This window comes from Orbilia oligospora, assembly GCF_000225545.1.
Source record: "Orbilia oligospora ATCC 24927 unplaced genomic scaffold scaffold00004, whole genome shotgun sequence".
In the NCBI taxonomy this organism is placed as follows: domain Eukaryota; kingdom Fungi; phylum Ascomycota; class Orbiliomycetes; order Orbiliales; family Orbiliaceae; genus Orbilia; species Orbilia oligospora.
In genome coordinates this window covers 1,335,736-1,472,847 of record NW_011645561.1, presented here as the reverse complement: position 1 = coordinate 1,472,847, position 137,112 = coordinate 1,335,736, and the positions used below count along the sequence as shown (strand labels likewise).

General features: G+C 45.6%; 40 protein-coding genes across 40 annotated transcripts in view; 17 read left to right on the top strand and 23 right to left on the bottom strand.

Annotated features, from left to right (window-relative positions):
* AOL_s00004g434 (uncharacterized protein) overlaps positions 1–121 on the bottom strand; it is a gene marked incomplete at both ends in the record, with an annotated part of 1,661 nt that extends 1,540 nt beyond the window's left edge. The window contains one exon of the mRNA XM_011119083.1: positions 1–121. This exon is cut by the window's left edge and continues 135 nt beyond it. Within this exon, the coding sequence (XP_011117385.1) occupies positions 1–121 (121 nt within the window).
* A 588-nt stretch (positions 122–709) lies between these two features.
* On the top strand, positions 710–1,267 carry AOL_s00004g433 (uncharacterized protein; the record flags this gene model as incomplete). Its single annotated transcript, XM_011119082.1, has 3 exons — positions 710–831; positions 891–997; positions 1,074–1,267. The coding sequence occupies 3 exons, from the start codon at positions 710–712 to the stop codon at positions 1,265–1,267; spliced, it is 423 nt and encodes a 140-aa protein (XP_011117384.1).
* A 952-nt stretch (positions 1,268–2,219) lies between these two features.
* On the bottom strand, positions 2,220–5,144 carry AOL_s00004g432 (uncharacterized protein; the record flags this gene model as incomplete). The annotated part of the gene is made up of 4 exons (XM_011119081.1): positions 2,220–4,340; positions 4,424–4,915; positions 4,979–5,071; positions 5,130–5,144. The coding sequence occupies 4 exons, from the start codon at positions 5,142–5,144 to the stop codon at positions 2,220–2,222; spliced, it is 2,721 nt and encodes a 906-aa protein (XP_011117383.1).
* Positions 5,145–5,949: 805 nt separating this feature from the next.
* Positions 5,950–7,421, bottom strand: AOL_s00004g431 (uncharacterized protein; the record flags this gene model as incomplete). Its single annotated transcript, XM_011119080.1, has 2 exons — positions 5,950–6,710; positions 6,824–7,421. 2 exons carry the CDS (start codon positions 7,419–7,421, stop codon positions 5,950–5,952), a joined length of 1,359 nt encoding a protein of 452 aa, XP_011117382.1.
* A 2,527-nt stretch (positions 7,422–9,948) lies between these two features.
* AOL_s00004g430 (uncharacterized protein) lies at positions 9,949–11,005 on the top strand (the record flags this gene model as incomplete). The annotated part of the gene is made up of 2 exons (XM_011119079.1): positions 9,949–9,984; positions 10,130–11,005. The coding sequence occupies 2 exons, from the start codon at positions 9,949–9,951 to the stop codon at positions 11,003–11,005; spliced, it is 912 nt and encodes a 303-aa protein (XP_011117381.1).
* A 513-nt stretch (positions 11,006–11,518) lies between these two features.
* AOL_s00004g429 (uncharacterized protein) lies at positions 11,519–15,235 on the bottom strand (the record flags this gene model as incomplete). The annotated part of the gene is made up of 5 exons (XM_011119078.1): positions 11,519–11,597; positions 11,663–12,645; positions 12,708–13,558; positions 13,615–14,820; positions 14,881–15,235. 5 exons carry the CDS (start codon positions 15,233–15,235, stop codon positions 11,519–11,521), a joined length of 3,474 nt encoding a protein of 1,157 aa, XP_011117380.1.
* Positions 15,236–16,085: 850 nt separating this feature from the next.
* AOL_s00004g428 (uncharacterized protein) lies at positions 16,086–16,880 on the top strand (the record flags this gene model as incomplete). Its single annotated transcript, XM_011119077.1, has 5 exons — positions 16,086–16,160; positions 16,226–16,411; positions 16,468–16,515; positions 16,581–16,742; positions 16,809–16,880. The coding sequence occupies 5 exons, from the start codon at positions 16,086–16,088 to the stop codon at positions 16,878–16,880; spliced, it is 543 nt and encodes a 180-aa protein (XP_011117379.1).
* A 566-nt stretch (positions 16,881–17,446) lies between these two features.
* Positions 17,447–18,860, top strand: AOL_s00004g427 (uncharacterized protein; the record flags this gene model as incomplete). The annotated part of the gene is made up of 5 exons (XM_011119076.1): positions 17,447–17,670; positions 17,776–18,055; positions 18,147–18,592; positions 18,655–18,762; positions 18,830–18,860. The coding sequence occupies 5 exons, from the start codon at positions 17,447–17,449 to the stop codon at positions 18,858–18,860; spliced, it is 1,089 nt and encodes a 362-aa protein (XP_011117378.1).
* A 449-nt stretch (positions 18,861–19,309) lies between these two features.
* Positions 19,310–21,504, top strand: AOL_s00004g426 (uncharacterized protein; the record flags this gene model as incomplete). The annotated part of the gene is made up of 5 exons (XM_011119075.1): positions 19,310–19,319; positions 19,435–19,533; positions 19,767–19,905; positions 19,988–20,334; positions 20,423–21,504. 5 exons carry the CDS (start codon positions 19,310–19,312, stop codon positions 21,502–21,504), a joined length of 1,677 nt encoding a protein of 558 aa, XP_011117377.1.
* Positions 21,505–22,280: 776 nt separating this feature from the next.
* On the bottom strand, positions 22,281–24,031 carry AOL_s00004g425 (uncharacterized protein; the record flags this gene model as incomplete). The annotated part of the gene is made up of 2 exons (XM_011119074.1): positions 22,281–23,434; positions 23,548–24,031. 2 exons carry the CDS (start codon positions 24,029–24,031, stop codon positions 22,281–22,283), a joined length of 1,638 nt encoding a protein of 545 aa, XP_011117376.1.
* Positions 24,032–25,093: 1,062 nt separating this feature from the next.
* On the bottom strand, positions 25,094–27,110 carry AOL_s00004g424 (uncharacterized protein; the record flags this gene model as incomplete). The annotated part of the gene is made up of 3 exons (XM_011119073.1): positions 25,094–25,396; positions 25,479–25,808; positions 25,872–27,110. 3 exons carry the CDS (start codon positions 27,108–27,110, stop codon positions 25,094–25,096), a joined length of 1,872 nt encoding a protein of 623 aa, XP_011117375.1.
* A 937-nt stretch (positions 27,111–28,047) lies between these two features.
* Positions 28,048–28,992, bottom strand: AOL_s00004g423 (uncharacterized protein; the record flags this gene model as incomplete). The annotated part of the gene is made up of 3 exons (XM_011119072.1): positions 28,048–28,551; positions 28,624–28,743; positions 28,975–28,992. The coding sequence occupies 3 exons, from the start codon at positions 28,990–28,992 to the stop codon at positions 28,048–28,050; spliced, it is 642 nt and encodes a 213-aa protein (XP_011117374.1).
* Positions 28,993–29,938: 946 nt separating this feature from the next.
* AOL_s00004g422 (uncharacterized protein) lies at positions 29,939–30,694 on the bottom strand (the record flags this gene model as incomplete). Its single annotated transcript, XM_011119071.1, has 1 exon — positions 29,939–30,694. One exon carries the CDS (start codon positions 30,692–30,694, stop codon positions 29,939–29,941), a length of 756 nt encoding a protein of 251 aa, XP_011117373.1.
* Positions 30,695–31,530: 836 nt separating this feature from the next.
* Positions 31,531–32,400, bottom strand: AOL_s00004g421 (uncharacterized protein; the record flags this gene model as incomplete). Its single annotated transcript, XM_011119070.1, has 2 exons — positions 31,531–31,815; positions 31,888–32,400. The coding sequence occupies 2 exons, from the start codon at positions 32,398–32,400 to the stop codon at positions 31,531–31,533; spliced, it is 798 nt and encodes a 265-aa protein (XP_011117372.1).
* A 437-nt stretch (positions 32,401–32,837) lies between these two features.
* On the bottom strand, positions 32,838–34,144 carry AOL_s00004g420 (uncharacterized protein; the record flags this gene model as incomplete). Its single annotated transcript, XM_011119069.1, has 4 exons — positions 32,838–33,144; positions 33,212–33,347; positions 33,457–33,725; positions 34,026–34,144. The coding sequence occupies 4 exons, from the start codon at positions 34,142–34,144 to the stop codon at positions 32,838–32,840; spliced, it is 831 nt and encodes a 276-aa protein (XP_011117371.1).
* Positions 34,145–35,414: 1,270 nt separating this feature from the next.
* AOL_s00004g419 (uncharacterized protein) lies at positions 35,415–36,925 on the bottom strand (the record flags this gene model as incomplete). The annotated part of the gene is made up of 4 exons (XM_011119068.1): positions 35,415–35,447; positions 35,508–35,833; positions 35,886–36,169; positions 36,243–36,925. 4 exons carry the CDS (start codon positions 36,923–36,925, stop codon positions 35,415–35,417), a joined length of 1,326 nt encoding a protein of 441 aa, XP_011117370.1.
* A 750-nt stretch (positions 36,926–37,675) lies between these two features.
* Positions 37,676–40,087, bottom strand: AOL_s00004g418 (uncharacterized protein; the record flags this gene model as incomplete). The annotated part of the gene is made up of 1 exon (XM_011119067.1): positions 37,676–40,087. The coding sequence occupies one exon, from the start codon at positions 40,085–40,087 to the stop codon at positions 37,676–37,678; it is 2,412 nt and encodes an 803-aa protein (XP_011117369.1).
* A 730-nt stretch (positions 40,088–40,817) lies between these two features.
* On the bottom strand, positions 40,818–46,701 carry AOL_s00004g417 (uncharacterized protein; the record flags this gene model as incomplete). The annotated part of the gene is made up of 6 exons (XM_011119066.1): positions 40,818–41,014; positions 41,071–41,220; positions 41,278–44,631; positions 44,686–45,310; positions 45,412–46,246; positions 46,334–46,701. The coding sequence occupies 6 exons, from the start codon at positions 46,699–46,701 to the stop codon at positions 40,818–40,820; spliced, it is 5,529 nt and encodes a 1,842-aa protein (XP_011117368.1).
* Positions 46,702–53,171: 6,470 nt separating this feature from the next.
* AOL_s00004g416 (uncharacterized protein) lies at positions 53,172–54,146 on the top strand (the record flags this gene model as incomplete). The annotated part of the gene is made up of 1 exon (XM_011119065.1): positions 53,172–54,146. One exon carries the CDS (start codon positions 53,172–53,174, stop codon positions 54,144–54,146), a length of 975 nt encoding a protein of 324 aa, XP_011117367.1.
* A 1,395-nt stretch (positions 54,147–55,541) lies between these two features.
* AOL_s00004g415 (uncharacterized protein) lies at positions 55,542–57,184 on the bottom strand (the record flags this gene model as incomplete). Its single annotated transcript, XM_011119064.1, has 6 exons — positions 55,542–55,610; positions 55,670–55,740; positions 55,797–56,605; positions 56,701–56,825; positions 56,912–57,015; positions 57,148–57,184. 6 exons carry the CDS (start codon positions 57,182–57,184, stop codon positions 55,542–55,544), a joined length of 1,215 nt encoding a protein of 404 aa, XP_011117366.1.
* A 1,012-nt stretch (positions 57,185–58,196) lies between these two features.
* AOL_s00004g414 (uncharacterized protein) lies at positions 58,197–61,220 on the bottom strand (the record flags this gene model as incomplete). Its single annotated transcript, XM_011119063.1, has 1 exon — positions 58,197–61,220. The coding sequence occupies one exon, from the start codon at positions 61,218–61,220 to the stop codon at positions 58,197–58,199; it is 3,024 nt and encodes a 1,007-aa protein (XP_011117365.1).
* Positions 61,221–61,739: 519 nt separating this feature from the next.
* Positions 61,740–63,833, top strand: AOL_s00004g413 (uncharacterized protein; the record flags this gene model as incomplete). Its single annotated transcript, XM_011119062.1, has 5 exons — positions 61,740–61,920; positions 61,981–62,166; positions 62,233–62,527; positions 62,588–63,186; positions 63,247–63,833. The coding sequence occupies 5 exons, from the start codon at positions 61,740–61,742 to the stop codon at positions 63,831–63,833; spliced, it is 1,848 nt and encodes a 615-aa protein (XP_011117364.1).
* Positions 63,834–64,603: 770 nt separating this feature from the next.
* Positions 64,604–65,149, top strand: AOL_s00004g412 (uncharacterized protein; the record flags this gene model as incomplete). The annotated part of the gene is made up of 4 exons (XM_011119061.1): positions 64,604–64,629; positions 64,701–64,737; positions 64,795–64,866; positions 64,991–65,149. 4 exons carry the CDS (start codon positions 64,604–64,606, stop codon positions 65,147–65,149), a joined length of 294 nt encoding a protein of 97 aa, XP_011117363.1.
* Positions 65,150–65,759: 610 nt separating this feature from the next.
* Positions 65,760–67,212, bottom strand: AOL_s00004g411 (uncharacterized protein; the record flags this gene model as incomplete). Its single annotated transcript, XM_011119060.1, has 8 exons — positions 65,760–65,795; positions 65,870–66,179; positions 66,250–66,384; positions 66,467–66,519; positions 66,587–66,676; positions 66,784–66,902; positions 67,047–67,065; positions 67,159–67,212. 8 exons carry the CDS (start codon positions 67,210–67,212, stop codon positions 65,760–65,762), a joined length of 816 nt encoding a protein of 271 aa, XP_011117362.1.
* A 458-nt stretch (positions 67,213–67,670) lies between these two features.
* On the bottom strand, positions 67,671–69,869 carry AOL_s00004g410 (uncharacterized protein; the record flags this gene model as incomplete). Its single annotated transcript, XM_011119059.1, has 1 exon — positions 67,671–69,869. The coding sequence occupies one exon, from the start codon at positions 69,867–69,869 to the stop codon at positions 67,671–67,673; it is 2,199 nt and encodes a 732-aa protein (XP_011117361.1).
* Positions 69,870–70,881: 1,012 nt separating this feature from the next.
* Positions 70,882–72,699, bottom strand: AOL_s00004g409 (uncharacterized protein; the record flags this gene model as incomplete). Its single annotated transcript, XM_011119058.1, has 1 exon — positions 70,882–72,699. One exon carries the CDS (start codon positions 72,697–72,699, stop codon positions 70,882–70,884), a length of 1,818 nt encoding a protein of 605 aa, XP_011117360.1.
* A 1,350-nt stretch (positions 72,700–74,049) lies between these two features.
* Positions 74,050–79,897, top strand: AOL_s00004g408 (uncharacterized protein; the record flags this gene model as incomplete). The annotated part of the gene is made up of 6 exons (XM_011119057.1): positions 74,050–74,237; positions 74,369–74,846; positions 74,975–75,732; positions 75,831–76,450; positions 76,547–77,176; positions 77,640–79,897. The coding sequence occupies 6 exons, from the start codon at positions 74,050–74,052 to the stop codon at positions 79,895–79,897; spliced, it is 4,932 nt and encodes a 1,643-aa protein (XP_011117359.1).
* A 1,028-nt stretch (positions 79,898–80,925) lies between these two features.
* On the bottom strand, positions 80,926–83,105 carry AOL_s00004g407 (uncharacterized protein; the record flags this gene model as incomplete). The annotated part of the gene is made up of 3 exons (XM_011119056.1): positions 80,926–82,382; positions 82,459–82,644; positions 82,715–83,105. 3 exons carry the CDS (start codon positions 83,103–83,105, stop codon positions 80,926–80,928), a joined length of 2,034 nt encoding a protein of 677 aa, XP_011117358.1.
* A 1,852-nt stretch (positions 83,106–84,957) lies between these two features.
* Positions 84,958–88,709, top strand: AOL_s00004g406 (uncharacterized protein; the record flags this gene model as incomplete). Its single annotated transcript, XM_011119055.1, has 6 exons — positions 84,958–85,267; positions 85,335–86,018; positions 86,078–86,639; positions 86,715–86,932; positions 86,991–88,079; positions 88,144–88,709. 6 exons carry the CDS (start codon positions 84,958–84,960, stop codon positions 88,707–88,709), a joined length of 3,429 nt encoding a protein of 1,142 aa, XP_011117357.1.
* Positions 88,710–89,049: 340 nt separating this feature from the next.
* Positions 89,050–90,727, bottom strand: AOL_s00004g405 (uncharacterized protein; the record flags this gene model as incomplete). The annotated part of the gene is made up of 6 exons (XM_011119054.1): positions 89,050–90,015; positions 90,065–90,170; positions 90,225–90,269; positions 90,323–90,401; positions 90,456–90,499; positions 90,564–90,727. The coding sequence occupies 6 exons, from the start codon at positions 90,725–90,727 to the stop codon at positions 89,050–89,052; spliced, it is 1,404 nt and encodes a 467-aa protein (XP_011117356.1).
* An 858-nt stretch (positions 90,728–91,585) lies between these two features.
* On the bottom strand, positions 91,586–92,266 carry AOL_s00004g404 (uncharacterized protein; the record flags this gene model as incomplete). The annotated part of the gene is made up of 2 exons (XM_011119053.1): positions 91,586–91,960; positions 92,186–92,266. The coding sequence occupies 2 exons, from the start codon at positions 92,264–92,266 to the stop codon at positions 91,586–91,588; spliced, it is 456 nt and encodes a 151-aa protein (XP_011117355.1).
* A 699-nt stretch (positions 92,267–92,965) lies between these two features.
* On the top strand, positions 92,966–93,392 carry AOL_s00004g403 (uncharacterized protein; the record flags this gene model as incomplete). Its single annotated transcript, XM_011119052.1, has 2 exons — positions 92,966–93,037; positions 93,129–93,392. The coding sequence occupies 2 exons, from the start codon at positions 92,966–92,968 to the stop codon at positions 93,390–93,392; spliced, it is 336 nt and encodes a 111-aa protein (XP_011117354.1).
* Positions 93,393–94,052: 660 nt separating this feature from the next.
* AOL_s00004g402 (uncharacterized protein) lies at positions 94,053–94,572 on the top strand (the record flags this gene model as incomplete). Its single annotated transcript, XM_011119051.1, has 2 exons — positions 94,053–94,133; positions 94,231–94,572. 2 exons carry the CDS (start codon positions 94,053–94,055, stop codon positions 94,570–94,572), a joined length of 423 nt encoding a protein of 140 aa, XP_011117353.1.
* A 3,301-nt stretch (positions 94,573–97,873) lies between these two features.
* On the top strand, positions 97,874–98,808 carry AOL_s00004g401 (uncharacterized protein; the record flags this gene model as incomplete). The annotated part of the gene is made up of 2 exons (XM_011119050.1): positions 97,874–97,941; positions 98,187–98,808. 2 exons carry the CDS (start codon positions 97,874–97,876, stop codon positions 98,806–98,808), a joined length of 690 nt encoding a protein of 229 aa, XP_011117352.1.
* A 1,117-nt stretch (positions 98,809–99,925) lies between these two features.
* On the top strand, positions 99,926–100,756 carry AOL_s00004g400 (uncharacterized protein; the record flags this gene model as incomplete). The annotated part of the gene is made up of 5 exons (XM_011119049.1): positions 99,926–100,047; positions 100,138–100,195; positions 100,307–100,375; positions 100,446–100,516; positions 100,666–100,756. 5 exons carry the CDS (start codon positions 99,926–99,928, stop codon positions 100,754–100,756), a joined length of 411 nt encoding a protein of 136 aa, XP_011117351.1.
* A 705-nt stretch (positions 100,757–101,461) lies between these two features.
* AOL_s00004g399 (uncharacterized protein) lies at positions 101,462–102,349 on the bottom strand (the record flags this gene model as incomplete). The annotated part of the gene is made up of 5 exons (XM_011119048.1): positions 101,462–101,480; positions 101,548–101,574; positions 101,639–101,968; positions 102,025–102,101; positions 102,167–102,349. The coding sequence occupies 5 exons, from the start codon at positions 102,347–102,349 to the stop codon at positions 101,462–101,464; spliced, it is 636 nt and encodes a 211-aa protein (XP_011117350.1).
* A 617-nt stretch (positions 102,350–102,966) lies between these two features.
* Positions 102,967–105,929, top strand: AOL_s00004g398 (uncharacterized protein; the record flags this gene model as incomplete). Its single annotated transcript, XM_011119047.1, has 9 exons — positions 102,967–103,040; positions 103,135–103,228; positions 103,319–103,402; positions 103,499–103,788; positions 103,939–104,587; positions 104,827–104,964; positions 105,098–105,278; positions 105,612–105,700; positions 105,885–105,929. 9 exons carry the CDS (start codon positions 102,967–102,969, stop codon positions 105,927–105,929), a joined length of 1,644 nt encoding a protein of 547 aa, XP_011117349.1.
* Positions 105,930–120,055: 14,126 nt separating this feature from the next.
* On the top strand, positions 120,056–121,656 carry AOL_s00004g397 (uncharacterized protein; the record flags this gene model as incomplete). Its single annotated transcript, XM_011119046.1, has 2 exons — positions 120,056–120,155; positions 120,224–121,656. The coding sequence occupies 2 exons, from the start codon at positions 120,056–120,058 to the stop codon at positions 121,654–121,656; spliced, it is 1,533 nt and encodes a 510-aa protein (XP_011117348.1).
* Positions 121,657–129,980: 8,324 nt separating this feature from the next.
* AOL_s00004g396 (uncharacterized protein) lies at positions 129,981–132,383 on the top strand (the record flags this gene model as incomplete). Its single annotated transcript, XM_011119045.1, has 3 exons — positions 129,981–130,188; positions 130,590–132,250; positions 132,309–132,383. 3 exons carry the CDS (start codon positions 129,981–129,983, stop codon positions 132,381–132,383), a joined length of 1,944 nt encoding a protein of 647 aa, XP_011117347.1.
* Positions 132,384–136,616: 4,233 nt separating this feature from the next.
* The window catches only part of AOL_s00004g395 (uncharacterized protein), a gene marked incomplete at both ends in the record, with an annotated part of 1,099 nt that continues 603 nt past the window's right edge, over positions 136,617–137,112 (bottom strand). The window contains 2 exons of the mRNA XM_011119044.1: positions 136,617–136,874; positions 136,967–137,052. Coding sequence (XP_011117346.1) covers positions 136,617–136,874; positions 136,967–137,052 — 344 coding nt within the window. The remainder of the gene's footprint in view (positions 136,875–136,966; positions 137,053–137,112) is intronic.

Genomic DNA, 137,112 nt, shown 5'->3' with positions numbered 1-137,112 from the left:
CGACACCGGATATCGGCGCGGTTTTGCGATGTTCCGGAGCATGGTCGGCAGGTTGAAGGTAACGTAGTGGAGGTCGGGGTTGGAAGAGGGCTAACAAGTTTCCTGGGAGTTTGTCGGTCATGATGACTGAAGTTGGTTATATAGTATGAGTGAATGAAGTAGGAAGGGTGTCGTATTTTAAGTGAATAGTTTATTGTCGGAAAGGTCTAGGTTTTATGACTTGATGTGGTCGCTAACTTGGCATTGGCCTGGGTGTTTATCTCGCGCGTCTGCGGTCAGGAGGCGACGGCAACGTCTTGAGAGCGACGTGTTGCGATCTGGCAGCCCAGTAGCTTTGTCGGTGTAGTCTCAGCGGCCCTAGAAAGGAGGTACTGAAAAGTTGATGGAGAGGGTGGTGGTGATAATGGGAGAGGGTCGATGATGGAGATGTCGAGGTTAGTGGAGATGGAGGATGGAGGATGGAGATGGAATGGTGATGAAAGATGCCCAAGTATTTTTTTGCTTGTGGCCCAACTACTAAGAACGCACTGCGTTGTGTCCGACACCACTCCCAATTGGGAACCCCTGCAAATTTCGGACTCTGCGTCTTCACGACTTCACTTCAACTTCAATTGACCCTCGAAGCCCACCAGAACCCCCACTCTCAAACACACCGACCCCACCCGGCAGGCCCGCTAACACAAATAAACCGGGCCTGAACGTTTTCATCATGGTCGTCAGAGGCCTCCAGGCCGTCTCGAAGGCCCAGAATGGTGTCGGAGCTTTCATACTACAATGCAAACGACTAGAATTCAACTATTGTGAGATGAGCGGTAGCTCCCGCGGCATGAAGTAATTGGAATCCTTACGGCATATCCACAAAATCCTATATGCTGATACATAATCCGTAGGGCATTTCTAAAAACTCGTCTCGCAACATTTGCAAAAGAAAACCCTGGAGTCGAGATCGTGGTCTCTCCGCGGCCGAAGAAGCATCCAATCATCAGAGGGAGTTATAGTACGCTTTCCACACACACTCCGGGCAGAATATTGTCTAAGTAGACCACTAACCGCGATAATAAAAACTTCAATAGTCAACAAACGAGAAAAGGTCGTCTGTGTACGGAACCTGGAAGTTCTACAAGTCCTTCAAAAAGCCGAATTACTACGGGACGCATCAGGCGACAAGATCAAGAAGATCAACAAGCCAGTGCAAAGTTTGAACGACAGTGTCAGAGGCATTTGGAGTCCTTACCACGCCAAGGGCGAGGATGTGTATAAAGTGTAATATACTGTATATAAGAAGTCCGTGAATACTTATTTAATAGATACCACAATATCATTGTTATCACTTTGGGGGCCGTCGTGTGATATCGACATCGATCTAGATACACCGAAAAGCGGCCGCTCAAAATGGTCATGCTGGACCACATCGCTAGATACAAGGAGGAAAGCCCCTTATCGATACCATAATGGTGTTTTTCGGGAGGGCTTCAAGTCGATCAAGCATATAGGGTAATCAGGCAAGGATAGCCAAAAACGAAATGTCATCCATCGTGCGTAGAAAGGCCTTCGCAAATGTTGGCCTGATTAGAGAGTTTTAGTCCCCTGACTATGGGAATTCATCCTACCTTGGCGAATCCAATCTTTGTTCCGCCAGTCATTTCTGCATTGAAACAATATCCCATTCTTCCAGTAACGAAAAAGAAAGCAAAGAGGAAAACCGCAGGCAAGGAATCACAAAAGGAATTGGAACAGAGCGGAAACCGCTAATGAAAAAACACGAACAGATGCTTGCCCAACTCCCAAAAGCTAAGACTGCAAAGCTGCATGTGAAAACCTGAGACGATAACCTTTATTCATACTGCCAGTATTGACCGTTCCTAAATTGTCAAATTATTCCGTGAAAAGGAGCTCAAAAGAAAGTCAAAGAAGTAAAGAAAGAATGGATAGCAGCGAATGAAGTAAAAGAAGAAAGAAAAGAAACCAGAAACCGATTAACGTGAATAAACACGCCCCATGGAGGAGAAATTCGACGCCGGAGAAACAAAGAGTAGAAGATATGGAAATGAAAAAGTGGAGAAAAGCAACAAAGAAATAGGATGAGCTTCCAGAAAGAACGCCAGCCATGACGAATGCGCTACTTGATGATCACATCTCCATGCCACATATAACGATAGCGATAACAAAAAAAAAGATACTAAAGCATTAGGTGATGGTGAGAGAATCGAATCGAACCCCTAAACGCCATGCTGGGTTGCAAGATTGTCTAGGAAGCTCATGAGGAAGGCAGTTTGCTCCATACTTAATGAGCCAGTCCTGTGCATCTCGGCAGCAACTGGTTTATCAGCTCTTTGGGTTTGAACTGTATTTTTTGGGGCGAAGTTGTTGGGTGGAATTGTGATTGGTGGACCGCCCGAAACAATAGGGTTTTCAATGGTTGGTGATTTGAAAAGTCCGAGTAGAGTTTGCTGCTGTTCCGGCTTGATAGTGGAACGACGGTCAAAGGAGGCCATCCTTCCAACGGAGTCCGACCCGCTAGCAAGCTTGGGTCCATTCGTATTTGTAGATAGAGTTGGAGAGCTAATGGCTCCATTTTGGACAGGAGATGAGGATGAGAAAAAATCTGGCATCGACCTCGGAGGCAGAACAGACGTGGTCTCGACCCTCTCGATCGGAGATTGGGCGTTCGTGCCAGGTGGTGTGGGCTTCTTGGGGTGGTATGTCCCAAGGGATTTCATCAAGATCGCCATTTGGTTTGGATCAGCTGGTTTTCGGGAAGCGGGCGAGGAGGTACCCGCCTCCTTGAGGGTCCCTGGGGGTGTTGGTTTCTTTGGTGTGAAGTTGTTGAGGGAGTTCATGAGACTAGCCAGATGGTTGGGATCAACGGATTTTTGCTGAGGAGGGGGAATCTTAATGCTGATGCTCCCGCCTGGCGTCTGCTTGTTTTGAGGGTAGTTCTTAAGAGCTCTCGCGAGATCATCAAGGTGATTCGGTTCAACCGGGCTTTGGGAAGCTCTCTTGACTGGCAATTTGTTTTCTATCGTACTAGGTCCTGGAGTCGGTACTGGGGCCACTGTTTGTGGCAGTTTAACGCCTTGCTCGGCCAGAATATCGTTGATGGATTTGGAGGCATTTCTAGGTGCAGCGTCCTCGTCTGGTTGGAGCTGCATTGCTGGTTGAGGTGGCGGCGGCGGCTTGGCACCTCTTAGAATATCTAACAAATTCCCTTTGTGTTCTTGTGAAGGTGGTTGTGCAGGTTGAGGTGGACTGAAAGTGTCCATGGTCAACATCGTGCGTCTCGACATTTTTGCTGCAGTAGAATTATCGTTTTGGGAGCCTTGAGGAGACTGTGATGAGCGGGTTTGCAGTGGAGGGGGTTGCGAAGGAGGAACGGTCTGGTTAAAAGCATCTTGTGAGGGAGGCTCGCTTCTGAGACTTTGGGTAGCCTGTTGAGGGATGGTTGCTGGTGCCAGCGGTTGTGCAGTGGTGGATTGTGGTGATTGGTGTGACTGGTTGGGTTGACGGGGATGGTTTGGAAGAGGCTGCCCTCTTTGCAAGATTGTAACAGTTTGCTTTGCGGCTTGGTGCTGGCCATTATTGTTTGTGTATTTCCCGTGCCCGTTTCGACCATGATTGTTCTTTCGTACCGATGGGTTAAAATTATTACCTGGCGAAGAAGTTGATAGTTGAGAGCTACTGTTGGCGTCCACTGGGGTTTGCGGTACCTGCTGCGATTCTTGTTTTGAGGCATTGAATAAAGCGGAGACGGAAATAGAGACTCCTGTAGCAGCATGACCTTGGACTGGTTCCTTGGTGGCAGCCAAGCTTGAGCCTTGAAGCTGAGCTAGAAGTGATTGTCCGGCATTGATCTTATCGAATTGTGGTGATTGTTCTGTAGCAGGGGCGCCTCCGATACCAATCATGTGGCGCAGTTTTGCAGATGCGAGCGAGAGAGCATCCTCATCGACTTCCATACCAGCACTCGTCGTAGGTGCAGGTGTTAGTCGGGTCTGATGGGGTGTTGAACGTAAGGGAGCTTGTGGTGTTTGAGCCTTGCGATCCTCACGCGTCTTCTGGTGTCTTGGAGGGCTAGTCTCAACGGCCGAAGACTCGGGCTCGGTTTCGTAAACTCCGCCATGCTTCTTGTTTCGTGTTTGACGAGCTTGACGTTTTTGATCCTTGATCCAGCGTGACAACCCTGGAAGGAAACTATAGACTTTGTAAACGCGCAGCTTGTTTGCGGTGCCCCTTTCAGAGTCTTCTGCCCCGCTCTTAGGATTATTCTTTGCTAACTCTCTTCTGCGACGTTGAGCACTGGATTGGGCCTGAAGTTCAGTGATCGGGAACCAAGCAACTTCCTAAAAACAGAAAAGCAATGTCATGTCAGCAACATAATTCAACACAGGCAGATTTTCTCGAGTGCTTGGCCGCTTTCACATACGCTAATCTCCTTCCTGGCCAATGGATGAAAGTTGAAGTCCTCGGGTACGTCCTTGATAAGGTAAAGTTGAAGGTGTCGGTCCGCATTATCCTCCGAAGAGTCAACAAGAAAGGCTGAAGGGTCCACAAGCTCAGAAGAATCGAATCCTGTTTCTTCCAAAACTTCACGAACAGCGCATACGTGATCCGCTTCGTCCTTGTTGATCTTTCCGCGGGGGAAGGCCCAACTAGCTCCTGCTTTCCAGCCCTTCACAAGAATTACTTTATCCATTTTCTTATTGATTAAGATTCCGCCACGAACCGGGACTCGATGCTTGTATTCCATAAATTCCCTGTACGCATCCTGGTGCATTCCCCATTTACTTAACATGGGGTTGTGTGCGAAAATCTTGCCAAGAAATACGGGGAGGCTAAGAGCAGGGAACTCCGGTCGTTGTTCGCGGACGAAATCTTCGTAGTACCAATGCGCTTCTTCTATTTGGAAACATACTCTCTAAGATAGTCCGGTTAGCATCATTGGAATTGGGCAACTTGTAAAGAACAGGAGCTACCATACCTCTCTCGAGACGAGTTCTTCTTGGGGAAGGTTGATAACGAATCTAACGCTGAGGTCGCTAAGGACCTCATCGAGTGTTGATGTTCCATACGTCTATGACAAGTTGGTTAATCCAAGTTTTCAAAAGTTTATGCGATTGGCAGTGACGTACAGATGGAAGTTCCATATTGAGGTTACTAGGGGCGCCGGAACGCCCAGCTAGATTTTTTTTTGGTTGGTTCAGTACGCGTCAATTGAATGACAGGAAACAATGTTTGAAAACCCGGTGTATTTGTGGTTCAATTGGACGGTTCAAGTGGGTTTTGGTGAATCGGTTGATAGCGAGAGCGTATTTCGAGGGAACAGAGGGGTTTAAAGGAAAGGTTTTACTAATAATCACAAAGGAACGGAATTATCTTGTGTCCGAGTTTGCAGGTGTAAAAGGATGATGGAAGGATGATAAAAGGATGGAGGTGGGATGGAGGTGGAATTCGTGATAGGTGGTGATGAAGGTGGTGGTGGTGGTGGTGGTTGGAATTCGGCTGAAGTTGTCTTTTCCGTGGCACCTCAGCCACACAGACGCAGCCACACAACACAAGAGTCTTTAAAATAACACACAACACAAAGGTTTCCAAAATATCACACTTGAGACTGGTTCGAGACCAAGGGCGAGGCTTGCGGGTAATTACACCAACTACCATAGGGCACCCATGTTCGAATGTTCATGTTCATGGATCAAACTTCATAAGTCCGATGCTTCAAATTTGCAACAAGACAAGAGCTCATTTGCTTCAATTGAATCAAAGCCATTTAGCTTATATTAGTTTTCAATATAAATTTAATTAAATACATATCCATAACTATTCAAAGACAAAATTTAAATTTTTATCAGGGGGTCATCAGCGTATGTATAAGTGACTGGCCATAGGGTCCGTTTTATAACTCATGATCGATCTGTGGATTTTTCTGAAGCCTATATACATCGTCGGACCCTAGGAGGTGGGCGTTCTCTCATGCGCTCCCTGTTGGTGGCCAATAGCGGTGCTGTCCGTAGCATGACCTGCAGCTGATTCTGGATTCGGTACTGTGTCTCTCTTAAACCAGTACGAACCGGGATTATAATCTCCACCTGGATAAAGGCCGGCGTTATCACCTCCACCTTCATCTCGATCACTTGGGCGCGGGTGCCCAAAGAGAAATTCCCAATAGTCAGGGGAGAAAGGGGTTTCAGCTGGATTTCTCGAAGACAACAACGCGGGATCTTCATCTTCTTCAACTTCGCCAACGAATGGGTTAATTCTCAGATTTTCGGGGGCTCTACTACCAGCTCTGCTAGCCCCGAAGCCTTGGTTTAGGTTTGGGGGCGCCAGTAAATTTAATGGGGGCGGGTACGGATTTGAAGGCCCCGACAAAGGAAGTGGTGGCTCTAGCTCTCGCGAGCCCGACGATGACCCCGACGATGACCCCGACGGTGATCCTGGTACCCCCCCTGGTGCGCTCTCTTCCGTACCATAGTATACTGATGGAATACCCGTGTTCGTTGGCGATCCCGTTAAAGAATCGGGTTCTCCCGGTGCATCCATGAGGTCATCAAATCCTGGGAACTCGGATTCCGGGGCGTTCGTCCACACATAACCCGGATTGTCCATTTGGACCCCACTGGGTACTGACGAAAGCACCCTCATGTAGTCTTCGAGGGTTGCACCTGGGATGTTTGGGTGAGGCTGTCTAAGTACGGCAGTACAATAGCATCCTGTTTATCAGATAGGAGATCAGATAACTCCAACGTCAGTCTTCGGTCGAGGTTCACCGTCAATTGATCAATTAATACTAAAAACAAACAAATTTCCCACGGGTATCACTTACCCCACAAGGAGATGCATTTCAGCGGGATGTGCAAGTCAGAGTCACAACCCCTGACCCCGCGTCGCGCTAAATCGGGGGGACCCTCTTCGATATAACCTTCCTCACTACAAATGCAATGACGTTTGCACCTCAACTGATTCCGCCTAATACTATTGATTTCCATTATCAATCGATCTCCGCTCAACCCGCCGTCTACGAAGTCGATAACCTCACTGGGATCTATACCGGGAACTTGAAGCATTTTCATAGCTCCGGACTCAAACATACTGGCATCTCTGCATCTCATCTGCAAGCGGTCGGTGGTATAAAAAAAATTATGCGGGACGTCGACAGCCCGCACTTGTGGGCTGGTGTCTACCTCAGAAGGGATATTTGCCGTTGCATAAGAGTCTGCCACTCGCACGGTTGATGGCAAACCAGATGATTGCAGTTTAACGCCAGTCTCGCTGGGGCTAGGATAGGCGATGCTTGTAGTATTTGGCGGAAATTGGGTCTTTTTAATGTTTGTTTCTGGGATTGGGCTCGGATACGAGTATTTGGGTAGTAAGAGGAGGTATAGAAAAAACCATGCCCGTGGCAGCTTGGAGTAGAGAATCATGTTGTAGGCGCCTATAAATATATGTATATATAAGTCTCGGATTCTTGAATGGAGTTCACCGAGAATTAAATAGATATAATTGGCTATAAAGGTGAGGATAGCTATGGCTTAGGGGATGTAAATACTAAAATTAAAAGGATTGCTATATAAAAGGCTTGAACAGTTCCCGGTCAATCGGTTGATCAGCTAACTTTTCCCTTTGATATTTATATATAGCGAGATATCTAGATAGTATAGGTACGAGATGATCTGTATAAGCTGAGCAGCGCTACAGATGCATGGGCCATCAATCGATCGATCGACCTATAACAAGCAGTTGTTTCTGGCACGGTGTCCCTGTGGATCAAAACTACTCATGACATAAAGGCGCTTAGCTAGATAGATATATATAACGATATAATTTTTGGTCCAACGAATGCCCAAAGTTGTTATATTGTTGGCCGTATCGATATCGCGATGCGCATGCATATGCATTTACAAAACGAGTTTGTTTTTTAAATCAAGTGCACCTATGGTTTTTTTTTTGGCGGGGCTGGGTACGAGACAAAATCAAGTGGTTAGTATCTGAAATTTATTATATCCCGGTCCGTCAGATCGATCTGGAACTTGATCGGAATTTCAGAACAGTTATGTTGTATGTTGCAAGTGAGCTACCTGCCTGGTCTTTATCAACGTATAGATGTATATAGATGTATATATATATATTAAGTTGTGGCGAGGAGGACCTAGGCTGTAGGGGGTATATATAATGCGGGAAGTACCAGTTTTAGCCGGGTAAAAGACTTATAAGCTTGGTTCCTCCGCGAGCACTTAGGCTAGATGCTATAAATTAGTCTAGTTGTCTATAAATTATAAATGGGTATCTGTGAGGTGAACAATCATACTTGGTAGTTATGTTTTACTGGCTCTTGATCGCACATTTGCATAAATTATATATATCAATGCTTAAATTTAAATTTTCAAGCTAGCTTATATATTGCAGCCTTATCTAATCTAATTATGTATATAGCTGCTTATGGGAAACTGCGCAAATCTAACCTGGGGGTGGTATATAGCCCCCGAGACTAGGCGCGGTGTCAAAGGGTAGGGCTGGGAGTGCACGTGTTCGGATCATGCATGACCAATGCATGCGCATTAACGGGATAGCTTTAAACCCAGAATAAGAGTTACGAAGCGCTTTATCCCAAAGCTTAGGTCCGGTGGTCTCGCTCCTAGACATCATAAAGTGCAACGTTTCGGGCTAAAATTTAACATTCTTCCCTTTCTTCTCCCCTTTCTTCTTCTTTGAGAAGGGTATAACTGTGCATGAACTTCATGTTGGATTGGTTCACCAACGAAGCTGTGATGTATTTAGGTATATTTGCGTATCTGGGAATGCAGGTTGCTGATCTTCCATGCCGTATAATTATAATGTTAGCCGCTAAAAAAAAGGCCGAACCCCTCCTCATGTGACTTGATATGTAAAATAGTTTGAATTCTGATTTATTATAATTTGCAGAGTTGTACAACATTAACTTGTAACTTGTCTGAAACTCGGCTGGAATGCATCTTTGCCCCAAGGGCGCCTGGATTCGAGGCTAGCTAGACACCATGGACGCGACTCGAGCAGACACGTTAACATTTGTTGAGTGTTGGATTTTCGGCTACAACGATCCCTGCCCAGACCAGCGCTGCACAGCCACAAAAATGACGTTGCCAACTTCCCAAGTGGCGCAGTAATTAGATCCCGATAGTTCAGAATGAGGCGTTCCGTCAGGTTGCAATGAACCTGGCAGCTAGCTGGCCTGGATATCTAGAATCGATGTCGTCGCAAAAAACAGGCCGGTCGTTTTTGCCTCCAGGCAAACAAAGCGGTTCGATATAATTATAATTATACACCTAAGCTACGTCAATAACAGCGAACATGATCTGATATCTCTTGGCCGGCGCCCATATGCATGATATGATGCGTGTGTGCCATGGTTAACTTGCATGGTTCCAACCACCCACCATCCTCTGCATCCTTGAGTCCCTACTTAAAGACCTAATTACCACCCACTCTAGGAATTGATTGCGCGTGTCGACGGAACCTCTCAGCTGTCAAATTTCTCTTGCTTACGTTTTAGTCAAAGAGAGAGAGGACAAATCTGCGCGAAACTATAAAACATCTCGGACGGCGGCTCGCTGTTACATCGGATCTTTTTCGTTTTATCCTCCTGTTCCCTGGTTTTCGGGTTCCCTGCACTGAGGGTTGGAATTATATAACGATAACATAACCAACTCCTTGCTTCAGGATCGCATTCTCCAGAAAGCCCTTTCGTTCTTTCCGTAAAATACCATCTCAGGAAGCGCCCTTTTCAATTTGGCAAAATTGTTAATACCGTTGGTTCCTCTTCTTCCAACTGTTTTTTATTTTATTTTAAACTTTCCAAACGATCTGGCTTTTGCATTTATCATCTTTCGACCGCAAATTCAAGCAATTCTACACAGTATTCCGTAGCGGCGCAAGAGCTGAAGCCCGCGCGCTCGCCAACCACCCCTCTCCAACATGACGTCCTACCTCACCAAGTTTGTTCTCGGCAGGGTAAGTTTCGCTAATCAAGTCCCTGGTGCCCTGGACCCTTGAATTGAACCCGGACCTTTTCTGTGCCATAAAACATTCATCTCAAACATTTAAGACCTCGGGGGAAAAATAAGGAAACTAACAATGTTTTATCTCCATCTCACAGATATTCCAGGAATCATCCTCCAACAAAGAGGGTCGCGAAGACCCATACTACGAATATCCTGCCTCAGAACTCAACAAAGCCGGCAAACGAAAGTCAAAACGTACGAAGAAGGCACTCCCCCCAGGTCTCACAGATGAGGAGGGAGAGATTCTTACAAAAGTCAAACGACGAGCCTACCGTCTCGACATGTCCTTTGGTTCTTTCCTTGGCGTTAGATTCGGATGGGGCAGTGTTATTGGTATTGTCCCAGGAATCGGTGACGCTCTAGATGCATTGTTGTCATTGATGGTGGTTAAGACATGCATGAGAGTTGGTTTACCCTTCGGAATTCTCCTTCACATGCTGTTCAACGTTGCTTTGGACTTTGTTATTGGTTTGGTCCCATTTGTTGGTGATCTTATCGACGCTGGTTACAAATGCAGTACTAGGAATGCCGTGCTGCTCGAAAAACACCTCCGGAAAGTCGGGCAGGAGCGGTTGAAGGCGCAGGGAATCACCGATGCTCCTGATGATTCACTACCAACCGGCGAGGACTCGGGAGAGGATATTGATCTTGAAGCCCAGGCATCTTCTTCTCGACATGGTGGAAATAATGATCGTCGGGATAGGGATCGTGAGCGTGAAAGGGATAGGAGTCGCGACCACCGAGACCGAAGCCGTCACGAAGAATCTAGATCTGATGGACGTGGTCCTCGTCGTTCTGATCGCCGAGATGACCACAGGGATGACCATAGAGACAACCGTCGAGATGACCGTAGAGATGGCCGAAGAGACGACCATCATGCAAGAGATGATCGCGATAGACGGGAGCCGACACACTCTAGAAGCAAGAGAAAGGATAATGGTAGAAGAGATGACCGCGACTCTAGACGGTGAAGAGAGCAGCAGTAGTTAACACTTCCGTTTTAAACAAATACATCATTCCAGAGGTACAGGCCCTCCCTGGTGGAGCTAAGCCCAAGGCCATAAATTCATTTCGAAGGACATTTATTTGCGGGGTTACGGTTATTTGGATATATATCATTCGGGTTGGAGTATTAGCGGCTAGAGAGTCGACCTTCGTTTCCTATGATAGCTTAATTTTTGCAAGTTGCAATTTGCATGAAAATCGCCTTTGTACTTTGAGCGTTGATATTATTTCATAGCCTTTTGATGATAAACTCCCTGATACGGGATTGTTTATAAATTCTAATTCTCACCCTGCCAGCCTGCAATGTAATGGGATGGTCTTTTTCAATGTACGAAATCTTCACACAAGACCTTGGGACCTGTGGCCAAAATAAGATATTTACAGGAAAGTGAGAATGTGTGAAGCACAATAGCCGCCAAAAATCTAGTAACGCCGTCGTCCCGGTTGTAGTGCTCTATGGGTCATGAAATCGACTAACTCTAGCTCAGAAGATCCTTAATATCTTCAATTCGCTGCGCTCGTTTCTCTTCAGCGCTCATCATTCCAAGTGAAGATGCACTAAAATCCCACTAGTTAGCTCCATAAAACCTATCAAAGACAATGATACACAAATATATACTCACATAAACTTCTTCCTCTCTTGGATCTTATGTACCATTCGCTCCTCCACTGACCCCTTCACAATAAACCGATGCACAATAACCTCATCCGTCTGCCCCATCCGATGAATCCGATCAATCGCCTGAGCCTCAACCGCAAACGACCACCAAGGATCCATCATAAACACCCTCTTAGCCTCCGTCAAATTCAACCCCACCCCTCCAGCCTTCAAAGAGATCAACAGGACCAACCCTCCGGTATGAGCCTTGAATTTACTCAAAACCACAGACCTCTGCTGCTGTGACATCCCCCCATCAAATCTAACAAACTGTATTCTCTCCCTCGTAAGTGCCGGTTCAATCAAGTTTATAAAACTGGTAAACTGCGAGAATACCACACTCTTCATCCCAGGAGATTCCCTCCTCAATCTCTTCAGGTTCGTAATCAATGCATCAATCTTCGCTGACGACTTATTCGCAGCTATCCGTCGTAACGAAAACTCCGGCACGTTTTCTCTAAACCCACTTAACCCACCAATAGCCACATCGGGGTCATGCTTTATAACCTCATAAAGTTCCTTCTCATTGATCGGTTCCCGACAATTAAAGCACCTCGGTTGATTACCATTTCTTTTTGCGTGATCAATGACCTCCAACAAACATTTTTTACATGCCATATGGTAACATGCTGTGACGGTCATCTCTTGGATCTCCTCATCAGAGCAGATAGGGCACTCGTTCTGTGCTTCTTCCTTAATTTGCTGAAGCACGTGAGCGCCATAGTTATTAACCTCAGCACCGTCGTTCTCTTGAGAAGTAAACTTATCAATCAGGGCCTGAAGGTCCATGTTGTCTGTCAGACCCTTGGCTTCCGCTTCGGCTGCTTCAGCTTCGACCTCGTCGGCTACAACCTCTTTCTTCCGGACCAAAGTTGGGTGGCAGCAAGACTGCCTCAAGCGAAGAATTTGCGCAAAGATTGTAGTGTAGGATTTCATTACAGATCCGGCCTATAGGGTATCAGAATGGGTTCTTTGGCAAAAAAAAAAGAGGATTGGTGCATACTACTTACTTCCATATTGTCAGCGAATGAGCGCTTAACAAAGTTATACACGAAATCATACACAGCTCGCTCGGCCTTAGATAACTCGATCTCTTCGATCAAAATCGTTTTTGGAGGTAAGTAAACCAACGGGGTCCCATCCGGCTGCCTCATATCCTTCGTGCGCCGCATTACCAACGGCTCTAGAACAGTTTGCACCACATCAAGGGCACGCAGGAAATCTTTAGACTCAAAGGGGACCGTGATGAACGTCCTCCAATAAGCGAAATTGCTCCAGGGCTCAACTCTTAAGAACCTAACCAGCGAGAACAAATCCTCAAGCCGATTCACGATCGGGGTGCCAGTTAACACCCATCGATGAAGGGCATCCAGTTCATAGCAGGCCTTTGCAGTTTTGCTTTGTCGATTCTTGATGTTATGTGCTTCATCCAAGATGATTCTGAAGAATTGGACGGAGAAAAGACCACCTGATGTTGCCCTAGAGCCGCTTGCAGTATTCGCGATTTGTGTAAATTCGGAGAGGACTACGCCGTAACTTGTGATAATAAGATTGGGAGCATTGTGGGCGTTGGCAGCTGAGCACTGCGCCCTCAGGTCCAAGCTCTTGTCAGACCCGTAGTAAATGGTAGTTTTTAGGGTGCCAGTTTTGGAGGCCGCTTCTGCTTCTGAAGCCCACTGGGATAGTAAACTCATTGGTGCTACAACTAGAGTTGTATATGGTGCAGGCTCTACAACATCGGAACTCTTGGGTAGCCGTGGTAAATTAAACGGTTTCGAATCCGTACCCGATGCTGCTTCAGGCTCGTTGCGATTGCTATGTATCAAAGACAGCATCTCGATAGTCTTCCCAAGACCCATTTCTGCGAAGTTGTTAGTAAAATGAGTAACACCGAGAATTGGGTATAGTTTATCGTACCATCAGCCAGAATACCCCCAAGACAATTCTGTTCTTGCACAGGGAACTTTAGGGACAGGTCTCCGGAATAAGGGTTGACATAGAATTTCTCTTGATTTTCCACCGTTGGAAGCTCTTTATCATTTTCGTCCTTGATTGGCCAGGTATATTCCTCCCATAGCGGATGCATTGATTCTTCTTGGCCCTCATTCTTCTTATCACGTTCCTTATTCAACATCCAGTGTAATGCCTGCTTCTGATATTTGCGCAAATCCATTGTGAATGTTTCGGCGGGTTCAGCTTCTGGTGAATTGAAATCGAAGGTCTGCGCTTTTTTGTAGAGCTGATCCAATTGGTCTTGCTCAAGCTCCTTTCCTTCTTGCGGTTCCTCTTCGTCCTTAGCTGGGGTATTGTTTCCTTTGGCAGCCTCTTCTTTCTCTTTTTCTTCGGCCATCTCAGCGACTTGAAGTAAACCGTCGCGTTTCGCTTTCGAGTCCTGGCCAGCGCTTGTAGGGAAGAGCCTGATCTCGTTAAACAGCTTAACCAAAGACGTCTGACGCAATCTCAAGGCCTTCTCTTCCTCCGTTTCCTTCGTCTCAAACAAGCCCGTGGATCGATTGGTTTCTGTGAGGCGAAGAGCACGAGGCGCGAAAGTCTGTCGCAACATGTAACATTTCAACTGGAGAAATATAGTTTCGTTTGACCGTAGTGGCTCTGGAGCATACACACAGATAGCTTTGAAGCTACATATCTTCTGATCCAGAAGAGTAGAAACAAACTGCGCCGTTTCATGTGGTAAACGGCCTATCTCTTCGCCTTTAGAGTTCGAAAAGCGGACGACGATATCCTTTCGTTTGGATGCTGCCTGGGAAACAACCGTCACTGGCCTTCCCTTACCCCTTCTAACTGTCTTTTGTACTTGCTGGGGCTGTTGCCGTCCGATTATGACTTCTTCTCCATGAGATAGAAGATTCGATCCGCTCCGTACCGCATAACCCTCGGCACCGAATGAACCTATGTACCGTTCGTAAGGCATTCGATCAAGCCGCTGAGCTGTTTCTTCGTCCGAAACAGGTGTTTGGGCCGTAGAACTCTGACCAGTAACAGCAGAAGATTTCCGTTTCCCGTTCTGACCAAGCATGGAATCAAATGGTGATTGCTTTCCCGGTTTCTTGGGTTCGGATGGTTTGGCCTCCTTCCAGGATCCATCGAGATACATATTAATGGCTTGATACAAAACTTGTTAGCCTTGAAAATAAAATAGTATTTAAATAGATCGAGTATCACCTCTCTCAATGTTCCCGCCAGAGATATCATCCAATCGCTTCAAGACATCTGCGGAGAGTTCACCAACAACTGTTTCAAGCATAGTAGCATCAAACCTGAGGCTCAAATCCTTGATCTCAGCAGTTTCCATGCCCATTCCAAATTGGTCCTCGGGCGATTCCTCGAGCGTAGTATCCTCATCCTGTTCCGCGAAAGGGGTGGTATCGGAACTCGGATCGATGTTGGCAGCATAGCCATGGAGTTCTCGTAGTGGTGTCGATGGAAGGATAGGATCTGATGCTTCGGGGGGCGGTGAAGGAGATGATACAGCGAAGAAGCGCCGTCGTTTGGGAGGATGTGGATTGGTATCTTCCATTTTTAAGCTCTAGTTGATGCTGGAGTTTCTACTTGAGATATACTAGGAAACAAAAGCTTTTTGCGAAATTAAAGAATATGGTTCAGGTGAGAAGCCAAAAAAAAATAAAAATTGTGCAGTCATGAGAATATAGAAGGAGAGCTTAAGGTAAGAAGCTGCTTCTGAAGCTCTTGGTGGAGGCCGGCTCGCCTCTCATGTCATTAACTACACGTCGTATAATATTCTATCGTAGCTTAAACAGGTCGAGTTGCGCTGAAGGCAAATGAAATCGGGTTCATTAAAACGCGTCGCCTACCGGAGACCACGTGATACAACGAGGCCCGAGAGTCTGTTGTGCGGCCCGGTACGCTGACATCATAGCCGCACAACACCAGCCGGGACCAGTCTACAGCCTGCAGCCCGCATAGAGCGACCATAGCTATAGAGAATTCTTTGAGACCATCATCAATCTTCATATTAGAGCAGTCAAAAAAGCGAAAGGTAAGCCCACTTTCAAACGTTTTTCTCAATTTTTACGTCCTTGATTATCTATCACCATAAAAAAAGCATTCTTTAGCTTTAGTTTTGATACATCACATTAAACTGATCAATTGGTACGCTGCACTTCAGAGTCCTGATCAATGCTGTACATTATAATTGCATTGAGCCATGGCTAACAAATTGTTTTAATTGATATCAGAGTCATACGAACTAGTACCTTGCTTCTTCACTAATTATTCCCATTTCTATCGTAAGTACAATACACCAGTGCAATTTTAATTACAAAACGATAGAATCACTAGATGCCTTATATTGCAATATTGATCTATATACAGTTTTAAGAAAAATATTACACTCAAGCCTAACCAAAATGTCTGAACGACTTCCTACCAATGACGAAATCACCAAGCAAGCTGCCAAAGGAATCTTATTCACCCCGGAGCAGGTGGGTCATATCCTTCCCAGTTTTGTACCGAAGACATAATCACTAAGTTCTCACACTGTCGAAAGGTTCAAAATATTGCTAAGAAGGAGTTAGAGATCAGTGGTCCAGGTATTGCCGCCGGCGGGCCGGCTGCTACCGCCCAAAGTTTCTATGACAAGCAACAAAACTTCCTTGAGGAAGCTACCAAGTTGGTTGATAAACCAGCTGCTGCTATTTCCAAGGAACAAGCTTCACACATTATGTCCCTAGAGGTATGACAAACAAATTCATTCTTATTATGGTGAGAGACTGATTATTTTATATTTAGACGAAAGCCCTCGCTGGCCAACGTCCGGCTAAAGGCTCTCTTTCTTCAGTAGGTTCCCTTATATTCTATCATTCAAAAAAGTGGACGAACTAACTTGAAATCCGTTGTTAAAGACTCTCCAGTCTATTGCCGATCATAACTTAACGGAATCTACTACTGACAACAAGGAAGCCGAGGCTTTCGTCACGAAGGGAGATGCTGCAAAGGCTATGCATGACGAGGCTGTTGCTCATGGTGGAACAGTTGCCAAAGGTAGCAATGCTTCTCAATTGCAGGTAGGACTCCAGTTTCTGGATGTTTCAATTAGAGTGACTGGCCGACTAATGAATCCCGACAAATAGAGTATTGCAGACAAAACAGAACACTTAAAGCATACTCTTGCGGAAAGTCTTCTCAAGGAAGCCAGAGAATAATTTTATGGACTCTTGTAATTAGGCTGCGGACTTGCATAAGCACCAACTTTCGCTATTCTCAGCTGATACAGTATTCATACTGGTAGCACATTACGTTAAAAAGCATTTTCTGATTCTCTCTTTCACATTCCCCTCCTCCTCTTCATTATTATGACTCGTCTTATACACCATTCAATCAACTAAATTTGTTAAAAAAGGTTAGGCATTAATCCAGGTCCAGAACCTCGTACTTTGTTGCAGATTGTGTGTTGGCCCATTAGCTTCAAAAGCTGCCGATGTCGAAGCGAGCAGCTTTCTTATTAAGCACGACAAGCAGCAGAGACACTTGCTTGGTGAGCAGCGCGCGCTCCTTTCTACGCCATTCACTTGAACATCCAACCTTCATAGGTATCTCCTCCCGACGAAGCTCAGACTCCTTATACTCTACCGATCTCGATACATCATAACCCCCCGAATCCGCTTTACAAGTGGCTGACGATATTCAAAACCTCGACCGATAAGAGCTGCCCAGCTAGCTGCCCCGCCAAACAAAGAACTTTCAAAGAAAACCCCACGGCCGCACAAAGATGTCCGAAACCGACCCAGCATCTTCAAGCCTCAAATCTCTCTGGGAAAAAGCAGAGCGCCAGCGAAAAGATCTCTCAACTTTCACCGATTACAATTCTATCGCCTATAAGAATGCCGTAGCAGAGGCTTTAGCTACAGTATCCACCTGCAAGGATGTCATAAACAACCTCTCACTTTTCAGCAACAACGAGATTTTAGAGGATGCTGCTACAAATGAACTTAAGTACTATTACCTACCTACCCACCCATCTTTCTATATCAAACATCAAATCAATATATTTCTAGATTGGTAGTGATATTCTAATACTCTTCTTTCTGATCATTGCAGATATATCCTCGCAGACGCCTACAGAGGGGAGCTCCTCCTAAAGCAACATGACCGCTCAACCCGCTTGTCCACTTTACATGACGCCAGAACCGCGTATAGATCATTCCTATCCCTCTGCGATTCATACGCTCTTCTAGGATCCTATGAAAAGAAAGCATACCAAGTTTCCGATAAGATCTCGCCGACAGTATTCTCCGAGATCCACATAGATGCTGCCGCAAGAAGGAACGCAAAGATCGAACAGTACAAGCACGAAAAGGAGCTAAAGGCCAAACTAGACGTACGATATTACAAAATCTACTTTTTCCATATTATTAGTTTATAGAAATAAAAAGAGTCAATAACTAACTTATCTGCACCGGCTACTACAGCAGCTCTCAAACCTCGCACAATCCCCCAATGTCGACGATGAAGATATCCGTTCTCTATACCTCTCCCAAATCGAGCTAGCGGTAATGCAATCCCTCCAACAACTCGAAGGTATCTACCTCGAGATCGATATCCTCGGCAAAGCACCTTCGGAAGAACAGCTTCTTGAGCAACGTAGGAGACAACAGGAGGAAGACGAACGGTCCAGACGGCGGAAAGCGGATGATGGCTATTCTGATCGCGTTGATCCTTCTGAAATATTTAGAAAGGCGAATGGAAGACCGTTGTTAAGTTCTGACGGGAAACCTTTGAGGCCGTTCACATTACTTTCGAATCGGGAGATTGTGAAGGGTGGTGTTTTTGGACCGGGTCATAGGTTGCCGACGATGACTATCGACGATTACCTAGAGGCAGAGAAGCAACGAGGAGGGATCATTGAGGGTGGCGGGTAAGATATATAAAAAAGACCCTGACAAGTGAAATGATGCTAATCTTGGACTACGAATATAGTGAAGCATCAGGCAGGCAACCAGAGCCAGATGAAGATAACCTCGAACTTGCAGACCAAGAAACATACAAAGCAAGACAATGGGACGAATTTAAAGAAGCAAATCCAAAGTACGTTCCCCCCTTCTTAACCAAGACGCCCTTTTCATTTCATATAACTAACGAACCGCTTCATTAGGGGATCCGGAAATACAATCAATAGAGGATGAAAAAATAAATAAAACAAAATAATATTTACTATCATAAATTTAGTGACATGTATCAGGCGTTATAGAGGCTCAAGCAATAAAAACCTTACACTTCGGGGATCCTATTCTATATATTCTATTCTATGTACCTACCTAGGTACTTAGTATGTTAGTTTTAAGTAATATTGACATCGGCACTGGTCGGGGCACTTATCCGCCAGTTCGGGCCGATAAGTGGCTGATTCTCGTCGCACAGGCGGAATACCCCACAACCTAAAACGCAGATGATATCACTTCACTTTCGCGAATTATAATTCCCCGCCGGCCAGAATTGAAACCGCTTTCTGAACGTTACTCTAGCAATCGCAATCAATCTTCAGCTTCGTGTACCTCAGAATTATAAAGTCTTCTCATACATAGCTTGTAAAATTCTCTGAATTGAAAGGAGCAGGAATAATATAGTCGACACCATGGTTCTCGGTCAGTACCTTCCCCACAGCCTGCAGCCGCTCGTTAAGCGGCATGTCAGAGTTCGTATAATTACAACATCAGTCTAACCAAGGAGTTGTGTTGCATCTACATTAAATATCAACAGGGAAGCACTTCATCGGCGACATCAAATCACCCGTCGAAAGGGCCTTAAAATGCCTTCTCGAAGTAAACCCCGGACTGGGACTCATCGAATCACACAAAGGTATGTAAGTCGATGCATAAATGCATACAAATCTAGAATTCCAGAAATTGAGACTAATAACTGGCAAACCTATATCGATGTTACACGATAGTGATCTATAATCGTTCCGGAAAGACGGACAAGGTTCTTTTGATATCGGGAGGTACATTGATCATAAACAAATTCAAGATTAATATCCTCATCGATCGAACCAAAGACTGACTAAACATCTTGATAATCTTTTATCCGAAAAGGCGGAAGTGGCCATGAACCCGCTCACGCCGGATTCGTAGGCAACGGTATGCTAGATATCGCCGTCGCCGGTGATATCTTCGCCTCTCCATCTGCTGCTCAGATACTAGTAGGCTTGAAAGCAATCAAGGGCACCAAAGGGTACTTATATACATCCCTCCCCTCCGAAATTAAATATTAATATAATAACAAATATCGATATATATCTAACTTTCCCCGACAGAACCCTCATGATCGTAAAAAACTATACAGGTGACAAACTTAACTTCGGCCTAGCAGCCCAAAAGGCCCGTTCCGAAGGCCAAGAAGTTTCAGTCGTCTTCGTAAATGAAGATGCTTCGCTTGATGCCGAATCTCTAGTCGGTAGAAGAGGTCTTGCCGGTACGGTTTTTGTGCATAAAATCGCTGGAGCTGCTGCGTCTCGAGGACTTGGCCTCTCAGAGGTTACGAGGATTGCGCAAAAGGTGGCGGATAGTGTTACCACTGTTGGTGTTAGTTTGGATAGGTGTAGTGTCCCTGGGAGGGGTGGACAAGAGGGACTTGGGGGTGGTGAATTGGAGTACGGGATGGGTATGCTACTTACTTGATTACTTCATACCGTGATACGGGAAATGATAGAAAGATGGAATAGCTAACCAAGACAAATATCAATACACAGGCATACACAACGAACCCGGTGTCCTCCGCACCAACCTCACAGACCTCTCTTCAACTGTCTCAAAAGTCTTATCCTACCTTCTATCCCCATCCTCACCCGTATCCTTCCACAAAAAAGACACCATCGCCGTCTTAATCAACAATCTCGGCGGCCTAAGCATCCTAGAACTCAACGTAATCGCCCAGGAAGTTCTAACCCAACTCTCAAACGGTCCCCAGCAGTTCACCATCTCTAGAAAATACATCGGATCCTTCATGACCAGTCTCGACGGTCCCGGTTTTTCAATCACAATCCTCAAACACGACGATGAGATTTTGGGATTACTAGACGAACAAACCGAAGTTCAAGCCTGGCCGAAGCAATTTACTGATGAAGAATACACACCCGTCGAATCTCGAATTACTCAATACTCACCACCAAATAAACCCACATACTCACCCAACCCCCACCTCATCGTCCCCGCAAACCTGCTAACCAAAATCTCTTCATCCCTTCTAACAAAAATCCAATCCGAAGAACCAACAATCACAAAATACGACACACTAGTCGGCGACGGCGACTGCGGAACCACCCTACTAAAGGGCGTAACATCCATCAACGACGCCTTCAAAAACGGAAAAGTAGATACGACAGATCTATCAACCACCTTTGAATCCATCGCAGAAATAGTAGAATCTAGTATGGGCGGTACATCCGGTGCCATCTACGGTATCTTTCTTAACGCATTTGTAAACAATCTTAGAAACTCTAACGATGGAGAAAAAAGTCTTCAGACTATCCTTCAGAAATCACTTTCCAATGCTTTACAGGAGCTTTGTACATTTACACTGGCAAGGAAGGGACATAGAACCCTGATGGACACGCTCATTCCATTCGTTGAAACCTTCCAGCGGACAGGAGATCTCAATAAAGCAGTGGAAGAAGCCGGGAAAGGGTGCGAAGAGACTAAAAAGATGGAAGCTAAATTGGGGAGGGCGAGTTACGTTAGTCACGAACAGGTGGAGAAGGATGGAGGAGTGATGGACCCCGGAGCTTTGGGATTGAAATGCATTCTGGAAGTATTGGGTCAAGAATTGGCATAAACGGGTTGAATACTTGAGAAACCGTATTAGATAGGTATTAATAGTTAGTAGTATAACATCGTCAATCTGAATACTCTTCATTATATCTTTGGATAGTTATACATTCCAATTTCGGCCGTCGAAGTTTAATTTGACCCTTATTTCATATAGATACAGGAGATAGCTATCTTGATTGAAGACCTGAGCTCTATGCTAAAGTCTATAGCTATCTCAAATCAGTAGGAAAAAACGCCATGTGCACGTGCATGTGTATAACTCTCTTAATTTAAGACGTTTATGACAGAATCATCCTTTCACACAAGTTTTATGAGCACAATTTTCTTAAATTAAGACCTTTATATAATAAACCCACCCCGAAGGCAGCTTGTGGGTTTGTAGGGTTAACTAACTAACACCACTTCGAAATTTCGTACGTATAAGTACTTGGTACCTACCTATTGCATACCACTATGAGTTTTCGTAAGTCATAGTATAGAAGTATATATCGATATCTATAGACACAAGTCCCATCGATATCACGATAGAAAGTTTACAACATAACATTAACACCCAAAATCTTCAAATGAAGTACGTATCGATATCATATATAATAAATCCATTAATCATACAAGGGCACCATCCGTCCGTCCGTTATCCAAAGATTCCCAATTTACCGTTCGGAAAACAACCAAAAAGAAAAAGAAAGAAAGATGCAATTACCTATGCTTTACATGCATCATCCTATACTATACTATACTATATCGCTATCGTATAAACCCCCCTCTCAATCTCGCCATTTACAACTTATTCCTCAACCATCTGTTGAAGAATTCCAAACTACTCTCTGGCTGATCCATAGGAGTCATATGACCAGCTTGGTAAATTCTCAAGAATGTAAGATGTCCAGAGCTCTTGATCTGTCCAACACTCTTTCCGCTATCGGCCATCTTGAAATCCTGGAGCTCAACCTTGTTAAAAGCAGCCTTTCCGGGCCACTCCAAAGCCTCAGTCCAAGCGTGATTTCCAAGCCAGTTGCAGATGAAATCAGCATCACCAGCATAGATAAGAACAGGGATCTCCTTAAGAAGATCTGGAACAAGTCTATGGTATGGCTTCATCCAATCACCAGCGAACAAGAAGTTCCTGTTGATATCGAAATTACACGAGTCGTAGCTACCAACTTCAGCACCAACGGCATCGATAACATCCTTCTTATTCAAGAATTCCGAAATCCAGCCAAGATCTGGGTAGCAGAGGTTGGAGCTATCCTTGCAAGGTCCACGGATATCGTAGACATTGGTACCGGTGCGCTGGTATGGTCCCATCATCACATTGTTGCAGTAGATGGAAGCTGGGACACAAGACCAAACGCTCTCGGAGTCGTAACAGTTAGAGATCATGCTGGCGCAACGTGGGTAGGCATTCTTCATTCCCTGGCACTGAGACTCGTCAAGGACGGCTGGGTAACCACCCTTTCCGCAGGCCATGGGTTCGTAGTACTCGTACTGGGTAAGACCATCGGTAAGACCGTTTCCGATGAGGACGGACTTCAAGTTGATGTTACGGTTCTTGTGGGAAAGGATCTCGTGGGCGAAGACGGGGATGTAGTGACCGGCATAAGATTCACCAGAAATGTGGAAGTCTTGCTTGGCGTATTCTGGGAACTGTTTGAAGAACAAGGAGAGGAGAGCATAAACATCCTTGCCAGCGGCGACAGTGTTGGAGACTTGGCCGCCGGAGTAGGAGTAGCCGACGTTGACGGGTTGGTCGAGGAAGATGACGGAAGCATTGTTGTTCCAAGAGGCAGGGTTGAACTTAAGTTCGCCGTTCTTGGTGATGGAGGATGGTCCGAGCTCCATGAAGAGACCGGTCAGGGAAGAGCACCCAGGGCCACCGTTGAGCCAAAGGACGACGGGGTCCTCCTTAGGATTAGAGCGGGATTCGAAGAACCCTATGGAGCAAATATTTGTTAGTTACCAGTCTCATTCTAACGCGCGTCATCTTTTCATTCCTCGTGTACGAATCCGGAGGAATCCGAGGGGGGTTATCATTTCTTTTACTCACAGTAGAACAAGTGCTTGTCGTCCTCCTCGTTATCCAAATATCCACTGTATTGCTTGACTCCGGGGTCAACGCCGAGCTTGGATGGGTCAACCTTCTTGCCTCGGAGTTTGAAGCGTGCCAAGTCTTCATCAAGCTTGCCGTCATCCATGATGCTGACTTCGTCACCAGAGACGTGGAAGTCCCAGTGGCTCTTTGGTCGCTTGGTGTGCTTCTTCGGCGAAGACTTGACGGAGATCTGGTCTAGCTTACGGGGAAGCATGTTCTCGACCTCAGCCCAGAGATCACGGGTAGCCTCAGGTAGAGCCTTGAGGGCATCCGCGACACTGTCAACAACAGCAGCGATTGGGTTCTCGGGAGAAGAGTGATGGTGATGGCCATGACGTTCCTGGCCGACATCAGCACCGAGAGGGATTTGGTTGCCGACGCCCGGATGAGCGAGCGTCAAGGCTGGCAGCAGCGCAGCGGCTGCAAGAGCGTACTTCATGGTGATGACGACACTCTTTTTTGAGGGGGAGAGATTGTGTAGTTAATCTAGTGTTCTACGCGAACGGAGGATTTAAAATGGTGACAGTGACTGCTCTCCCGAAGAAATAGCAGAGGCGAGATGGGGAGAGAAAGGAAAGAAAAGAAGAGTTTTGGAAACGTGGGACGGGCGCGCCTTTTTAAATGGCTGGCGACGTAACACCGTTGGATTCCTCCGATGCGTGAGCAAGGCGATCCACAGCAATCCTTCGCTGTTTGTTATCTCTCACTTGTTCACTCACTCACATTCACTCTCACACGTAGCTTAGCGTAGGAGAGCAGCCGACACTAACGCTGATGCAGCTAGTCTGGTCCTCCTACACCGCAGGTTTCGGCACCCGATACGACCCAGCTACCTCTGCTCGCATGACTGTTTGCCCGACCGATGAGGTAACAGCTTGGTATCCCTGGTCTGACAGGGGCCAGCTGGAGCTACATCTGGATGTGCATATACTTTCCAGGGGTCAGAAAAACAACCAGCCTCTTTGAGGTTTAATCATGTGTAGGCTGGTCTGGCGGACAGTCGGGCGCCACCGAGTCTTCTTTTTTTGGGCCTTGCAATGTGCCTCCGTTTATGATCGTTCTGTTTATGGGCTGTAGGCGCCCTTATCGCCATTTGCGGATGGCGATCAAGAATCCAATTTCCGTTGTGAACCTTGGAACCCAAGGCGGATAAGCAAAACTGTAATACATAGGAATAGATATAAAAAGGTAGATGGAACGCGTGGTTTGCATATTCGCTTCAAATCAAATTCGTCGTAGTTTCGTCATTTTCGTCAGCCAAAAGAAAAAGAAACAGAAACCAAGGCAGGGAAAAAACGGGTATCAAAAGCGAGCCTCGAATTCGAATCAAAGGCAATAGACGCAAATGCTCAAGTGCAACCTCATTCTTCATCATAAATGAAAAAAAAACAACACCGCTGATGATCATGAACAAGAAACCGGTAAACCAAACAAATAGAGAGAGGAACAGAGAAAAGTGATGTCAAAACGCCATTCAAAAAAGCGCAATTTATTTCAACCGTCAACCGAACGGGCTGATGCTCATCTTGCCCAATCCTTCATGTGCATCTAGTATATAACTAGATCGTTTCGACCTTGTCCCACTTGTCGCTCCACCGTTTGTACCGTTTTGATTGGTATTGGCTGGGATCGCGACCGGTGATGACAATACTGTAGGGCTCTGCGAGAAGCCCGGGGAGACAGCTCTTCGTTTTATGATGGATGGTGGCTCAAATTGAATTTCATCATCATCTCGTCGCCGCTTGAGCTTTCTAACCTCAGGACTACGACTGATTGGAGAATTCACCATAGAATCCGTTCCCATCTAAAAAAACAAATAAGTTAGTCAGACTCTGGATTTTAATCGAGATAAACGTGGGATAAAAGGAGGGAGAGAAAAAGCATACAATTATATCACCATCCGGGTTCATTCTAAATCCCATAAACCCACTCGGACTCGACGACTCGAGGGTCCCCCAATAACCTGAGTTTCTCTGAGCCGCTGATTTAAACGAAGGACCACCCGCTTCATCTTCAGTATCCTCAAATACCAATGCATTATCATCCTCTGCCTGGGCATTCAGCACTGGTGTTTGAGGGACGGTCCTAGTATCTTCCTCATCATCATCTTCTCGCAGTTGCCTTTGAATGGCTGCTTCAATTCTCATCTCGGCATCAACAGGTGCAGATTCTTCTATGAGTGCAGCCTTGACACGCTGAAAATGTTTAGGCTTGGGCTGCAGTATGTTAGCAATTTTTGGTCAAGCTCTGACAGTAATTCCTTTTTTAAGAGTACTTACCAGTAGGTTTCCCCTTCTCACAACTGGTCTGCGTACCGCATCCGTTTGCTTCCCGGTCGCTCCCTCCATTTTCGTATCCTCACTCGCCCCACTTCCACTTAAAAATCCTATCTTCTTCATTGCCTGCGATATTGACTGTCGTCGCTGCGCTAGCATATCACTCAACTGGCTCCCAAAATACCCCCCCGAAGCAGATTTCTTAATCTCTCCGTTCGGTGGGGTGGTCGGGGATGGAGAAGCTAACGAAGTACTAGAAGCCGACGCCGAGCTCGAGCTCTGTCTGGATCGACCTTTCCCTCTCAACCTTGTCATATGTCGTCTATTTAATAGCGCCGAGCTGTTGAATATATCATTCATACCACCGGAGGAACTGGGTAGTGAAGGGCCGAATTGAGAATGAGCGCTACTTAATTCCATTTCATCATCCGATGATGACGAAGAGTCGGAACTGGAATCGGACTGGACACGTGAGTCGGCTAGCATTGATGAGAGCATACCGCCTGCTCCACCCCCTCCACCACCGCCACCACCACCTGTGTACATGGCGATTGGAGAGTCGAGACCACGGCGAGGGATCGGCATGCTTGGTGTTAATGGAGACGAATCAGGAGAGTCGGCAATAAAGGAGTGGTGGAGAGAGGTACAAGAACGGGTGAAATCGAGGCGAGGCCGTCGAACGGTAGAGAAGCCAAGTGCTGGATCAAGATACGGAGGCAGAGGTTGGGTTTGTGATGGTAATTGAAGCGATAAGCCACGAGGCAAGGAAGGACGAGTGGGTGTGAAGGGTGCAGCAATAGGTGGTGGCAGATGAGGAGGAGGAGGGCCGAACGTCGAAGATGAAGCAGTATTAGAAACGGTATTAGATGATGTTAGAGCAGTAGTAATAGCGGATTGGGTGGATAACGTGAGAGGTTTAAGCGGAGGGTGAGGATGGGGAAATGATGTGGAAGAAGGGTCTAGAAAAGCCGACGATGCTAATGCTGTCGAGGTCTTGTTGACAGGATGCGATAGGCTTCTAGAATGGTTCGATATCATATTCATAGGTGGAGAGGGTCTAATATTTGGATTTAGATTCTGATTTGGCAACTTCCCCCCTTCACTCAATTTCCGGGAATGCTCATTAATGCCATTCCTTGAAGAGGATGTAGGTCTGGCGGTGGAGGAGGAGATGATGGTGTTGAGGGAAGGAGAGCAAGTGCTCTGAATGGATTGGGCAGCCGACGATGTTTCATCGGCCATGGTTCGGTAGGTCGAGTCCCGTCTAGCCAATCGAGTCCTGACTAATCGAAGCCAGCCGTCCGTCCGTTTCGTCCGTTTCGTCCAACTATCGGTCGGCTAACGCCTGTTGCGTCCGTTCTAGTTTAACTATCCTGTTTTGTTCTGCCCTTCTCTTTGTGTTTTTTTTTTGTTGAAGCCGGGAATGTGCAGCTGCAGCGGTAGCCCTAAAAATCCTGATTTCGGCCGCTAGGTGTCGGAAATGGTAATCCGAATGTGATTGTTTTTTGATGTCAAAAAAAAATCTTGATTTTCGTTGAAGGTCGAAGGTGTGTGTCGTTTGATGATTCTAGAACGTGGTTCCAGCACTATATTGTCGTGGTTCAAGGAGAGAGAATAAAAACCCCTTTTGAATTTTTTAGGTCGGTGGAGTGATATTGATATGATGAAGTTCAAGAAAGTGATGATGATGGTGATGGTGATGATGAGATGGAGATGAGGTGGAGAGACGAGAGGGGGAGGAGGAGGTGAAGTATAAGTCTGGTCTGTCCGTGCGGTTCAACTGCAGTTGCAGTGCAGCGCAGTACATACCAGGTTACTTGGGTACCCAGTAACACTGCCTGATGGCCCAGGATAAGGCATGCAACACACAACTGAACCAGTCTGCATTCGAGGTCTTTAGCTCCTATGGTGTATACCCAAACCCCGCAGCTGGAATCAGGCAATATAACTGCACTGGTGGTATTATAATATTGCTTTATGTAGGTACTTAAGTAAGTAGGTACCTTATTAGGTACTAAGAGGAGGTACTTGGGTATATTATTGGTGCCTTCTCGATATTCTATAGACATGTATTGCACGCTTCGCCTCCATCCAACATCCAACATTACCCAACACAACAGGCTTTCAAGTTCTATCCTAGTTTACAAGATCAGAAAGAGCCACTGAGACTAGAGCTAGTTTATTCGGACTCTGTGTTCATGAAATCTACTATTTCTAAGAGACCCATTTCTTCTAAACCCTTGATCAGCACTTGGGCTCTCAAACCCCCATCCTGTAAAACAATTCTTCCACTTCTAACACCTTTTAGCAAAGCTTCTTTCTGATTGAAGAAACTCACCAACTCCTTTCGAATTGATAGACCTCTCGTGAGAAGGAAGTTAATGTCCATAAGGTCGGTTTTCTGCTTAGTTATGTCCCGCCGATTAGGCAATGCGTTCAACTTTTGTATTAGCTGAACATCATCGCAAACCACATCGTATCCTCCACACTTTGTCGAAAAGGGTTTAACATCAACACCTTGGAAACTTCTCGCTCGAACGTTGACCCTTACACCAGTTGCTTTGTCTACCGCGTCGAATCCGTTTTTGGTCTCTCTAATGATATTAAAACCAGAGCTTTCTATTTTCGATATCAATATCCTCAGATTTCCGCTTCCAAGTTCAGAGAATTCCAAGTCAATGTCCTGATGTCCCAGTATTATATTAGATTACGAGTTTAACTATGAGATGCTTGATATCATGGGCTGGACACTAACGTTGGTGACTCTATCGCTTCCCTTCGCTCGTATAGCGAAGCCTCCCACGAAATATAGCGTCCCGCGGTCAAAGTAGCACTTCAGTTTGTACTGAAGCGCTTGTGCGACAAGGTCTACTTCCTTTGAGGGTTACCACGCCATTAGCAACGAATCTAAGATTTTATACTCGAGGCAACCTTCTCACCTTGCCTATCCCATTTTTGAGACCCGATTGGGTCGCAGTGCCCTTCTCTATGACTGTCACTATTTGCAAAAAAAGAAAAACTCCAATAAGAACTTGAACTTTGTGTTATATTACTGATCTCGTATTTGCAGTTTATATAAGCCTAGTCACCGACGAGTTTTACATACCATGGCCTTCGGGCTCATATTCACCTTCGTCCTCCCTATTATGGAGTGGCTGGCCTTCAAAATGGCCAGCTTCACTAACACTCCTGTCCAATTGAGTATGCCCGCTTTCCCCCTCTCTAGCGAAGCTCCCAAAATCTAATGGGGGTAAAGAACTCCCTTCCTCCTCGTCGAGAAGAAACGAAGATCTTTTCTTTAAGTCCCGAAATGATTTCCGGGCTATGCATCTTTCCTTATTTTTTCTTTATAATAAACAATTAGAATCAGACTTCATTCTTATTTCTTGGGCGGGGTTCACCAAGATCACCTTAAACCACCCATTATCAAGTTTATGCGGCATCCAGCCGAGAGCACTGGTCTGTTTAAGATTGAGAAGAATTTCTGATTTTGTCTCCCTTTGTGGCGTCTAGGAATGTGACTCGGATTTCCTTATAATATAATACCGACGGGTTCGAGGCCTTTATGGAATGCCTGTAGCGATTTGGGGATTAGGTATGTATAAGTAAGTAAGTAAGTACTTAGGTAAGTAAGTTTCAGACCTTTCATTACGGTAGGTTTCAAATTCTATATGCCCTTATTATGGTATTTTGACTATATTGATAAATTTGTCTAAACGATCGACGCAGAATAGAATGGTGCAAATTTGGTCTCAATCCGACAATCCGACCCGCAAACTTCTAATTTTGGCCGATGAACTACCATAGACGCTATGTTTATGCTTTGCATGTACAACCACGCAGTCTGTTCTATTTGATATTCGCTAGGTAAGCTTATATATAGGTCATATTCCTACTCAATGTTGAATTAACATTCCTTCACTACTGTACATGAAAAAAGACCGCTGAGTAAGCTCTGCCATATATTTACAAAGGAAAACTAGCTCGTAGTTGTACGTTAGCTTCTCTAATATAATTAATTACTTAGCCTAGAACGATAATCTCGGGTTAACTGAGGGCATATTCTGAGATCATGATTGATCAGAAGGCTCTGCAGAAAGAGTTGCAGACTTCATATATATACTATCGAGTATTGGGATACTTTCCAACGATAGGCAGTTTCGTATCTCTTTAAGTGTGACTGGAAACTCCTCGGGACCATTGTAATACTCTTCCCATGGTTCTCTTCGTCTCCAAGCTATAAGCGTAACCACCCAACCAAGAATTCTGGCCCTCAGATCCCCCATCCGCCATCGACCTTTCTGGAAACCTGTAAAATTTTGAGTCCCGGACTCGCCTAGACATAGCAAGTATGCGCTCACCAAAGCGGGAAATGAAGGTACCCCGACTTTGTCAAATTTGGAGGGCAGTTCGAAATAGCTTGGAGGCGTTTGAATTGATGTTGGGTTTGTAGCATCAAAATGAAACAGAATATCCGGAATCAAGATTATATAATCAGCTGTTATGCAAAGTTTTTCCTTTGAAGCTAATAGAATGCATTCGTCCGAATAACAAGGAAGGAGCTCGTCTTCGTTGGGCGGGAATACAGTCCGTTTGAAGGGTAAATATTCCGTTAAGCATTTGGACGCTATTTCTAAGTACGCTTTTGGAACCAAAATGTGCATTGAGTCCGAGACAACTGATGGTACTTCGTGGCAGATTGATGCGTCGTCGCCCCAGATAACATGGGGTATCTTGTAGGACCCGAGAACCAGAGGAGGAATGAAGCGGAGTCTGGCTGTATCCGGCCGTAAGGGCGGTGTTCGATCGTTGTAGTCCCATACCATAATTTTCGATAATTAGTGGTGATTTTCACCTAGAAACTTTTTGGGGTGGGCTGGGTACGAGACAAGGTGGTTTTCTGGCTGAGGACTTTTCTTCCGTCAGAGGTCCCAAGTGCAAAGAAGCTTATATAGTAGGATTTCAATAACTTGTGACAACTTGGCCGATCTCTTCCCACGCGGCCACGACGGTTCGGATTTGAGCACGTGCGTGAGATCTGCGGATCCGGCGCTTGTTGTTCGCAGGCCAATCGATCCTCGGGGTGTATTTATAAATTTAGAACGAAAATTATCGTCGAGAAGAATTAAGAACAAAAATTTAAAAAGGGTACCGCGAGCTTGGTGACCAGGCTTACCTGGCTGCGGAACCTACCCGACGAACCTGCGGACCGTAGTTAAGAAATTAGCTGGTTGATCCTGCCAGTAGTCATATGCTTGTCTCGAAGATTAAGAGAAGAAGTAGAGGATACCTAGTATACATATATGATCCACCCACGTGACTAGCCTGTAACTATAAACTTACTACTACGGCTTCCACCCGGCGTACTCATCGTATGCATATCAACCGAAAGCGATGACTACAATCCTGAATTACGGGAAAATAGTACGCACCTAATATATTAATATGGGGTGTCAAACATACTTGATCAGTTGGATATTGACACTCTCGGTAATTATAATATACTCCTAGAACCCACTTCGGATTCCCGAAACCTGAATCTTTATGGATACACAGTGCAGTAATGATATTGCAGGCGGCTTGCGCAAAAAGAAAAAAAGAAAAGAAAAAGGTTTGAAACGTTGTGCTTCTGGTATACTTCCATCTTATAATATAGAGATCTTCAACCACTACTACGAGTATTAACACCTCTCCGAACCAATCGCCCCTCCTTCTTGATCTTCAATTGACATCTAGCCTGACTCCCACCTTCATCAAAGCATAGCTCCCATTCCAACGGTAATGATGCCCGTTTTGCATACTTTGTATCCTCGGCATCGCTACTAATCCAAGAGTAACCGTACTTCAAAACCACATTCGCTCGGACGATAAACGTCCCCCACCCGAGTCTGCGGACCGAATACGGTGGCTTATATCTCATAAGCCTCGGTTTCTTGAATGTTTCATGCTATGTAATCCCAGTTAAAGTCAGTGTATTCGTATGGCATCACACGTAAATAATATATATCAAAAGACGTACCAGCAATATCTCAACCTCATTAACCACACTCGTATCCGAAATATTCACAAAAAACTCCCAATTAAACAACGCCCTTTCATCCTCCAAATTCTCCGGCGGAACAACCGTATTCCCAATATAAACCGTCAAAGTCTCAATACTGATCTCCTTAGCCTCTTCCTCCGCTATAGCTTCCTCATCTCTTTTTCGATAGACATCAGGGTATCGACTTTTAACTCTCTCTTCAACTTCCAATGACCGTTTCGCCGACGACATAGTTCGACACATGGGACATTTTGCCTGTAAATTCGCTGCAACAAAGTCTTCAGGACGCTCGGCCAATGGGACGATAGTCATCTGTGAAGTTACCGAAACATCTGCCCATTCGGTCATGCAGAGTTCACAAAGGGTGTGGGAACATTCTGTAACGACGGGGCGGTGGAGGAGTTGGCGACATATTGGACAGAGGTCATCGTCGTTTTCGATTTCGGTTTCTGGATCTGCTGCAGCTGCGTCTTCTTCGGTGGAAGCCATTTTCGAATTCCTTTTTTTAAATTTTGCTATAATTTTATTAGTTAAAGCATTGCAGTTATGTAGAAACTTGAGTTTCGATATCGGTTATAACGTGGGAATGCATGCATTTATGCAAGTTAAGCTTAAACAAGAGGCTGGAGCTTAAGCTTAGCTTCGAATTTATAGGCCGGTTGGATCCTGCGATCTCGTGGCCTGCTTAACCCCTGTCGTGTCGAGCTAGCTGGTGGCACAGCAGCTCTAGCTTCGGTAAACCTTCCGGGACAGTTAGCTCGTATCCTCTGTACAGGGAGCTAACCATAAACTGAGCGATAGACAACGCAACTTTTACAACAATTGTTTTTGTAGTCGATAAACTATAAACATATACACTTGATGATATCTCATATCATATCATATCTATTCCATAGCATTATAACCAGAATTCCAAAACAGAACTATCACCCCCCAAAACCCTCTCCAATCCATTGGCAAATAGTCATATTCGTCAAACATCCCTTCCTATAATCCTCCATCGACAAATCCGCTGTCTCGATCGCTTCATCCGCACTCCCAAACCCCAACTCCTCGGCAGCTTCCTCCTTCGCCCCAGCTTCTAATTTCTTCATCAACATCTCCCTCGTCACCATATACATATTCTTTGCCTGTAATCTTTGCCAATCCTCGTTGAGGTTCGTAGTCGAGAACTTCGTTTGCGTGGATTGTTGGAAATTGGTTTCGAAGAGTGGTGTGAGTTTTGGAGAACAGCTGCGGGGTTGTTAGTCTGTATATATAGGAGCCCTTGATTATGGAGGGGGCCCAGGGTATTTCGTACTTCAGTAGCAGACCGTTACGAATAAACATCGCCACTCCCATATCAAAAATCCTTGCGGCGTGTGGGTACTCCAATCGATCACTCATTTCAAACTCATCGAACAAAATCTCTTCCCAAATCATAACCCCACCGGGCTCTATGCCCCCCAAAACCCCCGCCAATTAATTAAAATCAATCACCCATAAAATCCAGAAAAAGAGCAGAAGAAATAGAGGGAAAGAGAGAGAAAAAAGAGAAAACCATACCCAAAAACCCCAGACAATTCCCAAATGCCCCTTCCCACTGTTGCCCCAAAATCACAATCGACATATACCGCACATGAACAACATCATACTTCTCCACCAACAACTCCGGGAGAGTACTCTTATCATGAATATTCAACTTATAAAAATAAACATCCTTACTCTCTTGTTCTCCCTTCGATGGGAAATGTATAGGAAAAAGATCGTAGCCGTGAAAAATTGCTTGAATATCTAAAGACCGTAGTTGGGTTTGCGTATCGAACATCCAGTCTCTAATCAAATTAATACAACTTCGTTAGATCTATGGGTTTTGGATCGTCAGGTAGCAACTCTATAGCTCGAGTGAGATGTATTTGGATATATATACCCAGGCCCAGTCCCGATATCACAGATCCGTGGTCCTGATAGCTTGTAAATGCGAAACCACTTTATCAGACAAAAACTTCCCTCCCATCAATTCGCGGGTAACTCTATTTTGCTGAGAAAGTCTAGATATACATAATATACATATTTATTACATTAGCAACCCTCCCAAAATATCAGTTTTAAATCGATCCTGAAGCCTTACTAACCGAAGCTTAGCATCATCATCGAACCTCAGATAATACTTCTCATCTTCGGGAGATCTAGAACGACCCATATGTGAATGGGCAGAAGAAGAAGAGGAAGAAGAAGTAACGGCTACCGACATGCTGGCTCAACTTCTATATATATACTATATACTCGATAATTCCAAAAAAAAATTGCACAAAAAAAGAAGATTGTTCAACTTTTAATGTGAAAGTGACCATAAGACTCTAAAAGTTGGAAGAAAATCATAGGAATACCAGTATATATAACCCACGGTACATCCCTCCTACACCTGAAAAGCGAACCCTCAGTAACAGGCTAGTGGCAATTGATTACATGATCAACATCCATCTTACCGCGAACCCCGTAATGGCTATAAGGCATCAATTCCTTTACTTTCACCAGCTAGCAGCTCCGAACATCCGAACAGCCCCCGATATCGCCGTATACTTGCTAAGGATGAATTGCCGCTACGCGCCAAAAAAAATAAAAAATAGGTATACAAAATAATCTACATATGATGCCATTACATATAATATTACGTCTATCCTTCCCGCATTCCTCTTATACGACTTAATACTGCAGATTGTCTCGTCGCCAGACTCCTCAACTGTGACTGCAGAGGTTATTGATTATATAATATCAGACATGCATTAAGTCACCCATTCCATCCTCTGCGAAGCTGAGGTATTATACACTGCACGAAATATACAGCCTCAAACTTAACTCCAAGCCTTCGTCAACTTCCAACAGAGATTTTGCGTTGCCTTCAACCAGGGATTAGGTCCGTATATTCGTTCTGAGGTTACACATAAGATAAGACATTCAATAGACACGCTTATACCTTACTTAACGTACATCTGCAAACTAATTATAAAGCTCTGGATACAATCGTTGCTATCGGGGGGTTTTCTTTTTCTTTTTGATGATTAATACATCTTCGTGAGCAATTCTAATACCAGACTACGACGAGAAACCGAATATTGAATTCAAATTGGTATAATATATCTTCATTCATTCACATGATCATATGAATGCGCGCGTGCGAACAGGAATGGCTACGCAATATAAAAAGCGAGACTGCATAATGACCAGCTTGTGCACGAAAATTCTAGCTCCGCCGAACGAAAAGAAAAAAAGGGCGTGACTGGAAGGAAAAAAGGAGGCAAGACTCGATGAGAAGAGACACTCAGCCTACATCAACAAAACCCCGGTGAGAATACATGACCAACGCCAATAGCTAGAGGGGAAGATTGGGGGGAAAGACGATCAAAAATGGAAAGGGGAAAGAAAAACTCCAAAAATCCGACCAGTGTGAATCAGTTTGCCAATGTTGTACACTTTCTCCCGGCAAAGAGCATTATTTCAGCGAGAGATTGTAGAATATGTATTTACTCCCAATCTTCCTCGTCGCTTTCTTCCTGCTATTGAAAAGTTAGTTTTATCTACTTCATAAAATCTTCAGTTCGGGAATTTGGACATACCTTGCCCTGTCTCTTGGGAGGCGACCCAGAGGCATTGGATGGTGCACCAGAAACAACATCGTAGCTAGCTTCGCTATCCGGCTGCGACATTAAATCGGCTGGCTTCGATTTTGCACGTAGGGTATCCGATGAGGGTTTTTGGGTAGGCTTTGGGATTGCTTTTCCGGCGGCAGCTGTTGCAGCCGGTTTAGCTTCTTCTTCATCACTTTCATCCTCCTCATCGTCATCCTCATCATCGTCCTCTTCATCGTCATCTTCCTCATCATCGTCATCTTCCTCATCGCTGTCCTCTTCCCAACCAACTTCTTCCTCCTCCTTCGCAGCAACTATAGATACCAATTAGTATAGGTCGACTAAAGAAACAGCAAGTTCACATACCTTTCAACAATTCCTTCCTCTTCTGCTCCTCAGCATCCAATTCTCCCCTCAAAAAGTAATACCTCTTCCAGAATTCCTCATAAGAAACCTCTCCTGGTACTAACTTCTCCATAGAGTTTCTCAATTCAGGGTACGTCTCAAGGTCCTTAGCAATTTGTTCTGTCTTCTTTTCTGCCGAAAAGCTAGCGACCCACTCAGCCGCATATTTCGGTGACCTAGGGTCCGACTTGAAATTATCGAGATTCGTATGAAGTAAATGTAGTTGAGCATCCAGACGGGTAGTGCTGTAACCACAAAATTAGCATGCGCCTCTCAAAAACCTCCTCTCCTCCCTTTGAGTTTAGAGTAAAGACTCACTGTATTGGCCTCTTACTATCCTCCGACCCCTTCGTCTCAAACAAAACGTCCTTCTCAGCCTTCTCAGCAGCCGCCTTCTCTTCCTCCGTCGGTGGCGCGATCGTCACAGCATCCCTAAGGAAATTCCCAAGATTCGTCCCCATCTTCGCCAAATAAGCGTCAGCGGCATCTTCCGCCTTTTGCACTTCCGTAATACCCTTGATAGCTTCGGCCCTCAACCTCGAAATTAGATTCGCCGTACTTTGCGACGTTTCCCCAGCCTTGGCGCCGGCGGCAGATGACTCCCCGACTTCCTCCTCCCCCTCATTACTAGCTTCCGGAATAGCATCGGGTGCGTTGTTACTCGTACTCAAAGCTCTGGACCTAGTAACTACAGCTTCACGTAAACCTGTCCACCCCTTTTGAGCTTGTTCGCTTCGAGAAGCGTACTCGGTCTTTGTAGCATCGTAGTAAACCTCTCCTTGCTTCTTGACGGTTTCGAAGATAGCACCGAAGCGAGCGCCCCAGGCGGTACTTTGGATGGTCTTGTAGGCCTCGTCGAACTCAGAAGAGAGAGATTGTTGGCGGCGATGGGCAGTTGAGGATTGAGTTGGTGTTTGGGCACGGTCGTCATCGTCGTTGGCAGGCGTGGTTTGGTGTCGTGGGAGATTCTCCTCCGTGATATGATCGTATGCGAAATCCATGATTTCCCGGAAGCTTTTTGAATAAAGAAGAGAGCTGAGTAGTTCCTAGACGACTAGCTCACCTAGCTAGATCTAACTATAGATAGTCTCGGCTGCTTCTTCCGATGATAGCAAACAACGGTAGGATGGAATCGAATCGATGAGTTTGATACGGAATCGTGGAGGGGAAAGAACTGATGAAGGTAAGGCTTATTCGCTAGGATATGAAGACTATGATATGGATATGCGAGCTTCCATTCGAAGAGCGTGGATGAGGTAGTTGATGGATTGGAAGGAGGAAAGGAAGAAAGGGAAGGGAAAGAAGGACGAGGTTTGCGGTGGTTGGCTAACGTGCGGGTTAACTTGCACAGGCGATTGGCGGGGTCGCCTAACAAAGGTGAAATGCCCGCAAACGCAGCCACACCACGACCACTATCACATTCCTGTCAACTGCTTCTAACCCCATTCATATTCAACCTCAAGAATTAATAACACAATGCAAAAACATGGATATATCAAGTTATAGAATTTTAGAATAGGATATAATTAGAGTCCCCTGAAAGAAATTTAAAGAATATTCAGTAACTATATATTTCTAGAAAGTGATCGTAATCATGCATTGTGACTTTTATACTATCGTACATATAACGCCTCTATTATAATGATGCTATCCCCCATATATACAATCTCCGCCCTCATATATTATATACAAACCACCAACTTGAATCAATGATGGTGATTATCATGACCATAAGTTAGATAGAAGAATATTTACTGGAATTCACTCGCCCTCTCCACCTTCTTCCTCTCTTTGTTCGGCCTAAAATGCGCCGTGTAATCCGTATCCTTGTTCCTCAAAAAATCCTTCGTTCTAGGTGCTCCCCCCCTCGCCCCGACTATATTCATCATTTTATTCCTCCTCGGCTTGAAGCTCATGCCCTCAAGGCTGACCTCTCCTTCTCCAAGTACTTCTCTATCGAATTTTCTTGGTTGTCTCTGCATCTCCTCGCTTCCAAACTTCTCCCACCGTCCAACTCTCCCACCGCCCAACGTCAACTTCTTCTCCTGTGGCTTTTCCTTATCAACTTTAGTTTTCATTTCATGTCCCCTGAGCTTTTCTATTAATGTTGCTTGCTTTGGATCTCCTTTTCTGTTATTGAAGTACTCGTTGATGTACTTATGGATCTTCTGTCGTGACCCTTCAACCCAGTCTGCAAACTCCTTGTCCGCCGTGTCGAGTTTATCCTTGTACATCCTACTCAGAATAGCGTCCGAAAGTGAAACCATCTCTTGACAGCACTCCAAATCCTTTGCGACCTTCTCGATCGATTTATTCGTGGGGTCGATAAGCTTGTGAATATTGAAAAGTCCCGGCCCAATCTTCATCCAAGCCTGCCTCATAGCTCCAACATCTTCGGTCACCGTAGCCGTTCGAATAAAAGCTATCAGAACCTTAGATGTCACATCGATAGCTTCCCGCTGCATTAGATCCAGTAGTTTGTACGCATCTTTGAATCCTGCAATCTTCTTATTCCTCCTACACCCGTTCATCGCAATGAAGAATAGGTTCTGGTTTAGCTCAACTCCCTTCTTGATCATCTCCTCCGCAACAGCGAGACAAGCCGCAGAGTCACCCTGCATGGACAAGCATCTCATGCGATTATTGTAGTTATCGCGGTCCGGAAGGACGTTATAGCTTTCGGTGATAAGATCCCAATAGTTCGCCGCGGTGTCGTAGGCCCTTAATGACAAACAAGCCTCGAGGATGACCGAAAGTCCGTTGTTCAGAATTTGTGGTTTCTTAGACGGGATCTGAGAAGTAATCAGCGAAGCCGTACTATCCATCCCAGCCGTATTGATCCCTAAGATCGGCTCATCCGTGAAATCTTCCCCTTCTTCGACTTCGACTTCTTCCGCAAATCCTTCTTCAAACTCATCTTTACGACCCTTCGCCCCAACGGCCGTAATAGCGTCTCCAATCCTCCCCTTCAAATCCGCCGAGAGACCTTTCACACCTTCTTTCATATCCTCCAAATCCTCTTCCACCTCTTTCTTTCCCTTATCCCTAATCGGCAACAAAGTCCTCGCTTTCGTTCCAATCTTCGGGATCAACCTGGGCACCCCGAAAACATCATGACACAGACTAAGCACCTCATCCCAATCCTCCGCCTTCATACTCTTCAGTAACAACCTCGCCATAGCGCATCCGAGCCCTTCGTCCATCTCCAATTGTCCATCTTGCCATTTTATAAGTATATTCTCCCATAACTCCCTACCTTCCATGATACTCTTATCCGGCGACCCCGTCCCAATACTATTCCTAATCCCATTCAACAAAGTGGTATACGTCAACGTATCTGCTGATCCCCTCCCCCTATCAGGTATCCTCTCCGCAATATCCCACATAGCGTCAGCATCCTTCGCCTGCGCACAAACTTTCAATGCAGCATTGGTATGCATTATCGACGCTTTAACCGTACTCGACGGTGCAGTCAGCGAATAATAAACCGTCAAAGCCCTCCCTAGCGCGCCGGGCGTCGTAGCAGCATTATCCGCCAACCCATTGAGTAATCGTAAATAAGTGTATGAATCAGGTTTCACCCCTCTCTTCTTCATTTCGTTATACAGCTTGACAGCAGCTTGAATATTGCCCCGTTTTAACTTCCATTCGACAACATGATTCCATGCGACTACTAAATCCGTACGACCGTATCGACTGGTGAGTTCTCGAAGCATATCGATTGATTCCTCGTGTTCTTGGTTTGTGCCGTTCAATGCTTTTAACACCGTCTGTGCGATTTTTGAGGCATCGACTTTTTTGTCCTTCACCCGGGTAATCTTGAGCTCTTTAGCATCGAAGAGTCCTCCACCGACTTTTTCGTCTTTTCCATATGAAGGTTGAGTGTCGACTGCATCGCGAGAACGGGGCCCGGCATCGAAGCGGCGTTCGGAAAGAGATTTTTCGCCACCACGGGTAAGTGGCTTTCCACGTTTGTCGACTGCAGTAGAAGGAGGAGCTGTGAAAGTTGTGGGAGGGCGTCGAACCATTCTACCCCTCCCGGGGTGGTATTGACGGCGGGCGATCAGTTGGGAGATTGTGATGGTGGGGCTAGGATAGCCATGAGAGGAGAGGACGGCACTGTATGCTCGATCGAGGCATTGTGGGCAGCGAGTTCGAAGCATAAGTGCTAGAAGTACCGATTCGATGCCGGTATCCTATTTAACTAAGAGAAAAAAAATTTTAAATAGTAATCTAGAATACAAAAATGTTGGGTGTTTTGTGGTTGGTGCAGTCTCGTAGTTTGAAGTGGAAGAAAGTTTATGTTTGTCGCAGAGGCTAGAAAAAAAAAAATAGGTCGCAGAGAAAGCAAGCGGCAATCGAAGGTCTACGCCAAGCCTCAGCCAACCAATGCGGCTCTTCAGCTAGAGACACTCTACAGATGGGCTTATAAGAAAGAGTCAAGCTTATCATTCTCGTGAAGAATACGCAAATCTATCTACCATGGAGAAACCGTAAAGCATATAGTAAAAAGGAGAAGAAGTTACAGTTATCTGCTAGGTCGTAAGAAACAGGAGAAAGAACACCACCGTTGCAACCATTAGACACCACGTGCATCCAGCGAGGAAAGATATACTGAGAGAAGAGAGAATTATCTGAGAGGGAGAAACATTGTGAAGGCTTCCCCTAGGATCAACTGGTAGGGGATAAAATAATGTGTATTTAGGGGGAGCGTTGAGCATCGGGGACAGAGAAACAGTTCCAGAGAAAGAAATGATAAACGCCTGAGCAATGGAACCGACATGAAGGGTTAATAATCACTATTCGTTGGGAACCCTGAGAACAAGAGATAACAAAATCCGTGGGAAAGGGAAAGGGAACTTGGGGGGGAGGTCAATGAAAAAAGAGGATGATTTAAGAAAGGTGGAAAGCACCGGATCCTTCGTGGACAGCGGTGTGGAGACGTTGCCTGAGAACTTCAATGCAGGTGTAGTCAGGAAGTTTGAGATAGTTGACGCAGGTCATGACACTGGGTAGATAATCATCTGACACCAATGGGGACTCGCTAGGTTTGCAGACAACCGTGAACATAGGAGTAAGGTTTTTGAAGCCTGTACAGTTCCCGTCAGTATAAAATCTGATTCCAATAGATGTAAAGTATACGTACCTCCAATTGGGAGCTTAGGGCTACCAGTGACAAATTGTAGGAACTCTCTTCGTTGCTGCAAGGTGAATGAACTCATGACTTGCAAGAGGTTGCGAACAGACTTGCTATCCATATTAAATCCGTGATCCGCTTTGATCGAATCCATCAATGCTATAGACACCAATCTATTAGTTTCCAAGGTCATAAACAACGACAAAGGTGACTTACTCTCTAGGGACCAATCCTCATCTACTCGACCGAACATCATGACCAACTCATCCGGGGTAAAGGCCTTCAAGGCTGCATATGGGAAGACTTGCGAGAACCCCGATCTAAACGCATCGACCTGTCGTCGGACCCCACTCCCCAAAGTCAAATCAATTACTTTGTCGACGTAATCACCAACATTGTTGATTGTGACCTGCTTGTCTGCTCCACCCTTGACAAGTTCGATATGTGGATATCCAGGAAGAGTAAAGTCCAGGGCCAAGTCATCAACAGTGACACCCTCAACACGGATCTCGGACAAGTATATATTTCTTTCCGCTGCTGGAAGCCCCTTCATCTCATCAACGACACTCTTAGCAACGGCAAACTTTCTCAATAAGTTCAAGGATTGTGCGAGTCCTTTGTCGACCGTCTTCACGGCTCCATATGAGGGAGCCACGGCCTCGGCATCATCGCCACCTCGGAAAAAGTTGGCGTTGAAAGAAATATCAATGAGACGGGAGTCGAGCATGGCGCGGGCGACAAACTTGCCGAGTATCTTAAACCTTTGGAGGATCCTCTTGCCAGCCTCCGTTTCTGCATATTTAGCGTCCATTGGAGCTGGGAACAAGCCTTGAGCTCCGAATGTATACTCCTTGTCAGTGTCGGCGAAAGAGTCTCCCTCACGCCACATGTTCTGGGTCTTCCTGGCAAATTCGCGAGAAACGCTCGAGTAAAACTCGAGGGTAGGCCCAAGTCCGGTACCGACTTCCTCGAAATACTCAACTTCAAGAACGCTAGGTGAAGCACCATAGAGTTCCATAACCTTAACTGCAGAATCGAATATCCTGTTTCTGGAAATTCTGACTTTCTGTCGTTGAAGACGGCCGAGGAATGGTCGATTATCATCTCGTCGGTCACGGCCTCCTTCATTTGCAGTCGCGCTTTGCCATCTATTCATAGATCTGGAATACCCAAACGAAGTCGACTGTAAAAACAAGAACCTCGTCTCAAATGGAAAGAGGAACGGATAGTAACGAGCAAGGTCCTCACTCCAAGATGGAAGGCAGGAGCTAGCCACAATTAGAGGTTCTTCCAACTGGCGATTCAATTTGGCTGTTAGTTTGGTATTGACAAATTGACTTAGTGCAGGAGGGTGGCGAGGTCTGGAGCTCTCATGCTCTCCGGAAAAGACATCGTCAATGTTGGAATTGAGCGAATGAAGGATGCTGAGGAGGTGAAGAATTGAGGCAGTGGTTTTATTCTTCTCCACGGAGAGGGGGGCCCCAGACGCAGCCTGGGAGGACTCGGCCACCGGCGAGAGTGAGGATTCAGCTGGCGCTGAGCCACTTGCGCGGCGGAATTTGATAGTGTATGTAGACGACCAAACAGAGCGGTGGCTCTCGCCTTCGTCAGGTCTGTTGGACTGATGGACAGCCCCGTATATAGTCGTATCATTAGAAAGGACACGATCGCCGATACTGAATTCAATATGCCAGTCCGTTGGAGTTCCGGCAGCGGCAGCGTATGAGATCGGTCGGGAATTAGAGAGAGCTGGATGTGAAGGAAGACCTCCGACAGGAGTACCAGAGCCTCTATCGCGGCTAGGAGTGCCCACAGGGGTGGCAATCTTAGTACCATCCTCCTTGCGTGCTGTCACCTTGCCGCCAGCAAGCTCCATGTTAACAGCGCCAGGTTCTGAACCCGGTGAATCCGCCATTTCCTCGTCAAGGTCTTCCAACAAAGCGTTCATATCATCCATATCCTCTTGCTCACTCATCTGGCGCTCGTCCATGCATTCTAGTTGTTCCTCAGCTGCTAGTGCTTCTCGGGCAGCCTTTGAGATTTTGTCCTTCTTTGTGGGTGTCTTAGGCGTTTCTTCGGGACTATCGGCCTGTGGGGTTTCCTCACTCTTCTTTGTTCGGGTGGATCGACTTGACTTTTTAGTTCGGGTCGAGCTGGATGGTCCATCAGGATTGCTTGGGCCAGCAGCAGAACCGGCGGCGGCGGCAGCAGCGAAGGCAGCCAAAGCGTTTGCAAGATGGCCACCGCGCTCAGCTCTCGATATCCTAGGCTGTTCTGAAAGGGCGATTCTAGGACGAAGATAGTCATCGAGTGCCTTGAATGTAGCGATGGCATGAATAGAAACCATAATGCTCCGGTATGCTTTTGGTATATCTGAATTCTCGTCCGCGACGAGCTTCAAACGAAGTTGTTTAGCAAGCATCGACGCTGGACTACGGTTCCCGTCATATGCATTGTGATGAACGGTGTTGACCTCGAAATGTTCGCTTCGGCTGAGAAGTTCCTGGAGCTTCGCAACGAGAACAGAGAAGGGGGAATTTCCATCCTTAGGATCGGTCTGACCCATAAAAACCTCAAGGAATTCGCGGCGGAGCACGCTCTTGCGCCCCGCAGGCTCACCCGTCAACACTTTCAACAAACCTTCTACCAACATCGAATGTGATAGCTCAAAGCTAGAAATCGATGTAAGCGAGTTCGTATTCTGGAAGTACCCTGCAAGTTCCTTGAGAACCTCCTTTGGCTTGTTTGACCCCTCGAGAGCTCCAACTAGGTCACGAATAGTCTTCAAGACCTTCTCGGCCTCTTTCTTAGCGTCGCTATCGATATCCTTGTCGTGTTCCTCGATAAAGCTTCGAGCTCTAACGATTATCCATTGCTCGATGGTCAAGGTAGGGGGAGCTGCAGTGCGGTGAAGAGAGGGCGATTCAGATGCTTCAGAGGATTCTTCATCCTCACGATGCTCTTCGTTTTCATTGTCGTCGTCGTCGTCTTCACTTTTATTCGAGTTATCCGTACTAGTATCAACATCCTTCATCGTCTGCTCCGGAGCAGGTTCAGAAGAATCCTTATCGTCCCTCATCGCATCCTCGTCTTCTTCCTCCTCTTCTTCATCGCTATCTTCTGGAACCTCGAAAATCTGCTCTGCCAACTTTCGAATTTCCGAGACAACACCCTCGCGATGGAAATGGTATCGATAGACGCCTGGTAAACGACGAAGAAGGAGTTCCGAGATCTGAAGGGCACCGGCGACGACTGATGGATGGTCCTTTTGAGAAAGTATTGAAGCCAGAAACGATGCATATTGGACGTTCGAAAGCGCATCCTTGAGCAACTCTACCTCCAGATTGACTATCATCTTCAGTTGACAGCTAAGAACCTTCTGTCGAACTTGTAAGTTAACAGTACTGAGGTATGTGTCGGTAAGGGTCGGAAGGAGCACAATAGCGAAGCATCGTAACTCTTCCTGGCATGATTTGAGAAGGTCAATTCGCTTTTCATTAATTTGAGGATCGTCTGGTGTAGTTCGCTGGTTTTGATATTCGGGGACACCGGGAACGTTGAAGATTTCATCTAATTTTGTCAATATAGTAAAGTGCACCGAGAAGATTGGGGAGCCATGCTTACCCTGCGGAAGACGCGGGAGCAACTCGCTAACAACATTGAGGGTTTCAGTTACTTGCTCCTTCGGTCGATGAATAAGGGCCTGCATGGTCATTACTCGGTCAACTTTGAGAGCGAAATCGACGGTTGCGGCAGGCGGGGAGACACCAGTCATAATCTGGTAGAGAGTCTCCGTAACATTCATATTAAACATAGCCACTGACAAGCCAGGACTCGTTCTAGCGAGAATGCTGAGAACACGTAGGAACTGGGTATGGATATGTGCCCCGACCAAATTCGTAGTCCCAGGTAGAAGCAACTGGAGGATAGCCCGAAGGATGTCCTGGGACACAAGTTCCTCTAACTTCTCTGGCAAATGTTTGAAGCTTTCCACAATCCTAGAGATACACAAGCATCCTTGCTCCACGACTTTTTGGTCGCTACTATTGAGAACACCGAGCAGAATAGACATTACATCTCGCACCGTAGGGAAGGAATCTTCGGGGATGTTTCGGCAGCAGTTGGCTGCAGTGGTTACAGCGGTTCTCTGAACGTTGGTGGAAAAGAAGTCCAGGAAGTTTAAACACGCGACTAAGCCGCCTTCACGTATGATAGACGTTGGGTACTCATGAGATATCTTTTCCAAAGTCTGTAGGTTAAAAAATGTACCGGGTTAGCATCATAGAGTCCTCTGGTTTGCTTTAAGTTCAATGAAATCAGAAAAACAGGCGTCAGGCACTCAGAACGAACACTTAGGGCTTGCTCAGCAAGGTCGATATATTGGATCTCAAGAAGTTTTTGGCACAGGACGGGTACAGCTCCTCCGTAAACGACATTAGACGTCGCAGAGGGCAGGGCTTCCATAAGATTAGCAAGGCAGCGACAAGCCAAGAGCATCAACTCTGGGTTCTCGACACCGAACATGTCTGGCTCGCTCATGATGGACACAAGCTCCTTAACAAATTGATCTGTGGGGATGTTTCCAGATAAGCTATCCTCGTTCGCCATCAACAGGATCTCCGAAAGTTCTTGAAGGGCGAGCATCTGAACCGTTATGTCCTCTTTGTTCTTAAGGTTGCTCAGGATGTCCCGAAGGCGAGAAGGAATCCCGGATAACATGCCGCTCAGAGCCCTCATTGATTGAGACAGAGACCTATGGGAGAACCCTTCGTACATGTCGTCTTCATCTATTTCTCGGTCATAATCTTCGTTGTTTCTTCCCTCCTCTTCTTCCTCTTCTGCAGGTGGATCTGCAGGTGGTAGTTCGTCGCCCATGTCTTCGTCCTCATCCTCTTCCGGATGATCGTCCTTATCGTCCTTGGTATCGGCCGTCTTTACTTCAGCAGCGGCAACAGCAGTTTTACTCTCATTATTTTCTTTCCTTTTCGATTTTCTTGTAGTCGGTGTGGGGGTGGTGGGGACCTGCGGTTCGACTTTCTTCTCGTTCGCTTGACGCTTGGAGCTCTGGGAACGTCCAGCACTCGAGGGAGTCCCGGTCGCCTGCTTCTTAGAACGGGTTGATTTTCGAGTCGTGGGTGTCTCAGGGGTTTCTACTGGTGAAGATGTGCTTGGTACCTCGCCTTTACTAAATAATTCACCAATTTTATGTGAGTGGGATTTTGTTCAAATGAGGTAAATATATGGTACGGTGTGGTGTGGTGTATCTACAAACCTGCTAGCATCCATCTCGAAGTCGTCAGACAGGCGAGATCGCTTCCTAGCGGAACGCGTGAGTGGTTTCGAAGGTGTAGATGTAGATGATTCGGCTGGAGATGGCTGATCTGGCAGTCCCCTGGTTCGTGAACGTTTTTTGGGGGTGGATTCTTCAACAGGTGGTTGGGGGATGACGTCTATGTCCTGGGAGATAGAGACCGACTTGCGTTTCGAGTGCCGGCGTGCTCTAGGACTGGCCTGCGACGACGGTTGGCCGGGAGATGCCGCGGACGTCGAGGGAGCGTCTTCGGAGGAGACGGTTGGAGGCTGAGAGGAATCTGCCGAGTGTCTGCCAGCTGTAGACCTAGTCTGTCTGCGACCCTGCATGAGAATTAAAGATCCCTCTCTGACAGTATTGCTTGCTCTAGCAGAACCGACAGAACGCTGTTTTGGGGTGGTTTGTTTTTCTAGTAAGTACAATCAATGGTGGTGGTAGTGGTGGAGTGAAGTGGAGTGGAGTGGAATATGTGATATGGTGACTGTATGGTTATCAGATAAAAAAAATTAGAGAGAAAAAAGCAAAGTAGGAAATGGATTGGTGGTGAGAGTGATCTAGCTAGAGGATAGTGGTGGTGTAGTGGTGTAGTGGTGTATGGAGATGAGGAATTAAGAGGAAGAGGATTGAAGCCGAGTCAGACTGCAAGTAAGGACTAAGTACTACAAAGTGAGGCCTAAAACGTTGGGTTGGAAAACTAAGAAATCAAAGAAGAACAAGCAAGGAAAGCAAGGCAGGGCAGGGCAGGGCAAAGGAGATATGCAAACCAGCTGGCACCGGACAGAATTAAAATAATAAAAAGGAAGAACCAAAGACGAGTTAGCCAGGACAGGACAGGGCAGGACGCGGCAAGACAAGAGTAACAAGTTAAAACGGAAGCTGGGAATACTGGTTAAGCAGTCTCGATACAGCGGAACCTGGTCAGGGTTTCGCTACGGTTCGGGAATGAGGTGGAAGGGAGGAGGAGGCGGCATCGACGTCGACGTCGAGATTGAGATTGAGGTTAGGATTGAGATCGGGATTTGGGGATTTGGAGGTTGTGATAAAAGAAGTGGCCAGTCCGGACAGGGCAGCAGTTACTTACACGCACGGCCAGTTAATGGTGGGGTTCATGCAAGTCATAGAATTACGGAACCAACCAACCAACCAACGTAATTAATTCAGAACCAACAAAATCAATTTAAGATAATAAGAAAACAGACCGGCCCCATCCCGGATATATTTTGATCAGACCGTGGTCACGAACTTGGACAGAACAAATTAAATCTACAGGAGCAAAAAAACGTACCTTTCAAATAGGACTGTGATACCGCTATATTGGTATAATATCGATATCGATAAGACGTATACGTATGCGCAGATGATAGTATATAAGAAAAGATTGTTGCGGTTGTTTGTCCCGATATAAATCTAAAAAGTTATGACTAAATAGACGTTAAGGTTAGTAACGATGACGGAATATCAGCATTACTAATGTTTATCTCGACTTGCCCTTACATGCATTCTTTTATGTAAGTGCTACACATACAGTCACATACTCCAGGCATATGCATTCGGTTTATTAAAAGTCGGTCCGTACTACCGTTCCTATTGGCTTGCATAAATAATAAATAGCCTCATACTGTTTGTGTTTCTCGTAGCGCTGATATCAAGCTCGTTATGGTAATTAATTTAACGAATTCGCGAAGATGGCCGGCTAACAAAATTAAATATAAACTAGCTTACCTCGACATGACGATAGGCACAATATAAAATAGCAAACACGTCCTCTTCCGAGGTTCTGAATTCCTAAATTAAGGCAATCGATATCACAATCAAACAGAAAATCTTACATGTAGAATTAGATTATCATTGTTTGACATTCGGATTGACATAACATGGCAAGGCTGACACCTACAGGGTCAAGCTACTAACAGGGCTGTCCTTCGGAATCTTATAACTCGTTATCTAAATCCTTGCACTTTCAACAATACTGCCTGTATACGTATACAGGTAGTCACACTCACACCCAAGGTGGATCCTAGGCTAGTCTCGATCACGAGATTTTCAACTCCCCGCATTTTCGAAAATATATTGATGTTTGCTAGCGAGAATGACATTTGTATTTACCACTGACGGCCGCGACGGTACGGCTGCGCAGCCGGTTCCCAAAACCAACTTCCATATTGGGATATACCCAGACCAAAAAATTTTTTTGACAGAAAACGTCCCGAGTCCGATATTAATAACAACCCCACTATAAGTCCTAAAACGATTTTGCTTTGTAAATTTATAAATTCTATAAGTATTTAGATGCATATGGGTAGCTAGCAGGAAGGAAGGTATAGTAAGGCGGCGACATTTCTTTGTTTCCTCATTGATATTGACGATAAATATATACATAAGCCGGAGAAACCAACCTAATATAGCTATTAGGACACCTTCACTTTCGAAAACTCCCTTACATACCGAAATATTAATACCGAATATATAAAAAAATAGTAAAAGTGCACAATCAACGAATTTAAGCGTTGATCATGATAATAATAATCGTTTGGCCTGGCGATGCTCCCATATGCGCCAATATGTATATATATATATATACATACAAATACACCCTACAGCAAATACTACTCCTAGCTCCTTGCAAAGTCCATCCATTGGAGAAAATGAGATCTCTGGCTTTGTAAAAAGTAATTTTGGTGCATACTTGTTAGTTAATTAGTTCGGAGGCCCCCTAGTACGCGAAACATGTATGCCTGTCCTCCTCATATGGGGGCCATCAATCTTAGAAGCTCAATGATGTGACTGTTGGATATTGTGTGTTGAAATCCTCTTGGTCGCACAAGGCATAAAATCGATATTCAATTATATTATAATCTGAACATGCAACATATATTACTCTATTTAGAAAATCGTAATATAGTCTGGTGCAGGTCTATCCGAGTAGTCATGAATACTAAAATACCGATTTAGCAAACAATTATATGTTAGTTACGCTGCTTAGCTATCTCCGGGAAATTAATAAGAATTGTCTAAGCTAAGAACCAGGATTTATAGCTCGAGCTTCCAAATCTAAGTACCTAAGTGAGTATCGGTGCCTGCACGTGGAGACACAAAGCAATACCCGGTTTTCAGAAACAAATTGACAGCTAATAGCTATAATACAACTGTATATACCCGCTAGACAGCTGGTGACTTCTCTAAAGCAAAGAAGGAAGGAGAAGTAAGTCCCGCCGTAGTCACGAGATAATAACCAGCTAGTCTAGCTTCGGTACAGCACATCAGGCACCAAGCTTATATCTATTACGTAACTCATAACCAAACGAATCAAAAAAAAGTCTAGATTCTCGAATTTCTAGAATACCACCATATGTTGCCAGGATTATAAAATGAAACATCCACGTAGACAAAACGAATTGCGTGCAGCTGTGGCTTATCCAAAAGAAAGGTCCAATATGGAAAAACTGGCTGCATTCGTCCAAAACAGCGTCGACGCTGTGACATTGGAGCTCGGTTCATAATTCCGAGTACCAATGAGCTCCAGGCAAAAAAAGGCTTAAAAAAAAAGCCCCGCATTCTAGTAAAGCTGCTTCTCCTGATTCTGATACCACTTAAGCTTCGGGATAATAGAAATAAAAATAGAATAGAGTAGAGTAGCTATAGATTAAGACAAAAATAAGAGTAAAACATTCCTATGAGGAGGAGGGAAAAAAAAAAAAAGCTTTTTGATAAGCTAAGTTCACAGAGCCCTTCTAGCTAACTTTTTCGTTCCAGCCGAAGGGTCCAGGTGGTGGTGTGGTGGCTGCAGGATCGTGAATTCCGGGTCGCCCATGTCTTTTCCCAAGCTGCATGACAGGACAGGGTTAAGTTAACCGGCTTAAGCGGGCAAGCCCAGCGGGAGAGCATCGTGAACTCATTTTATTCTAGAACGTTATTTTTTTTTCTTTGGCGGGCGCCATGTCTCTGCATTTGATCGAATGGGGAAATCGGCAACCTCAACACCATGGCCTGACCATTCTTTGGCCAGACATATTGCATCCCGACTTTTCCTCCGACATATCCACCACCACCACCACCACCACCACAACGAATTAAGCAAGGCGAAGAGAGGGGGGAAAGAAAAAGAATAAGGCGGTTAGAGAGCGACGGTGAGTTCCCTACCAGTTATTTCCCCTTTCCTTCTCTCTTCAAAAGGTGGGAATACAACAGAGAGAGAAAAACCCTAGCTGCTTTGAGAGAAAAAAAAAACTTTTCAGCGTGGCGGGTCTATATTCACTTACCATTGCCAGCAAATTCGCACATCCGTTGGCTAGAAATGGCCTCGCACGTCTCCGCGCCCCCTTCTCCAAACTGTAGAGTGTCCTCGTGAGCGCTCTTGCACCTGGGATATCGGGAAATAGATCTACAGTGGCCGTTAGCAGCTTGTTTTTTTGGTAATGGAGTTTGGTAAATTAATTAACAGCCCCCCGGAATTCAACTTCAATGGATAATTCGGACCCATCTAGTTGGGAGCTCGAGGTCTCGAACTCGTAAGCCTACCCTTGTCTAGCTGGCTAGGTCGACTGCATATGCAAAAGAAGCTTCTTCTCCATTGTTCCTTTTTTTTTTTGTTAATCTTCGACAGACAAGCAATTGCTACCGAGGAGTAGGTCTCAGATCCTTTTACAATTGATCGACTTCGAATGGACAAGGTAATAACCCTTGCCCTCGTCTTCCTCCCGAAGAGGAGCCGGTACCATTGAAAGCCCTGAAGGTTATCTATTTGTAGACCCACCTTGCAGTTAATTAGACAAGAGAGGGAAAAAAAAAAAAAAAAGACTTCAGCGAGTAAAGTTAGCGGAGAAGGCCCTGAAACAAAAGAATTCGGCGAATTCAATAGGCTCCACTTTTAAGATTTTTTTCTCCCTCTCTTCAATCTCTTTCCTTTTCGAAGCGGGCGGTGTGGTTTTTTGATTTTTGATTAGGTGTAGATAGTGATTTGGTGGTGGTGAGAGAATTTGGCTCAAAAATATTAAAATAGACTCAAGAAACCGGCAGATGACCTTCCTTCGCTGACCAGCCGATAGCAAAACTTAGCATTCGGAGAGAAGATCCAATTTGAAGGTTTTCAGGTGATTGATGATTGGAGAGATGCGGGTTGTCACTGGAGGTAGAGGCCGATACTGCTGGACTCTGGGCGTGGTGAAGTCGTATAGTACCATTGCATTGGTGCATGTGTGGGATCCGAATAATAAAACTGTAATTCCAATTGAAAGTATTGGAAAGAAATAAACCTGAAGTTTAGAAAGAAAAAGGTGCTAAGTATGAAATAATAAAGCATCAAAAATGCAAGAAATACAAGTATTCCGTCGGTTGCCTCGAACTAACGGTTATGACATCAACCAAACATCGATGTCACTCACGATGTAAAATAATATGACGACGCGGCAGCGGCAGATAACGTTAAAATTGACACAAATCGTCGTGCGTTTAAGCTACCCGAACGTCCTGGCCTTCCCATTGGTTTGTTCAGAGCCGTCGCTTTGGGTTCACGATGTTCCTGTTTGAGCCTCTTCCCAATTCAGACACCCACCATTACATAACCCCTCCCCCAGTTCGTCAGCTTAAGCTTGTTGTCGAGTAAACTGCCCGCGATCGTGGTTTCGGTCGCATCGATTGTCGGTCGAATGATGCCTTGTGGGTGATACGGGAGTCGTACTAACCAGTATCATCGGTGATCTGACACTTAATGATATCAGTCGGGTTGGCAAAAACATGAAAAGAGGGCCAAGGCGTCGACGATTATCCCTCGAGCCAGCTTAGCTTTGCTCCTGATGCCTCGACAACATCACCGTGCACCCCGCATCTGCGAGCGCGAACGCAAGCAAGCTGTGGGCCGTAGATGAGTATTCGATTGACAATACAGTCAGGTACTTCGACAGTGGTACCATGTGAATAATGTTCGCTACCTCAAGGCTTCCAATTGCCAATTGTCTGTGCGAAAGGCACGAATATGCAAACGATATCTAGGGTGCATGCGAATGCATATCGGCAATTGCTTCGCTTTTGGTTTTCAACCTCTTCTCCCAGGAAGAAGGACCGGGAATATACCTAGCCGTTCGTTAACAGTCTGGACCGTACGGTAGGCCAGGGTATGCATGGCAAATGCCGGCCGGGGTGTCGCTACTAGCTCTGAATTCTGCTGGTGGCATTCCTTTTTCTCGATTTGGGTTTGTTCGGTGTTCGGCCACTACTGCGAGAAAGCGAGCTCGAAGGAAGCAGAGCTGTCTTGCCTCCTCTCTCTCCACCATCCTGCGCCAGACGCATCTGTGAATATTTTATTTTTAATTTAGAGGAGGGGGGAAGAGCGTGAGGAGGGCGGGCAAAGTTGAGGGAAAGTAAAGTATATAATAAGATGGTGGGCACCCTTCGAGACTTCATTGTGAATATTTATTACATACACCACTATCCAGGCACAGGACCTATCATCCCCTCCATCATAGCCTTAGCTACACCTTCACCAGCATATTAAGAAACTGTTTCCCTTGACACCCTCCAGCTGAATAGGAAGTTCTTCTACTTCTAATCTCTTCATCCTCATCGATTTCGTTGTTTTCCTGTGTTCGCTCACTTGCCGGATCATCCAGACAGTCGTTCTCAGCTGACACTTCTTGTCGGCCAATTCCCACTCTTTCTCCCTCGACCACCTTTATAATCCCCCCCACCACCCCCACCCCACCATCTGCCAACCTGAACATCATCCTCCACTTCGCCATCACCATCACCAAACACCAACGATCTCAAATATCCCCTCTTTGATCATATCTCCTCCTCCTTCATCATGCCAATCGCCGACGAGATCATCCAGCCAACTTCTTCTGTCCCAGCTGCTGAGCCTCAGCTACAGCAAAATGGCACCACTGACCTCCCCGAACTCCCACCAAGGCCACAAATCGTGGAACCATCCCGCAAGAACACCAACGGTGTTGTCTCAGGCCCTGTCCCGCATATCCTAGATGCAGCAACGGGTTTAACACCAACTCTCCAGAAATTCCGTCTCGATGGAAAAGTCGCTGTTGTCACCGGCGGCGCCCGAGGGTTGGGGTTCAATATGGCATCGGCCTTATGTGAATGCGGTGTAAAGGGTATCGCAATTCTCGACATCCTCCAGGAACACGGCGACGACGCTATTGCCCTCCTTCACCAGAAGTACGGCGTCGCAGCTGCGTTCTACAAAATCGATGTTCGTGACGAAGAAGCTGTCCGTGACGTCATTGCCTCTGTTCAGATTCATCTTGGATCTGTCGACATCATGCTCTGCTCTGCCGGTATCGCAGACTCGAACATCAAGGCTGAGGAATACCCGCTCGACAAATTCCGACGCTTGATCGATATCAACCTCACTGGATCTTTCATCTGCGCCCAGGCTGCTGCCCGTGCCATGATCGACAAGGGAACAGGTGGAAGCATCATCTTTATTGCTTCCATGTCCGGCCACATCGTCAACTACCCACAACAGCAGGCCTGTTACAACGCTTCGAAGGCCGCTGTAATCCAGTTGATGAAGAGTCTTGCCGCGGAGTGGGCACAGTACGGCATCAGATGCAACAGTATCTCGCCGGGTTACATGGACACTGCACTAAACCGTGTCCCAGCGTTGGAAGCCCAGAAGACGATCTGGAAGAGCAGGACTCCACAGGAGAGACTTGGAAACGTCGACGAGCTGAACAATACAGCCGTCTTCTTGGCCAGCGAGGCGAGTTCGTTCATGACCGGTTCGGACTTGCTCATCGATGGTGGGTATTGTTGTTGGTAGATGTGGAACGGAAAGACTAGTCTGGGTGGGATGTTTTGGGAAAGAAATTATTCTCACATTCTCTCCGGCCTGGCTTTATTTATTTTGAAAGGGAAAGAAGGGAGAAGTTTCCTGGCGTTTTTCATTGTTCCAGCACGTCCATCAGAGCTATCTGCACGTCGGATGCCCGTCCCTCTTCCGCTCTTCTTCCGCTCTTCTTCCACTCCTCTTCTATCCCATCATTCTCTATACAACGGACCGGCACGCTCTGGTCTTTTCTACCAGTCCTACTTTTATTACTTATTACGACGGCGAAAATACACTGTTAAAAAAAAGCTACGAAAGCATTTGTGGGCGGAGTTTCTCTTTCTGTTTCCTTTACCGTTACACCTCCTACTACAAACCTATTAACTACTATTAATTCATGTTTCTTTTCTCTTTAATATCTGGAAGGAAGGAAAAAGATGGGAGAGGCGTTTTTATTTATTTATTTTGTTGAAATCGGGTGGAATAAAAAAAAGATGTTTTATTAAGCTATCACTGTCACGAAGAACTGTTGTATTCTGTACCCCCTGGCCTTTTTTATGTTTCTCTTCTAGCCTTTTCTTTTTTTTCTCTTTTCTGCGTGAATGCTTCTTGCATGCTGTTATAAGAAAATAACTACGCTCCTATAATTAATAAAATCGAAATCGATCATGAATTTAATAATCTCATCACGACGTCTTTATAAATTTGAAGCGTGCAGCGTGTACAGTGGGGTCGATCGGACCTTTCCAGCGGGGAATGACCAGCCGGCAGCGTATACCTTATATGATAACTATACCCACAAAACCTCGGGTACCTTGCATAAACCTCGACATGAATAAAATCTCAAAATGGCATCAATATCCCCCCCAATATAATTGAAGGGTAATTCAAATTTCACCTGCGAGAAGCGGTTACACCCAGGTATGATCATAGAAAAAATTGTATACAAAGAAAGGAAAGAGGGGGGGAAAAGGGAAAAATTGAACAGAGAGCTATGTAAAAACCACATATGAAAACGAAAAGAAAGAAAGAAAGAAAGAGGACCACGAATGCTACAGAAAAGAAGAAAAGAAAAAAAGCCGTGGCCCTATCCTTAGCCACTTTAAAGGGAATGAAGGAGTAGAAGAGGAAGAAGAAAGAAGAAGACCCTATAATAGCGGAACACCCCGGATCAAAACAAGACGGATGGGAAGACGGGCAAGGGATATCACAAGACAATGAGGGAGACATATACTATGTATGTTCGAAAACAAGGCACCAGGGGTATTTATCAAAGAGCTTTTAGAGATGGATTTCTTTTCTTTCCTTCTTCAAAAAAAACTCTTGGTAGTCTCGTTCCCAGAAGACTTGGTATAGAAGCGAATGGGTGTATACGTTTGTAAAGAAGGCTTAGACTGCCTCAACGTAATTGCTCGGGAATATGCCTGTTCGATCGCCAACCTTGCCGGTCCACCAGTCCTAATTCGCTCAAATTAGTATCTCATCGGACAAGCAAATTATAAGCTAGAGATTCTTACATTCTTGGAATCGGTTCTTTTAATGATAGTGATGATTTCGCCCTTCTTGAAACCAAGGTCGCCGGGTTGGTCTATCGATGGTTAGTCCACACCCTCCTATAAAAAAAGAATCGTAGAAAGAACATACCGGCATCAAAGGTATAAAGTGCAACGGCCTGGTTAGCCCCCAGTGTCGATGCTCTCGACGGTCCCTTGAAATCCGGCTTAGGCGCCGTCGGTCTCCCCGGTGCAGCCTGCGAAGTCGGTGCTCCAGGCGTATCCGTATAAGTAGAATTAAAATGCTGTCGCTGGAAAGCCTGTTCCCTCGTCAAATTGAACCCATCTAAATCACCATCCCTTGCAGTGCTTCCCCTTCTATTCGGATTCTCATTATACATCCCACGATCATAGACTTCGTCTTGCCAGGTCGATGCCCGCGATGGACGACGGGCCGTAGGGCTATTCCGCTCTTCTCCAAGAGCATGGCCACGATTTCCTTCCCAGACATCGTCGTCGTGGTTGTCATCGTAAACGGGAATATCATTATACATCTCATCCGACCCACTCCCACCGCGGAACACACGGGAATTGAGGACCCGGTATAGCGTATCGGCTTCCGCAGGCGCAGGTACGGACCCTGTCAACAACCCTGAAGCTTTGCAATTTGTACCGTAGAATTTCTTGTTTGCATCCCGACGTTCGATAATGACGGACCCTTCGAGGGATACACCGGCGAATAAACCCTTCGTCTTACTGTAAGAGAATATACCGGCGATACCCTTAAGGCTGGCGGCTCCACCAGCTTCGGCGTTTCTTCCGACTGGACCGGCAGCTATTGAAACGTTGCCACCGAGGGTTATGCTACCGGCCGAGGAGAAAGTCTTGATCGCGGCGTTGTCGTTTAGAATCATAACAAAATCAGTCAATTCGGCACCAATTTGGCCACCAAAACCGGCGCTGTTTAGAGTAGCGTCACAATCTCATGTTAGCGATATTCATGAAAAACTTGTGATTCCATTCCATCTCATCCGGGAAGCCGATGTGTAACGTACCCAGCCGTAGCGATGGCGCTAGGAGCAGACCATGATCCGTCTGCCAAACGAGCGACAACAAGACCGGAACCAACTCTGCCAGAGAACAAGAAGCCGGCTTTTAGAACGGTAATGACAGCGAGACCCTATTAATCCCATTCCCGCAGGAAACCCGATTAGCAATGTTGTCCGACCATACCGAAGGTAAAGAAAGTCCTCAAGCTCTTCGCACCTTTGCATTCTGCAACACCGACGGCGGGATAATCTTATCCGGCCCGAACGACTGTCGCGGATCAATAAAGCTTGCGAGAACACGGCTGGCTTTGCGACATTCGCCTAGAAGTGTGAAGATATATTATGTTAGGACCGTTACTTTCTTTGTGTTCTTTGACATCTAGGGCATGCGGGGTTTAATGGCGCTGGACCCTTCGAATTCCGGCGGCAGAAGGGAGGTTTAATGTGACGTACTGTTCAAGCTAGCTGGGAGTGGGTTATTGATGCCCATGAGTCCGGCTGATGATGAATAAGAGGTCCCTAGTAGGTTTTTCGGGGTCGGATACAGCGGAATGAACGGTATAAGGTAGAACAGGACGGAGGGGAGTGGCGATGGTCAGGCGGGCTAGTTTTGGTGAAGCTATTCGTGGGTGCAGATTTAAGTGGGTTTAAGAGAATAAGAGAATCAGATCCAATTGCAAGTAATGGCACCCAAGTCAACCAAGGCTGGGTTTTTGGCGATAAATATTTCTCACTAGGTCGCTTGGCTAGCTTATATATCACTCTACAGCTTTGTATATACCCAACCTCACTTATTATAAAGGACTTTGGTGCTGCATTGCATTGATACTGACATGAAAATAGATTCTATGTAATTGACTTATGAATGGGTGGCTCAGCCACAGTTATGGTTCGGGCCAGCCAACCACGCAACTGCAATTCGATTTCGCCCCGGTTTTTCCGTTTGGAAGCTTCGATATGTCTCCGCCTACGCGTAATTGCCTGCGCTGTAAAAGGGCTGCGGCGGGAACATCAGCTGACGGCTGCTCCAATGACAAATGGCCGTGGACTTCGGGCTGGTCGGTGTTTCTGTGCAACGGTGCTGTAAGGGATGTGCCAAGGAGGTTTTTATGCAGCTAGGCCCGAAAGCTGTATTGTTCGTCGCACATTGTATCTTCAAGTGCAATTGAACCGCCACTGATTATCATTTCCTAGCTTGCTTGCATAGTAGGTACTGCATACTAAATACTTAGGTAAGTGTTTAAGTACTCATGGTTGATTCAAGTAGTACAGTATAAATATTAAAAAATATTATAGAGTAGGGTAGTGGAAGGAAGTGTAGGAGGGATATCATATGTACACTAGAATAAGGCCGTGCAGCGGTGGTTGTGCATATATACAGACTCCATATGACGCCCCATAACTATTTTACAGAAGCTAAGATGAAATAAAATAAAACAAATAGAATAAAATAAAATAAAATTAATCCAATTTAGAGTAGATGCTTTTGGTGGGATGCTGACTTAATCAACATCGAAGACGCTCAGCTTTCTCTCCTGGATTGCTTCTTCGTCCGATATACCCATCTCAACTCTCGCCCAGGTAACCTCGTCGAGCCATTCCTGCGGCCACGGGCCATCGTAGAACCTTTGTCGTATATAGTCCGACAACTGGTTTATAACATCCTGTGGCATCTTCTCATCCCTACCCTTATCAAGATCGATAGGTATAGCTCCGGAAACCGCAGCTCTTCCCTCATCCGTCCTTGGCAAGTTGAAGCCGATGGGTGGTTGTTCCCAATACTTCTTGATTTGCTCTTCAAGCCGCTTCACTTCCTTCATCTGCATTCTTAGCTTTTTGTTTAATTCTGCATAAACCTCAAGCTTCTGTGTAACATCATGACCTTCCAGCATCAGTTCTGTCAACTCTCTCTTCATCTTATTCTTCTTCCTAACATTCCTTAGCCACCATTTATGCATCAAACTCCTTGTTCGTCGGATAGCCGTCCTCAAAGACCATTGAGGGTAATTTGCCGAGGCAAGTTGTTTCATATACCAATACGCATGTCGTCTGGCGACTCGAGACTGTCCACGAGATGATACCCTGGCAACACCCGCGATCGTAATCTCGATAGCTAGTTTGTGAGGATACATTTCCCAAACCATGGCCATCCCGTGCATTGCCGTGTACGCCCCGATGGGGTCATTGGCTTGCCAGAAACATCGAAGGATGTAGTTGTATGTTTCTCGAGTTGGTGCAACAGAATTGCTAATCATGACCATGTCATGGAATAGTTTCCTGGGGGTTGGAAGTTTTGAAACGTCTTCTTCATGCTTTAGAGCTCGGAGGAGGGAAACCCAGAGGATTCTGTACTGTGCGGCGTTTGGTGTCATGTTGAACCCTTCCGGATTTGCGAGCAAGGCCTGCGTTGTAAACAACTTTTCGTAGGCCTTTTGGTTGGAAAGCATGATGAGTAGGGGATTTGAAAGCGCGGCGTTAGGGACCATTTTAGCCTTGTGGAACAAGTCTAGGGCAGAGGTTGCCTTTAGAATGTTACCGCTCTTTGTACTTCGCCTTAATAGGAGGCCGAATGTTGCCGGGTCTGCTGGTGGGACTAAATCATAGTCATTGATCAAGTCTGCGAATATCGCCTCGGAAAGCTCTGTAAGTGGTTTTGGCCGGATTTCATTGACAACTGGGAGCTGGGTATTTGGACGTTGTTCGAATCTCGCAAGCATTTCTTCTATCCCATCAGGTAACTTGATCGACATTTGAGGTATAGCCACCCTCATTCTTGCACCGACCCCGTCTCGGAGGTCAAGCTCCTTGGGTTCCTGGGGTTGGAATTCAGGTTCGTGGAGAACTTGTTCGAAGGTTGCATTCTGTCGATACATAGGCTCTAGAAGTCGCCTTATCATCCTAGCCGCTAGGACCTCCAACATACCGACTTTTCCATGTTCGTCAAGAAGCATAATGAATAAATTGTAGGTCGTTGTGTCCATACGTAGACCCAGAGTTTGCATCGTCCTTGCGACTCTAAGAGCCGGCTCAATTCGATTTCTTCGAGTAAGGTTACGCATCCAGTTACCCATAATAATTCTCGCTTTTTCCTTCTCCGGCATGAGTCTAAGGGCATTTACTGTGAGGTATCTGAGCTCCGCTTCGTCAACCGTCGGATCGTTTTGAGCGTTTATAGCGGCGACCTTGAATTTATAGTCCCAGTACATGGCGGTCGCTTGGTCATCGATGAGATTGGGATAGACTGTTGCTGCATGCTCGTACACAGTCATCGCGTCTCTAAAATACCCAGCTTCAAGGAAGGATAACGCCACTCGCAGGTACTCCTTCGGTTCGATATTTGGACAATATTTGACCATCTGGTTGTAGAGGTTGAGAGCCTCTTGGTTGTACTGGTTCTCCTTTCCTTTAAGATTTTGCGCTCCGGATGCTTCTGCGAGTGTATGATAACAGACTATTGTCGGAATATAAAGCTTCGGTATTGCTTTCCCGTAGCGAGAGATTACTTGGTCGATAATCCGTTTCGATGCCTCGGGTTGGTTTTCTGTGGCATGGAGCCTAGTTCCGACGGTATACCATAACATTGAGGGATTATTCTCAAGACCAAGTTGCCAGATCTGGAATGCCTTGTCGCGCTGCCCATGCCAGAACAGGGCTTCAATATATGCTATCCACTGCTCCTCCGTCAACTCCGCCCCAACGTAGCACATGAGATCTCCCAACCAAATTTTCTTCGGTGAAGGAATAGGATCTTTCTCTAGCGCCCACAATCTACCCCATGCATGTTCGTTGAATACCTTTGCGAGATGTGGTTTTAAATACAGAATGCGGAATAATCTCCAGCACTGCTTGTATGTGAAGGCGCAAGGGTGTGCCTTTGCCATTTGTAATCTCATGAAGAACTTCTTGAGAAGATCCCTCTCATTCTGCGGAAGGGCTGCTACTTCGGCGTCCAATTCGTGGTGTTCCAACGGATCGATTTCATGTAGAGGCTTTAGGAACCCCGTTCTCATCATGTCGTCTATTTTCTCATTCGGAAGGTATACTGTCTTGTACGCCGGCTCCTCGTCCGGATCCTGTTCGAACGGATCGATATCTTCGTCGACATCATCGTAAGGGCCAACAACATCATTGTCCTGTTTCTTTGCAATTTCTTGATCGACTTCGCTTAGAATCTTTCGCATGTGTCGAGAATTTCCTCCCATACGGCCAAACAACTCTGCCATCTGTCGGTCACCATCTTCGCCAAAGAAAGGTACTTCGTCATCTTTATCTTGACGTTTTGCTAGAGCGAATGAGGTTGAAATGTGTCGTCTTGCATCCAGTAACTTCGGTAGAGCAGAGATAGTTCTCGTCAATTCCGGGCGAATAGCGTAACTCGTGACATTTTTTGAAAGCACAGACGCTATCGCATCTCTTGAAGGTATCGGCCGTGCTTGAACAAAGCCTGATGACCAGGCCCGACTGGTATATGTTATTGCATTTGGGGTGAAGCTTCGGCCCCCACGGTATGCTGATCGGGCAAGCATACACACTGGTGGTCCTTCGAACCTACGGTCCCAGCTGGAAGTTTCCGCTATGGATCCGGAATTTGGTGATGTCGCCTGAACAGAAAAGCAAAAAGCATGAAAATCGACACAAGGAAGTGACAAAAATTTGAAGAGCAGAAGAATCCTGGTCAACTGTTGCAGGTTTAGTCAGCGACTACATGCCAATTACACCCCCAGACATGGCTTGGCTCGCCACGCTACCAACAGCCGAAATTGCATCCAATCCAGATGACCTGCGTCACATTCCTTCCTGTCTTGTAGATTGTGCTGGCAGGTTGCTGTCTTTAATTCTCGTCCTGCAGCTTCCCCGGATCCGAATCCTTCTCTTATCATCGTTTCACAGGTTTGCCTTCTTTTGTTGAGGTTTTCTCCTTCTTTCCCCTTCCTTTTCCTTCCATAAACCGAAGGTTAGGACGGTGCTTTCGAAATCCACGTTTAGAGCTGTTCGCGACGTGAAAGTACCCCTTTCATCGGCTCTGGTCGACAAAATCAACCACCATGCCTACCGACCGCGTGCTATCGCCAGCACGGCGTAGCAGCGAAATTGGAGACGAGCAAGAAGAAGCCTTACTCACCGGGCAGCATGTTGACCGTAAGGGGCAAACCGGTCGAGGCCGAGGCTTTTTCACAAGATGGAAGAACCCCATTATAGTTACTTGGGCCGCGATCGCAACCATCAGTATGGGATTCTTCCATATCGTCTTTAATTTATGGATAAGCTCTGACATTCTCTGAATAGTTATCCTGGTTTTCGGTGTTTTATACGTTCGTAGTCATCCAAATGATGACAAGCCTACGCCGGGTGCTCCAAACACCCCGAACACTCCTAATACTCCTAAGAATCCAAATACCCCAAATACTCCAAACGATCCAAAGGCACCGAAGAACAAAAAAAAGAGGAATCTCATCTTTATGGTTTCTGATGGTATGTTAGATTAGTGCTCAGTGAAACCTTCGTTTGAAGACTTGATCATTAATGCATGATGTACAGGCATGGGTCCTGCTTCCCTTTCGTTGACTAGAAGCTTCCGCCAGTTCACTGAGAACCTTGCAATCGACGACGTCCTTACTCTCGACAAACACTTTATCGGATCCTCTAGAACTAGATCATCCAACTCGCTTGTAACTGACTCCGCTGCCGGTGCCACTGCTTTCTCTTGCGGATTGAAGAGCTACAATGGTGCTATTTCGATCCTCCCAGACGGTAACCCCTGTGGTACTGTTTTGGAAGCTGCTAAGGCTGCCGGTTATATGACTGGTCTTGTGGTTACTACCTCGATTACTGAGTAAGGCACCATTGCAATATGCATTCGGGTTGGATCTATGCTAACAACGCGAACTAATAGTGCTACTCCCGCTTGTTTCAATTCTCACGTCAATATGAGATGGGAACAGGACCGTATCGCTGAACAGCAAATTGGAGACCACCCACTCGGTCGTGTTACCGATCTTATGTTCGGCGGCGGTCTTTGCCACTTTATGCCAAACACTAGCATCGGATCTTGCCGTGGTGATGACCGTGATCTTATCAAGGAAGCTAGGAAGTCTGGTTGGCAGTTTGCTTACACCATCGACGGTTTTAAGTACCTCAGGATGGGAAAATTCGTCAAATTCCCTATCATGGGGCTTTGGGCACCTGCAGATATTCCATATGACATTGATCGAAAGGATACCGAGTATCCAAGTTTGGCTGCCATGGCTGAGACTGCTATTACTGCTCTTGCACTCGAGACTAGGAACAGCGATAAGGGTTTTTTTTTGATGATTGAAGGTAGCAGAATTGACCATGCTGGTCATGGTAACGATCCTGCTGCTCAGGTTAGGGAAGTCCGTGCCTACGACAAGGCTTTCGAAGTCGTTCGCAGAAAAATCGACGAAATGGAAACCGAGACTATTGTTATCAGCACCAGCGACCACGAAACCGGTGGCCTCTCTACTGCTCGACGTGAGTGCATACCCCCACCCCTAAGTTTTCTCGATTACTTTATCTAACAAGAATGATTAGAGCTCCATGAGACTTACCCAGATTATCTCTGGTACCCAAGTGTTCTTGCCAATGCTTCCCACTCTTCTGAATACATGGCTAAGCTTCTCGCCGACTTCCCCGAACGCGGCAAGATGAAGGTTACCAAGTATATCAACGATGAGCTCCTACCTCTCCAGAAGATCACTGATGCAGATGATGAGGAAGTTGCCAAACTTGTCAAGGCTAAGATAGACGGCTTGTCCTCTGCCTACGTTTGGGCCGATATGATCTCCCGAAGGGCTCAAATCGGATGGTCTACCCATGGTCACAGCGCTGTCGATGTCAACATTTATGCCTACCCACCTGAGGCTGCGAAGAAGCTCTGGGGAAACCACGAGAACACTGAAATTGGAGAGTTCTTGAGGAATTACTTGGACGTTGACGTTGATGCTATCACCAAGAAGTTGAGAGAGGGAGGTACCCATGCTAAATGGATGGGTAAGGAACTTGATGAAATCTTGGAAGAGAAAGAGAAGTCTATGGGTGTCGGTGGAAAGACCGGTGAGGTTACTGTTAATGGGTTGGATTCTTACCATGGAGTTCACAAGAGGGCATGTATGCATTGATAGGATATAATAACGGACGAAGCGATTGTTCGATTACACTGTTACTTTGGAGCCGGAGGGGTTTATGACTTGTAATTGCTAATTGCACGTATGGTGTTCTTTTTTTTTTTTTTTGGTTCAGACAGCACCCGATCCATTCGATGGGTATATGGGATTAGACAAGTTGGGATGTCGCCTCTTTCTTGATAACGCTTGCACACTCTGGTTTATGGCATTTGAATGTTAACGTTTTTGTATACTATACACCATCATCATTACTATTATATTACCTGCTTGGCGCAATGTAATGCATATTATCTCCCCCAACACTACTATTACAGATTAACTAGCATTGTGAGCAGTATACTATACAAACCTGGTCTCGTACATAAACCCGGATATGGCAAGTATCAATCCATGGTTCACCAGCCAGCTTTGGTGTGTTGGTTCAGAGATGGCAAAGCGCATGACGCAGGTTGAACCATGGCCATCTCCTGACCTCGAACAAACCCCGAAACCCCGTGCTTGGCTTTTCCCTCCCCCCCAAACCTCAAAACCTCCAAACCCTTCAAGAAAACCTGTCGCCGTTTTCGCTTTCGCCTTTAACCTTTTTCTCCCGTGAAGTTTTTTTGCGAATACCCTCATTCTTCCGATAACATTTACTTATATTATCTACGATTACCTTTCTACGATCACGTACACGTTCCACGAGTTCTTTCCGCTATCCGGGTTTTCCTTAGCAGCTTTCTCTCCTTTATCCTTTACAACCACACTCTCACAGCATTACGACAATGTCAGAAGCTTGGGAACGTGAGAGGTACAATTATAATCATCTACCAGGAACCTTTAAACGACGGAATTCACTAACAATCATGTTTTAACGTACAGGCAGAATAATGCCCGTCTCGATGATCTTGCTGGCAAGGTCGGTAGTCACCTGGAGTCTCTGTGAGAGGGAAGAAATGGCTAACATAAAGCACAGGTCTCCTCAATCCGAGACTTTACGGTCAACATCTACAACCAAGCATCCGACCAGCGATTAATTGACGATAACGTACGCCCTCCCTTTTCTCACAGTCCATATCACCATTTCTCTTTATGACTACGAAATCTGAGAAATACCGGAGGGGAGGTTGTTTGTTTATAGGTAGATATACTGACTTAAAAGTTATGAATAGAACGATACCTTTTCGAATATGACCAATTCTGTCAAAAATACCGCAAACAGGTTAACACGCATGGCGAAGAATACATCGAATATACAGATTTTCCGACTGGCGGGGATTATTATTGGTGTTGTGGTTGTGCTGTGGATCATTTGGGGGTGGTTGTTTTGAATGAAATTTGATACCTGGTGATATTGGGGGCGAGGATCTGGTGACGCAAGTCTAGAAAACAAGACTTTGGAAGTTTCTCAACAGGAAAGACATCGCAATGGGCGATGAAGATGAGGAGGGGAGGTCATATAGATGTATTTGGGGGTCAGGAAAAGAGGAGGGTTATTGGGTTCGTTCGGATGGACCGGAATAAAGTTGCTACGGTTCGAGGAGTTACAGGCGTGTTATCTCCGTTTACTCTTTCTCCATTTGTCTCTCTCTTTTGATGGGACGATTCGAATTGGCGGACGCCTGGATACAAAATTCGTAGTTTTATAAGCCAGTGATATATTGTTTGATTGGTTGCTTGTGTCTTTTGGGGAGTCCTTTTTTTTTTTGGTAAGACTGTATACTAGGACCTTTTTTTGATGTCGTGATAGTATCTGCTTCTTTACTATGCTAGCGGTTTATGTTTTTTTGGGGGGACATATAAGGATACTCCGGTCTTTATGTTCATCGAATATATATGGTTTATGCTACCACTGAACGCTCGCAAGCATTTCGCTCTTTGGAAAGGAATAAAAGGAAGGAGAAACTACCTCCAGCTAAGCTAAAACATCTATTCATACGATCACCTCCTGCTACCGCCGCCAATATCTTGTCCGATCTATAACCCCCCCAAGTCAGCACTCGACATCGTCATCTATAAGGGTTGAGGGGGGTTGGGCTGGAGAAACATACCTTGTAGGCGCTCGCCTTCTGCCAATCCATCTTCTGCCTCGTCACCGGCAACTGTCTTCTCAAACTCTTGAAGGCGCCTTCACTCAAGGCTCCAAACGCCTTATTCAATTCCTCTTGATACTTCTTCTCCACATTTCCAATAGCAGTGGCGATTCCTGATGCGGTGCTGGAACGAAGATTCTCGTTCACACGCTTCTGAGTAACGAGTCTGACGTTTCCATCTTCGTAGTAGTGAACATCAACGGCTATCGTGCCGGTTAAAGTTGAGGTGGAGGGTTTGTAGATGTAAGTTGAGCGCCAACGGCCGTTCCTGTCCATTGGAAGTTAGGGGAAATGGTTGGATTTATGATAACCTGGTGGGAGGGTCAAATATATCGTACCAGTAATTTGACGGGCTGTATTTATTTCCAACTATTAGGATTGCGATACCTTCGTCGGTTGGGTAGACGCCATAGGCAGGTAGAGATGGGAAGTGTTCTTTGACATGGTTTCCGACATCACGAAGAAGGGTTTTTCTAATAGGATTTTTCGAATGAATGTTAGTTTTCTTCCATTATAATTGATATTTCCGAGAAGTATATGAAGGAAGTCACAGACATTGTGCCAGCATGTTCGCCATCGATCGGGTGCGATTGTACGTCCGAAGCTTTCTGTAAACATTCGTAAGCTTCTATGATTCTGTATTCTTTATGTATTATAGCTAGACCCGCCGCATACCTGTGTCGAATGGTCGTATGCAAAGCTACTAGAGCTCTCGCTATCAAAGAACCGACCGTCGCCGAGATCGTTGTAACTGCTGACGATAACCTATGAACTCCCCCCCAAATACACCAATGAACCCGTCAGTTTCTCTTTCCCCTCTGATTCAACCCGAATAGCGCAAAGATCCAAATAGGCACGGGAGAATAACGTACCAGATCACTCCCACCGGGCAATTTAGTCGTCACAAACTGTTCTTTGTTGTACTTCTCAACCGCGGGGGCAACTTTCTCTTGAATCGAAAGTTTGTCGAGGTCCAACAGCGATCCAATGTCTATTTATCCCTCCGAAGATAATATTCAACATGTTAGCCGATTCTCGCGGTTTTTTTTTCCCCTTTCTTTCTTTCGTTTTTTGTGAGAAATTTAAATGGCTTCTTATCGATATCGACGGAATGGACGGGGTGATATAGGTGTACCGTTTATGACTTCGGCTAGCTGCAGTACATAGGATCCATAACAGTTAGCTATGTGACTTTGGAGAAAAGGTTGGGAGTCTAGGTAATGTCAACGATGATGCTTCATGCTTACCTCGCCTGGAGGAGCGTTCTCGATGAACGACGCGGCTGTCTGGTCAGCGCTCATTATGGAAGGATATGGGTGGTTTGGGAAGGACGTAGAGAGAGCTCGAGGAGGAGGATGGTGGGGTTTCTGAGAGCTGCCAGCTCGCCCGTCTTGATAGCGGGACCAGACCCCGGCAAACACAACACGTCTGGGTTGACATTACTTAGCTGTTACTATCGAATTAACAGGAAAGAGAGGAAGGAAGCGAAATGGGTTGATTGGCTGATTGATTATAATACAGAAATACACCTGGTCTGCGCCTGATAAAATGCATGAGACGGGATAGTATACAAAAAAATGGGCATTCGGTATCTTGATCTTGCAGGCAGATAAAGACCGTAATAGAATACAAGGGCTCGTTGTCGGTCGTATAAATTGAAGCATATAAACCGCTGTCGATGTCGCAAAACGCCAACTGCACCAGTACACCTGTATTAAAATTTTAAAAGAAATGTAAGCAGGGAAAGCAATTTAACAACTTATAGCTCCTCGTCATCCTCCTCGTCATCATCAGCCAAAGAATTAGCCCCGAGAATTTGACTGATAGTCGGAACAGCTTGACTTGGTCCAAACATTCTCATCTTCCATTGGGTTAAGGTCTCTACCGGCCCTTTCTCGCTGTATGATGTCGAAGTAGCTGTCGCCTCGTTTGAATCTTCCTTACCCCCTTCTCCTTCTTGGGGTTCAAAGGTTTCAAGCGTATTCTTAAACTCCATGATAGGCGAAGATGAACCTTTGCTTGAAGGACTGCGGAAGATATCCTTCGAGCTGGGTGGAGTCGAGTTGATATTTCCAGGAAACTTGTAGGTCTGAGGAGGCGACGATGGAGGGAGCAGTGGAGGACCACTGCCCTTACGAGACGGAAGTGTCGGGTTTCGGACAGGTGCCTGTGGCGTGATTTCTAGTTCTTCAGGTTGGGACTGTGATATTGTCGCATCCGAATCCAGTTCATCGATATCAAGTTGTGTTTCCTCCCCTCCACTCGCCGTAATTTTATTGTGGCTATTAGATTCGTTCATAAGCTGTCTATCCACCGATTTTATTGAAACTTGAGATTTTTGAGATTCACTTTCCACGGCTGGTGGAGGGGGTTCGATAGTCGAGCTCTCCTTTCGAAAGAACGAGGTGTTGATGGTATGTAATCCACTCGAGTCACGGAGCAAGGGTTCTCGTGACATCGAAGTGGAAAGAGATGGTTTGAACGACCTATTCTTCGAGCGATTCCTTCGCACCGGGCTCTCAGGAACAACCTCTCTTTCGATTGGTTGTAATACTTGTGGGGCAGTCGTGGTATTCGATGCTGCTTCGTTATCCTGGACATCGCCACTACTTCCCACCTGAACGTCAGGTTGACTATCAACTTCTTGGATAGGCTCAAGGGTAGTAGTGGAATTTGATGTCAAAGTTTCCTCCCGCTCCCACCACTGAGTGCTTGGCACAACTCTGGGCTTTGCTAGCTCAGTCTCCTTTGCACTACTTCCCGGTGATGTCCCACTACCCCCAGTGAAGTCGGGCCGCTTCAAAGGTTGCACCGGGGCAATGGGTTCAACAGGAGTATTCTCTTCTGTTGAGCTATCATCTATCTTTTTCTGGTGTTCTGTAACAGGGCTCAAATCCGGTACAATAAACCCTGGTAATTTTCTCCCGTTCATGCGCCATTGACGCTGGACTGAAGGGCTCGCAAGTATCGCTGAGAGTTGCTGATGTCGTAGAGGAGACAACGGTGTAACTGGAGGGGTATAAGACGATGGAACGACCTGTGGTATTGGACGTTTAGGTGTCTTTGGGTTATGTAATAAGCCCAAAACATCGGAATCCATTGTCGCGGTAGGCTCTTCCGTAACTTCGTCTGCTAAGTTCTCTAGTTCGACCACCCTCGTCTGGTCTGATAGCTCTACATCTTCGTTCTCCTGTTTGAGATCCTGATTTAATATCAGATCTTCAGGCATCCCGGCTTGGGACTGAGGTTCGTCTTTGATCCAGGCCTCAGGTTCATATAGGACTTGGGAAACGGGTTCGTCCTTGACTTGAATATCCTCCACAGGCACACCCAAGTCATCTTCCTGAGATTCATCCCCTTCGGTATACCCCCCTTGGCTCTCCTCATCGTCCTCGTAGTCGCTCTCGGCTGTAATGCGTGTTAAAGGGTACATCTGGGTCAAAGTCAAATCCCTGGTTTTCGGAACCTGAAATGATCTTCGCTTAGGTAACGACCTTCGTCTTTTCGGTGAACGGCGAGGCCTCCAACTTTCTTCGTCGTCTTCGTCAAATTGGTCGTTGACTACAAAGCTATCCTCTGCCATATCTTCCTCTTTTATTTCGCTTTTGTCGTTTTCATCTTCATCGTCACTCGAAAGACGACCTTGCCCCACCCTTCTCTTCTTCCCAACCGGTTTTCCATCTTCCCCTTCCTCCTCTCCAGAGCTCTCATGTTTTAAATCGTCGAAATTTAAACTCCTCCTTTTTACCCCGCCACTTTTGGACAGTAGTGATTTCCTCTTGTGCTTTTTAGAACTCGCAGACGAGGAAGAAGGTGTGAATCCGAACTGACTTAAAGTACTTTGGTCATAGGCGCTAGAAACCCTGTGTGTAATCGGTTTATCCCCGTAGCGAGTGGTTTTGTACGATTCATGGGGGTTTGCTAGGTAAGTCTGACGATCTTTAGTACGGTTCGGCATGCTGTTGATTTGGAAAAGGATAAGATCAAGCCGGTCGATTTTAGGTATCGTTATAGCATCGTGGATGTGGAACAAGGGTTTGGAGGATCAGTGATGATTATATTGTGTTGGTACCTTGCCGATGTTAGACCTGCATTTCAATGGTGACGTCCTGATGGCATGGTTTTGATATCGATGGTTCCGGTTCCGATGGCTAGTGCGAGGTGAACATGTACATGCGCATTCAACGGCTGGGATGCATGGGGTAGGTCGCGTTGCTAAAGGCGCGTTCCATCTCAGATCACTTTACCCTTTTGAGACCGCTTGTTCCACAGGCTGTTTAGCGCTGGGACTATCCTAGTCTCGGCGACCCTTCTTGTGTTGGGGACTATCCCGGTCTCTTAGTAAAATACAACAGCAACAACATAATTCTGAACTCTCGAAAAATCAGACGGCATTTGGTCTCGTTGTAACAACGGCGTCCGGGTAGCTGGGAACGAGACTAAGTTTATAAATTTAGCGTTACTTCTAGCCTCGAGGCCTGGCACCTGAACCGAAAGATGAAGCCATTTTAATATGGAATTATGGGTATGTCTTTCCCTTGTCAAATATTATAGTAACAAGGAGAAACCATGGAGCACTCATCTGCAAAAGACACCGTCGGGGAGGAAGTATGGCTCTAAAACAAAAGTTTAGACAAAGGAATTGGCAGTGGCTCATTGTTGCATGTTGAGATAGCCACACGCTTACAGTCGGGTATTGCACTGGCTCGCGGTGCCTGGAGCAACTACAGCAGTACTTAAACGTAGACGCAGCAACGTGAAGAGGCCTTATGCATATATCCACTCTAGATAGGCTAATTAATTTCTTGAATATACTGGCCGTGGAAGAAACAAAAGCATGTATATCAACACGATACTGGTATATCAATTCTGCAATACGAGACTAATCAATACTTTGATTTTTCTAATTGTTATGAACCCTCGTATGAAAGGTACAGAGAACAAATTTAAGAGTAAAACTAACGCTAGGCTCACAATCGGCAGTTGCTGATATCGTATTTGGTGGCGACCGGGAGTTTGCCGATCACAGTGCCTACATACTGGTAAATCGCATACGACTCGGTTTCCTGGTGAAGGGGCTCCCTAGGCTCCCGGGGCGTGTCTATGGCCACATGGTCTAAATATGGCGTCTTTTTTGCGAGAACAAACCGTACACTTCGAGAATGGCATCTTCGAAATAACGGGTTTAGCAGACAAAATTTGCTAGGATTCTCGAAGGCCGCCATAATACGCGATCTTTGGTAAATATGTGATGCGTGAGGCTTGAACTCATCGGCAGCGTCTGGTAGTTCGGACACCTGCCAACGTCCATATACGTAGCCTCCCAACACAGTAAGGGTGATTTTTCGGTGGCCACAAAAATATGCTTGGTCCCCAAGGCTGAACAATGAGGTCGGACACCAAGACCACGGTCCATTTTCAGAAATGGGAAGTTGGTCATGGAATAACGAGAGAGGGCTTAACTTGCCGAATCCGTGAAGAATATCCTTGGTTAGATCAACATGCGTTTTTTGCAAGTCAGTTGTAAACCGTTGCTGACCAGAATTCCTAAGGGTTTCTTCAGTCAAGAGCGCTGCGATGATGATTCGGTCCCGGTTCCAACATGTATATCTCGGTTTTAGAATGCGCAGAAGACTATCGGGGGTGGGTATATCCCCTTCATAATTTCTCGTAAAGAATTCAAAATCATTGTGCGATTTTCGAAAGTCGTCCTCAGTATTTTGATAGTCTTCGCCTCGGCCAGACCGCAGCCAGCCTACATATGCCGCACTTGATTCCCAAGCCGGATGGGCGTACTGGCATCGCGAAGGCTCAAGGATATCGGTGTCTAGATCCTTTAATACCAGTCCGGATCCGGATTGGTCCTTAAATACAACCTTCACGGACCTGGATGATCTAAGCTCAAGCGCGGTCCAACCACGGCTAAACCAAGATGACAATACTAGTGCCAAGCACGGGCGACCGTCATCAGACCATAAGAAGTCCGCCAGTTCAAGGTCGTAAACAACAGTATGTTTGGCTCGTTTGTAATTTTGATGCATAATTTGAAGACTTTTTATCTTTTTATTTTTGTTAGATGGGAGGCTGATTGTATCCCACCATATACCTTTACAATCAAGTTTCTCGGCGAATTCCTTGAATAAGAGAAAGAGGCATTTATTGATCCTACCTGGGTGCTCTCCTACACCCGTCCCATTTGCCCAAACGTGAGAGATTGCTAAATAATCTTCCGCCCGGGGTTTGGGATTTGCTTCCAGTGTCCAAGCCGTCGCACTGGTCTCAGCGAGCTCGCTAATACTCATACTATCGAGATTTGCTGGATCAAAAATGACACTGCCACAAAGTTTAGATTCGCATTCATGTCGTTGGGGTATGTCCGTAGTATTCTCCTCATTCAATAAACAGACCTGGGCGTTGCAGGCTCCATGCTTATCTAAATGATACCTTGATAAATCGCAGTGTTCAAGCATCCTGGATATATGGACGATTTCTATAATCCCTTGTGGCAGGGAAGCGGCGAGATTCCAGAGTCGATGCTTGCAGACCCCGTTTTGGAGGTTGTCAATCGCTCCACATGAATGCAGCACCGACGCAATCATGGATGGGTCGAAAATATTATGGGCTAATAACGCCTCTGGAGTGTAAAGGTTGCCTATCTTCTTGCTAGCAAAATAAAAAAGATTGTACATGTGAAACAGCTCCGCGAGGTAGCCATGAGGGGTTGAGTCATTGGGTGGGTCCGTGGAGAACCTCCTTATGAACTCTCCGCAGAATAACCCCACAGCCATCAGCTTCATGGAATCCCGTCCATATGGCTTTGTATCGTTCGTCCAACATGAGACGGCATTCAGTATCAAGTCTCGTAGCCATGGAAAACTTGGTGTTTCCCGTCGTGGAGCAATGGCCGTAATTCGTTATTTCGCGGCTATGCACGCGGTACTTGTGCAAACATGGATATCGCAAAGTCGGAGAAACTCGATAACGGCAATGATATTTTCGCTAATACTATTGCGAGAATGCCTTTTAATCCAAAAAACCACGCCCATCATCGAGATGTCCCTACTCGGTGCAGTTTCTTCTGTAACCCAGCCGCGATTGATGCAGCTAGCGCTGTCGAGGGAAGAGTTATGTTGTAACCCTGCCATGGTGTCCGATCCGATATAAATATATACCTATATATGTGTGTGCATGTATATATATTTGTGTAGACGCAGGTAGATAAGTGATCAATTGGGAACCGCAAGCTTAAGTTGAGTAAATTTTGTTCTTTGGATATGATAATGTATCTCCGCCAAATCTATATATATATATCAATCTCTGGATTCATTTCAGCCGCCCGAACCTGAGGATCAATCGATATCAGGATCCAAGAACAATCTCAGCCCCGCAAACCAAAACACGGCAAGCTTAATTAAACTTGCATATTTTGTAGCTAAAATTAAACCCTTCATATAGCAAACCCTTCACGCATATCCTATTCCTAGGTTTTAAATTTTGGCAGCCTCGGCGCAAACAAATTTGCTATCATTTTTGAACACATACGGGGGCAAGGTGGCTGCTATCGACCCGCCCATGCATGCGAAATATTGTATTGTAGATTGAAAGTTTTGAAAGCTGTTGACATCATTGCTTAGATACTAGTTCTTTTTTTTTAGGTTGGAAGCAGTGATTTTAAGAGATAGATCTGATTTCTCATCAGCGAGTTTATGTATATTCACACTTAGTTTAGCTATGGTTCAAGAAGAAACATAAGTTAATTAATCTCCCATGTATATAAAAAGTACTTTCTTATAGATATATATAATAAAACCTCTGGATGATCTAGATATTCTAACTAGAAGGTGAATATACTAATAGTGAATACATGTATACGCTAGCCAATACAGTAAGTTCATACGCCAGAAGTTTTTCCAGGCATGTCGAATAGGTACGTATAGTCTCCGGACCAGACGCCAGCGTTGTCGTGTGGTATACGTACATATACATGTACCCCACCAGATTAAACCATGATAAGCTCCACCAGGCCAACCGTAGCTTAGGACTAGCCGCAGTACCACATTCGCGCATCCCGCGATATTTATATATAAAGGAGACATGAGAAAAAAATAATTCTTGTCCGTTCTAACACTTGCTATACTATGGATTCTCCGGACGAAAGCAGCGCTGCCGTGAGGCCAGGGCGGGGGAGACCCCCATCCCAACCGCTAACTGTGGAAGACTACGATCGCATCAAGGAAGAAATTCTCGACTTATACCATCTAGACGGAAAAACGATGGAAGAAATAGTTTCCATTTTGAAAGAGGATGAGTTGGCACTTAACATTCCGTTAGTATAAATTCTGATGTCAATGCTTAGCTTGGGAGCTAGCTACACGCGAGATCTCGAGACTGCACGGTCGTATCCGCTATTTATGTTTTCAAGAAACTAAGCTAGGGTCTTTCTGCAACGTTACTAAGTGTCGCACAACTTAAACACCTATTGAGTTCCTGGGGCGCGGGCGGTCGAGATCAGAGGCGTCTTACTCTGCACGAGTGCGAGTATGTACGATATGTAAGAACGAAGCGACACCGGGAGGGACAGCCTAGTCGCTTCTTTCTTGACGATGTTCCACTCAGCGAAAGGACGATTGATTGGGAAATAAATCTCCAGCACTTGTTTATGAATAAGAATTTTGAGGAGATTGAAGCGCCGCGAAGACCAAAATCGATCAGGGTCGAACCACCGTCCTCGCTCCCTGATCCTCAGTTTGTCGACGGAGGACAAGTATCGGATACCATTTTCGACAATGACACACTCATGAACCTTGACGATGTTGATAAAACAACGAACCCAATTCACAATGCAGACTACCGGGCTTCGGCTCCAGCGAAACAAACGGAGGTGTTAGGGGAATACCGCATTTTAAAATTTACTGATACTCTCGCCTATGCCAAGGTAAGTGGATAAGTACCGCCGAGGCTATAGGTGCTTTGCCCTCCACGTCGCGGGCAGAGATCACTAAATTAGTACTCTACCTTCATAAACCAACTTGTGTTCGTTCTCTCTGATAAACAGGATCCTAGGACCGGCTCTCTTCCCAACCAAATATCTATGATAAGTTTCTTGAGATTTTACAACTTTATCAGAAGGACAACGGGTCAATCGAGAATGTACAAGATTTGCAGAAAGAACTTGACCAATTATTCGCTACTGACCCTGATCTGCAAGGGGATTTCAAGTCATTTATATTGTCGAAGGTCCATCGCCCTAGGGTAGTGGTAGGCGAAGCACGGCCTCAAGTAGAAGAGGTCACTGCAACGGAGGAACTTGCGGGCAAATGGGGCTTCTCTGATATCAAGGACGAAGGCATATCGTCTCTGGTGGACGCTCCCAAGGTTGAGCATGGGTCTGCTATGAACGGGCCTCCACGAAATGAAGGTGAGGTTTTACACACGGAACCCCCACAGGCTACAGATTCTGGATATGCATCGATGACACACTACGATTGTGGAGAACCAGAAACAACCGAACCGAATGTATATGAATGTCTGTCTACGTCGATAGTCTCACTATCAATTGAGGATGCCCTAGACTTCGATGATACCGAAACGGTTTACTCTGACACGTCAAGTGTCGCCACCTCAACGAAGCAGCTCTATATATCCGAGTTAGCCGATGCATTGTTCCGCGAAGCCTGCCCAGATCAGCCTTGTAATGAGGCCCTGGAAAGAATTTCGAGAGACCTTCCGGATCTGCTCAAAGCCTTTGCTCTCAAAATTGGATGCAACGCACCTAGTCAGATGCACCGTGATGTGATGTTTTTCGTCCATAAAAATCGGGGGTAGGTTCGACATTTTCCAATTCCAGAGCTAATCAATAACCCTTCTTTTAAATTTTTCGTTTGCGAGCAGGGCCTAACTAATATTAAATATTATTCAGCGACGTGGTCGAGAATTTCAGACAAAGGTGGTCTTATGAAGTAACGGAGAATCAAATCCCAGTTGAAACGCCGAATGATGATAACATGGCATTGAATGAAAAGATGAATATTTGGTTTAGGAGCTCGGAATCCGAATATGTTCCCATACCCAACCAGGATCTCTTCGATATACAAGAAGAAGATGAAGATGAAGTCGAATTTGAGAACGATGACTTGAATGACCATTCTACCCTTGCTTATCGGGAATTTATCTTCAAGTCCCCTGCATTTGATTGGCTTGTAGGGAGTTTACGAAGAGATAGGTTTCTTATTCCAACTGAGCCAAACTCTATGGAAGCTATTGCGCGGCATATCATTGGGTCTCTACCATCGTCCCGCAAAATTAGCAAAGGAAGATCTGCAGAAGCCTTCAAAGTTACTTTTACGATGGATTGGAAACCATTAATATTTGTTGAAGAACAAGAATACCAAGACGAACCAGGCGAGGCTATCGAGAGAGCCATCACAATAACAGGGACTAAAAAAGACGCCCAAGCACTCACCTGTGCAGAATATCTATCTCAAACATGGCCAGCAACCGGTAAACGCATTCTAGAACTAGTTAAAGATGTGATCCGTGGTGAGCCTGAAACTAAACATACATGTATGGCAATATGGACTAAGCTCATTGATTCACATCGGTTTTGGGACTCAATTCTAACTCGAATTTTTCTAGGTACCTTCCTGGACAACGCTGAGCTCACGATATCCCTTCAGAGATCGTCAGAGCTTGCGGCTGAGGCATTTGGGACGGCTCATTCTATAGCGGAAATAGGCCAACAGCTAGCTTGGCTAGGTACCGCTCTTCGCTCCTCTTCTTGTGATATCGGAGTTGTTGCTTGCATACCCTCGATTTCCAATATCCGCACCCTTGTTCCTCAGGGTAGTATCTCGTACAGACTTGGTTTTACAGTCGAAGAGGAAACTATCCCTCTGTCGAATGGCCAATGTTGGCACAGCATGTTCAGGAATCCGGTCGTTGTCGCAGGATATCCGATACCACGAAGGCCGACTATCGGTACTGGGCTTGAACTACCGCTTAATATGATCGCTGGGCTTGCTAAAACAAAATACATACAACCTTTCAACGGGGGATTCTTCATAAAAGGATTTTCAACACTTCTAATCCCGACAAAAAAGGAAGAGCCTGAGGGCATTCTAATCTGGCATATGATATACAATCAAGATGGTGATCGCATACCCTATCTTGAGAATGACATACCCATTGCTGAAGGGCTTAATATTTCCGAAATAGCAACAGCTCGACATATACTTGGTTGGTGTTCGAAAGCTGAATACTACGCTGGTAAGAAAATTTACTATCTTTAGCTTGGCTAGCTTGGGCCCATTAGGAGGCTGCGTGGCGAAAACTATGTTTCCGGCACGGAGTCTTGTCGAGACCTTTGCACATACTTAAGAGCCACGTGTTTCTTAACTTGGGACAGTGACAGGCCTGAGTCAGTCGCGGCACTGATCGAAGCAGGCAAGCAGTAAAGGTCTATAGTTAAACACAATAGATCAACCACCTGTGGACTTGTCTAAGATCTGTCACCAAACCGACTGAAAACGGCAGCGATTAGCTACCAGTGTACCTTTGAATCAGTCTGCATCCTTCCCACTTTTAAAACCTTGCATGAGAATGTGATTCGCTATTAGGTATTCCAGTGCGCGTCCTCGAATTGTCAATGTTGACAGGAATTCCAACAGTGTTTCTTTGATCAATTGAATTCATCCATTTATTCTACTAACATAATGGGAACACTTTTTAGGAGCAAAAGAAGCCAGGTACGATATAAAAGGGTCCAGGCTTCCAAAACCTCGAGGGATCCACTACGCTCTCGAAAAGGTCTACATACAGGGGAGACAAATAATTAAAGGTGGCTCCCCGCGGCCGTTCGCACTCGGCAAAAAGGATATCGCATTTCATATTTCGCGAGAAAATCCTGTGAAGCGGCTCGAGTGGATCGACAGGAAGTTTTTCATTCTGTGGGACGAGGAAGATAAACGGGGCTGGCTTGTCAACGGGTGCGGTACTCTCTTACATCTCTTACGCACATCCTTAGAGAGCAACGGCGATAGTACCAACAAATTCCACTTCAAGTTCCATTTCGAGAAGGGACGCATGGAAGAAGCATCTTTGACACACAAAATAGACTCCGCTGTACAGTTCCTTTTGAATGACAACAATCTGCAGCAAGAAATATACCGTACGAAAGACGGAAATTTCCGTGTCGAAGATCGGCTTGACGATTTATACGACGTCCTAGAGAAAATAATAGAACACCAAATTCATATTACTGAACGGGTCGGCTCAAACGACAAAGAATACCTCGAAGGATGGGATTTTAATGAGTTAGCGACGTGCGAGGACCCACTATATCCTCGTGTGTCTATATTTAAAAAACCAAGTGGGGGTTGGATCGATTTCGCCAGGACAATACGTGCGGTAACTCTATTTGGGCGCGGATTTGGCGAAATTATCTTGCCGGAAAACACACTTTGCAGCCAATGGGCTACACTGCCGAAAGAGGAGTATTATCTTGCGGCGGCGGTCGACGACCTTCAAGAAATTATGAAAAAGGAGGGTGATCAATATGCAAATCCTATGAGACTGGCTGACGAAATTATCTGGCATACACCTAGGGCCAGCTTCGAGAAATGCAAATGCCAGAAGAAGAAATATAAGCTCAAGGGGAAACATTCCGATTTTGTCCAGGCCGCTATACCTGCAAAACTTTGCAATATGCTACCTAATAAAGATCCGGTGCAATTACAGAAAGGTGGTAGTGCCGTGATCTTCGGAAATAGTAAAAAACTGAACAGGGTCTGGGAGATTCTACTCCCGCGAACAGACGAGGAAAGCCTGCCAGATTTGGATTTTATTAGGTCTACATCTTCCGAAGAACCTCCCAGCAGTCCGTCTCGCGATAGCGGATTGGGGTCGAGCTTAAACACGATCTTCACCTACACTTTGAGCCTCACCTGCAGGGATTATAGAGTTGGAATAGTGTGTGCATTGCCAAAAGAATTGCTGGCAGTGCGTGCACTGTTTGATCAGACACATAGTCGGGAACTCTTGTCATCTTTGGAAGGAGATATCAATCAGTATGCACTAGGTCAAATTTACCCGCACAACGTTGTCGCTGCTTGTCTACCGTCGGGAGAGTACGGAACAAATGCTGCTGCTATTATATGTTCGCATATGCGAAGAAGTTTTCCAAAGTTGAAGATCTGCCTTCTAGTTGGGATTGGAGGCGGTGTTCCTTCGAGCGGTCTCCGACTTGGTGACGTTGTGGTTAGCCAACAGGCGAAAGGTTTTCCAGCGGTCACTCAGTACGACCTTGGTAAATTTCTCCACGATGGTGTATTCGAAATAACTGGATATTTGCAACGTCCTCCACAGTTCATAATGATCGCAATAAGTAATTTAGCATCGGATCCTGAGCTACCTTGCCGACCTCTTGAGACGTATCTTCAAGACATTGCGAAGAAGCACCCAGAGTATGGATACCCGAACCACGAAGACCCGCTCCTCACACCCACTTGTTCGCATGACCGAGATTCCAGGACGGGTATACAGTGTGGCTGCCCTGTAATCCAAAGCCATCCACGTCCTGGGAACCCGAGAATTCATTACGGTCCAATTGGTTCTGGAAACATACTTTTGAAAAACGCGGAGAAAAGGGATGAGCTGGCCGCAAACCGTGGCTTTTTATGTTTTGAGATGGAGGCGGCTGGAGCAATGAATACGGGTGACTTTCTAGTCATAAGAGGCATTTCCGATTACTGTGATGCTAGCAAGAACGATACTTGGCAAGAGTATGCTGCTGCAACAGCGGCTGCCTATGCGAAGCTACTCCTATCAAAAACGACTATTCCAAAAGACGCAGATGCCCTAGTACCAGGCCCAGCAACCACCCATCCAAGAAAACGGGTACCAACCCCGGAGTCTGTGAATTCGGATTCAAACCCAACAAAGAAGGTACGAAGAAAAAAGGAGTTAATTAATGGAGATACGCATATATGAAGCAAGAACTCTCCAGTACTCCCGAGTTTTTTGGTTGAATTTGGGTATTGCAAAAGATATAGCGGGCGTTTCTACGTTTTCCTCTCATTTTATTTTATATGAGCTTCTACATAATATTCACCATTGCAAGCATTTTTGTATGCATTCGTGGTGTAAGCGGAGAAAACGCCAACTAACGTTCATCATTGCGACGATATGTTCGGATTTTATGGTTAGTTTGGGGTGTTTATACCGTACTATTGCGTTTAGATATTTCTACTGTTATACATCGGTATAATACGTACCGTGGTTTACGCCGGGGTTTCAAACTCGAGGTTAGAAGCTAAGGATTAATTGCATTTTGGGATCGATGCGTATGCTCCTCAAGGCTTGTCTCCACTTACCTTACCGCTACGATTTACGCTATACGCCTGACTGTAAAGGGATATTCACTTTTAGTCCTGTATTGGCCGAGTAGCGTTCTATGATAAAGTCCTCACGGAAGTGTATCGTTTGGCAATAAGGTAACAGCTAGCATATACAGCAGCAATTGAAAATGTCAAATGCAAAAATTTCGAAGGCGAGACCGGAAGAGCACCTAACTGGAGCCCCATACTAGCACCTCAACTGCAAAATAAAAAAATTGATTATACAACAAAATCTTCGCATAGCACAAGACTATCTCCGAATAAAGGTTTAACATTACTATTATATTGAAGCTGATCTGTTGCCTTGAGCTTGGGTGAACATGTGTATCAAAAATTGAAGTTGCTAAGTCACTTACTTTACCATTTTGGGAACGTTGTTGCATTTTTGTCCCCCAACACGAAGCACGAATACGATTTGATAGTGTTGGCCTACGAAGTCTCGTAGCTAGACAGCCTAGGATTGGATTTGGTTTGTATTAAATTGCTGTATCCCACGGAACCAATCTCGGAGGCAAGCTTACAAAAGTCAAGCTTCAATTCAGGATGTTTCTTTCTTGCATATATCCAATTAGAAACTAATAGATAAGCTATGCTCGGTCCTCAAACATCACTCTATCAAACCTATGAATGTGCCACACACACTACCAAGCCCTCCCAAACGTCACAGTTTTCATTAATAGAAGGATTCCAAGCCCTGAACTGTACTTCCGTAATGCTATGGTCGTCCCATATCTTCCAACAAAAGTCTCCAGGTCCAATGGTATATTTCTCTGTGCATCTCCCGCCAGGTCCATCAACACAGTACGCCATCCCAAGTTCTAAGTTCGTACAATCCGAATCAAGGACTGGGTTCCAAGTTCTTAGATTTGCAAAAGAAATGTCATATTCAGTGTAAATGGACCAGCAGGAATCTCCGGCTTCTGTTTCGTGCCAAAGTTTACACTGGTTTGTTGTGCCCGGTCCAGTAGGCGCTGGAGGTGCTGGGAATCCACTACTTGTCGCAGCCGCTGTGGTAGTTGTGGTTCTGGAAGTAGTTGTTGAAGTATGAGATGATGTTCTTGCTGTAGTTGTAGAACGAGTTCCGGTTGGTCCGCTGGTACCAGTGATTGAGGGGATAGGATCATCTAGTGGCCCTCTAACGCAGTATGCCTTTCCGGTTTGCAGATTCGAGCATCCTGAGTTAATACTGGGGTTCCAAAGACGCAATTCCTCAAGGGTAACACCCCATGTTGCCTGTAGCTCGTCACAGGTCTGATTTTCCTCTCGCTCATGCCATTTATAACATTGAGTTGTAGTTCCAGAGATAGTTGGAGCTGGAGCTGTAATAGTTGTTTCTGTATATGTTACTTCGGGTAGTGGCTCTACATTATCCACAATATCCCAGCCTTCAATTGGCCAAACACAATAACTTGTGTCAACCCAAAGATTTTCGCAGGTTTGGTTGTTGAGGAAAGGGTTCATTCTGTAGAACAAATCTAATGTGACTCCTTCGGCTATACTGATAAGTTCGCAGAAGTCACCCTCCTTAACAGTATACCACTTTCCGCAATAAGGAGTACTACCGTCTGGAGTAGGGCCGGGAGGAGAAATAGTCTCCGTGGCATACTCTCCTACCCGAGTTGGGACGGTTCCGCCAATGGTAGTTGGGGTGAAATCTCCACCGTTGGGGTTAAGGCAGATTGTAAAATCTTCCCAGAGGTTGGTACAGTCAACATTAAGCCCGGGGTTATAGTTGACCAGGTCCCCGAGGGATAGACCATGAGATACTTCAATGTCGGCACAGTAGTCATCCTCTTGGACTTGATAGGGAACCCCACATGGCTCCGGGAGGCAAAGGGAATCTCCAACTTTTAGGTTACTGCAGTCAAGGAAGAGACCATTGAGAATTTGGAGGGCATAAGTGTTGACATCATATTGGCTAGAAATCGAAACACAGGTATCTGAGGAAATAACGGTATGAAAATTTCCCGATACGCAGGTTTGGTTTGCGGTAGACCCAGGAGGGAGTTGCTGGTCTGGTGGAATTGGAGGATCGAGAGTCCATTCTTGGACATCACTCGGATAAGTCACGCTACATTCTATACATAAAATTCCAGATTAGCCGCCCTAAGGCTTGGAATTTTGATAACCCACGTTCAAGACGATAGCACTCACTTGTCTGAATAGCCCTCCAGCTAGCTGCCAGCCTCTCATCGTAGTTTGAATACATAGATGACTGAATTTGGCGGAAATATTTTATATGACATTCCGAGCAGAGGAAACTGTTAGGCAAGTCCACAAGTTTCTTCCCGAGGTTCGCATCATCGCTCATCAAACCTGTAATAGCGTCGTTCAGAAGCTCTAAGAATTAAAATAAGTTAGTAAATTTGGCCTCCATTATTTTAGCGATATAGAATAAACTTCGACTTACGAACACAATAGTCACCATCACCATCTTTCAGGCAGATCAAATCATAATATGCCTTTAGACGATCCCCGTAATAGGTATTTGGGAGTCCTTCCCAAGTGAGATTTGTCGTCCCACATTGGGAAGCTACACCAGTAGAATAGGAGGCCAGAGAAGTTCCACAATTAGGATTACAAAGCTGGTCTTGGAGTGTTTCATTGCCCCAGTTGTAGTCGTTCTTGTGAGCCTTCAAGACCAAGAACTCTTCACAGTTTATCGTGGTATTCAATGCGGCTGCACACGACGAAGAAGGTGTATGGAGAGTTCTGCCGAAGCCGGTTGGCCCATCAAAAAACTTGAAAGATGCAGAGACAGAGATAGCATAGAGCCATATAGATAGTAATAAAGGGGCCATTGAAGAGATATTATGTTTGTAGGGAGCCATTACAGGCAATACAAAAGGTCAAAACGAAAAACGCTTGTAATTGTGAGCCCTGGCCGAACATTCAGGAGTAGAAGATGGGATACTTCGACGATATATCCTTTTAACATGGCCATCATCATCATACAATCGTTCACTTCTAGTTTGCATGGCTTTTGGACCCATAGGTCGTAATGTGATAAGTCCATAACGCCCCAATTTTCAAATTGTAATCCACTGGTATTACAATCGATACGTCTTCGGCCTGCGAAATCGGCCCCCCAGGTTGGGCCAGGAAGCTCCATGATAATCGGCCATTCCACGATCTAGAGCTCCCCGGATAGCTCCATGCTGCATATCGATAATCTAATTTACGTGAGACAGAAATATATCAGGTGCCCTTGTTGTATTTTCGTCGGCGCTCGAGTTGGAGCGCAAGCTTGCAGGTACCTGCAGATTCGAAGGTACCCTGTCGCAAACCTACCTTGGCATCTTACTTGCAGATATTCCGACAAGAGCGCCACTCGCACTCTTCCAACATCGACTTTCTGGTTTCCATCCGAACCGCGCGAAGCCCTAGAATTAAGAGAGCTCTGTGAATTCTGATTCATCTGCACCGGCATCGTATACAAAATCCTATTGGACGAATTGGTTAATCGATTGACTTCTTCGTTAAAAGTTTTCCCTGCCAGATTAGTGATCTTTAAAATATGCACGAGCCATATGGCAGTGTGGGCCATGGTACAAACCACCCGCCAGGCCCGTACATTGATCTGGAAGGCGCCCATCTCCCGCCCCCTATTCACGGCACTCCGGTTGAACCGTGTAAGCGAGCAATATCCCATGTTCCGATTCCAAGCTTATCGTATTTCGTCGACGCTCGAGCTTTTATCGTTTACACCATGTTATGACAAGCACTTAGGCCAAGAAAGTAAGCAACGTCCTGCATCGCAAATCGGTCTTGGTATCAGCGCCATGTATATTGCCTTGTGTACCTTGGTACTTTTAAATGAGGTTTTCTGAGAGATTTACAAGCTCTGAATGGACGAATCCTTCACGCTATTGCATGTTGATCGATCTATTTTGCCGTCGATATCGTCAAGACCCTTGTCAGTCATTGTACCACCCTGCAATGAAATTCGAATCGAGGCTTAAACATGATTTTCTATACAGGATTCATGCAGAATACCCCTCAAAAAGACAATAAACCATGGATATACAGCTCGAGGTTCTTACCGAGGGTTTTGGCCCCATGTACATGAGTTTGTCAGCCTTCATGTCGTCCAAGGATCAGATGATGTTGAGGCTATACAAGTACTTAAGTACATCATATATGCAAATATTATTTCCAACCAGACCGTGAATACCGACCTATCCGGAGATCTTCGGTCAAGAATTAAGTGGGCCCGTGTGAGATGCGGGATCTAGTATTTGTTTTTCTGACCACTAGACGTTCGCAATTCCCGTCGGCGTCAAAAGATCTCGGTGTCAAAGCGATAGACTCTTCATCTAAAAAATGCATTGTCATCATTTTTTCGAATCTTGGCTTCATAAGTTCAATATTTTGAGAGCATGGGATCATGCACTCCGCTCACGACGAGCTCAGTGGAACGGAAATGAAAAATGATTTCTTCGGATTTACAAACATCATGAAGTCAGTTGGCTTACGATAGCAAATCATCAATTGATGCCGACATCGCAGTTCTGTCTAACCGTTTGTCAATTATCATTTTGTTATGATAGGTACCTAAGTGTATAAACACCATGCCCCCCTTGATGATAGCCAAGTTACTTCACCAAGTTCCAGCATCAACAAGCCAGTGGCCTGAAGTTGGCTATTTCCAAGATGGCTTCTACAACGGGTAATCCCCACAATTGGCGGCCTCTTTCATTTCTTAATATTATTACCTTTACTTTTTTATTCTTGATTACAACGACAATTGCCCAAGACTTCACTTGCTCACCTACGAAAAGGTGTAAAGAAGGATGCTGTAGCAAAGATGGTTGGTGCGGCTATGGTCCTACCTCTTGTTCAGCTGAGAATTGCATTAGCGATTGCGATCGTAAATCGGCTTGCAATCCTGGCTGGGGAATGCAATGGTCTGCTAGTCAAAACTGTCCTTTGAATGTCTGCTGCAGTCCATTTGGGTTTTGCGGTAAGTATCCAAAGATACCTCAAGAGAGACATATACAGCGAAGTGGAATATTAACTTATCAACATAGGTACTACTCCTGAATTTTGCGGCAGCAATGTGATTGCAAGCCCTTCATGTCCCATCTCTAAAAGGACCTCTGCCAAGCGCACAGTTGGTTACTGGGAGAGTTGGGGTGTAGGAAGGGGGTGCGATGCCATCTGGCCAGAAGATATTAATGCGAAGGCTTATACACATCTAAACTTCGCATTTGCATTCATTGACCCCGTCACATTCGCAGTATCGCCCATGGGACATGACCCAAGTCTTTACAAAAGACTTACTAGTCTTAAAAAAGCCAATCCCGCACTTAAGGTCTATATTGCGATCGGAGGATGGTCTATGAATGACCCAGATCAACCTACTGCTACTACTTTCTCTGATGTCGCGGGGTCTACTACGAATCAAAATAAGTTCTTTAACTCTTTGATTTCGTTCATGGCGACTTACGGATTTGATGGTGTGGATATTGATTGGGAATATCCGGTAGCTCCAGAAAGAAGCGGTACGCCTGCTGACAAGGCAAACTTTGTGACAATGCTTCGGAACATGAGAACCGCATTCCAGCGTGCGGGTAGGAATTATGGTATTACTATAACAATTCCTGCATCTTTCTGGTATTTACAGCACTTTGATATCGTAAACATCGAGAAGGTTGTGGATTGGATTAATGTTATGAGCTATGATCTTAGAGGTGAATGGGACAAAGAAAACGGTAAATATTCCCCCCTGGAGAAACTTTTAAGTTTTGTCTCGAGATCTAACGTAGATTAGTTTGGACCGGTCCATATATTGGTGCACACACCAATCTTACAGAGATTGACCAAATGCTGAAACTTCTATGGCGGAATAACATCAATCCGGACAATATTGTCTTGGGTATTGGATTTTACGGTCGAGCCTTCCAGCTCGAGAATCCAGCTTGCACAACCCCAGGCTGTCGTTTTTCTGCCGCATCACCTCCTGGAGCTTGTACAGCCGCTGCAGGATACCTTTCCTACAGCGAAATTACTCGCCTAGTAGCTGCCGGAAATCCTGTTACTTATGATCCGGTAGCTGGTGTAAAATGGGTGACATGGAATCAAAACGGAGCGAAGCAATGGGTATCATGGGATGATGCGCAAACTATCAAACTTAAGGTTGACTATGCAAATAGCAACTGTCTAGGTGGTACTATGGTTTGGAGTACATCTCTTGATACAAAAGATGGCCAAGCTGCACAGGCTTTGTCCGGGCCAAACGGTTCAGGACGAATAGAGATTAACAATAACGTTGCTCTATCTGTTACTGTTACTGATTCTCTTAGTACATGTAGATGGGCTGCATGTGGTGCGAGGTATTTTACCCTCGGTTTTCCCGATTCTTTAGTGCCTGAATATGATCTAGAAACTAATTCACATGGGTGATGTAGCTGCCCTGATGGAATGTCGCCTGCACAAAACTCAAAGGGGAATCAAGTAGATGGAGACAGAAGGTGTCCTGGTCAGACTAGATTGTTCTGCTGCCCTAGTAATGATGTTCCCCGCTGCGAATGGAACTGGGGTAGTTGGAACTGGGGTGCAGAGAACACCGGACTCTGCGGTGGTGGGTGTAGCAAAGGTTGGGTTGAAGTCGGGACAAGTACAGAAGGTTGGTTCATAACCTGGTTCTTATATTTGCGAATAATATCCTCTGATATACAGTTCAGGTTGTAGTATGGGCCACCGCGCACTATGTTGCGAACCCAGAAAGAGTGTCGAAGCTATCGGTAAATGCCATTGGGATAGTACCTCTCCATTCTGTAAGAGAGGCTGTGGGTCCTCTGGCAGAACGGAACTTGTTTCCTCTAGAGATGGGGACGGCGGAGAACAGATCTGCCAATCCGGACAAAAGAGCTTCTGCTGTGACCAGCCTCCACCCTTTACCAATTGTGCATGGCAGCCTGAATGTAACCAACCATGCGAACTGGGGAAGTATCTCGTTACAGCCAGTTACATGGAAAAGGATTGCTTCGGAACCAGTGGCTGCAAGGCATTCTGCTGTGATCCACCGGGAAGAAGTGTAAGCCAAATCGATCGTCGGGCAATAGCATTCGGCGACTGGGCGGACGACTTCTTGAACTCACGGCTCAACCAATGCCCTGCACCACATATTATCCTAAATCCTCGAGAGATTGTCCACGTACCTGAATTCGCATCCTTGAAGAAAACTCGTTCACCTGGTAACTCTAGCTCGCTCTCCCTATCCAAACGACAGTTCTCGGGTGGTAAGAACGAAGAATATCTATACCTTTTGGCACTTGTGGCTACATCTGGAGCACTCGACGCCTTACAACGTCAAATCCGGGATCAATGGAACGACCTTGCAGTTTTCAGAACTGGCCTCACAACTGATGTTCTTGGACGGTGGTTAAGAGCCTACCCTGGCCGTGACCGTGTACAAGAACTCATGAGACTGTTCTGCCTGACAAGCCCATTTTCGTACATCAACCGTGTATTAGGAACTGCTACTCAGCTATGCCATGTTCACGGCGGACCGAGGAAACTACGCAGAGATGTCTCCGGTATGGAAGGGGGTATTATTCTTTCCGGGCTTTCCCTCGCCCCGATGCCCATGAAGAAAAGAACATTCATCGGCGAACTCGATGCCACATATTTCGACGAAAATCGGGTTATAGCTAATTGGGGTGATGCTCCAACCGTTGGAAGACTTTTGCGGCTCATTGTCGAAGGCCGGCTTAGACAAGAGTTATTCCGTTTCTTTGGATATCGCCAGGGTACAGGGACTATAGTTGAAGGTATTCCTTAAAACAATCCTAAAGTAGAAGGGGTGACAGGTTACTAATACAATACATGACACAGTTGTCTACCTCCTCGGACGAGAACCAAACCATATGATCTCTGAGCTTCAAGAACATCTCACAGACCGATATGCCGTATTTCATTACCATATCCGTGGCTTCGTAGGCGGCAGCCAAGCCGTTTTCGGCGCCGACGCTTACCTAGACTACGTACATGTCTTCCACACTAACACCCTAGAAACCCACGGCGGGCCGAACACTTTCGGAGCTCGCAGCCGCCCAGAAACAGAACAAGAAAGATACGCCCGCGCCCAAATATTCGCATGTCCCGACAATGAATCTTGGCTCGCCACTGATATTGTCTCAGATACACAATTTGATTACGATCTTACACAGATCACGGCGGGATTAGCGAGACGTGGAGTATTCAGCTACCGTCCAGGTATTGTTGATACAGATGGCTCGTGGGCTTTCCAATGGGGAAATCATGCAACAGCTTGGAGGTTAACGAACGGCGAGACCGCTCACCCAGGATGGGAAACACAGTATAACCCTGCGGCGAACGGGCTGTCACCGCCATATTATATCAATCCTGCACATCCGCCACCGAATCCAAATGGGATCTAGATATAGATAGTGGACCCCTATAACTCACTATTACCATTTCTGTAATTAGAACAAGAAATGTCTGTGTTGTTACCCTTGTTGTATTTTTAGTATACGAAATATGAATACCTTCTACAACGGACGTCGACAGATGATCAAAGGACCCGAACCACCTAGAAATACGTACCCAATCTTTTTTGGAATGAATTGAAGTATCAATGTACGATACGGATTAATATCTAAGATTCCCGAGCAAAAAGATACAGGAGAAATAGAGAATCGATGCAATACACATTCGCCTATGAACACTAGCTACACTGCACAGTCTCGAATACCAAACTTCCATACGAACCCCAAAGACCTAGCCCCAGACGTTCTTGAAAATATCGTCGTCATACTTTACCGCTGGTTTGTTAGCCGGGGGGTTGCTAGAAAATCCACCAGATGAAAAGGCTCCAAAGTCGTCATCGTCGGCAACAGCGGGTTTTGGTGGTGGCCTAGAGGCTGTTGTCGTTGAAGGAGTACTCCAATTGAAACCAGCGGATCCTCCGCTATTATTATTGGAAGATGGGGACGAGGCCCATGCATTCCCTAGTCCAAGGTTACTCGAAGGTTGAGGCTGGGCCGGTTTTTGTTGATAGGATGGAGTAGAACCGAGGTCAAACAAATCTCCCATAGATGACGAAGTAGCTGCAGGTTTTGTCACAGTTGCCGAACCAAAATTTGAGAAGGCATTGCTGCCTCCATTGTATGAAGTCGTTGGTGTCGACTTCATCATACCAGCTGTGAGATTGGCAAAGGGCGAAGGCTTAAGGGGGGCAGGGGCCGCAGCTGGTTGGGGAGCAGGGGCTGCCGCGAAAGTCAGATCACCAAAGGCACCGGACAAATCATTTACACCAGTATTGTTTGTTGGTGATTGCATTGTCGGCGACCCGAGTCCTCCAAAGCTTCCAGAGTTAGTGTGCTGATGCGCTCGTTGAGTTTGTTTAGGTGCCGACGAGTAAAGTGAGAGGATTGATCGATTCAAATCTGGTCTAGTGGATCCGCCAGATGCACTAGCAGGGTTCGATCCCGCAGATGCTGAACGGGGAGATCCAGTTGGCGCTGGTCCAAAAAAGTCAAGGCCGAGGAGAGAATCCGCGGGTTTGGGTGCAGGCTTCTGAGCTTGCTGGGCCGGTACCACAGGCGCAGCAGGTGGTGGAGATTTTGCCGTTTTTGTAGGTGGCGCAATCGGGTCTGCATCGAATAAATTTGGCGGTGGCCTCCTCGCTGGTGGCGGCGAGGACGCAGCGTGGGCTTCCTGCTTCTTCTTTACAACACCCAGCGGCTGTCTAATCAGCTCAGGATCTAGAAATCTGTCAGACCTTGACACTTACAGTATCCTCAGCATCCGAGTCATCCAACGAGGATGGATCTGGCATTCCACCTTCCATAACCCATCTCTTAGATTCATACTTCGTCCGAATAAAATTCTCTATTTTTCTATTTGCTCGTCAATATGCTGGGATAGCTCTTAGGGGCCGACTTGGAGCTTACGATTCGGATGGCACGTGCCCAGGTGCAAGCTTGGCTTCCCAGTATCTACAAAATATCAGCAACCAGTAGTTAATATCAAAAATTGGAGTTTCCCATACTTGTTAGCCCTCGAGTTTCCCCATCTTAAAACGCTTTGGAGCTGTTCATCCGTCCATGAGTCGAGATCCACCGATTTTACTGCGACCGTCAGTGAATAAGCTCTGCAAACGACCCGAACCTAGATTCCCATACCTCTGCTGATATGAGTTCCCATTCCCCTGTGTATACCAGAACATCTATAGGACCCCAGGTCGTCAGTGAATATCCTGTTTAGGGGCATATGAAGTCCCCTGAGCTGACCTTATACAGACGAAGACCCCCAGGTTCCAGCTAGCCCATCTCGGATGCGCATTTCTCTTGCAATCGGCGCAATGCTTGTTCTTAGGTAACTTGAGCAGTTCCTTTATGACGGCTTGGTTTTTCGCGGCTTTGTCTGCTGACGGGGTTGCGCGACGAGCAGACATCTTGTGTATGTGTACGGTGTGCAGCGTAAGGGATGCCCGGTGGCAATAGCGGTAGTAGACCAGGGCCTACGAGAGCAGTACTCCGAGATATAGCGATGGCTTAATCTGCCCGGCTTAACTGATTCAGAGTTCGAGAAATTGGAACGCTAGGTTGATCGATGAAGCTGTCGACAGCTCGTGGGTGAGGCTTATTCAGTGAGGGTGCTTAAGGTATGACGGAGTTTGGGAGAGGTGGTCTTGCCGAACAGCAGCAACCCTGTTTGTAGATCACCAAATCCATCCACAACAGCTCAACACATCCAAGCTCCACTATATATCGATATCAATACCCTCAAGCTCGATCTAGCTTAAGCGCTTAAGCACGAGATTGGATCCATGGATCTTCAGTTGAATTCGAATTGAACTTTACAGTTGGGAGCAATAATTGAAGTTATCATTATTCCATGCCATGCTTGCATGCAGATTCACCATTTAAGTCATAGTGAAATTTTTTGAGCACGGTACGACCACCTACTGACGAATAAAATAAATACCCAGTTCCCGATCTCCCATCCGTGACTTGAAACTAAGGTCGACATATCGATAGTGTCTTCATGCTGATAAATGATATATTCTACCCCTACTCCCTCCATATGCGTAACCAAATTTTAAAACCAGATCAAATGAGCGTCATTCATAGCTTAACTAGTCCTCCCTTCCCAAATACCATTTGGAGCCAAGTTGCAAGTCGACTGGAAAGGGGGAAAAAAATAACGAAAGAAACGGAAATCCTTTTTTTCTAACTCCATAAAGGCCGAGTAATTTGCATTCCCCTCTACATAGAGTCCCGATATTAGTAGGTTTAGGGGGGATTACGATTTAAGTATCCAAAGAACCTTCGCCGTCTGAGGATGGATATTCCAGTTTTACGATCCTATCCCCACTTTTGGCAACCTTAGAATTCCCAGTCGTTGAGTTAACTACCGTTGCTCCCGGAGCCTCTGGGTCATCTTCGTCATCATCATGGTCCTGTGCAAATACCGCGGGCACAGCTTTGTCTGAAGCGAGAGTCTTGAGCCTCTTGGGAGGCCTCCCCCTCCCCCGCTTGATGGGTTGCCCATCTTCTCCAATGTCATAAAGCGGGTGAGAGAGACCGGCAGCTTCAACTTTCTTTTTGAGACGATTGTAGCGCCCCGAAACTGCATGTACAGTAATCCCCAGAGCCTTTGCGGCGATATCAAATTTTGGAGGTGCCTATTCAAATCAGTCAGTCAATTTATGCAACCCCTTGCTTCATGCATGTCGACTACACATGATCAGAATAGCGGAATGTGGGGCCGAGCCGTATATCTGCGTATATGCACGATCTTACATATTTTCGATCACAAATAATTATATAAACATGACATAGATGGATGTAAATATGCAAGTTGCCTGAAGTGGAATACCGCGGGGAGAGAGAGAGGTATGTAGACTTACGTTGTATGCGTTAATTATTGCCTGCATTAAGATCAGCTCTCTCATAGTATCAGAGCCAGGGGCTGGGTGAGCGCGTGACATTTTTTTGTTAAGCTTTCTTACTCTTAGCTAAGCAGCTATACGACCGTAGTAAATGGACAAAATAAATACCAAGAACTTGGCTGAATAATTCACGCCAAACTGGGAAATTTAATGAATATGACTTGGTTTTGAGGTTGAAAGATGCGTGTTGTTGGAGGTTGTATTTTGGAGTGCTCGAAGATGACTTTCTGGAAGGCCTGGCATATTAAATTATATTGGAAGATAGACGAATTTTATATCAAGTTGCTTCGAGTGATATCAAGATATTTTCAAACTTCGGTTAGGGCTTTCTACAAGGATCGCGGGCACTAGTACAATAGATAATGCAATTAATGTCAGGTGCCGCTTGACTGGACGATGCATGTCATAGAAACCCATAGACTATAGACGAGGACCGTTCGCAGTTAGATGCCTGAATCTTGAACATTCTACATCTATCCGAAGGAAATCTACCATATGCTTCCACTATAGATAAAAGCCTATTGTGACTAGTTCCAAAAAGTAAGAATATTTCTTGTTCATCAAGATCTTTACAACAGACCTCAAGTTCCATCATAAATCCAACTTGCAACATCTCTAGCCACAATATCGATATTGTTGATATATCGACAGGCACACTACAAATACAGCTGTGCAGCCTAAGATAAAACATCTTCGGACTCTTTCTCAAATTCTTTAAGATACCATAGCTATTTCAGAATGGTTTCCAATTCCAATTCCGTCAGTGATCAGGAGTTCCTTCTCCGCTGTATCGAACATGTCCACGGCGATGTAAGTCCCTTATCTGATATCATGATATATACACTTCTGGATAGTGATATAAAGGACTTCTTAAAACTAATTTCCACTATTCTACTAACAGCTTAAGATCAACTTTGACAAAGTCGCAAAAGACCTTGGCTACGCCTCCGCCGCTGTCGCAGCAAACCGCATGCGTAACTTACGAAAAAAACTTCAAGAAAAAAAGGATGAAAAAGAGGCCAAGGCCGATAATACTAGCTCCCAAGTCAAGAAAGTCAAAGAAACGGACGAGAAGCCAAAGGCTAAGCGTGGAAAGAAAAGAAAAATCGAAGAAACCACTTCGAAATATGAAAACGAAGACAAGAAGGCTGAGGATGGAGAATAATCATCAGTATCCGTCGGGTGGCTATGAATATAGAACAACTTCAAGAAGTAGTTAGCAGATGAGGGGGTTGAAGCTCATGAAAAGATGGCACGTTTCTCTGGATCTTTTATCTTTTTGCTTTGAATTATTTCTTTCCTTCTTTCTGTCTTCGAATAATCGATTACCTCAATCTTCAATCCTCAGATATATGGTAGTTGTAATTGGGAGAGTGAAAGGTTCCGATGTATCCTTGATTTTATTAAAGTGACAGGTATTATATGAAATTAAATGCCATAAGAACGTTGAAATTCTATAATTACCTAGGTATTGAACCCGCATATAAGTTTTTCGCCATTAATTCATGCTGACCGAAATTTAAACCATGTTTTCCACTTAACAGTTCTAAAATATATATTGCATAGATTCACACACATGCCGGTCATGGAATGAGCCAGACATTACATCTATACTACATCCCGGAATTCCAACCCCCCAAAAGCCGGGGTATAAATAGCCCGTAGCTGCGTAGATCCTATCATCTTAAGTTCACCCAGTACCTATTCCAGAAACACGGCGAGTCTAGCATTTACCAAAGTACTAGATACCCTATAGCCCTAGACACAATTTCTTAAGTCTAGTTCTGAAATCCTTATCTAAGCAAATTTCCTAGAGAGCCCTAGCATGTCGAGCTCCGGATCTTCTCCCAAACAAATACTCAGCGATTTAGAGTTTTTACTATGTTGTATCGATTCTATTTCAGATGTAAGTTGGTATACAGAAACTTTGCTATACTATAGAGACATACATTAGTTGTACCATATATACATACCTGACTACTAACACTAAATGTTTAATATAGGGTGAAATAGACTACACCGCCGTCGCGAAAGCGGCTAACTACGCCAACGATGGCAGAGCTCGGGCAAGGCTGTCGAGAATTAACTCCAAACATGGCACCAGACCAGTTATATCCAAAAAGGAGGAAGAGAAGACAGTTGAAAAGCAAGCCAAAGATATAGCCCTAAAAGACCCCTCGAAAGAACCGAGCACAAAAACGCACATAAAAAGGGTCGGATCCGCAGAAAATAAACTTACCGATGGTACCGATAAAGCGGGCCGAGTTACTAGGAGCTCTGCCTCGAAGGTCCCTGCGTCAAATGATGTTAAAGTCAAGAAAAAGAAACCAACTTCTTCCGTATAATCCTAAGGGAGTCACAATTCACAGCCAACGGCTTTGACTGGGTGTATACTAATGGATAATAGTATCCCTTTGGCTATAATATCTAGAGGCTTATTAAGTTATATATGATGTTGGATTTTGAAAGATCGCTGTCAACTTTTCATAAACTTCAAACTAGACCTAGTCATAAATGTCCTCGAGTTCAAAAATGCTACTTCAATTTCATCCGAAGTTAACAACATGGCATGCATTGTTAGAATTAACTAGGGTACTAATTTTCACTTAGTATAATTTTCTTCACTCTAATTCATTATTAGCTCATGTATCCGAACAGATATATATGAGCATCGTCAATAGGTCAACTCGGCCTAATTGCGAGAAACAATCAATGAAATTTCCCCGGAATCGGACCTCGCCTCACCAGGCGTACGCCCTCGTGAAAATCTCTGATATTGACTTCTCAAAGTTAATACCTCTAATTCAGTCCTAATTTTTCCCAATTCTAGAATTATACGACTAGGTACCTAAACATCAGACGGAATTTTCGAATTTTCAAACGGTTTAAACTATATAAAATCCATGCCATTCGGTTCCGACCTAGAAGCTTCAATTATATAGCTCTCATCCTATAGGGCAAGGATACTCCTCATCTAAGAAAGAAAAAGCTTTCAAAAGGCTTCCAGAACATCTAAGAAGTCTGCGGCATGCATATGCGCCTATGCAAAATTTTTTCTTTCTTTTCAATTCTCCTGTTCGGAGCTCGATAAGCTAGGGTACCGGATTCGACCCGGCAGCTAGCTATACGAGGGAAGGGTTCCGGACAAGATTTTTTTTCGATTTTCGCCTAGCTACTTAAAATTAGGCGACAAGTTGGCGAGCTATGTCTTTGATTTGCTGATTATTCTGGATCTTTCAGTGCCGGGATCGACCAGTTTGGCCACAGGCAATGCATAGAAGTACGTTAAACACACTGTCAACTAGTTGAACGAATCTACAAATAGTATTCCACCATGCCGAGAATATTTGACAGCTAGGAGTATGGTAAAAACGGATTTTCCCGTTTGTAAATCCAGCCATGCCAATAATTCGGGAGCAAAATCCCAGATCAGAAAGTCGATGCTGGAGTTCTGAGCTAAATTGTTGAAGATACCGTTAGGCTACCAATAACTATGGTAAACCTGAGATATGAGACACCGATATATTAAGGCACATGCCCCATATTCTAAATTAAAAAAAAAACTGCAAGTTCATTCACACCGGAAATTTTAGACCGAATTTCCTTTCTTTCCAATAACAATATCACCAGAAACCAGCAAACACGTTTCCTTGATCCGGGCGAAACGTTGGTAATCACAAAATCCTCACGGTGCAGCGTCCCACTGGGGCGTATGGAGACAATATACTGCCAATTGGTACACAAGATCTTTATTCGCTAGGCCCGACACATAACCCGAAAGTAACCCTTTCAATGGGCTGGCGAGTTCTGAAACATGTAAAAAAGTTCTTCAGACGCACGTAGGTTCGGTTAGGGGGTCCAAATTTCACATCCATCGGCGAAAATATTGGAAATCTCTCGAACTCGGGTTTCGATGCCAGTTCACCGATGTTTCGCGATATTAACTAAAAGCAAAAAAAAAATCGCTCAGCTTAACATCCCAAGGGTCTGGTCGCTCGGTGTCAAAATACCTTTTCCAATCAGCGAGTGACGAAAACACAGCGTCATATCACTGGGCCATTTCTTCCTGCAGACCTTGAAGCTCGAGAGAATCAATTCGGGTCGATTCCAACCAAGCCCAGTCAATTTGAGGCTCAACAAGGAAGAAGCCTGCTCTCCGTTTCTGATACTCCGTCAACTCATCTAAACCGCCTTAAGCTAGCGGGAAAGCTTATGGGTCCAGACCCAATGGCGTGGGTCTGTTTTCCAATCGGAGAAGTACCCCAACGAATGAAGTTCTGCGATATTAGGGGAAAATAGGGCTATAGGCTCTGCTTATATCCACCCTAAAGCGCTCGATCTGATGATTATGATGCAGTTTGATCAGAACCGAATATTAATATTTCAAGATCAAGGCAGCCGGATATTTCTTTTTCCGTTGTTCTTTTGTTGTACTCCCACGCTGCCCTTTTCGTGAAAATTCAAGATTTCCATCTTAGAACAGCGGAAGAGGGTGCAGGCTTCGCGGCCTTTTAACGAGCGAACTATATATGTATTTGATTCGAGCTCTCCCGTTAAGTGCACCGGAGCCCAGTGGACAGTACTGCAGCGCAGTGCATCTGCTCTGCATCTTGCCGGCTTGTCGAGGAATCCCTTCTCAGGAAGGGGAGATCCCCGGAGGTACCGTAGAAGGAGTCGACTAGAAAAAGATCGCACGACGTTAGCAGATAGTCTATAAAAAGAATCGTGAGACTCACCAGCGTGGGCATTTGTGCATATGACCAAGTATCGTGGGGTCCCATAACTTCAAACGACTTCAATTTCACCAATTCATTACCTGATATTATATACTGCTTAGGAAAGCACTCTTGTGAGTTTTCTGTAGCACCACCTGCCTGAGCAGCCATTGCTTCTTTCTTCTTTCTTTTTTCCCACGAGGTCCCCACTTCTTTGCATTTTCTGGTTGGAAATCCGATCTTTCAAGGGTGTACGACCAGCTAGTTCGCTTTCTGGGGGGCTAGGTAGCAAGATTGCATGGACTCAGGGTCGACGGACTTGGACCCAGTGCATCACCAGAGGCGAGGGCCACAAAAGTATCCGCTTGTATGCATAGCTCATGCTAATATAAGTTGCGAACGAGTCTCTGGGACGAGTCGACAGTTAGCAGGCGTCGAAATCCAACATCTCTTGCAAGGCTTCATTGCGGCTAAACAGGGATCGATACGATTCTTTTTTTTTTTTTTTTTTCCTTCTTGCCTGTCTTGCCCTCCCCTCTAGCCTTTACTTGCCAATTTATCAGGAAGAAGAGGAAGAAGAAGAAGAAGTACTTACGTATTGAAATATTAATTTCTAATCGATAAAACCTCGCCCATCGATTACATTTTGATTTCAGTTATCAGCTGTTTTGTGCGGAACGTTACTTACTTAATAAAGTTGAAGTTGTCACCAACCCCCAGACCAGACCAGACCAGACCGAACCAGACCAGACCAGACCGGCCTGCCCAAAAACCTTTTCGGTTGAATAATTCTAATTCTTCCTTAAATTCTTACGACATTACGTTTACTCGAGAAATCCAAGGCTTTACATGCAACTAAACTGCACCCGTTACATTACATTACCAAGAGCGACTTCTGTTCAATAACCTCCTTCTCATCGGTCTTCTCCAAATGCTCAAGACAAAGCCGCTAAATGCGCTGCTCTCACAGTCGCTATCAGAGCACGTGTCTTCGGTAATGTAAGTTGCGAGAACAATCAAATAAAAATAAATAAAATAAAATAAAAAAATAAGAAACAAGATGTGGGCAGGGACAATCTGCACAAACACCACTCCACCATCCTTTTTCTTTCCTCGATCTTCAACTTCCACTTCTACTTCCACTCCCCTCACCTCCCCTCCCCTCCCACCTTCTACAACCTAGCTGCGTGGTTCCGTCGGCCTGTCCGGTTTCTATTACTAACAGATTTGTCCATATAACCTAGCTTGTTCACACCGTCAGGCAACCTATTAGCATCGTCCGCCCCACCGAATTCTACAGATGCCAAGAAGGCGAGAGTACACGCTGCTCTGGCTGCGAATATCTGGTCCACGTACGAACGCGTAGCCACTGATGGTCTTCTAAAAAAGGCGATACCTTCCGTACCACAAGATGCCGTACCGACTCCTTCGACATCGTCCGGACGAGTACCAACAAACGTGGCGGCTAGCTCGAGCTCGAGCTCTAACTCTAAGTCGGGATCTTCTGGAAGCCAGGACCATGTCAAGACTCTCACTGTGGAATTAACGGAGTATAACCTTCACATACAGCTTGTCTCGCCGAGAATGCTTCTTGGGATGATTGGAAAGCAAGGGACCGGGCATCCGTCGTCGAGTTCAAGTCAACACTCGAACGAGGGTTCGGATCACGACCCCGGGGCTGGATCTTCCAGAGGCGTCGGACCGTCACTTCGGCCGGGACCCGGACCCGGAGGACCAACGTCGGCGGCTGGCAGTGGAGGCCTCAGTAGTGGAGGGGCAATGGGGGTTCTCAAAGTGACAGCACAAACACTGGTTGATTATCTCAAGAAGGAATTGAAAGATTTTGAACCGCCAGAAGACCTCTGACCTTAGGCCTGGCAATTGTTATTGGTCTTCCCATACCGTCTAATATCGCCGGCCCACAGTTCACCATACTCTTCAGTTGACTCCTCGGAAAACAAGAGGATATACAAGTACTTCGATTTCTGGCTACGAACACCTACATTTTATACCCTCGATCCACACCAGTTCCTATCTTCCCTGGGCTCCCTTTAATTAAATCCCTGTGCTCCTCCTCCTTCTTCCCTTTCTCTCCCGATGTCATTCTAGAAGCCCGATCCCTTTCAATTTTTTTTATAGGTGCCGCATGGTATTCTGCAACTCCGACATTCCCCGGTCGGTACTAGTTTAAAACCTTTATCCTTTCTTGTCTTGTATTTTTTGCGAGCATGCTGTTTAGTAGACCCTGCTATCCGCCAATTCGGCTTTTTTTTTTTTTTTTTGTTTCTTTACAACTTACTTAGTTTTGATACCTGGGTTTTAAACCATAGCTGCTGTTTCTGGATATATATTACTTCTATACACGATTCCTTTCGTCGACCAGTCTTGATCATAGAGAAGCTCTGATTGAGCCCGATTCCGGTCCATCGTACCTTGCATGTACTGTACATACCGACATCTATTCCCTGTACAACCAATCGTATCGATCGTAGATCGAGCACCTCCCTTGAGAACAATTTCAGCCGTGGGAGTGAGTATTTCCCGTTTTAATAGGCCGTATACAGCTGGTACAGATCCGCTATCAGAAGCAGACAGAAGGTACTCGACTTAGGTAAGAATATAAGATTAGCAGCTCCTCCTGCACGTGCGACTAAGCTTCCCCCCCGGCGAATCGGTTGTCAGTTTCCCGAACACGAAAGGTTGATACGAGATTAAATAAGGCCGGCAGCTTGATTGCTTGGCGCCCTGTGAAACCTTCTCAACGAATTATTTGCTGTTCTTTTCCAACCACATCCCAAAAACCAAGTCACTAAAAGAAACATACCTAGCTTCTTCCTCCTTCAACCTCTTCACTCGCTTCTTGCGCCCAAAAGGACAAATATCCACTACCTAGACACGGATCCATCTATTACCTTTCCGATTCTTCAATATACATCCATTTTAGAATTACAGAATACCCGATTGAATTAAATTCGAAGATACAATGGCGACCGAAACAAAGGAATACACCTACGCTGATGTAGCGGCGCATGACACCAAGGAGAGCATGTACGTCGTCATTGACGATAAAGTCTACGACGTGTCGCCGTTCGTTGATGAGCATCCGTATGTACTATCTGTTTGACAGCTCGTAAGCCCCTTTCCGAGCTATATTACTGGATACTTGAGCTAATGTGTGTTCGAATCACATGACAGGGGAGGTGAAGAGGTTATGCTGGACGTTGCTGGTCAGGATGGAACAGAGGCTTTCGAGGTACACGATTGTCACGCCACCGTTTAGACAGTTCGCTCTTGCCGCTGTTTTGGACGAATTAGTAGAGTGGAGTTGCTGACATTTTTTTTTAAAAATTTTTTTCAACCGTAGGATGTTGGACATTCGGACGAAGCTCGAGAGATCCTTAGCAAATATCTTATTGGAAACCTAAAAAGAAACGTATGTGGTCACATTACAGGTCTATAGAAATGTTGTAATGGTGGCTTTGTCTAACATCTTTTATATATAGGAGAACGACCCGAAACCAATCAAGATATCCCAATCTGCTGCTTCATCGTCTGGCGAATCATCAGGTGGCCTGTACGTCAAATACTCTCTGTTCCGTTCCCTCTTTTCTTCTCCTCCAAAACAAATACACGGAACACAGAGTGTAGTAAAGTTGTGTTTCGCAACTTGCCTGCTATCGGTGTTCCGGAATCCTTGTGTCCAAAAACGCTAACTTCTTTTAGCCCCGGTATCGTTTACGCTGTCCTTGCTGCCGCTCTCGCAGCTGGTGGATATTACTATCTGCAGCTACAACAGCAGCAAGCAACTGCTTGATTGGGGGTTTTTCCTAGGGTTCCTTTTGCGTTTACTTGGTTCCGGGATCTTATAATGCATACGCGGTATCGATGCATCGTACTCTAGAGCCTAGAATAGAGTCGTTATACGCTGACATCATTTTTAATATACGAGATTTACGAATATTCGCTTCTCTGGTTTCTCATGAATAGCATCCCTCCTTGAAAATATAATATATTCATAATGCGATGCCCCTCAGACATCAATATATCATTGCATTCTTTAATGTGTCGCCTTCTAAACACGCTCGCGCGGGTAATTAAAGTATGTCTCAATTGAAGAATAATATAGGAAACAAGCTCGCTGTAAAAAAAGGAGGAACACCAGAGGAAGAGGTCAGGAAATAGCAAATGCCAAACTGCGAGGAGAAATAGACAGACGGGAAGAAAAGATTGGCAGACGAGTGCCTTTAGGAAGGATAAGGAGGAAGAGTTTAGGGTTACTAAAGGAGTAATTAGGACTGATCAATAATTGGCGTAGCTTTCGGGAAACCAACGCACTGCAATGTCATGAACGAGACTGAACTTGCTTTTCCAGTCCGGAGTTGAAGACATGGAAATATCGATAGGGATGTATGCCGTGAGAACCTTTTAAGACAGTCTCAGAATCTGTTTTCAAGGACACTTCGGTTTACAGAGACGAGCAACGCGAGCGAGATAGCAGGCTTAATCGTGTGGTGTCAAGCTACTGCGGCGCCGTTTTGCTATCACCATGATTAGCATCGCGTAAATGCATTATGGTCTAATATACAATCGCAAGGTTCATCTTACATAGTCCCAGCAGAATCACGGAAAACCCTAAATAAGAAACCGTTAGCTTCACATTTAAATTTAAAATTGCTGGAAGGGTTTCGAAACTTACAAGTGAGATTCGTAGAACTTGAGCATCTTTTGCGGGCAACGCTGGTAAACAACGTGCAGAGGATGCTGACTTCGTCGGCCGTTGACCCATTGGATATAGCAAACGTGATCTCCACCATTGCGTTCCAAAGTCTCAATCATTCTAACGTCGTCTTCCCAACTACCAGCTGGGGGATCCCACTCGTCCTCCCCGGCAGTCTCCTGCTTGACACGGGTTTTCTTCGGCGCCGGCGTAGAGGCACCGCCTGTGGATTTGCGACCTCTTTTACCAGGTGTCTGTGAAGGCCTGCCGCCGATCACCAAAAGATACTCCTCTAGTGCAACAAGTTCTCTGTTCGAAATTGTCAGCAAAATCAGTGATAAATGGAGCGACTTCAATACACTCACTCCAAAGTGTCTTCAGGCTCCCAGGTCTGATCAGATTTCTTTTCGTAGCCCTTCCATTTAACCTTGTACTTCAGGATCTGCAGCAAAGAAGCCAATTAGCAATTAGCCCTTTCATATAGAATAGAGTCAATTGCCCTCATACCCCATCTTCATACTTGTGATCCAAAATCTTTTCGACCACATACTCTTCTTCTTCTCCCTCTTCGCCTTCTCCCTCTTCTTCTTCTTCCTCTTCACCGGGCTTTTCTTCGATTTGTTTCATCTCTTCATCAGAGGAACCGCCCTGATCGGAAGCGGAACGTCGGCCACTTGCCATTAACGGCATATTTGCTATCGCGATGTTCGTTTAGAGCTTGCAGTGTTGGAAAACGCGTTTAAAGTTGATAGAGCTGTCAATCTTATGGCAGCTAGCTGCTAATTACACTAAGCTAGAATAGTGCGACCCGCAATGAGGCTCAGTAGGAGGTCGTGTGATGTTGGCGATGGATATGAAGGAGATGAAGCTAAGGACTGACGATATGCGATGGGGGTAGCTAGGTTGGTGATGGGGAGTTTGTCGCACAATCCGGAGCACAACAAAGCGCACGCAAAATATTGGCGGCACCCGTTCACCCAACAACGCAGTGTGGCGCCCATGCCCAGCCACACCTACAACCTGCCCGCATTGCGTGTGGCGCATGATTCCATATCGATAAAAGCTGCACCGCCACTGATTGGTTATCCAACGATAAATTTGTCGTTGCACATTCGAAACCTCGCACTAGGCCCCACTACGAAAGCTCATAGCAGGCAGAAACGAATACACGACGCTTTGAAAATACCCCTTTCCGCGTAACATCCTCACAGTTCAGAAGCTACTACAGCATCCAGCTCCGTTGATACCACTATAAACCGTTTTTCGTTAATAGCACGTCGCGAAGGCCGTTGGAGAAGCTGCCCACGATGAATCAGCTCGATCTATCGAATGCTGCCCTGGTGCAGGACGAAATGGGGAGACCCTTCATCGTCGTTAGAGAGTATGTTTTATTCCTTGTCCTATCAGCTCTATGTATACTTCTGCCAGCTTTTGCGGATGTCGAACAAGTATTAATTCAAATATACAATATACAGCCAGGGAAGGAAGCAGAGACAGCATGGCACCGAAGCTGTCAAATCCCATATCCTAGCTGCCCGGACTGTTGCCAATATCGTCAAGACCTCCTTAGTCAGTACAAATACCACGATATCACGTAATACCATGCATATACCGGGGATGAACGGAAGGTTGACTGGTTGAATTTTGGACGCGAATTAGGGACCAAGAGGGTTGGATAAGATTTTAATATCCCCAGACGGTGATATTACTGTCACAAACGATGGAGCTACCATCTTGAGTCAGGTTCGAGCATGAAACCCCTTAAGTTTTTCTAGTTGTGGTCCAGTGCTACAATTTGCAGCTAAAATGTCATTCTAACATCACCATCCCATCCTGCAGATGGAAATCACAAATCATATTGCAAAACTCCTCGTCGAGCTATCAAAATCTCAAGATGACGAGATCGGTGATGGTACCACAGGCGTTGTCGTACTAGCCGGGGCATTGTTGGAACAAGCTGCGGATCTGATAGATAAAGGCATTCATCCGATACGTATCGCGGACGGTTACGACGAAGCCTGCGAAATTGCCGTTGCACATCTAGATAATATCTCAGACGTGGTAGATTTCACACGCGAGAACACGGAAAACTTGCTAAGATCGGCCAAGACCAGCTTGGGAAGTAAGATGTATGTGTCTTAGTATCCCGTGCGACAAAATGGCTGTAACTTAAGGGCCTGTAACATCTGTTTCGAGGCCCGGAGGTTGAGCTTGAGATAGTTGCCTAGCCGGCAGGTGACCTTTTACAGACGATTAGCTAACATAAATTGGCATTATAGCGTATCGATAGCCCACGACAAGTTCACCAAGATTGCCGTTGATGCAGTGTTGGCGGTAGCAGACTTGGAGCGAAAGGATGTTGACTTCGAGCTCATCAAGGTCGACGGCAAGGTTGGAGGTGCCCTGGAAGATTCCGTGTTAGTCAAGGGCGTCATCATAGACAAAGACATGTCGCATCCTCAGATGCCCCGAGTAGTGAAGGACGCAAAGCTTGCCATCTTGACATGCGCATTCGAGCCCCCAAAGCCAAAGACAAAGCATAAGCTAGATATCACTAGCGTGGATGAGTTTAAGAAGCTCCAAGCTTACGAGAAAGGCAAATTCGAGGAAATGGTTAAACAAATCAAGGACACTGGTGCCAACTTGGTCATTTGCCAGTGGGGGTTTGACGACGAAGCCAACCATCTTCTGTTACAGAACGAACTTCCCGCGGTCAGGTGGGTAGGAGGACCTGAGATCGAGCTCATCGCCATCGCCACGAACGGAAGGATCGTACCCAGATTCGAAGACCTATCGGCTGAGAAGCTAGGGAGAGCTGGTATCGTAAGGGAACTTTCATTTGGAACCACCAGAGATCGAATGCTAGTCATCGAGGACTGTGCCAATACCCGGGCCGTCACTGTTTTCGTGCGAGGAAGTAACAAGATGGTAAGCACGGTCCCATCCTGCAGGGCATAGCATAACGAAGCTAGAGTCAGGTACAGAAAAATATGCCTTCTGTAGCGAGAGTATCCATGCTTTGTGGCATTTTCAACTTAGTACCTTGCACAAAAAGCTGTCACTTGACAATATTAGTGCAACCTAACTCCATCGTTACACTATCCTGAAGCACTTGGAAGCGAAAAACCGGTTGAAGTTACTGGCTAATTTCCCACTTGGATACACAGATCATCGACGAAGCTAAACGAGCATTACATGACGCATTATGTGTGGTACGGAATCTCGTCAAGGATAACCGCATCGTCTATGGTGGAGGAGCGGCTGAGATTGCATGCTCACTGAAAGTAGCTGAAGAAGCTGACAAGGTAAGATATTAACAGAGCGCATTTGAAAGAGGAATTACGAATTGCCACCTACACCATCCCTACCTTGCAGTTTCTGATGCTGGGAATACCAAAGATCTGGAATGGCTGATCAAATGACCTCTCATCTTTCTAGCGACCCGGTTTGGAACAATATGCCATGCGAGCATTCGCCAATGCACTTGATGCGATTCCGATGGCCCTTGCTGAGAACTCTGGCCTATCACCCATCGAGACCCTAGCCCAGATCAAATCTCGACAAGTTCGGGAGAAGAGCTTCCGACTCGGTGTTGATTGCATGCAAACAGGCAGTAACGGTAAGCCCAAAAGCTTGGAGCTTCAATCTCCTTCTATTTCCCCTTGTGCCTGATTTCCAAACTTGCTGGGTCCCCTGTTGGTATGCATCGTTCGCTGTTCGCCTGTTGGTTTTTCCACCGTGGTCGCCAATTTATCCGAGCCGCTGTCCATACTGTTCGACATCTTATTACAGCTTGCTTCATGATGCTAGCTCAATTCCACAGGTGCCCAGCAACTTTTTGTCAACCGATCTTATGTTGCAAATTCATCACACCATCTTCAAATTACGAATTTTACAAATAGTAACAGGGAACTCTGCTGACTTTTTTTTTCTTGCTTCGGGCTGTACACAGATATGAGGGAACACTTTGTTATTGATCCTTTGATAGGCAAGCGGGAGCAGCTCATGCTCGCCACCCAGCTCTGCCGTATGGTCTTGAAGGTATGCTATACACCATCACAATCATATTTGCCTAACGGTTTCGCTCCACCGTTTGAAAAGTTTATATTGGACGGGAAAAATACGCGGCCCTGCAGATGAGCTCAAGAAAGAGTGTTTCATCCCAGTATAACCATTCGACGTTTGATACGAGAACGATGCTAACACGTGCTCTATTCTCGATTAGATAAACAATGTCATCGTGTCAGGCAGTGGCGAAGACGATTTCTAAAAAACCTCGAGTGCGGGGGTTTGTTGGTGATAGAAGTGCATGCAGATACGACTGTTTCACGTGCGGATAGGCCGCCGGCCTGTCGCTTTTTTGCGCCAGGGTGGGTTTTTCCGGGCGCATGCAGTGCACTGTTCTCCTGTTTATTTTTTTCGCCATCCTCTAAGCTCGATCAGCTGCGGATGCGGATTTTTCCTTTACCCATTCGAAAATTCAGCATTATCATGATCATCATACCACCAGCTTCGGGGCGTTCATAGATGTAATCTTCTTATTTATTAGAATCCTAAATGGTCGATAGGAGAAGAGAGAAGGAAAAAAAAAGTCGATGGGGGAGAAAAGAAGAAAAAGCAAAATTGTATACTCTAATTCTCGTGGATTACCAAACTGATCATGATTCTCGGACGGTAAATATCGGAAGAGTCTTGTTATTCTTTTTTTTCTAGTCGTAGAATTCAAGTCCGGAACCGGAACTTGCCACAGATTTTGATCGTAGGACCCTGTAGGACGGCGAGCAGCATATGATCACGGAGACCGCTTTCGCTACTAGTATACTACAACAACTTTATTTATTTTTCTTTCTTTCTTGTAGTGGAGGGGCGGGATGTCGTCTCTAACCTTTTTTTTTTCTTTCGGTTACGAAAGAAATCTTTTCAAGAGGAGCTAGAAGGCGGCGGGTGGGATATCGATCTATAATATAGCGAGAAGAGCGGGGCGCGGCTATTCGGCCGGATGGCTCTTTGCATATGTTACCTACATAAGTACATGATGGAGGGTGTAGTAGTGCGTGGGAGTGTGTGTGTGGGAGAGTGTGGAGATTGCGTGGGTCACGAAGTTGAAGATAAGCATATCAGGCTAAGAAAACTCGATACCCGTTGAATTTCGATTACGAGGAGGTTTTTGGGGGAAGAAACCCCATTTGGTTGTATGTACAACATAGCATAGATATCGATATCTGCTCACGGGTCTACTATTTCTTATTTCTAGATAGCATAGAGATGCAGGTATACATACATACATATGCCGGTATATAGGTAGTTTAGGATCAGATCTTTTGCTCGACCTCGTATTTCAGAGTATAAGCTGGTCTGGTAAGTATAATATAAGCTATGGACTAGGTCGGGGGTACTTAGTAGGATAGATATCATATCAACCACGATAATGGACACCATAGCAGCTTCGTCTGTATATGTAAGTAAGTAGGTAGCTATATCATATGCACGTACATTATACATTATATGGTATATACCAGACGGTATAACCTCCTCTCCCAATACAAACCATTTCCCTCCAGCTCTCTGGACCCCCAGGTCGCAGTTGCAACCTTGCATCTCTTTGGAATGCTTATCAAAATCTTTAATTTGGGCGCGTGGATCTAAAGCGGGGGGGTATGTATGTTCAATCAGGTACGTACCTAGAATCTGGGTCCAAAGATGTTAAAGTCCCTGGTAGACCTTGTTTAATGTTTTTCATTCGATCGAACCTGGTCCCTGGCGCTTGGGATCAGAAGCTTGTCTAGGATTATCATATCCTTTCTTTCTTTCTGTCTTTCTTTGATTCTTTTACTCGTGGCTGTGGCCAAACGGTCTACCGAGCAAAGCACGTTTCTGGCTGCCTAGTTAATCCGCTTATTTTTCCTTTCCCTCTCGTGTATGGAAAGTAGCTCGTTAAACATGTGGATGAATGGGATGTGAGACTCGTCTAGAAGTTTGCTACATCAGGCATCTACATATCTATAATTTCGTGGGGAAGAAAGAAAGAAAAACGAGCATGTGGGCAGAACTTGGGGGGCCGCCGAGTGGATCGAGAAAGCTAGTAGTAGGACTAAATGAAGAGTTTTATATATATGGTCCCTTCCCGGGGAGCCGAGGGGGCGCTTGGTCATGTTTCTTTCTCAAAAAGGGATTTTTGTTTTTTAGGAAGACATTGTGGTTTGGATGCTTGATGCTGGTGACATCGTATGATTTCTGAAAAGAGAAGGTGTCTATGTACCAGGCCTCGTGCCTGTACGTACTTACATAAATACCATACTCCGTGCGCGTGCTGCGTACTGCGTGTAGACCTGGTCAAAGTACTTTGCTTCATTACAAGGAAAGAAAGAAAGAAAGACAGAGTAAAAAATCAGGCATGCTTGACCTAGTATACCCGATACCTTGGAAATTGCCGAACTGTCCCCGAACATATCGCCGTCGCTAGTATGTAGTGTTGTAGTATAGCAAAGTATACAAGCTTTACAGCTGAGACCTACACCGCACTAGTACTAAGAGAATGGGATGAAAATTTTTCTATCATATAAAAAAGGCGGTACGCAGCTGGAGCCGCAAAAAGCACATTCGAAAAGGAAAAAAAAAAAAATGCTCCTCATCACGAGGACCCGCCAAATATCGTAATTGGGGTTTGTCTTGCCTTGTTCCGAATTTTTTTCAAGACCAATTCACGGGGCAAGTGACTTATTACGGGAATAGCTTCTTTCTTTTTCATCCGATAGTGTAGTATGTAGTAGACGGCGTCGGGATCGAAGGCGGGGCGTTCGAAGTCCCCTTCTGGCCAAGGAAAGGGAGAAGGATTTTCCGGCTGCATTGACAAATTGTATTTTCTATGTATTAGGGTTTGCCTCTTCCTCTTGGTCTACATACATACGTACATACCGCACGAGATGCGGGGCGCCTGGAATTGAGGCTTTTTGCCAGATGATCTGTTATTTTCGTAATGGTTTCGAGATATCGGGACCAGATATGCGAAACCATGTATGTGTATGGTCCACGTGCACCATGAAGATCTTATTTTCTTTGAGTCGTTCGAAAAAAGTATTTTTTGCATTAGATTAGTTTAACATTGGACGAAAATGGGGATACGATTACCTGGGTTAAAGCGGGTAAGCTGGTTTGTGGAATATGTCTCCGTAAGTGCAGTAGTGTCGAATTGCTTAAAGCATAGACATATATGTTATAGTTTTTTTTCTTTCTTTCGGGAGGCTTGGGTGCTTTAAGGGTCTATGCTTTACACCCAATGAGCATGCCTCTTTTATCCTAAGATAGACTTTAAGGTTTTTTGTGCTTGGTTATGCGAGAATATGCCCCGGGGTATACTGTCGAAAGACGCCTGTACATACTTCTCCCCTAGGATCGTCATGAATCAATTAGTAAATAGGAAGCTCCTAAGATTGTCTATTCTCTCCGACAATGAATCCCATGGGGTCACGTTTCAAATCACGAACAATGCCCACATGGTAAAAAAGACATAAACAACGGGCGTTGAAGAAAACCCAAAATCAACCGGCCGGCTACATTTTTGCTTTATATCGATGGTGTGCTTGATATTTGAAATTGGTTGGTTGGGAAGCCTTCAGGGCCAAGTTTGACAAATTGGGGGTCCCAGGTCGTTCGGGTTTACACTTTTGATCATGAAGTTTAAACCCCCCCGGAGTTTCTAACTTTTGAAGAAATAACCAATTCCCACGTTTCGCTTAACGCCTATCAACGGGAAGGTCGACGCTATTTTTGATAACGAAGCCCTCCGTGCGAGGCATACCGGTAGGATTTCTTGCTCACCCCGTTTTCAAATTTCCAAAGACCAAGAAATAGAAAAAGGGTTACTGATTTGTTTCTCATGTTTGGCGTCAGAACCTGCTACCTATTTGGAGGGGACGCGAACCCTCATTCGGCGACCTAAAAATGGAGTTTTAAAACCTGCAAAAAGGAATGGTTTATACATGGGGGGAGACTGGTCATGTGCGAGGGGTACAAACAGCCCCCCCACATATTTCAAAGGCCCCAATTGGGGGAGGACGCCTCTTTGATGAAGCCGTAATGAGTAGATGCCCTCGCCAAATGGGAGTATTTGATTGCTCGTTTTGTATATCGTGGTGGGGGGTTTCGCATGCGTGGGAAGCAAACTCATACAATTTCGTGGGGAAGACTGATCACACAATTGGATGCAACGGTGATGATGATGTCGCACAAAGGGGGCGAGGCCAGGCCACCACGGCTAGAGGCGAGCCATTGTTGCCGCTTGGCTTTGAGTGCTTGGTTACATACCATTCCAATTTCTGCTGAAGTTGATTTTTAATTAGACTTGTTTGGATTTGGATATATGCGTCCTGCAGATGAGATTGATTACAACAATGCATCGCCTACGTCAGCGGCCATCTTCAATCTCATTTCGCGATACCCTCCCATATTTGTGGCCATGCACGTGGCTGAATCGTTTAGAGCAGACGAGACTTTGACAATTTGGGGGATTCGCTTGAGATAGTTCCAGTTTGCGAATTGTCAACGAGCTACCGCGGGGCTACCATTATCGTTACCGGTATACCAGGTTCTTTGATTGCTAGGCTCCTCTCCCCTCTCCTAAAAATGGGTTTTCTCGCACCTGACCCTGCAGATCCATATGCTTGGTATTGGTATTGGATTCATTCACAAGCAGTCACAGTTTGTCATATTGAGTTTCGACATCGATAGTATGGCTTGCCCTAAGCGAATAGCGTCTCAATTTACGATAAAAAGCGGAATGGATTTAGCTAATGAGCCCCGCTCCGCTGCGCTGGGTTTGGATCTGAATACCCAAAGTTGGTGCCCGCCCGTTGGTGTCCCGTTCCTGACGATTACGATGAGGTCCTCGAGGTCTAGAAGATTGAGACATGAAGATCATCGAATGAGACATTGACAGAGCGGGACCTCGAAAGCGGTGTTCGTCCCCGGTTCCGCGAGGGGGGGTGAGAAGATCACCTCACTTTCGACCAATAATTTGAGAATCCAATTTGTCGGGTCTATCGATACACCCCATTCCTTTCGTTTGTGTTGACAAGACGGTCTGGATCTTTTGTATTGTCCCGTGATGCTCTTCTGAGTGTTTCGTGACGAATAATGTGCCAAGACATTAAACCAGGCCTCCACTATCACTTAAACTCGTTAGAAATTCCCAAATCGAGCAATTATTAGTCAAGGAGATGGCATCTTTGGAAATTGCATCAATAAAGGGGCCAAGAAGCTAGTGGACATTTGTCGTCGAAAGTAAACAGGTTATCGGGATCGCTTCCTTGACACACAGTTGACATCGAGCCATTCTGTGTCGAGAAGTCGCAGCGAGATCTCGTCTGTGGCGCTTGACTGGTCACGTTCAGCAGGGTTGCTTACGCTTGGCGTATGCACTTTGGGGTCGTGGGGGTGGACCAGGTTCAAGGGCATACCCCTGGCTAGCGTCTGCTAGCGTCGTTCTTCCCATGCTTCCGGTGCTTGTTCTTTGGTTGGTTGACTCGGTCATGCATATGGGATGCAATTTTGAGGAAATGCCAAGGTTAAAAAGTGTATCCGGTTCCGAGGTTTCGGGTCCCTCCTGAACGCCACGGCATTTCGGGGAAGCTAGTGAAGCCCTCCGGTCCAATCCAAAGTTACCATCTTCCGGCTTTAGAGTTCATTCGTGGAGAATGGACCCACACACGTGCGCTCTGACAAAATCCCAGGTCGCTGGCTGTCGGCCCCTTCATCGTCAGCGACCCGCAATGAAATTGGATGCTATCGCAATACTTCCTCCCTTCCTTCCCCAGCATTATCGCACAAACGCTATGAGACAGTCTCGTTTCTCGTTTTTGGGACCCGCTAAGGCTTCATCAAGTATGGTTCTAGGCAAAATGATACCGGAATGGTTCCGCTGGGATTTAGCCGGCATCATGATCGTGAAGCAATTGTGATCTCTGGTTCGCCATACTGAAAACCCCGAAACGGTAAAATTTCTTCCATGTCAGGTCCTTCAACCCCACCCATGGGGAACCCGAGAAGGGGTGTGTATGCCTCGTTTCAATATGAATATATATCACCAGTTCATTATTGCGGCCCGTGTCGTGTCAGCTCAGGGGAGGTCAGCACCGAATTGATTGCTTCCCTTTGGCCCGGAGCTTTGACCTGGAGTATTTTCATCCGCCGGGCCATAACCTCGGGTAATAGAAGGGATTTCATTCATGATATGCCGAAATAGATTTGTATATCTTTTTTGCGACAAAGAGGCTTTGCTTTGATGACGGTAATTTGACTCGACGCAAATTTGATACACATGGAGTCGTTTAGGTAAACGAGAGTTCGAAGACACAGACGGCATAGAAGGACCCGAGAATTTGGTATTTCCATGTCGCTGCAGGCTCAGCTTGCATCAACGAACCTTGCTCGTATGCTTGTTGAGAGAGAGAGAGCTAGCTGCAGGAAAAGCCTGCAATGTTAGGAAGTCTTATTATATACACACATACCTGTTGTGTTACCGTCAGATTGCAGACTCGCCGTACATACATCTATCTCATGACCTTTCTGTATGTTGATGTGTCCATCGAAAGGTGTGTTAGAGAAATCCAGCATGAAACGCCTATAATCAGAATCCGAAGTCTGAGAAGCATGTCGATGTCTAAAGTTCATGCACAACATTCTCAGGTGAGATAGGATCCTTTTGATTCGTCCGGGTTCATATTGTCTTTGCCTTTTTCGTTGTGTGATATTAGCAAGCTCCTGATATTCCTGCTGTGTAATGGAAATGGGACGGCAATCACGGCATGGTGAAAGCGAAAGAGCCAGATGATGCGTGGAGGCAGGTCTTCCGGGTCCCACTGCCACGCTTTTTGCTGTTCGGTTAATATCCAAAATAATCTCGCGATTTCGGTAAAATCTCGAGGCACATCGAGGTTACAGGCAGACTAACGGAGCACGAGGATGGGGGAAGCAAGGGTATCTGTCACGAACAAGGTTAAATGTAAAATTTCGAAATTCTGAGTTTTCTGTGTTGCAAAAAAAGGTCAACGTGAATAGAGCCGTACCGGTTCCATGCAATGAAAGTACGAGACTGTGTAAATAAGTAAGTACTTACTAAGTAGATAAGTAACTTCAGAGGTATACGTGGGGTAGAAGTAAATAAGTATTGTCTGTGTAAATTGCAGGGAATATTTTCGATTCGAAAGGTCGCTTGATCCACTGCGCTGCATCTCTTGTGCAGTTTTGCTGCGAGGACCTCGTATAGGTAGAAGGTTGTGCATGCGCTTCCATGCAGACATCTCTATAACTCTTTTACAGTTATTCAGAGGATGTAAGTAGGATCAGGTTGGACCCCACGACCTGAATCACAGTCTTTCCGCTCATGATACATACATACTTACATACATACATACTTACTTACTTTTACATATCAAACTAGTGATGCCATTCACACGGATAATGGCGGTCGCAAAGGTACATGCTTCCTTCCACGAAACGTTCTTCGTGTGATTCTATGCAGAGGCTAAATTGCAAACGAAAAATTTCAATTTCTCCGATGTTCTAGTCTCGAGTTCTGGAAGGTCACGCCTTACGATCCGAAGAACCGTTATTTACGAGAACGACACGTTTTTTCTGTTTTACCTTGCGTGGTTTAAATTCGACCCCGGTTGTACTTCTCTCCGAAGTTTATCCAGCAGCACAGCACGGAGATAGCCCTGTTTGTAGATAGTGCAATCTCAGAGTCTCGTCTGAACCAAACTGGAATACAAATAGATACCCCCCCAAATGGCCGTCCGTGTACGAGAGAGGTATGTGGAGCGTCTCATGATGCCATCTCCGGATTTTCAAAAATACATTCCTATCACTATCAATACTTTTCTTCTTCTGCCGTCTGATCGAATTAAAATTAATTTGCCTTCGATCCGGGGAAGATGATACGCACAAGCTACAAGGGATTTCCCCATCGGATCCCCACAATATAGCTAAGAGAAACCTAATCGATCATGAGTTTAACATTAAATCGGGCTTAAACCATTTATTCCATCCACTGAACGGGCTCGGAATGGGTCTACTGGCGCTGCGTGACCGTCTCGGGGTTACTAAAAGGTTAGACTAGACTGCCTATTCGTATTTCTAACGAAAAGAGACCGCTATCTACGTGAAGACACGGTTACTTCATGATCAGATCATACCTGGTGAGAGATCTGCTAACTTTAACGGTTAAGGGTCCATCCACTATACTGCCGGTATACTACTAGTACCTTATAATCGTCGATCCTTTTAGTTAAGGGTCCTGGATCCCTTAGAATCTTATAAGTGTTTTAGCTTGTGAAATACAATGCACGGACTGAGACGTACCGAGGACAACCGTCCAAGTGCCTGCTCTGCTCACGGGGTGTCGGCTGCGGTGTTTTATTCGAAGGTCAGATGTCGTTGTGACTTCCGTTCGGCTAATGCCCTGAGAGTACTCTCGAGTGGACAAGCGACCACGGAAAATTCTTCCATGGCCAGGCCACGACATCTATCCAATCACGAGCTGCCGACGTACGACAGTATCCTGACTGACTTCAACCGGAAAACGGAAAACGGAAGTTCTGGCTGACGGATTTGCGTACGGGATACTACATACAGCTCAGGCTGAGATTTTGGTTTTCCGAAACAAAAAACAAATCTATGTATGGTCCGGTTTTCGATGTCTCTTTTCTGCGTTCTTTTCCATCGTCATGTGCTCTTATTTTTAGAGACACACTGCCCTAACTAACCAAGGACATACTATAGTAGTACCTAGCCGTGGACCCTGGGAAGCTGTCCCAAAGTTGGCAGGGCTGAGCTAGGTGAGCTGGTTTTGGACCATAGTGCGATTTAGCCTAAACCCTCAAGGCTGCTCAGTGCGGACGGATGACCCCACGGGACTTCAACTTCGATATCGCCAAGATACTGCTGCATTGAATCCAATGCACCCAGTCATTTTGGAAAATCAAGCTTCATTATATTGATTTGTTTGGGGTAGTCTCGAGCTCAATGTACTGTTTACGGCCATGAGGAGGACTGATCAGCCTGGATGATACGGGATCAGATTGACAGATAGAGTCAGTCGCCTCGAGTTTGGAGTCGGCTATAGGCCTAGTACTATAGTATAGTAAGTAGGACATGCATGGAGAATTCCGAGCTCGACATTAATTTCAGCTTGACGAAACAATGATCAAGCATATAATGATTAATTGCCGGATGTGCATTCCCGTGATCGAACCCCTTACTCTGAGCCAATCGAGATGTCCTATACGTAAGCTAACATCGGGATCTAGGCTCCTTGCCGCCTTGGTTTTTAAACATTTTACAGATCGGAATTGGAAACTTGGTGTCAGCATATATATATCTTTTTTGAGACCAAGGCACAAGAATAGGGTCACCTGAATGCTAGCTGGCCGAAAAGCTGGTCATTCAGAAATGAAAAAAAAAAAAAAATGGAAAAAAATCAATCGTCCCTTCTTACGGACTTATGTACCTACTTACATTACATAGTACTTACATTACAAGTACATATGTAAGTTAGAAGGTACTTATGGCCGGACGAAAGGGCTCTGTGTTCCAAGAGCTTAATAGCATTCATTCATTCAATCGATCAGCGTGCCCGGTTACCAGTACTGGCGCATCGATAGTAAAGATATTCCCAGTTTACCTCGTGGTATCCTCAGGGCATTAATACAATTTGGAGGCAAAAGGACGGTTCTCGACCAGTTTCCAGATCGAGACCTGTGGTTAACGTTCTGGGATTGGCCCGGATTCGCCCCCACTCTCTGGCCCCGCCTCAACGCAAGCTTGTCTAAATGCTTGACAAACTGATGAAAAGCGAATCAACAACGACCTACTCGAACTAAAGGTCTAGGAAGGCCAGCATCGTGACTTCTTCCATAAAGGAGCAGGAGAGAATTAGGAAAGACGAACTCCTTCTGAACCCACAGGACTGGGTGAGCTCGATGCTTAAAGCCCTATAGCCGTCACGTTTTTCCACTCCTTCCTCAAATTTCGACGAGTCACCTGGTAACGAAAAAAATTTTCAATCCCCAAAACCTGGGCTTACTACCGCGTGTTGCGACAAGCAAAAAAATGGTCTTTGGAAGGTCGAATAATGGAGAGTTTCCGAAATCTCTATTAGCAAATTGCATGAGAGCACAGCCGATGCGGAACTGTTGTAACCGGAGCTGGATAAAAGGAGCCGTGGGGAACGAAAATTTTTATGTGCACGCGTGCACACGTTATGGAAGAAAGCCGAAGCCCCACGAGGTCCGTAATTGGACGATTCAATCGAGTCATTGGGAAGCTTCTGAAACTGCGGGGGAATTGTTTTGAGCTCACCCAATTGGATATTCTTGGTCATGTGTATGGGCAACTTATTCAGTGTTTCTGGAAGATTTGCGATCTGGTTTCACAGGCACAGAAAAGTTGGATCTTGCTCAACAGATACCAGATCCCGATGCTCGAGCGACCATCACTTTTTTCTTCGTGGCACTGTTGCTTCAAGATCGGTCTTCGATTGAGGTTACACTTGCAAAATTACTACAGCTGTTTCAAACCTCCTAAAGGGTCGGTTAACAGCTGTGCTTAATAGGAGTATGGCTAAAGAATTGCGGGAAGGGGCCGCGATGTTGCAATTTGGTGTCCAATCAAGATTTGCGTCCATACACGAGGGGGTCCAAAGGCTTCAACAGCGTACTGCCCCTCCCTTTTCTCTTGCCATCTAGGGTCCATTGTTACCCCTCATCCCCGCTTGTTACACGTCGAAACGGGATTCGGAATCGATGAGTTCAACAATGTCCCGCCGTGACTCGGCGGGAAGCATTGCATTACCGTGAATGATATATCTCGGGATATGTGAAGCGGGTTGAGACGGATACCAGCTTTACACAAATGGTGAGTATGAAGCGGAGGAAGACCAAATCGAGCTGAAGATGAGTTGCAAGAACGTGGGGGTACACAATTATAATTGTAGAAACTATTTGTTATTCTGAATTCGAGTGTCCAATTATACATATGGATTCATATGAAGAAAGAATGTCTTGTTGCACTACCATATGATACGATACTCGAGGTGTCAGAAACTCATCTGCCACGGATCTCATTTTTGATCTTGCATTCCACTAGCACCGTATTTACCAGATCACCAGTTTGATCGATATTTATCTCTGGATAAATCTACGCAACGTGGCGTGAGTATGAGGCGGCAATTCACCGTTGGTTCATGATGTTCTGCATACGCAGGCGCATATGGTAATTTTGGCAGGCGGTCCTATTCGATGAAATGTCCTGACAGGTGACTGCGGATTCAAACAAGGTGAGACAATATTACCCCATATATTCAAATGATTTTAAGCTTCTGAATTCATAAAACTATACCGCGCTCGCCTGTTCGAAGGCGAAATATCTATGGGGGTCCTTTTTTGTGTGTTTGTTCTTGAGGCGCAGGGTAAAGCAGTTCACATCAGGTCAGCTGTTCAGCGACAATCAAGTGATTTGAGCACCCAAACGATGAGTTGTCAATGCAAAATATGCTCACGAAAACCGACCAGCTGTTTTCTTGCATTTGGTCCCTGAGTATCTTTCCCCCACAAAAGAGCTTTATTTGACAAGATGACCTGTAACTCTAATAGAAGGACGCGTTTTATAATTTTATCAGGGTCTAATACGCCAGACACCTGGTAGGAGTCACGAATCCGTGTACATGAAGCTTTTCCAGCAGATGCTTCTATTTTGGGTCGGCGTAACTTTTTGATGTCGAGACAGGCGGATTCCGATCTGGGATGATTCTCAAATCATGCAAATCTAATCGAGTAAGGGAAAGCTTCGAGCTCGTGGGCTGAACATACGAATTACTCTGAATTCGCTCGAGTCTTCACAAGCAAGCAAGCAAGGCTGTGCGGGTTGGCAAGAAAGCCTGACCTGAGAATTAGTTTCCCCAGACTTACAACATGCTAACACCAGGAACAACATCGTCCTCCAATAGTTTGTAATTTGATGACTTGAAAGGTCAAAGCTGTAGTCATTCACATGAAAACCATCTTTGGGCAAACAAAAGAACGGGCGGCCGGGCGGTTTTGAACGTGGAGAGCCGTTAGATGTTTTAATTAGTCTCATCGTCGTCCGTCAATCAATATTATTGTTCTTTGTACTGTGCTGCCTGGACCCTTTTTCCTGGACCCTTCCCGTGACTTTCTTCCCCACACAAACACTGGAGTGTCAAGGAAAAGCGTCTATTGGAAATTTCCTTTTTAGAGCAGTAGCCGGTGAGGGCCCCGATAGGAGAAGCCGCAGCCGCCCTTTCGTTGATTGCAAACAAGAATAACACCCCCTACCGTCGGGTTTCGGGATCCCTCCACTGTGGTGGATTTTATTGTCTCGTGAACGGCTGCCTCATGGTGTAATGTCTTCTAATTGGGGGAGACACTGTGCGTTTAGGAAGAGTGGAGCGGCTAAAAATAAGAAAAACATGAGCTTCGGAGAGGGCACAGGGGGAACGACTCCCTGTGCCCCGAGACTGGAGGACCCCCAGAAAGAAATAAAAATTCCTAAATTGGAAAGGTTCCAACAATTGGAAATTGAGTTTCTCTGAATGGTAGTTTCGGTGACGGGAACAGGGAAGGAATGGAAAGATTAGGGAATAATTCAAATCCGCATACTTTTATATGCTGTTCACAGCGAACACTGGGGCGGCTTCGGTGGAAGAGACATTTCACCCGCATTTTCAATTACATCGACATTACGGGATGGAAGTATTGTTTCCGTCCGCCTTCGTATTTGTTACCAACGGACGTGCGTTCTTTCGCAAAATGTTGTAGTGAGGGTGTATTCTTTTGTGGAAGTTAACCTGGAAATTTCCAGATTACGAATCGCCAGAAAAGCAGAAACAGGGCGTGTGGGGGAACAATGGAGGGTTCCATATATCGAACAGCTTCTCTGTTCGTCCGAGGTCATTCGTATGGGGTTTTTATGCGCGTCGTGATGCCACCGGCCATGTTGTTCACGGAGCGGATCGAGTAACCCTTAAGGGGATATACACGGCGCATACTTACGGCTCCGCCATAGAATTAATTGTCAGTGTCAGTGACCATGGTATGTAAGTAACGAAGCTCTGTTTGGTTGAAGGCCATATGACAAAGGTCCCAAAGAAGCCGTGTTGGAAAGACAGACAACGTTGGAATCGATCGGATATGGTATGGGACAAAGATAGAAGAGTTGGAAGTATTGACGATTTGGAACTTGGACCGAATTATTCCGTCGTCTCAGAACCAATTCTGTCTGAGTAGGAGTTAGGTATCATATTTTCGTCCATTCCTCTCTACCACATCCTCTCTCTGCCGGTTCTCTGCGAACGATTAGGCGACGTTCTCGAAGGTATGAACTACCCCCAGGCCAGGCAGGATTTTTTTACTTGTATGTAATGTATGGGTGCAAAAGTGTGTGTGGTGCACCGATGTGGTGACCCCATGCTCAAAAAACAGGAAGACCCCCTTCCCTTGAAGTCCCCTGGGAAAATCTTGATTCAGCGGATGGGGTTCTTTTCTTTTCTTCCTTTTTCTTTCTTTTCTTATTTCTGTGAGACGGTCAGGTGGAAGACAGTTTGTGAATTTCTTTTTCCGGTGCGAAAAACAAAAGGTCACCGAAAAAGAAAAGATAAAAAGATGGTCTCCACACACACTTGCCCGGGGAAGTTCAGAAGTTTGGTTAGCTGCCCACTAGACTAGTAACTGTGACGCCCATGGCCATTCTTTCAGTGTCCAGTTCGTTCCCTTTTCCAATCGAGCCGGCGAATTGATGCTTCTTCTTCTTGTGAGAGTGGTGGACAAGAGAAAGAATCCTCGGGTGTTGTCCATGTTGGAGTGGTGGTTGTTGTCCCCCAAATTCGGTAATTGCTTCTTTTTCTCCGGGCTCCAGACTACAGAGTACTTACTCAGGACTCAGTAGCTACGCTACATAACCAAACCCCTTCCTTCCCACACACCTCTGCACACCACACTCTCGTTACTTCCACATAGCATCATCCATACATATAACACTCGTTCAACCTCCTCTTCCCCAATCCTCTGCCTTTCTTCTCCTCCTGCATATAGTAACGGTCCTCACCAAGTGGTCTACATATATCATCCCCTTCGCATCCCTTCCTGCATCCATCGTCATCTCTTCCGACCTCCAATCTTCGTTTGCATTGTCCCGAATACCTGTCTCCGACTACAAGGGTTTGGAATATAAGCACGACGTTCCCACTCTTGATAACCGACAATCATCCATTACCCATTCGAAACATCACTGTTATACCGACATCTCTCTTCCTTATCAACTGAGAGTTACACACCTCGGGACCAAGGATTTTTACAATTACAATTTTAAAAAAGCATATCAGCCATGCCTTCCAGATTAGACAGCCCTGTGCTGTCTCTCAGCATTAACAATATCAGCAAAATCGACACACATAATGTTGATAACCTCTTTGGAATGTGGACCAGTATGTGAATTCTTTCCCCTGCAGTTTTCTGCTCTCTTTCTCTGGAACATGGATCTAATGGATATCAGTATTTTCTCGTTGTGCCGAGTCGCTAGAAAACGGTAGGCGATTAGAGAATCTAAGCTGGCGATTATGGAACCAGGAAACCTTCTACACTGGTACCGTTAGCAAGTTTAGAGCCTCTCTACAAGAATCAGAGGAATCCACATCGTCATCTGCGTCGACAAGATCCAGGAGCAGCACATCCAGCACAGAGGATGTACCTGCTCTGTCTTCCAGCGTAGAATCTGCTTCATCCAATGACAGATACCCACACTCCAGCATCCATTCTAACCAGAGCACCATGAGCCGACGGGGCTCTGGTCGAGAAAGGCATATCAACCCAGTCGGTTTGGCTAGGTTGATGAGCAATCTCAACAACAATGAAGTCGAACAACTCATCGAGGAACACTCCAAGTCACCAACAAAGCAGCCAGCCAAGCCCATCGCTGTCCCAGCTGCCCCTGTCACATCAACCACTACCGAGACTCAGAAGTCTTCGAACGATTCTACAGCATCTGACAACAGCACTGGATCCAACTCCAGCATCAAGAGCTCTCACAGTGTCGTCCGTGGCTTTGGTCCAGGATTGGTTTCCAACTCATACCGATCATCCACCAAGCTTGCCGCGGAGGTCACTGTCAAGGAAAAGGAAGTTGTGCTTACACCAGAACCTACCAAGCCAAAGAAGGGTGGTATGTTCATCGTTGGCTCTAGCCCATCTGATGCTTCTGGATCTTACGATGGATCCAGGTATGGTAGTGCACTTTCCAACAGCCTTCGCAGAGTCGCCAGCGGTGGCAGCAAGCGAGCCGCCTTCGTTGATGAAGTTCAGACCCGAACCTTCAAGGAAGAAGAAGAGGATGACTTCATGACTGAAGATGAAGATGATAGCGCCATCGATGAGGATGACTGGGATTCTGTTAGCGAGGATGGCTCTGAGGACGGCGAGGAATCATCTATGTTCTCTCGTATCGAAGAACCTCGACCACAACTCACTTCCAGGAGGTCACTCCTTTCTACCCTTCTTCACCAAAATGACCGCGCAGAGGCCCTTGCTCGTGCCGCTGGTGTTCGATCCGCACCTGTTGTTAGGTCTCGCACATCCTCTCCCAATGGTCCATCCATGCCTCTCTCTCCCACTCGAGAGGCACCTATCCAACAACAAATTGTTAACGCCCGGGCTATCCCCATGGTTAAGTCCGCTTCTGCGTTCCCTCAGTCACCTCGTACCACTCGTCGCAACATGCTTGCCACCGAGTTGACCGAATCATTGCGAAAGCATCTCCTTTGGGAGAGGCAGCAAAAGAACAAGGTTGCCAATGCCGTCCTTCGACGCAGGCATACCGCTTACGACATGCAGAATATGACTGAGTACCCCCAGCAGGGCCGTGCTGGATCTTGGAACAACCACTTTGAACATGGTCCTGGTCCCAACGAATACCACCTCGCTGGCTGGTAAATAAAATTGGAAAATTTTTCTACAATATACCCTCCTCTTGTTTTATACGAACGACCCCTACCTCTGTCGATCAGACCGTCGGAGCCATCGCTGCATCTTCGCTTAATTCATACCTTTCCTTGGCTTTTTGTTCATATCATGGGTTCCGGGACGGTTCTTTATTTTCTCGTTTACAACGGTTCTCATCGGTATGAGCGGCGCGGCGCATTGGGTCATCCACCGACTTGATTTTGTCTTTCTCTTTTCACTTCTCGCACTTGATTGTTTTTTTTTTACTTTGGGGATTTCGGCTACGGCGTAATATGCCTTCCCTTCGATTCTTGTTTTTGCGAGGCTTTAGCGATAATAACAGTGCTTGACCTTTGGGCATATGGCGTTGGGCGGAACCTGGGTTTGTCTTTTTTCTTCTATCAAAAATGGCGTTGTATATTTCCTTACGCTGCTACTACTTTTCACGACCTTAAAATTTCAAAAGGTATTGCTTTCACGGTCTGTCATTCTTAGTTCTTACGACCTCTACTATTCTCTTCTACTGTATCATATTCTGCCTTCTCTTCCTCATTTTCTTTTCAACTATATCTGTATAACAGTTCCTTCCAATATGTCACATGTTACGACCAAAAAAAAAAAAAAGCCAAAGAGACAGAGCACAAAAGAAGTCACCAAAAGAAAGCATGTGTACTTAATTATAGCCCTTTTTTTTACTGCCTCAAAATTACTTAGTTAGTTACAAACAAATTTAAACAAAAAGAGAATGAAAATTTTTCGAAACTCCGAAAACATCACCGTTCCATTCATCCTCGCTCTTCGCACTCGCAATCGACTAGGGCATTTCGTGATTCTTACATACGGCGCTAGTCTGAGTGTGCCAAAGTGTGCTGGCGTTAGTTAGCTAGCTTTGGTCCATTCACACTCTCCTCGTGATATGAGTGACTTTTTTGCCCTCGACCCTGGCTGTTCCCTTAGCTTTTTTTTTTTTTTTTTTCTTTCTTTCTTGCTCATTGAACCTGACCTCGGGACGAAGACCACAGCGAGAAAAAATCCGGTCTCCAACAATGCCCAACCACTCGTAAGCAAAATAAGAGAAACAAGGCCCCTCACTTCATCTCCGAATATGGTGTTTAAAGCACGAAGAAAAGAAAAACGTAAGAAAATTCGAAAAGCCAGGGTTCTGTTGAAAATTTTCTTCCCTTCTCTCTGTTTTGCACCGGGATCGTGATTCAGAATTGGCAAATCACTTTTCACAGACAACTCGTGCACCCCGTTACATACATACAAAAGAAAGAAGGAAAAACAAGGAAAGAGAAGGGGGAAAAGAAAACGGTGAAAGGAAAAGGAAAAAAATCATATCCCCACATGTGCAAACCGTTTTGAAATCGCTAATAATGCAGAGACGTTAGCCGACGGAGATTCTCCATTTCTGCTTTTTGTTTCTTTCTCGATTTTACTCGTTTTGCCCTGTTAATTGCTTCAATCGTTAACATGTGCTTTGAACTCTATCGGATGTCTCTCATCGGGGTTGATAGAGTTTCCCATGGACACAAAAAAACTTAAAAGCACCGGTATGGGACTGGACATTGCCCAATTATGGAGATCGAGTACATCGTCATGGGAATTCAAAATGAATTCTAAACATATTCACGGTGATAAGAAGGCCAATTGTTTTTAACTTAAACGGCGATCGAGTATTCCCCCATTTTCAAGGGATTGGAAAATTTTCCGTTTCAAAAGAAGCCCAGAGCTTTGGCCTCGAAATGTTAGAAATGGTATGACCCATTGAAACCAACAAGATAACAAAATGTATGTAAGAGTTTAGCTTCTTTTGGACTTCAAAAGAACCATGCGGCTGCGCCTGCTTGTGATCAAGCCTTAGGAGAAAAGTGTGGGGATTGTGGATTCGAACTTGTTAGGGATCATCCTTCGATTGAGATATTACTTTTGTCTTGCATTTCAGCTGTGAAATGCACTTGCGGAGACGGTAGAGTTGAGACATGTACAAAATGGATCCCTCCTCACGGACTTCTCAAATATTTGCCGCGATGTTGGTATCTGGAGTCATTGACAATGGATGGATGGACGGACGGCAGAAGAGACCCGTCGCCACCGTGCCACTGTGGGGATTTCGACGCGGATTATACCGTACAGAAGGTATCGTGACAAAGTAACAATTGTATGTATATCTCCCTCTTTATCGAACTACGGCAATACCGGAATTGATTATGTTTTGGATCAGTTACGAACATCTCGGAGACGCCATAAAATTAAAATTTTTGCAACAATATTAATACCATATCGATTGTGGCATTCAAAGAGCTTACGTATAAGACTTATATCTCCACTTTACCTGTTGTAATGTTGCAATGCAAGGCGGTTATAGTTTACAATTTTATATTGTAATTGCGAAATAGATGCAAACTAGCGACTACTAGCAACTAACAGAAAACATACAGACAGACTTACACACATGGCACCTTAAGTGGCGTTCTTTGGCTGTTGTTCGACTGTAGGATGACCTGATACCCTTTCATGTAGGGTATAGCGCCTGGTAACGGGTTTGGCATATCAAACACCGGTTTTTGGTACCCATCACGAGGAATGTGCCAAATTAAGACTAAGATCGCGATCTAACTATGTATGAAAGCAAAATAGCCCGAAACCGAGGCTATAAACTAACAAGTAATATATTAATACGAGGAATTCTTTTTCTTTCCGTTAAAGGTAGGAAATTCCCAATTTGGACTTTGATGAGCGGTCTCGCTTTCGGGATGACCACTGGGTGCAGCGAAAGTCCGCAATGCTCCGGCCGCGAAACTTCGGAATCTATTCGAATGGCTCTCTCTTTTCAAAGGGCTAAAACACTAAAATATATTTCTGTCTAGTTTTAGCAAAAAAAAAGTATTTTAGACTTCCCTTGTTCCCCGCGGTGGCTACTGGTTTTAGTGCTGTCTTGGTGCTGTAGTATTTGGTGATTAGTAAGGATTAAATTGTATGCAAGAAATGTCTAAGTTGACGACGGTGATGGTGCCAATTGGATCTAGCCGATAGATCAACCTAAGATATCAAGGATTTTGCCTGTTATTGTCGACGAGATAATAGATTGTTCCCTAGCGGCCATATGGCCGTATAGTTAGTGTGGCTCGGAATTGTTGGATGCGGGATGCCGTAGACGAGGAACATGCGTTAACATTAACGTCATACGGTTGGGAATAGTCTACACTTTATATAAAACTGCAGCCGTTAACCTTGAAAGGAAAAATATAAATAAAAATAAAAGCAAAGGATTCCTTTTTTTTTTTTTTTTTTTTTTTTTTTTCTGGTTCCCATTCCCATTCCTTCCTATTCCACCCGTCTCCGATAGCTCGCTTAGGCCTTTGTCACTTGTATGTATGTGTGTGTGCCTTGTTATTTATCCTTTTCAGGAACTCCGTCGTCAGTTTAATTGTTAGAAATTTCATCATAGTCACATGTGGATGAATGTTCGAAATTCCATCCGCCGCGAACACACCCAAGCTATAATGAGGAATATAATGGTAATGATGATGGTGATGATCATGCCAACAGGATAATCTGCCTCCAGCCTTATTCCAACAGCCAAGCGGCCGGACAAAGGCGGCTGGCCTACTTGCGTTTCATTAATTACGTCCTCTATTATTATTGCCTGCACCGGAAAATGTTGGATCGGAGTTCCCAACGATCGTTTTTAGTCATATCGTAGGGTTGGGCTGGTAACGGCTCGAACATCTGGCGTGAGCCGGGTCTGTGTGAGTGCAAGAGAGAGCTCGAGCTCAAGAGGTCTGTGATAGGTTGTGTGCACCGACTGAGTCTTTTTGATATCAGTACTTAATCGTGATATGATCAATTGGTTGCCAACCCCGGAAGTATAGGGCTGGGATAAGGCCGTATGTTTATCAGCTTGTTTCGCTTGCCAGATGTCTGGAGATAGCAAAAGAGCCAAAATTAACCTCAATGGTGTCTCGATGGATTTGACAAGGTAGCTTAGGATCATATACTGGTTGAATCGGAAAAAGCTTAACGTTCGGGTTATCGAGCACCCACCCACCCCCTAATAATCCTAGTTATTCCCACGTAAAGCCAATGCATAAGGATTAGAGAAGAAAATTTCGCCAACTTGCTGTTGCAGATATCTATATGATCTGGGCTTCTTGGCGGGGGTTCCTCCCTTTGAGATCCTATCCTGGTACCTCGGGGCCACACTTTCTTGAGGTGATTCTGGACTTCAGGCTATGCAATCGGCCCATGACATTGTGACTTCGAGATAATTTCTCGAAACCGTTAACCCGTCTTGCCGTCCCAGCCGTTAATTTTTTTTCCTTCTCCTTTCACGAATTCACTTTCGTAATAAGGGCCGGTTGACGGAAGAAATGTCGGCCCGTGCTTTGAGGATGGCGGAAAACTATTTTATATTATATAGCCGTTCGATACGATTTAAATCAGCCGGCCTGGTATAATTTGAGTCAATCGTGGCTTGAAGCATCTCGACCTGGGCTGTAAGCCACTCGACAGTCATGAGGTCAACGCCTTCGCCGGATGTTGTGCAGCTAGCGGAAATTGCATTGGTGGGAGTACATATCAGTATAAGATCATGTCGTGACCCAACTGATAGAGAATAAATTCGAGTTGCAATTGCCACTACCCGAAGTTCTAGGCCAGTAATGGGCGCGCGGGACATATGTTAGTATATGCATATACAAAAAAAATTTAAAAAATAGTAAGGTCACTTCAACAATTCGACCTTGCTTGATGCTCCAGAATCGAGGCGAATGCAACCAGCGAGCCGATGCGGTTGCGTATTCTGCAGTAGGGGCCACAGACTTTCCGTCCCCGCAGGCCAAGTCAGCTAATTAATTTGACTGTGCATGGCCAATATCGCCACGGAGCGCAACGTTCAAGGACCTCCCTTTCAAAATGCTGCATGCACTGAATCGACGGGATACAATGGTACAGCTTTTGGTGAGATTTAGTCAAGCGAATCTAAGTTACAGCAATGTATGTACGAACGCTGCACGAGACAAGGGAGTGTGCGTGAGTTCACCAAACTCCTGGCTACCTTACATGGAGCCGCTTTAGCTCCCTCCAGAACTCCTCGCCGGGCTTGCGGGCTTGCCTTGATCCTTAAGGGAATTGCATAATTCATGCAGACATGATAGGTGTCGGTATGTCTGCGATGAGAATAGAGGAAGCTTAGCTAGCTTCAGAGGGAAAAGACTGATGCATGCAGGAATTTTTCCTTCGATGCATTGCATGTTTCGATATGGTCTTTTTTTCTTCTTTTCTTTCTTTGTCCTTGCTGGTGACTGTGATAGTTAGCCATCATATCACTTTTGCGAGCATGTACTTGAGATATTTTCTTAATAAAAAATATGAATAAAGGTGTGATATCTAGGTTCGATGTCATTTCTTGTGAATATCGGGGCGATGCTTAAACGACTGGTTGTATCATTGCCATGTCATCAATCACTTGAACTCGAACTGAGCACGAGAACCATAATTAGGAAGGCTGAAGGAAAGGAAGAAGTGAGAAAGAAAGGATCAAACAAATGTTTATATTGGTGACCACCAGTGGAAGAAACTCCACTGGATGGTTATGTCGAGTCGTGACCAATGATGAAACACCATATACCGAGAACACATCGACGGGAAGAAATCAAGTTTTTGGCGGCCTGGTTCTGAGGGACCTGATTTTTTTTCGCTTGCGTGATGTTGTGCATCCATCATATCCAGCGATTTCGCGACAGCCTTTGATTATGAGTTATCGATCAAGGCCGAATAGATTATGGCCATGACCATGAACCATGACCATGGGGGGGATGCCCGAGAGGTTGGTGTTTAATTGAGGATGGACAACTCATCGCTCATGTGCACCATCAGCCCACCTTAACCTTAGATGGTAGACGAAATGAAGTTGAATGGTTAATCGGTTACAGGAATTCTGCAGTAGTGTGCAGATTATATGCAAACGTTGTGGAGCAGTTCTGCACCTCCAAAGGACGTACATGAACCATTACATACGCAAATACGCAAAATCCAGCGAACGAACCTATCATAGACCATTGAATTTCCACAATGGGGCATCGAACAGCATCGGGGACCCTTGAACCCGAGCACACCACCTTTTCAAGAAATTCAATATCGTCCGGATTTGGAGCGTTGGCAATGCGTTTACGGGATAGGGAAATTCTTAAAAAATATCATGCTGTAATATCATTTCATGCTATGGAACGCTGTACATACATACATAAGTACTTACACACATACTTACGTACCGCGGGTGGGTGTACAAAGTTTGGCGGAACAGAAAGTCTGCCTTCGAGGCTTTCCAACGGCCTTGCGAATTCCAATGAAAACGGATGATATCGGCATGAGGGGCTACGAGTTCCGATTCGATGCAAGCCGGTATTTTCTCGGATACGTCTAATCAGCCAACGATATCCCGTGTCGTGCGAGGCCAGATTAGCCAAAGCTTTTTGTCGTCTATAATAGAATCTGAACCTGAACTGTTTGAATCTATCTGCAGATTAGGCATTCCATGGGGGCAAACCCCACGTTAGGCTTTGCACTTTTTAATCCACGAGAACAAACGGTTTTTTACTATCGGGGCTGCACGTTTTCGGGCGAACCCATGCCGTCGAAGGACCCGATGGAAGGATGCACACGTACCGGGAGCTGTCAAACAAAAAAAACAGTGACATGTTTTTGCTAGAGCTTGGAATAACTACTTACTTAAGTAAGTAGGTATTTTGTTATCTGTACTACCTCATACGGGTAATTGACGGCAAGGAGGTATTCGGAGATATGCATGCTTCTGACACCAGTCAAGCTAGACGTGTTTAAGCTTGAACATACACGGTAGCTTATCTGAGAACTTTATCCATGTATCTCAAATGGACATGTAGTAGAACAAAACAAAGCAGGCGGGGAGCTATGTAAGTAGGTACTTGAGCAGGTAGGTACTTAGGAACTAGCGTGGTCGGCGTTCCCATTGGACGTCGTCGTCGTGGGTACATTCCTCAGCTCGGTCAGGGCGAGCGAGGCTTGCTTGGTGGCAAAGCACGGATATATGTCGCCTGTCAAGTGACTTCGAAGATCATGCTATATCAAGGAAGCTATTCTGAGCCCATTGCTCTATCCAATCCCCGATGTCCCTGATAAACCGATGCTTATGTTTAGCGCTGCAACTGGCGAGGTATGCATGTAGAATGTAGCATGTAGCTATAGTAGGCAGACTCGTAGTCCACAATCTAGATGCTTCAACTGGATATGTAGGAATTGATCTCCAGAGAGGTTTAGGTTTTTCTCTCTTCCCCGCAAAACCCGAATTGGAGATAGATCCTAAGGCAAGTTGGTTAATATTAGGAATGCTGTAGTGTTATTGTTAGCGCGATGCATAGTTTGGAGTCAGCAATCATGGGAGCTTGATGTTTGTTCGCGTTGGGAAATCATGACAAGAAATGAATCATTTACATTGCAGGATTGGACATAGTCTATGGACATTGGCCACTGTATCGATTAGCATTCGATATAAAAGCTTCTACGCGAGGCTCTTGCGCCGTAGTCCATTACATGATTTTTTCGATAGACTTATCCAATCACGAGATCGAAACCGCCTTGATTATCACTCTAACAAAAACGCAGTCAGTTGGTCTCTCTTTTTTTTTTTTGTCGAGCTCTGGACGTAGACCCAAAACCTGGTAGCGAATCGCTTGAAGGTCCAGCAGCTGCAAGCTTACGAAACACTCATATCTACCAGTCAATTGACTCCAAATACGACCTTGTACTTGTTCTGACAGAAGCAAGAAGGTGAGATCGTCTCCAGCTCCTTCCAGCCGGCCGTTTATACGGCTAAGTGCTTCGAAACCCGACATCCCTCCCGACTGCGAAGCTGGGGGTCGAGTCTTAGACGTTCTGTCGAGATTAAGCTCGACAGGAGTGTCAATGCGAGGCACCTGACAGTGGTTGTGGCTTCCATTTGCCCCCCTTTCAGTCATTTCCACAATACACTCTGTTTCGCCGCTTGTCCTAGAGCATCGACCCCTAGGTAAAAGGAAACCACTAGCTGCAGCTAAGTATCAGGAAATGTGTCCAAACAAATTGGATGAAGGGGGCTTTTCCATTGGGACAACAGCTAGATCACGTTGTACACGATCTTTAACTTTTTGCGGGGAAGTGGGACGGTCGACGAGAGACATAGCGCTAACCAAAGCTAATTCTCGACACAGACAGAGGCCTTTTTTACTAGTAAACTTTGAGTTTTAATCACTTACAAGAAAACTCCTTTGATCCGTTTTTCATCAGGCTGAAGCAAAATGGCGGATCCATTGAGAACAGGTGACGAAGATTTCCCTGTGCCTCTTCAGCAGCCTGCCGGATCCTCCTTGGTGGCTGCTTCCACTGTTACAGGGGATGCCAGTGCGGCAACTTCGTCATCGTCGTCACAAACACAAACACAGGCACGTGGACAAGCACGAGCGCCGAAGACTCCTCGGCCTTGCAAGTTCTACACGACGAAAGCCGGTACGTTAAAACCCACTTTCCGATTTCCCCGATGTTATTTCTCCTCGGTTTCATTTGCCAAACTGCCAATTTTTATGTAGTATGCTTGTCCTAGTTTCAAGTTAACTTTTGGCTATTGGGTGCATATGGATATCGATCCTACGCGCTACGTACCCAATGTTGCAATATGGCACGAGATTCCATTGCCCCGGACTTTTGAGAGATCAAAATCCGGGGAAGCATGTAAGCTCTGCGGCCTATTGTCGGCAATATGCAAATCTCTGGGTCATATGCCATTCATTTATGCGAATAATTGATTGGCATTCCTACGAGATTAGCCTAGGATCTCGTTTTTTGCAATCCATCTTCAAATTTTCGTATTGAATGATCACTTATATAATCAAATTCTATACTTATTACAGGGTGCAAGAATGGAGATTCGTGCCCGTTTTCCCATGACCCTGAGCTTCGAAAGAGCGGCACTGGGGATGATCGCTCACCTGCGCTGGCATCCGGGCCCGGGAGAAAGGACCCTGCTGGTGATCGACAGCATCAAAATGCCGGCGGGGTACGTCATACAGCACGCGGTGCACCTGGGGCCGATGCATTGCCGGCACGCCGTCATCTTCCAATCGTTGATCCCTCTAAGGTAGTGCGCCGGCCTGCACCAGCCGGTGAAAGTAATCCCGAAGTGCGGAGAAAAAACGAGATCAATCAGCTTAAGCGTCGATGGGGGGACCTGTTCCAAGAAGTCGATCAGGAACATGGCGTGTACCGACTTGAGTTGAAACAGTCAGAAGATTTCCCATATGATCTAGATGCTCTAAGGGTCGAACTATCTATCCCACAAGAATACCCTAAGGCAGATGCGGAAGGATCCTCGATCAAGGTACTGAACGAGGATGTGCCCAAAGGACATCAGTTCAATATCGAACGAGGCTTTTCGAATTTGGTTAGGTCAGCATCGAAGACGACGAGGTTGCTCGATTTGATCAATAACCTCGATAAGCGACTTGAAGAATTCCTGTCATCCGAGAAGGCTGCGACTTTCAAAATTGTGCCGAATATAGGAGCCGTTGTCCAGGAAGTCGCAAAGCTTGACGTCAATGATCACCAGCTGCAAATAACGGAGCCGGCGTCTCAAGTATCACAAGCGCCCCCAAAACCAGAACTGCCAAAACCGATCTACACCGAGGCTCAAAGGGAAGCTGCAAGGGCAAGACGAGCGTTGGAGACAAGGCAGCTGGAAGCGAGATTAAGACAGTCACCTGTGTTCTGGAAAAACTCGATCGGTACGATATACAAGGTCCCTTTGGAGCCTCGAATGAAAGCTATGCTGCCGGCAGGGCTACTTCTTCTTAACAGCGTTGATTTGAGAGTACCTGAGCTTTATCCGCTTGAGCCCTGCAAAATTGTCTTTGATCGGAATTTCCCAGAAGTCATTACAACGGGTATTGAGCGCGGGTTTCTCAAGCGAGCGCTAGAGAAACCCGAGGTCTCATTGATGGCACAACTTAACTATCTAGCTCAGAATATGCATAATATGATTGAGACAGTGCCAGAGGAGCCTCCTCATAGGCCAATTGTGGAAGTCAAACCCATTCCTAAGGTTACACCTGAAGCGGGTCCGTCAACGGAAACGCCTACATCGCCCGTCGTTCTTGAGAAACCTCGTATAATCATTATAGAAAAAACTCGACCACCGGAGTGGGAGCTAGAGGATTCTGAAAGCGATTCAGAGGAAGTATCTAGCTCCGAAGAAGAGAAAGAGGAATCGGCGGAGTCAAGTCAGAATCTCCAACAAGATTCTGATGTGGCAGCGCCTGTTTTTGTTTCATCGATAGAGCGCGGTACTTCGATTTCGTTTCCTGATATCAAATTGAAAAATATCGAGCTGTTGGAACTAAAGACGATCAATTTGACCATGAAATGCACTCGATGCAAAACCGTTGCCGACATCAACAATATCAAAGCCAAAGAAAACAAGCATAGTCGCCCAAAGTTACTTGGTTGCGAGAAATGTTCCAGCGTCATAGGAATAGGTTCATACACCCCACCAAATTGTTTTTTACCCTTCAGTACTGTATCTGTTTCTGACTTATATTTTGCATTTTGCTTTTCGATAACTATGTCGATTTTAGATTTCAGAAGAGAATTCATTCATGAAAATCACACACGTGCAGGATTTCTTGATCTTTCGGGTTGTACTGTTGTAGATTTGCTTCCAAGGTATGTGACAAAAACCCAAGATGCCGATTACATAGGGATGCATGGGTCCTGCAGAGCGGACGCCCTGCTATCTCGAAATTTTGAAACAATCCCATGTGCTCTATTGCGAAATACTGCAGATGTGTTCCAAAACTTAAATCCCATCCGCAGTGAAAATCGGCTAAAATTGAAAACTTGCATCGTAGTGAATTCGTACCTACATGCGCAGGCTGCAGCACGACATTGACAAGCGGTATTCAGGGAGTAACCCGATCCCAATCTATGTTTGCGAATTGCAGGTCATGTTTTGCCAAAATGAGTGCGAACTAGTGAACCTTATTCCAGAGTTTGAACGGCTTCACATGCTCATGCATATTATAGGTCTTTTTATACCCGAAATCCGGTTTTTGAAGATATCGGAAGACGATGGTAAGTAGCCTTTTTACACCCTCTAGGCTCTTTAGAAGAGGCACCCCGGCGCGAGGCTGCAGCCTTTTCTTTTGCAATTCATAATCATTTACGTCAAAGCCTCTATAAATTTATATTGGAGCGCATATATTTCGGGATGCTAATGATCACTGTCGTCATATTTTTTAGTCGACCTCGGAGCGGGTGGGCATGTACGGCGTCAGGTGAGCCCAACACAAAGATCTTGGAAACGATGCGGCATCGACGTATTGCTAGCCGCCGTTAGAATAAAGATGGGAGGTTGACGCAAGAGCGATCTACAGAAAGAAAATTTGGGTCTTGTGGCCGGCACTGAATTACCCCTGAAAGGCAAGTCTAGTTGGACCCTTATTTTGTACTTGGGAAGAAGATCATGCTAAAAGCTTGTACGACTTTAGGGCGATGTGCACATTATCGGTACGTCTTTGGAGATTCCCCACCTTCGATCTGTAAAGCCTATGAAGCTAGAGGTCTGGATCTTATTTGAAGCTCTAGATCTCTAGTTTCGGGGCGACAGACACCTACCGTATTTGGAGAAGCTGTCAGGTGGACTAATTCGGGTGAATGCTGGGTTTTAATTGGTGGAGGGTAGTAAATCTACTCGATGGTTTCGGTGAGTGTCGATCTTCTTCACACCATCTTTGAAAGTTTCTTGTCAGACAGCCATGACGGTGTGCGAACGAGGCCGCCTGTTCATGAGTCGGTGGGTGTGTGGCACGGACCACCCAGGAACCAAACTGTCGGGTCCTAACACACCCAATCGGTCAAACTACCGTTTTGGATGGAATGGGGGTTTCCCGGAAATCCTTTGATGGAAGAGTCTATAGACTTTCCGTGCTTATTATACTCTGATGCCGGCTAACTTTCGATCTATCTTACTGCAGATTCTCATGGTGAGTTTACCCGAGCCGCCTTTCAAACCGCACTCATCAATATCCCATTCTTTTGATATTCGACGGGCTGGGGAGAACACCATCCGTCACTCTCTCCACCATATATTATCTTGACTATGGGTGATGCTGCTTGCGTGAACTACATTCTCCGTGTCTACCTATTTTCCCGGAAACCATTTTATTTTACCCATTTCATAGCTAACTCAGGAAATTCCAGTTGCAATAAAGTTTTCCCGTGCGATAAGTTAGTTTCCCCCCGGCCAAGCTCCCCAGAGCCTCGTATCGGCTCCCGAGATTACCCATTCCCCGGAATTGATCGACATCCTCGGGCTTCCCGGGAAGATCCACAACACACAGCGTCGATCATTGATCTCCCATTTAACCGACCTGAGCAACTCGGTAAAAGATCGCGGTACTCGGTAGTGTCTGTGTGTGTGTTACATACATGCATTCCGAGCTGACTGAAGACGTTTGTTCTTAGTCGAGTTGCGTCGGTGTGGGGGATGGTTTGTTGCGGCTGCCTTGTTTCTCGCTTCTTGGTCATGCCGCTTGAGGTTCCTGTACCACACACGAGAGGCTGCAAGCCGCATCAGCTAATGCACCTCAGATTCACAAGCGAAGAAACCAATCCTATTATTAAATGTGGGTGGGCAGTGGGCTGACTCGATGGTCTCAAATCATATTTAGATGCCACGATGGTTCTGTGGAACCTCGACATCCAAGTGAACATGCGAATAGAATGGTGAGTGTTTCCTGACTCGATTACTGTGTTCGCTGCCCCGTGACGGTCCGCGTGCATGCGCATGCGCGTACTGGAGGAATTATCGTCTTTTAGCCGGTCCCAAGGAGAATTCTCGGACCGCGGCACTGTTAAGTCTGACTTCGTGAAACTTGCTGTCGTACATTGTATGAAACCTGCAATTTCATAAGTACCAGGCAGCGGGTTTGACATCGTGAACGGTGTTTTCATTACGTTTTTGACATTCTTGTTTGCTTCATGGCCTGTTATGATTGATGGATCATGCGCTTATACCCCGAAGTCTGACTAGCCTCCATCTAACCGAGGCTAGGCATCTCAACTTTTTCGACCGCAGACGGGTGTGGGGAAGCGGAAGTATGGGGTAGTAGATTTCCGAATGCTAACGTATCATTGCGATATGTAGATTTGTGGAGCTTGTTCTCGCGAACAGAATTATCGCCCAGATGACTGTGCCTTCTGCGGCCACTCCTTTGTTTCGAAAAACTCTGGGTTCTGGGAAGGTGGTAAAGGTTAGTCTTCTTCCTGACTAATACCTAACTCACTCTCTGGAATGGTTGTCTCACACCCAGCTGGAATGGATGCTTTCTCCATTTTCGACCAAACGGTCCCGGAGGGCGATGTATCCATGCATGCGCACGACATCTTTGTTTTCGTGGTGCAGGAGGGATTTTCTCCTATATCCATGCATTTTAGAGCACATGTCTATTACTGGAATGGGTAATGTGACCGGCAGGGAAGTTTTTAACTAACGATGTTTTGGGATTGTATATAGGAACGAGGGATAAAACGAGGATGAGTAGAAAAGATCCTAGGAAGTACAAACGGGTGAATGTTTGAGCAGGTTTTCCTTTGACGGGGCATCGTGATCTTGAATTCCGTGATGCCGGAGGCTCTTCGGTTGGCGTCAACAATTACTCGCACATATTACTCGTTTTTATTTTAGTTTTCTGGGACAAGATGTGTGCCTAGGATGGTTAATCTAATTTGCGAACCAACGGTTGCGGAACGATTACGAGATATTCCCGCCCATCTTTAGACTCCTGTCCCTGCGCACTTGTCAGAAAAGGAGATCGACAGACATACCCGGTGTCAAAAACGAGGATTTCTGACCATCTGGCCGGTACTGGCGGGGTGTGGGCGCTTCGGAATGTTATCGGAGTTTCGGGGTGGGAGGAGGCAAAAATAGGTGTAAAATAGTATGTAGCATAAGTAGCATGGGGGTTTTTAATATATGAATGATGGATTCGCTAGGCAATCCCTGGATACTCGTGAGGCGATGCTTCGAGAAGGGTAGATAAAAAAGCAAGAGGATGAAGGGGGAAAAACGCCTCGCTTGAATATAAACCCCTGGTACCAATAGGAATTCTGTCGGGTTCCGTAAATTAACTGCAGCGCCGTGGCGTGTAGACGTTGACGGTAGGGAAATGCAAGCCGGTACGGAAAGAGACAGTAAGAATTAACCGGGTATTCTAGATGCTATCACATGGGTAGCCTGTTGGCCAGCTTCTACTGGACAAAGGAGTCTATAAACCCGCTGCCCTGTCCATGTCAAAGCGTCAGATGATGGATATAAAAGACTGTGGCCAATTCTTCCGTATACTATGGAAGTGGTAGAATACAAAGAAACGGAGTTAACGCCATTTCGGGAGGGCTAATACAGAGCTTAATATATAATAAGGGTCTTTTGATTTTATACGGCGGGGTAGCGCAAGTTGCACATGCACATCATAGCAATTGGATCCGAGGAATGGCTGCAACTCTGGAGATTCATTGTGGGGTAGACCCTTGTGATCGCATTTAATCTATATAGATCGTACGGGTGTTTTATATTGTATTAGAAAGGACAATGGGGGGCATTATGGGGTGATTGTCGATGGTTTCCTTCGGAGTCACGAAGTGGGTTGGATTTAGCCGGAAGTCGGGGTATATACGGGGTAACGGTTTTTACGTATTTGGGCCAGACCTGACACATATAAAGTATCACAAGGTGTTAAAGGCTGATAATGTTGTGCTTCTCTCCTGATTCCATAGCAATACATTATATATATTCTTAGGTACACTATATATGCTATTTAATTTTTAATATGGATGAGATTTGGAGATAATCTATACAGATCCTTCCCTCGTATAGTGATTCGCAATCACGGGAACAGTTTTCCGTCTACCTTCCCCGCAATTTCTAGGAACGCTTTTGCGGTTTCCCCGGACGGATCCTTGATCACTGATGGGCGACCAGCATCTGCGTCTTGACAGATTGAAGGGTGAAGGGGGATGTTGCCTAGAAGTTCGATATCACGTTTTTGACATTCCCTGTTGACACCGTCTTGGCCGAAGATGTGTGTCGAGTGCGAGCAGTTTGGACAGGTGAATATACTCATGTTTTGCACCATTCCGAGAATCTAGAATAAACGTGTTCAGATGACAGTCGGTCAAGGGGGCCACCGGGGAGACGGGTATCGGGGATCCTTGAGGGGTGAGTGGGGGTACTTACGGGGACTTTGACCTTGGAGAACATATCAATACCCTTGATGGCGTCTATTAGGGCTATGTCTTGTGGGGTGGAGATTATGACGGCGCCTATTACACGCGAGCACAAGTTAGATTATACCACTTGTTAACAAGCAAAGCTGAAACTTT